General features: G+C 44.5%; 7 protein-coding genes and 1 non-coding gene across 9 annotated transcripts in view; 6 read left to right on the plus strand and 2 right to left on the minus strand.

Annotated features, from left to right (window-relative positions):
• Positions 1 to 3,062: 3,062 nt before the first annotated feature.
• Positions 3,063 to 6,544, minus strand: B3GALNT1 (beta-1,3-N-acetylgalactosaminyltransferase 1 (globoside blood group)). Its single transcript, XM_054282301.1, is given in 6 exon segments — positions 3,063 to 3,417; positions 3,419 to 3,609; positions 3,667 to 3,676; positions 4,292 to 4,480; positions 4,482 to 4,567; positions 6,515 to 6,544. Coding segments are annotated over 6 exon segments (798 nt in total). The 3' UTR covers positions 3,063 to 3,125.
• A 3,252-nt stretch (positions 6,545 to 9,796) lies between these two features.
• Positions 9,797 to 10,378, plus strand: ARL14 (ADP ribosylation factor like GTPase 14). Its single transcript, XM_054283023.1, has one exon. It carries the CDS (start codon positions 9,797 to 9,799, stop codon positions 10,376 to 10,378), a length of 582 nt encoding a protein of 193 aa, XP_054138998.1.
• An 11,709-nt stretch (positions 10,379 to 22,087) lies between these two features.
• KPNA4 (karyopherin subunit alpha 4) lies at positions 22,088 to 46,371 on the plus strand. Its single transcript, XM_054283020.1, has 17 exons — positions 22,088 to 22,218; positions 31,161 to 31,205; positions 31,836 to 31,925; positions 32,013 to 32,042; positions 32,122 to 32,174; positions 32,900 to 32,995; positions 33,094 to 33,179; positions 35,540 to 35,626; positions 37,840 to 38,009; positions 38,102 to 38,146; positions 40,225 to 40,356; positions 40,533 to 40,661; positions 42,490 to 42,594; positions 43,427 to 43,498; positions 44,040 to 44,202; positions 44,906 to 45,000; positions 45,935 to 46,371. Exons 1-17 carry the CDS (start codon positions 22,150 to 22,152, stop codon positions 46,031 to 46,033), a joined length of 1,566 nt encoding a protein of 521 aa, XP_054138995.1. The 5' UTR covers positions 22,088 to 22,149; the 3' UTR covers positions 46,034 to 46,371.
• LOC128941330 (small Cajal body-specific RNA 7) lies at positions 41,465 to 41,731 on the plus strand. The gene has a single exon (XR_008483516.1). It is a non-coding gene; the product is annotated as a small Cajal body-specific RNA 7 (non-coding RNA).
• A 4,465-nt stretch (positions 46,372 to 50,836) lies between the features above and the next one.
• On the plus strand, positions 50,837 to 53,322 carry TRIM59 (tripartite motif containing 59). Its single transcript, XM_054282302.1, is given in 10 exon segments — positions 50,837 to 51,011; positions 51,250 to 51,458; positions 51,755 to 51,862; positions 52,693 to 52,750; positions 52,753 to 52,866; positions 52,869 to 52,925; positions 52,928 to 53,053; positions 53,056 to 53,114; positions 53,117 to 53,192; positions 53,195 to 53,322. Coding segments are annotated over 10 exon segments (1,110 nt in total).
• Positions 53,323 to 53,672: 350 nt separating this feature from the next.
• On the minus strand, positions 53,673 to 82,826 carry SMC4 (structural maintenance of chromosomes 4). The gene is made up of 24 exons (XM_054282943.1): positions 82,738 to 82,826; positions 81,946 to 82,141; positions 80,682 to 80,860; positions 79,960 to 80,151; positions 78,260 to 78,436; positions 66,952 to 67,116; positions 65,100 to 65,227; positions 64,743 to 64,883; positions 63,886 to 64,036; positions 63,423 to 63,587; positions 62,079 to 62,312; positions 61,364 to 61,549; positions 60,394 to 60,555; positions 60,031 to 60,256; positions 59,855 to 59,934; positions 59,090 to 59,242; positions 58,862 to 58,988; positions 58,042 to 58,231; positions 57,421 to 57,565; positions 56,644 to 56,817; positions 56,009 to 56,191; positions 55,258 to 55,490; positions 54,636 to 54,819; positions 53,673 to 54,102 (listed from the first exon to the last, which is right to left on the minus strand). The coding sequence occupies exons 2-24, from the start codon at positions 82,103 to 82,105 to the stop codon at positions 53,914 to 53,916; spliced, it is 3,924 nt and encodes a 1,307-aa protein (XP_054138918.1). The 5' UTR covers positions 82,106 to 82,141; positions 82,738 to 82,826; the 3' UTR covers positions 53,673 to 53,913.
• A 4,244-nt stretch (positions 82,827 to 87,070) lies between these two features.
• On the plus strand, positions 87,071 to 116,934 carry IFT80 (intraflagellar transport 80). Its single transcript, XM_054282475.1, has 18 exons — positions 87,071 to 87,287; positions 90,676 to 90,786; positions 92,555 to 92,623; positions 96,145 to 96,254; positions 96,555 to 96,644; positions 99,250 to 99,387; positions 102,159 to 102,338; positions 105,529 to 105,647; positions 106,979 to 107,053; positions 107,524 to 107,687; positions 108,219 to 108,283; positions 108,696 to 108,831; positions 109,207 to 109,354; positions 109,761 to 109,932; positions 112,833 to 112,922; positions 113,018 to 113,190; positions 114,233 to 114,356; positions 116,651 to 116,934. The coding sequence occupies exons 1-18, from the start codon at positions 87,140 to 87,142 to the stop codon at positions 116,762 to 116,764; spliced, it is 2,226 nt and encodes a 741-aa protein (XP_054138450.1). The 5' UTR covers positions 87,071 to 87,139; the 3' UTR covers positions 116,765 to 116,934.
• Positions 116,935 to 133,972: 17,038 nt separating this feature from the next.
• Positions 133,973 to 141,597, plus strand: part of CARD8 (caspase recruitment domain family member 8) — a 13,187-nt gene continuing 5,562 nt past the window's right edge. Inside the window, exons 1-9 of one of the 2 annotated variants that reach the window (XM_054282745.1) lie at positions 133,973 to 134,040; positions 135,879 to 135,910; positions 136,587 to 136,721; positions 137,198 to 137,248; positions 138,724 to 138,771; positions 138,863 to 138,906; positions 139,020 to 139,069; positions 140,121 to 140,341; positions 141,350 to 141,597. The exon at positions 141,350 to 141,597 is cut by the window's right edge and continues 3 nt beyond it. In XM_054282745.1, the coding sequence (XP_054138720.1) occupies positions 134,012 to 134,040; positions 135,879 to 135,910; positions 136,587 to 136,721; positions 137,198 to 137,248; positions 138,724 to 138,771; positions 138,863 to 138,906; positions 139,020 to 139,069; positions 140,121 to 140,341; positions 141,350 to 141,597 (858 nt within the window). In that variant the 5' untranslated portion in view covers positions 133,973 to 134,011. The remainder of the gene's footprint in view (positions 134,041 to 135,878; positions 135,911 to 136,586; positions 136,722 to 137,197; positions 137,249 to 138,723; positions 138,772 to 138,862; positions 138,907 to 139,019; positions 139,070 to 140,120; positions 140,342 to 141,349) is intronic. The other variant, XM_054282746.1, reaches the window with a different exon arrangement.

The following is a 141,597-nucleotide window of genomic DNA, read 5'->3' on the forward strand; positions in this document are numbered from 1 at the left end:
TGGGCAGCAAAACCTGCTGGGTGCAGCTGCCAGAACCACAAACAGGGTTTGGGGGCAATTCTGGAGGGAAAATGATGGATTTGGATGGATTCCATGGATTTGGGCAGCTCCTGGGCCAGCCCTGAGGGAGGTGGGATGAGGGGGTTTTTGGGGTCCCTTCCAACCCAAACCAGTCTGGGGTTCTGGGAATTACCTCAGCAATAGGGAACTGAAGCACTTTAGTTCTTTTTCCCAAGCAGATTTCATGGCCAGTCCTGCATTTTTTGCAGCCTGAGTTTGCACCCATGGGCACAGCCTCTCTGACACCAAACATCCATAAATGTGAGGGAAAAATTTGGGAAAATATCCCAAACATCCTTTACACTGAGCACAGGGAGTGCTGCCCCACATCCCCTGTGGGATTTATGGGAATTTCTCTGTGCCAGGGTGCACACAAAGCATTGCAGCATTTAACTCCTCTGAAATAACATCCAGAATGGGAATTTCACCTTCTGCTCCCCACCCAGCAGCAACTTCCAAACATCTTTGCCCAATTCATTATTATTATTATTATTATTATTATTATTATTATTACTATTATTAGCCTTTTCAGGTCAGGAAACCCCACAGTTTTCCCATCAAAATCACAAATATTTTGAATTCTGATTTAATACAGCTGCATGAGGAAAAAAAAAAAAAAACTTATTGGGATTAGGGAAACCTTTAACCTGTGTTTTACACTTTGTTTTTAGTACAATATTCCAGGCAGATGCAATAAAATTTGGCCCCTCCCTACTTCAGTGCCCAGATTATTTCATGCTTTAAAGGTTTTTCACCTTTTGCCAGGCTGCTCACACTAAAAACTTCCCTAAAATGGCTTTGAGCAGGAACAGGAGCTCAGTTAGGAATTTTACAGCCTTTTAAGCAATAATAAAGTCAGAATCAAATACAAGCCAGACTTGGAAATGAGGTTTTTTTAGGAAAGCCAGGAGCAGGGTGGATGTTTTTCCACTGCTGCTGGCACTGTAAATGACAATTAACTTCAGGTGGCACAAAGAGATCACTGTGTACAAACCTAAGCCTTGGAACCTGAGAGCGGTGTCAGCATTTGGGGCACAAAACCCCGAATTCCTGCAGGTGACAGGAGAATTTCTGGCCATCCTCACCTCCCCATCCCTCCCTCTCCACGAGCACTCTCTGCTTTATCCATTTTCTGAAGGCAGCAGAGTCATGATTACGTTTTTATTTTGGAAAAAGCAATACAAGCTGTGCTGTAGTATCAGTGTTCTTGTGGTGAATAATTTATTTCCAGGCATTTCACGAGGCAGGCTCAGAGAAGAACGGAGGGGTTGGGGTTTGAGGTGTGTAAACAATCACAGAACAAAGCCGTTCTCCCAGTACTTGCTCAGAGAACAATCCAATCCCAGCTCCCACACCCACAGCACAGCTGGAATTTCACCTGGAATACAAGAGCAACATTCCCTCAGTTATGCAATACTGTATTTTCCCAAAAATAATAAAAAAAAAAACAAATAATAGCCTTTATTTTTTAAAAGTTTTGATGACAACACTGAAACCCTTGTCTGGAGAGTGCTGTCCCCGAGACTTTTTCATCCTAAAAAGCAACACAAGAAAAAATTCCACCCCAGCTCCCAGCTGTGGAGCGGAGCCAAAGGCAGCAGGGTCCTGGTGAGCCCTGAGCCCTGTTCCTGCAGCTCTGGGCAATCCTGAGCGCTGCCAGGGCTGTGGGCAGCTCTGCCAGGGCTCTGGGTGCTGCCCAGGGCTCTGCCAGGGCTGTGGGCAGCTCTTCCATGGCTCTGGGCATCCCTGAGCTCTGCCAGGCTCTGGGGTGGTGCCCCAAGCTCTGCCATAGTTCTGGATGCTGCCCTGAGCTCTGCCAGGGCTGTGAGTGATGCCCTGAGCTTTGCCATGGTTCTGGGGTGCTGCCCAGGGCTCTGGGTGCTGGCCAGGGCTCTGCCAGGCTCTGGGGTGTTGCCCTGAACTTTGCCATGGCTCTGGGCATCCCTGAGCCCTGCCATGGCTTTGGGGTGCTGCCCAGGGCTGTGGGTGCTGCCCTGAGCCCTGCCCATGGCTCTGGGTGCTGCCCTGAGCCCCAGGGGAAGCCCCGGGAGCGCGGCCAGGGCGTCTCCGCGGTCCCTCCGCCGTGTCGTGGATGTGTCCAGGTGAATTCTGTCCATGCAACTGCAGATTCTGTATCGTTGTCCATTAGAAGTGTAAACTACTGAGAACTGGGCCTTGCTGATATGAATAAAGTGATTAAAAAATGGTCTTTACACACGGGGAGGAGTCAGTCTTCTTTAAGGTAGCAATGGGCAGATTTGTTCCTTTTTTTTACATTTCCAAACTGACTCATCTAGAAACAGGCTTAAAAAAATTCATAAAGAAACAGGCACAACAGAAATGGTTTTTCATCTTCTCCACAGGGTTCCAAAAGTCCTGGGATGCACCACACACACACACACACAGGGGTGGGGGATTGATGATCCTGGTATTTTTGGGATATCCAAATTGATCGTGAGCTCCACTCCGTCTCCCTGGCCTGGGAACAGCAGCAGAGACACCCAAGGCTCTCCATTTCATGTGCACACACAAAGTGCATCACATTCCCAGCATTTCTCAGCAGCTCCTGCAGATCCCACGGGATCCCCAGGCTGGGAACACTCCTGGGAGCGTTGTGGAGATGACACATTTAAATAACAAGGTGTGACAGTCTCAGGAGGTTGACACAGAAAGCAAGGCTGGGTTGGGTTAAATTCTGGGCAGAGAACAAGTAAAGGAGAGTGGCAATAAAGCAATAAAACCAATCCAGGCAGGGATTCAGGAAGCATCCTGCAAGCTGCTTTCTTGGCAGGAACGTCTTTCCTCGATGGCATTTTGTACATTCCAAAAAATTCAGGGGGAAATCCCAGGGCTGATCCAAGGACATGGAAAGGCAGCAGAGGCAGATGGGACAGAGCATTCCAAGGCAGCCTCTGGGTGTGAGATACACACCTGGAAAAATGCTTTGTGAATCCTTGGTTTTGGACAAAAGCCCTGGAATGCCCTAGAGAAACACTGCCCCAGCAATCAGAGTCATTCTAGAGGCCACTCTTACAGCAAACTGAAGATTCTAAATAAATCCACAATCAAAGGCAAGGTTTTGAGGTGCTGGATGACAAATCCTGCCAAAACTGGATCAGTTCACTTGATGTAAGGCCACGAACTGCAATCAAATGTCTGTACTTACAGATATCAAAGTTGATTTTATAGAGAAAGAATTGTTCTGCATTTCATGGAAGAGTGATGTTGACCTTGAGTATATTCAAGCAAATCCCCACATAAACATCCTCAAATTTCAGGGGTTTCACGTGGCCCATCAACTCGTAAGTCCTCAGGGCCAGTTTTCCATCCAGGACGTACCCCAGGCCGCTGCAGTGGCTGGAAGGGATACTCCTGGTAGGAGATGAACCTTTCCCTGTCGAAGCCTCGGTAGGCAGAGTTATCGATGAGGGGGCACGCGGTGAAAACGTTCTCCGAGGAGTTCAGCTGCAGCGGGAGCTGCACCAGGTTGGGAGCGTTGATGAAGACATTGGTGTCGGTCCTCATCAAGAACCTGGCACTGGAACAGAACTCAGAGAACCACTGGATGTGGGAACTCAGCACATCATTCCTGATGTGCAGAGTCACCGAGACAACCCTTGGGGGGCTCGGAGGTCCTGGAATGTTGCCAGAAGTGTCTGGTGGCTGGACTGTGATCCTGCACAGGAGACGACACCTGTATGAGGATGGGAGGATATCACAGGGATAAATGGTGAAGGGATAGATTAATTATAGTGTGAAACACAGGTTTTAGAATTTCGGTACAGGGGGGTTCTAGGGAGACAAGATGGAGGAATTAGGGCGTGTCCTGCCCTTCTTCCTCTTCTTCTTCTTGTCGTCCATCTTCTGTGGTGGTGGTGGCTTTTTGGGATTGGTTCTTACTGAATGTGCACTTGTCAATAAGGGTGAAAGGTATTGGGGAGAATAGGTAAATATCTTATGGGTAGTTTTGGGTATAAAGATAAGTGACCGCCCCGAGGGCTCTCAGTGTGCTCATGGCTGACGTGCTGTGCGGACCTCTGTCGGGTGGAGAGAAGATATTGTGGATAAAAACTAATAAACACTGAAGACTCCTTTGGTCCTTTGGAGCGCGGGCTGTGCCAAGGCCATCCCGAGCCTTTCCAGGCCATCAAAAACAGCCGACACGGGACAGATGAAGACATCGGCGTCGGTCCTCATCAAGAACCTGGCGCTGGAACGGAACGCGGAGAACCACTGGAAGGCCATGATGGTGTTCAGGGTGAGGTTGTCGCACGTGCCCACGAAGTCCTGGCGGATGGTGTCCCCGTGGAGGATGCTCTCGTCCTGCAGCGCCGCCGTGTCCTCGCTGTGCGCGCGCCGCCCCAGCAGGAACGGCGTCAGGACGTGCTGGCCCCGCCAGGAGCGCCGATGGTGTCCCCATGGCCTCCCTGGCTTTCACGTCCCCGGGGCTGGAAGCCACCAGGATGGCCAGGAAGGGGCGGAGGGGGGGAAGGTAAAAATCAACTTCCTCAAATCAAGCAATGTACTCAAGCTGGTTTTGACCAAAATCGTGACTGCTTTTACCGTTGGCCAGGTAATTTTTGGATTTGAGGCACACAAACTCACAGCAGGTCCCTCCAGACCCCTGTGGGATCCGTGCTGAAGCTGCTGCCCCAATGTCAGGATTAGAGATTCCAATGGATAAATCCTCACAAAATTCAGTTTAAAACCAAACCCCCAGGCCTGTACCACATGTAGTTTCATTTCCTTAAAACCACACGTGCTCTGTCATCTATTTTAGACACCTTTAAGCCAAAATAACCCCAGTGGCTAACTGTGGGAATTCCAAATGGTTTCTGATGTTTGCAGTGATAATATTTATCCTGCACAACCACGCACAAAGACACAGCCAGGATGACAGAAAGTTTGATTTCACAGCACAATTAATTATCCTTTATCTTCAAAAATATAACCACAGGGCTCATAAATGTTTTAGATTGGACAAATAAATCCAACCCCCAGAACAGCAGCATGGAGTCCAGGGGAATTTGATTTTCCAGAGCCCACCTGCCTCGTGTTTCTGTGTAGGATCTGATTTTAAATTAATCATCCTTTAAAGGAAACATTTGGAGAGCATTTCACCAACAATGGCCTTAAAGCAGATTAAAACAATTTTATATAAAGCATTTAAATAGCAGAATTTCAGACTGATTCCTCTCAAAATCAGTAATTAACTAATAGGAATCTTACCTTTTTATGCATCAACCTGACTTTCAGTGGACAGTAGGAGAATAAATACTGGAAGAAAATAACCTAGGTTATGTATCAGTGCTTATTATTTGATTTTAGAACAATAGCATTTATTTTGATTATCAACTTTAAAGCTTATCAGTGAAAACCGATCCGTTTGACCATGGAAAACATACTATAAATAGCTTGATTTTTATAGGAAGGAAAGCCTGGTTTCGTGACACTCTGAACAACAAAATTGGAGACAAATCCTGATCTGCTACATAAGGAAAAATCTGTGAAAATAAACATCAATTCAGGTCCTTCAGGAAACACCAGGCACACAGGGAAATGAATCCCCACCTCGTCCTGTTGAGTCAGCAAGGTGTGAGCACTTCTGCCCGGCCACGGTGCAGGTTCTGCCCCTCCAGCTCCTCCTCCGCTCCCAGACTTTGTGCTGGCACTTTTTCCATTCCAGCTGTGGATGGCAGCTCCTTCCAGGGCATTACTTCCATTTTCTTCCAAGCTGAGATTGTGCCAAAACACAAAACTGGTGACTTTTGGGAATAAATCTGAGGCAACACAACGCTCAGAATGTTCCTCCATGGGGATTCAGATCCATCTCCACCCAGGTAGGGGATTGTGTAATGTGGACGTGCTTGGGCATGAAAGAGGTGGGAAATTCTCATATTCATTAAAGATTACTAATTACAATAACCAATAGTCCAATATTATTATCTTAAAATACTATAATAATAGGTGTATAGAAAAAATAATTCCTTTTTAAAGCTACCAGCAGAAATAACTTGGAAATACATTATTTAAAGCTGGCTTTAAGGCCGGCTTGGACGGAGGCTGGACTATGGGAGGCAGGAGATGAACGAGATAAAGTTTAAAGTCCTTCCAGCCCAAATCAGCCACCGATTCTACATTTTTAAACTTAAAACCATTCGAAACTAGAGGCAATTTTGCAAGACCCCGGGCTGCGATGCTCTAATGTACCAAAACGTCAAGGATTTTATTTTAAAAAATAAAAAACCTTTATAAGACCTTTACCAGCGCCTGGCTGTCACTCGCTGCTCCCGGTACCTCTGTCGGAGCGCGGGGAGGAGGGGATGGCAGCGGGGCTGTGCCGCCCTCTGCCGAGCCCAGGCACCATCCCAGCCTTTTCTGCGCTTGTTCATCCCAGCCGGCAGCGCCGCGCGGGGCTGGCTCGGTGTGCGCGCTTCCCCCGCACGCATCTCACCGCGCCCTGGGCTGCGTCCCCGCTCTCCATCCCCACGCCATCCCATCCCCATCCCATCCCCATCCCCATCCCCATCCCATCCCCATCCCATCCCCATCCCATCCCCATCCCCATCCCATCCCCATCCCATCCCCATCCCCATCCCCATCCCCACGCCATCCCATCCCCATCCCATCCCCATCCCCATCCCCATCCCATCCCATCCCCATCCCATCCCATCCCCATCCCCATCCCATCCCATCCCATCCCATCCCCATCCCATCCCATCCCATCCCGTCCCATCCCGTCCCATCCCATCCCCATCCCCATCCCATCCCCATCCCCATCCCATCCCATCCCATCCCATCCCATCCCATCCCATCCCATCCCTATCCCCATCCCATCCCTATCCCCCATCCATCCCATCCCATCCCATCCCATCCCATCCCCATCCCCATCCCCATCCCCATCCCCATCCCATTTCCCATCCCGTCCCGGTTACCGTGTCCCGCAGCGGGAAGGCGCCGCCTCCCGTTCCGCCTCCCCGAGCGGTGCCCGCTCCCCGCCGTCCCTCGGGCATCAGCCCCGGGCACACACACGGCCGAGCCGCCTCCCCTGGCGCTGGAGCTGCTCCCAGTGAGGATTCGCTGCCCGTTAGCGCATCCATCACCCTCGGCACTGCATCGAGCCTGCCTGGACGAGCCGGGTTTGCGTTCTGCTGTTCGGTTCACCAAAGGGTTACAGGGCAGAGCTGGAGCTCGGATCAGCCGGTGCTCAGTCAGCTCTCCCTCCTTTATGGCTCTGGTTCTGCAGGGGGCTGGGGGCTCGGCACAGAGCGGGAAATTGTATTGGGTAAGAGACCCGACACAATCGATCAATGGACCGAGCTACCCCGGGGATAACAGCGCCATCTCCTCCGAGAGTCCGGACGGACGGGGAGCTTCGCCACCTCGGTGTTGGATCAGGACATCCTTCCTAGTGCTGCCGCCGCTACTGAGGGCTCGTTTGTTCAGCGATTAACAAACCCAGCCTTGGACAAAGCGAAGCTGGAGGAGGTTCGGTCCGGTCCGGTCCGGCCCCGGGGCAGTGCCGGGTCAGGGCTCTGGGGAATCCGTCCTGAGAGCGAATTCCTGCACGGTCAGAAACCTGCAGAGCCCCGCAGGAATTACCTCACAAAAAGTCAGGCTGTGCTGGATCCCTGCTTTGAAGTGACAGCTGATGGAGGAAATGACAGCCGTTACCATAAACACCCAGCGCAGGTGGAGCACGCAGAGCAGAGCACTGTGAGTGATCCCCGAACCACAGCTGGGGACAGAGCATCCATCCCTGCCTTGCTCAAAATATCCATATTTTATTGGAATCTCATCAGGGAATTCTGGTCCATTTGACATGTTAACCCTGTGTTCTGCAGTTTGCTGCCTCCCCATCTTTCAATTCATTTGTAAAGAAATGCAAACACTTTCCCCCCTGGTTTAATACATCCTGCTTTAATACATCCTGCCCTGCTCCTGAAAACCCCTCCACATAATCCAGCCGTGTTATTAACTATGAAAAACGTGCAGCAGGGAGTGTGCCACTGCCATCTCTCGTTGCCCCCAATTAGTCCTGCCCTAACCCTTTTGGCCTCGAGAGAAACCAGATTATAACTTGTCTGTCAGGGCTGAGGTGGATTTTACGCAACCAATGTCGTAATTATCGAAATGATTGCTCTATCAGTCAGCAGCTTGTTACAAGACCTTCACATCTTTTTGCTGATTCTGGGCTTTCTGAAGCAAAGAGGAATGGTTTCCTGGGTGTAAGGGCAACTCCTGCAGTACTCAGGATGTGTCAGAGCAGCCCAAGGTGCATCTACTATCAGGAGAATGAACAGTCAATAGGAACTCATTAATAGCTGACTACATTTTCTATCTCCTCTTGTTTTATTCTGCTACTTGGAGTGGTAGCCAGAAAAATGATCAAGACTTGGTTATTTCCTCGCTTCTTGACCCTTTCCTGAAGGAAATCTTCACTGGGCAACCACGGAGTAAAGCAAAATGAAGGTAACAGGATTTTTTAGTGTGTGGCAGCAGGATCTCAGTGATGAGCAGACCACAAGCTCTGGATTTAGGCTCCACCTTGTGGGGTGCAGTTGAAAACTCATTCACCAACAACGCAAACAAACTCCCTGAGTTTACAGCCCTGGCAGGAGGAGTCACTGAGGCAGCTGCTGAGGGCAGAGCCCCGTTTTAGTGGAGTTCTCTTAGGAGTTCATTGAGTCCATGGGCTGGAATTCACATTTGAGACCACCTAAGATCAGTTTGTGGGAGATGAATGCACTGATAAATCAGCTACCAGCTCAGTTTGTGGCTTGCTAAGTATGGACAAATCTTAAATCTTAAACCTCCCCTGCTCACTGCTTGTGTTCATATCTAGATGCCTTGTGCAGGCTGCCCTGGAGCAGAGCTGGGCAGAGTCACAGAATAAAGCATTTATTCCAGCATTTATGGCAGGGATTTATTCCAAGGATCTCCTCCATGGACCCACCTTGGGCAGCACCAGAGCCCAGCCAGGGCTGCACCCAAGATGAACCAAAATGGCCCCAAAATGCACGAGCGCTCCCGGGGTCTCTCCCTGGGATCAGTTCTGCTCCATTTGCACCTTGCAGTTCATTGTCCCATTCCAGCTTTAGCCCAGGCAGTCCCACCCTGCTTGTTTTTCTCTCTCCAGCCCACGGGGTTTGTGCTCCTGGGCTGAGATTTGGATCATTTGTCCTTGGTGCCCAGCTGGAGCAGGAATTGTTTTGTCTCCCTGCTCTGTGCACAGAGCTCACCAACACTTAACATGGAGCTCAGAACTGCCCACTAAACCAGCACAGAATCTGAATATAAAATATCAGAATATAAAAGCTAAAGCTTAAGGCATCAATCCCATTTTCCTCCCAGCTGGCTGTGGATGCTCAGGGGGATTCTCTGGGAGCCAGGACGTGGTTGTGATCATGGACCAGGGTGCAGGTGCTGGGAACGTGGCTGCTCAAAGCAGCTGGCAGGCTGTAACCTTTGTGCCTGTGCCAGTGGGGCCGTGGTTACTCATCCCAGTCCCACCCACAGGCTTGGCACGGAGCTCTGCGCCTCCCGAAGCCTCGTGGCTCCTTATCGCCCCGATAAACGCAGCGTGTGTTTGTGCACAGCCCCGGCAGCTCCACAGCTCACAGCTGCCTCTTCTCCCTCTCTGCCTGTGCCCCACCTCAGCAGGGAGACAGGCAGCGACACAAAGTGGCCCCGGGAAGAGGGGGAATATCCCTGGGATTGAGAATTCCCGGGATAAATGGGCCTGCAGAACGGCAAGCCCTCAAGGAAGGGGGCCAACATCCCGATGCTGGGGCTGGACTCGGCGGGGAAATCCACGCTGCTCTACAAGCTCAGGTATAAGGATGCTTTTGTAACACTGCCAACCATTGGCTTCAATGTGGACATGATTGAAGCAGGGAAGGATTTCACACTGACCTTTTGGGATGTTGGAGGGCAGAAGAAAATGAGGGAGCTCTGGGGCAATTTCCTGGAGGACGCGGGCGGGCTGCTGTACGTGGTGGACAGCGCTGACAAGCGGCGCCTGGAGGAGTCCAGGAGGGAATTTGAGCTCATTTTAAAGAACGAATCCATAAAAAACCTCCCGGTGGTGGTGCTGGCCAACAAGCAGGACCTGCCTGGAGCCCTGAACGCCGAGGAGATCACCAGGAAGCTGAAGATGAAGAAGTACTGCAGTGACAGGAACTGGTACGTGCAGCCCTGCTGTGCCCTCACGGGAGAGGGGCTGCCAGAGGCCCTCCAGAGGGTGACCACGTTTGCCAGGCAGTACAAGAAGTCAAAGGAGACTTTCATCACCCTGAAGGAACTCAATTCCTCTTAAGGATTTCTACCATCCACTTCTGGTGACTCTTAACGTACTGTATTGGACAGATTAAATCTGGAAGTACTGGACTCTGAAGAACTTTTATACATAAATATTTATAAGGGACCTTGACAATATTAAATTCTACTGTTATACCTGCAGATACTTGATGTACCTGATGGGATATCTCATACCTGAGATAGGACTCTGTAGCATTTTATTATTATTTTTTTATTTACTTTGGGTTATTCAAGTTGAATGATGAGAAAGGGGCAGTGGAGCACACGACAATAGAATGGGTGAGCAGTGTTTAAGTGGCTTAAATTAAATGAAGATTCGATTCAATTTTTTCCAAGATGTAAACCAGCCAAGTCATTTGGTCAGCAGTGATGAAACGCTGTTTCGTAATCAATGGAATAGATGTGTTTCTTATTTGAAAAGAGTGGGGTGAGAGCTGCAATCTAGTTATGTACCAGAGAATTTGGCTGTTTCTGCACTCTAGAAACAATTCCTGCAGGGAGGTGGTGACCAGCAGGACGAGCTCCTCACCCAGCCCTGGGCAGAGCCTGGCTCCAGTGCTGTCCCCAGGGTGCAGCTGTGCCCTCCCATTGTCCCAGAGACCCTCGTGTCCTCCCCTTGTTCCTGCACTGCCCTCCCCACAGGAGAGCAGCCAGGGAAGGGCTGAACCCCCTTGGGTTTGTGGTGATTTCCCAGCCCTGGCCTCTGGAAAAGCCGTGGCAGGGGTTCCCTTGTGCTCCCATTTTTTTGTTTCAGGATTACACCAAGGAAGTAGGTGGGAAGTAGGAAGCTTACATTTCATTCTTACTAACAAACAGACAGGAAAGTCAAGTTATAAAAGGGTGAAGCAGCAATAAAATCACCCAGACATACCCTGTTGTCTCATGCACGGGTTATTCAAAGACAAAAAACATCAGGTGGGTTTGCTGAAATAGTAAACATAGGGAAGTTTCCCAATAGTAGCTGTTATTAATACTGAGACTAATTAATTACCAGGGGCTAAAGGCTCAGTCATGCTGAGACTTGCTAAAAGCACAGAAAATGTCTGGATTTCTCATTGCCCGCTCTGGTGATTTGGGCTCAATAGAAAATATCATCTTCTGTCCCTAAAAAGATCTTTAAAAGGCATTAATGTCGGTTTTCCAAGGCAAAAAACTTCAATGTTTAAAAATGTGATATTTCATATTGATACATTTATAAATGTTTGTATGTGTGTATGGTGAATTCTCTTAATCTGCTCACGTGTCTGTTATAAAGCAGAATTTACTTCTGTGGCCTCAGCACTTCCTCAGGGAGAAACACTCCTGAGAGATTTAATGAAGGTGCACCAGGGTCTCAAATTAGCCAGGAAGCAAGTGGTGAAGGGAGAAATAAAGTTGTAAAATAGACCAGCTCATACAGCTAAAAATGAGAATAAGCTCTCAGGCACACATGCCCTTCTGCAGGTTATCAAATTACACTAAATGACGCTCACATCAACTTGAAGAAATGTTTTACATTATGCTTCAAAGGGAAGGAATAAACTCAATTCCATTCCCTTCACAGAATATCAAGTGTTTAAAAATTGCATTTTTGAAGAGCTTGGTTTCCCAGAGAAGTGAAGGCAGGCCGGTTCCATCTGCCCAAGGAGACCCCAACCTTTTGGAATCACTTTAACGATTTAAAATAAATCTCAGTCGGGCTGGCTTGGAGGTGCAGGTTCTCGGAGGAATGCGATGCCTGAAAGTTTAATTTAAAACCTCAGTGAGGCAGAGAAAAGTGACCACTCTTTAAAGGCAAGGCTGTGAGGCACAAAAGCTGATTCTCACGGAGATAAATGTTCCATTGACACGGGACATCAATCCAGAGCCAGGGCTTCATGGGCTCCCCTGCTCCCGGAGCTGCTGGGGCACACAGAGAACCCTCAGGATGGGACAGAAATGGGGTGCACTGCCCCAAACCTGGAGCAAAACCCTCCCTGGCACTCAGCACATCTTGGGAAGGGAACTGGGGCTCAGCTCTGAGCGCAGGCTCACCCCAGCACGCTGTGTGCTCCCAGGAGAAGCCCGGGAATTGCTGGATATCTGATCCCATCACGTGTTCCATGGTGAAAGCAATACCGAGAGACTTCCAGAGATTCCAAAGCTTCCAGCTCCATCCCTCTTGTGGAGTTGGAACTGCCTGGCTGAACACCACGAGCAGAATTGTCTTGGTGTTTCAGGAATTCTGACGGTGCTAAAATCCAGCTCTCAGCACAGGGATTATTTATTCCTGGAGAAGTTTGGCTTATTTTATTGTTTAGAATTTTTACAGATTACTCACTACAAATCTTTTAGGATTTTTGAAGGGTTTGGGATGCTTTGAGATGGTGAGAAATCAGAATCTGAAGAACCCTCAGGCAGTGGAGCTGAAGGGATGAAAATCCTTGAAGAGTTGGGGTCAGATGTTTGCTGGGGTCAGCTGTTTATTTTGCTTCAAATATGGGAATTTTTTCATCAGCTCACCCTGCTGTTTTGCATTTTTAATTGCTGCCTTCTGGTGTTCTGTAGCTGAAGGGACACTCAAATCCTTCAGTGTCTGCTCCTATTCCTTAAAGAGTTTGCTGTGCCTGATCCTTTGTGCTGACACAAAAGTCAATGTGACAAAATGAGTGGGACACAAAAAGAGAAGGATCTGAACCCCAGGGCCTGCAGGACCCTGTGCCCTCTCAGGGAGGTGTGTTTGGATGGCAGCATTTAAAGCTGACAGACCCAGGGGATGGGACCTGTCCTGTTGGCCATTCCTTGATAAGATCCCTGTGGTTTGAAATCACATTCAGGTTTCTGAGTTTAGGAATAACTCATGGAGCTCACTGAACATGGGTCCAGTGGGGTGAAAAGGGGATGAAATGCCATTTTAAGGCATATAATTTAGAATCCAGGAGAAGTGGAGAAGTGTAGTGTCTAAGGACTGCAGGACAAGGCTTCTCCAGATAAATATTATTACTCAAAATGTCTCTGTGCCATCACATTTTGGACAAGTAACTGAACCAAAGGAGAGACTTCCCTGTGTCAAACAAGTTCTGAGTGCTGCAAAGGAGACAGCACCACTCTGAAGTGCTGGGTGCACATTGAACAGGTTTTTCCCCAGGAAAATCAGCCCTGCTGAGTTCTGTGCTGCTGCAATCAGGCTTCCTGCACTTTAATTAGCTCAGGTATCCTGTTTGGATTCTGGACATCCATCTCTCAGATCCCACAGCCTGGATGAGCCAACTGGCAGTAATTTGGGATGTAAATTCTGCAGGGTGGAGGCCCTCAGCACACACCACACTGCAGGGACCATTTGCAAATGGAAATTCATGGACAGTAACGAGCCCAGACACATTCTGAAGGCAGGGGATTTCAGCAAACTGAGCATTCCTTGTGCTTCAGTTTCTCCAATATTCCGTTCCACAGCTGCGCTCGGTGTTCCTGTGCTGCTCCTGCTCATCCCTGATGCGTTTGTGGCACTTGGACTGGCACCCTCAGCCCTGTCACTGTGTGTCCCCTCCCCGTACCCAGCAGAGCTTTCTCCCTGTCCCAAGGGCAGCGCAGCTCCCATGGTCTCCTTATCAGATTTCCCCTGGGTTTTTGGGATTTGTCCTCTGCTTGGAGTGACCTACAGACATTTACAGACATTTACAGACATTTACAGACATTTACAGACATTTACAGACATTTACAGCCCCATTTCATTGTTTTCTGCCAGCTCCTTCCTCAAAGCTCTCCTTTCCCACGATGAATGCAAACCTCCTGACAATGCTTTATGAGCCGTGGCTTTTGATGAATATTTTTTATTATTTCCTTGTTCTCCCCGTGCTTATTCATCTGCTCCCTTTTAGTCCTACAAGGTGCTTTCATTGGTGCAAAGATCAACTTTTTGTTGGGTTTTTACTTTTGTTTTAACCTTTTGTTGACTTGTTTTTACTTGTTCTACCCTTTTTATTTGCCTGGCCAATGAGAAGTTTCTAGGCCTTGCATTACCCTGATTCTGGCAAAATACCTGCAAAAATAAGTAATTTTGTGAGTTTAATAACCCACCTGGCTCTGAAACCTGAGCCATGCCTATTGTTTGGTTTCAGCAATTATAGTTGGGAGCAGCAGCAAGGATTTTATCGATCCAGACAAAGGCCAATCTCCCCTGAAATTCTGCTTGGCTGTTAAAGGCTAACTGTGCCTTGATCAATAGTTTTCAGTTGCTTTATCTAAAGCACACACGTTTATCACTGAAGAATGTGAGTGTCTCAACCTTCCCCCAAGAGCTCAGAGAAGTTTTATTTCTTACAGGGCCGTCCCAGGCTGCTGAGAAAATCCCTGGCATCATTTGGATGTAACACAAAACATGGAGGCATTCTGCAAACAGCTTCGTTAACAGTGATAAATTAATTTATTAATTGGCTCCTCATGGGCTCAGGGCTGGATGCCTTTGCCAGCACAAGGGAATCTTTTTGGATTGAATTCATGTGGATTTTCCTTTGTTGGGGATTAACAATAAAGGGAATAATTTTGGATCAAATTCGCGTGGATTTTCCTTTGTTGAGGATTAATAATAAAGGTTTAATTTGCCTAAAATGTCTGTAGGTGGTCACACAATTTTTATGTGCCCATCAGTATTTACACAGCTTGAATTCCCTGAAAAGGTGAAAAAAATAAAGAATTACAGAAGAATTTAAGGAGTTAATCTGGCGGGGTGGTGGGGGAAGATAAATGACAGCAATGCTATGAGAAAGGGAAGTGAAAAGAAAAGTGAGAAAATTCTCAGGCCAAAGTACTGAGTGTTGTAGGTGCACAAAGAAATAGAAAGCAAAAAAAGCTCCTTCCCAGGCATTAACTTCGCACTCTGGTGCAAAGCTGAGGCTGCTGCTTGTTTAAAATCAACGTTTCATGTGTGCAATCGCTCCTGGTGCTCACAGGGGAACGTCCCCTGAACGGTCGAAGCTGAGGGCAGCAGTTTCACAGATAAAACAATATCAGGCCATAAAGATAATGCAACTTTGGAGCAAACACTCTGCAAAGAACTGTCTGCTCACAGCAACTCCAAACAGTCTTAATCCTGAGTGAGAATAGTTAAAAATACTTAACAAATTAAAGTCAAGCATCGTGGAAATTATTATAGTTTTACATAACTCTTCCATTTAACCTACACAGGAAAATTTAAAATTTCTTAGCTGTCACCTGCATTGAGCCTTTTCTTTTTGACACTTAAGGTTTTCCACTGAGTCATTTGGATCATTGATTATTTAAAATCCCCTTTTATTGCCCACGCTAACAGGTGAATTTGTACAGGCTTGGCTTCTTCGTGAGCTGCTCAAAAGCCCCTGTCAAGCACTAAGGAAAACCCGAGGAAAACACCTGAAAATTGAGAAATATTATTTAAAAATTCTTGTATCAAATGTGTTTCCTCTCTGAGACATCTTGTGGTGTGTGGGGCTTCCTGCAGCTCGTCAAAACGAAACTACCGGGTTGCAAATTCAAACGGAGAGCAGGGGAGCCCCACAACTCCCTGAGAGGCTTAAACCACACAGCTAAAAATCGCTTTTTTTAAACAAAAACTGCCTCATTGCAGCACTGGTGGGCTTATTCTCAGAGACATTTTTCAATTTGTTAAATAAATATAAATAGATAATTATATAATTATGTACATACCTATATATAAAAATACAAATAAATATATAAATATAGATGTGTGAATATATTAAACCTAATAGATATAGATATAGATATAGATATAGATATAGATATAGATACACATGTAAATGTAAATGTAAATATAAATACAATTATAAATATAAATATAAATATAATATAATTGTAAATATAAATATAAGTATAAATATAAAAATAAATATAAATATAAAAATAAATATAAATATAAATATAAATATGTTGCTGCTCTCTAGGTAAAGCCCCCATTTGTTTTCATCATGCATTAAGATGAAGTTTCACTTTGAGGCACTGAAAATTCCCAACAATGAGAGATGCCCAAAGTAGCAGATTCCCAAATGGGAATTCCCATTTTTTCCACGTTGGTTGTGATTTGGAAGAGCCCTGGTTACCAGTTCATAACTGAAGTGAAATTTGAATATAAAGAGGAATAATGAGCACTCAAAGGAAGGGTTGATCTCAGTGATCTGACAGAGGCACAGATTCCTGAAGCTGCTGAAATGCTGTGTAATTCAGGAAAATTATGTGCCCATTCTTCCCCCTCAAAAGAAAAGCTGAACAGAAATATTACCATTTATCAGCCATCAGAAAATCAAGGAAATCTCAGTCCTGAGCCTTGGGAGAATGGGCCTCGTTAGTGCTGCTGCTCAGAGCCCTCATTTTCTCCATTACAGCGGAACAAAGAGAGATGCAAACTTGGAGTATTTTCATTTCTCTGCTCAATACCAAGCCCTGAGCCTTTCAAAATTCTTTATTCAACCATGTATTCGAGTTTCCTTTCAAAATGAGCCTGAGACACAGCACTGACAGTAGCAATCTGCAGCTGGACATTTACATTTTTGTTGCATCTTGGGTTTGGTGCTGTTTTATGAGCTAAACTCTGCTCCCTGGAAGTGTTAACAGCCAGAAATAAGAATTTAAACCTGAGATGCTCCCCCAAATGTCTCTGTTTTCATGATCCTATCAGTGTTTCTGTGTGCAACGTGAACCACATCACCTAACACCTCCCACCATTTAATTATCTGAGCATTTGTGTAGATTGATTTTTCAAATACAGCCGCCAATGATCAGCCTTCCTTTTGGAAACCTGAGGAATTAAGGATGGAAAAACAAATTTCCTGCAGTCAAGTGGAACAGGATCCAGAATACTGGAGCTCCCAGACCTGCCAGGAGATCAGAAGTTTTCCTTTCCTTTAAGAAATATTATTGAACTCACTCCAAACCAGAGACAGAAGCATTTTTGATCCCTGTCCCACCATCAGTAGTGCTATAATAATTTGTTTTAACATGGAAAAACCACAACCCTGGATCTTCCAGGGCACCCTGACTCGGCTCATTTCATAGCCATTCCTTCACTTTTTATCTCAAATGAATTTTTTCCTTTTCCTCTAAGAGGATATTGTGCTGGAAAGGCAAAGCAGCTGGACACCAGCAGGGAAGTGCAGCTCCACAATCTGCTGGTTGAGGATTGATTCCTCTCCTTCTTGGGCTATTTGCAGCTGATGGATTTTTGGGAACTACTCCAGCTCTGTACCAAGGAACATTTTTGCCAATGGTCACGTCATGACCTACAAATTTGTCTGCAAAAGCTCTGATTTAGCACATGAAAAACTGAACATTTATGGGCTGAATTGTAGCAAACATGCCACAGCAGGCCCTTGGCTGCCCTAACGTCTGAGAGGGGCCAGAGCAGCCCCAGGATTTCAGTGAAGGGTTAGAAAGGGAAAGGCATTGAATCCTGTCATGCTGCAAACATCTGAAGCTGATTTTCCTTTCTAAGCCTGTGCAGCCCATCACTTTAAGAAGCTGATTTTTTAAAAATGAGTTTTTAAGTACCACCCTGACTGAAGAGTATTTTTCTCGAAGTGGAAATACTTCTTTTTTTCTAAATAGAAAGAAAAGCAGAATGCAGTGTAACCAGTGGTTCTAAATGAACAAACCCAAGGGGAACCACACACAGGAGCTCTACAGCTTTGCAATAAAAATGTTCCTCCACAAGGGAGCAAACCCTGAGTGAGCGTGAGTGTGAGCCCAGCCTGGAGACAGCAGAGCTGTCCAAGTGTCCGTGGGCCAAATCTTTGGTTCCTCCTCTCATCCAAAGCACTTTGGCCAACTCCCATCAGAAATCCCCTTCAAACCTGTCTGAGCACAGCAGCTGAAAGATTATTATAAAATATCCTCCCAGCAGTGGGCTGCTTCTTTGTTAATACCAGCTATTCCATTTGGATAAACCCCGGGATTAATGGGTGTTTTTCTGTGTGCAACACAAATCTTTGCAGCTTTACATAACATTTGGTTCCTTATAGGAGGGAGATAGGGCCATGAAAATCCATTTGCAGGAGCTCCTTTCACCTAAGTGTACATCTAGTAAATAAATTTCATCCATTTTATATATATTTTTACTAATACATTAGTAAAAGCATTTAGACCAATTCACATTATTACTCAAAAGAAGTGTTTAAAATAAGCTGAGAATTAAACATTTTCTAATTGCATAACGAGGTGCAAAATTCACAAATTGTGAATTGTAAACAAAATGTAAACTCTTTGTAAAACAAATCTATCTGCTGCTCAAAGGATAGAAAGGTGAGCAGAGCCTAATTCCCACCTTTACATTTGCATTATTATTTTGCAAGCTAAAAAAATATGCAAAAAATATCAAAGAAGCAGAGCTTTGTTGTGTAGCATCACATGAAGTCTGAACAGCACTATAACATGAGAATTTGTGTTTAATGCATAATTTATTATGTTGTAGGTGCCTACAGCAAAAAAACTGTAAAAAACCCTGATTTAGTAAAAAAACTGATTTAGCAAAAAAAAAAAAAAAAAAAAGATTTAGTAAAAACCAGTCATTCAGAATTAAAATATCCAATTGTTTGGGTTTGTTTTTGTTTCTTTTTTAAGACAGCCCAGTGACACAGGATTGAGGATTCAGAGGGGAACTGCTCTATCCTTTAAAATTGGTCCTCTGAGGGTTTTTGCACTGTGGACCTGAGGTAAAATCAAACAGAAATAATGTAATTGTTCCTCTGAGAGCCAAGCAGCTTAATTAGATTACAGTTACACAAAATGCATTGATTCATCTCTGATTATGTCTACAATGAAATCACAATATAAATTATTCTTTGGATGATACCAGATCAAAAGACCACCGAAGGATTGTCTTCCTTCATAACTCAGCAAGAGCAAAGCATGTTTTGGATACTATTATATGGAGTTACATAGAAAGGAAACAGAGTGTTAGTAAACAAATTTTATATATTTTACATATTTTTTACTAATAAATATTAGTAAATATAAATATAAGTAAATAATTTTTAATATTTACATATTTTCCTAATAAATATTAGTAAATGCTCCTATAGATTTTATATATTTACATATTTTACTAATATTAGTAAATACAAATATAAGTAAATAATTTTTTATACTTACATATTTTACTAATAAATATTAGTAAATGCTCATATAAATTTAATATATTTTACATATTTTACTAATATTAGTAAATACTAATATAAGTAAATAAGTTTTTAATATTTTACATGTTTTTACTAAAAATATTAGTAAATACTAATATAAATAAATAAATTGTATATATTTTACGTATTTTTAACCCAGATATATATAGTAAAAGCAGCGAGGTGGCATAGCAAGGTGATTTTTGGGCAGGGCGGGATTTGGAGGAAGGCTCTCCAGGGTGATTCTCAGTTATTTTCAAGTGGTTGCTCACACAGGAACGGGGTTGTTGCTCAGCCCCTGACCTGGTCAGTCCTTTTCCAGGAGCACAGAGGGAAGGAAGGGCAGCAGAGGGATGGTTTCCCTGCGAGGTCACTGGCACTGCTTTGGGCTCTGAGTCAGGCCAGGATGTGCTGCCTCTCCCATTCCATCCTCCCCAGACCACACCAGCTGGTGGGATGAGCATGGCTGGGGTAACAAAGACATGGAAAAGGTGCTGATGAGAAGGGCACTGATGGAATAAAAGGGTTTTCTTTCCTTTCATAAAATTCCAGGCTGGGTCTGACACAGTGGGTATTTTTTACCATCATGTTCTGACTAGTTCTGGGCACTGGGCAGGAATGGAACATGCAGTACCAGAGTCCAATTTCATTATTCATTGGAGAATTTCTGCCTAATATCTAATCTAAACCTATGCCCTTCCAGCTCAAAACCATTCCCTGTGTCCTATCCCTCCATCCCTTGTCCAAAGTCCCTCTCGAGCTCTCCTGGAGCCCCTTTAGGCTCTGGAAGGTGCTCTATAGATCACCCCAGAGACTTCTCTTCTCTAGGCTGAACATTCCTAACACTCTCGGCCTGTAAATGAAACTAAGCACTAACTAAAGACACTAATTTTTAAAAAGTTTTTATCTCTACGTAGTCTTCTAGAACATTACTACATAGAGAATCTGCATTACATTTTAAAAAGTAAATAGCTGTATTTAGAAAATATCATTTTTGTCCATCCAGACTGGGATGTGAAAGGGCTGCTGTCCCACACCAGGTTTGGAGAAAATGCTTTACACACTGTGAGACAAGCCATGCCTGTATGAAATACCACCAGCACTAATTAGCCCTGACTAATTTACCTTCCTCATATTGCTGTGACATCGCTGCTACGTTTATGCAGCAGATGGGGCTGCGGTGACTCAGCCTCTGCCACTTTTGGGGTTTTTTTGGAGAACTATCTAGAGCCAAGCCTCATTCTCTGGGAAACGTCCAAAGATAAAACACACATAGTCTGAAAAATTATTGTGTTTTCCCCAGGAGCTAAACCAAGTTCTCTTTCCTCAGTCTCTGAGGGACTTGGTGACTTCATTTTCACGCTTGGGAAAAGCATCTCCTGTCACAACTTTGACTTTTCTCAGCAAGTATCATGGAAAATTATAACAAGCTCTATCAACAATAAAGATGTCACAGAGTTAATTTCCAATCATTAAAAATGAGTAGGGACTACATGCAGGATCAGGGCAGTATGTGTATATTTATTTGTTTGTTTGTTTATATGCATACCCTAGAGAATTATTTTAGTAATGGCACAAAAGCATTATTTTCCAGGTAAAACTTCAGAAGTAGGAACAAAATTACTGTCCCCTCTGCTCTGCAAGTGTATCTCTCTATTGCTTTCAATACTGTTTATCTTATTTCATTAAAGATTTAAAGTTTCTGTAGCAGCTTTTTTTTTGCTAAAATTCTGGAAGACTGGAAGGAAGGGAAAAGTAATTCGCTGATTACTCTTAGCGAATGCAAAGTGTAGGGAGGGAAAAGATTTACGTGTAATTTTCGGCTCCATGATGCAAATAAATGCAAAGTGCAACGAGGGGAAGGATTAAACTTAATTTTTGACTCCATGATACGGGCAAATGCAAGCTTTATTGAGGGGAAGGATTAAACTATTAACTTCGGGCTCTGTGAGGGGACTAGGGGACTGAATGTAAGGTGAAGTGGGGTGAGCGATTCAGGGGTCAACTTTCGGCTCCGTGAGGGGAGTGAACGCCAAGCGTAGCGAGCGGAAGGATTAAACTGTTAACTGTCGGCTCCACGAGGGGAGCGAAAGGAAAGAGCAGTTGGGGGAAGGATTAAAATATTAACTTTGGTCCCTTCCCGGCAGCAGCGCAGGCGCAGGAAGCGCCCGTGCCGCCGCTCCTCCCCTCAGCCCCTCAGCGCCCAAGATGGCGGCGGCGCCGAGGCGGCCCCTCCTTCCCTCCCCGCGCCCGCGCTGCGTCACCGCTCCCGCCCTCTCCCTCCCCGCCGCCATTGGCCGCGGGGCGCGCGGGGCGCAGCCAATGGGCGGCGGCGCCCAGAGCGAGGCTGGCCCCGCTCCCCCCTCCCAGCCTCGCTCGCCCCGTCCCTTCCCCCGCTCGGCGGCACCGGCGCGTTCGGGCCGCCGGGACCGGCCCGGGCCCGCTCCGAACCGCCCGCTCCGGGCCCCGCTCCCGCCCGCCGCACCGCGCCCGGCCCCGCTCCGGGCCCCCACATCCGGCCCCGCAGCGGCGCACCCTCGCCCCGGCCCTTCCCGGCTCGCCGAGGCCGAGAGCGGGCCCGCCGGGCCCCCGGCGCGCTCGGGCCCGGGTGGAGGCGGAGGGGCCGCGCTCCTCCCTGGCCGCCCCCACCATGGCCGACAACGAGAAGCTGGACAACCAGCGCCTCAAGAACTTCAAGAACAAAGGCCGCGACCTGGAGGTGAGCGCGGCGGGGCCCGGCCCGCCCTGAGCCGCGGGGAGGCGGGAGCGGCGCTGCCGGGCGGGGAGGGAGGGCAGGCCGGGCCGGGAGGGAGGAAGGAGCCGCCGAGGCCGCGCTGCGGGCCGGGCGCGGCCGGGCCCGGGGGCGCTCGGATAGGGGCAGCGGCCGGCCAGGAGCAGCGGCCGGGCCTGGGGGTTCCCGGCCAGGAGCAGCGGCCGGGCCTGGGGGTTCCCGGCCGGGAGCAGCGGCCGGGCCCGCCCGGGTCGCTCCGCGGCCTCTCGGGCCCAGCAGCGGCCGCGGCTCCTCCCGGGTCGCGGCGCCCGCCGGGGCTCGGCCCGGCCCTGGCCCAGCGGCCCCGGTGCGGCGTGGGCTCGCCGGAATCGCTGCAGGAATGATCTCTGCGAGCGGCCCCGAAAAGCCTGAGTCAGGATTAGGGCCTGGCTGGGGGTTTTGCTGCGCGTCTCCAGGATACCTCATGAAATAAATAACGCCCTAACTTTCATAGCAAGATCATTAATGTTTTTTATAAACACTTTTTCTCTCTCTTTTTTTTTTTTTTTATATTTCTGTTTTCTGCTCAGATAGTTGAGAAGCCGTTTTGGCTCGTAGCACAGAGCCCCTGAACTTTTTGGTGGTTAAATTTGAGCTGTGAAGGTGCTTCCTAAACATAGCAGGATACATAATTAACTTGAGGTTTCGTCAGGAAATGGTCAAATTTTAAAACTAGGTATCAATCCTCACCTTTGAACACTCGGCCAGGAGTGCTGGTTGGAGCTTAAAATTGTCTGTTCAGGGTTCTGGACAAGAATTTTGGTGTTCTCATGGCTGCTTTTTACTGGCCTGAAAGTGTTCCTTGTGTTTTCCTTAATATTCCAGTCTTATATTTGAAGGCATTACAATGTTTCAAAAGTAAAAACTCCTTTATATTCCCTGTATTAATTTAAACATCAGCCAAGTTTCCCAGGAGTCTGTAACACCTGGCTTTTTAACCTGTCCAGGTAGATTGCTAAAACAGTTTATTACTCAGGTATGTCCAAACTTTTGGCAAAAATATTGGGAGTGGGAGTAATTAATTACTCTGTTTGCTAGCAGGTTTGTGAGGTAACCCCTTGCCTTAGATACTAATTAATTTTTATGTCAATTTTGTTACCACTGAATAGGCAGTTATAGGAAGGCATCTTTAGGATTGCACACAGTGAAAAATGGGATTTCTGAGTGCACACAGGCTGGAATTCAGGTGTTTTGGTGCAGCATTTTAGGGGAAAAGCGCTGAAGCAGGGAAGGTTCAAGATGGACACGCAGGTAACACCACGTGGGAGTGTGTCAGAAGCTCTTCAATCATTTTTTTTTATTTACTGCAGCACTGAAATGCCTTTTTCCACAGCCCAAACCCACTGCTGGGCCGTGTTAAATTTTAGAGAGTGACATTTATCCAGCAAATCCTGGAGCACATGCCTGCTCCCTAAAATAACCACGGTGCAGGGCTATTTTTCATACAATAGCTCAGGCTCCTGGCTGTCCCTGCTGCTCAGGAACTGCTTACACATCACCCTGCCCATCAGGCAGCCCCCAAAACCCACCTTGCAGGGCTGCTGGGGCTCAAATTGTGTATTTATTTGGCAGAGGAAGCCAACATTTGATCTTTATCTCCTTCACTCCTCCCCCTTTTTATCTGCGCCGAAATTCTCGTTGGCCCTGGGTTGTTTTTACAAAGCTATCATTTTTTAAAAATTTTCCATGAGCGTTTACCCCTAGAGAAATGAGAAATCACCCTAATTTTGGGGAGTGCCAAATGGAGGGATTTCTAGAGGTTGTGAGAGGTTGCCATGCTGTGAATTGCAAACTTCCTAAAAATGTTATCTCTTAATTCCATGTGCTCACATCAGCCCATTGACAGTTCCAGTTCCTGTCACACTGTCCTTGCCTTTCAGGTTTTACATATCCACAGGAAGTTCTTGTATTTCTGACCAAAATCAGGCAATTTCCTACATTTTATCCCCTAAAGTACCAAACTTTATTCACCTTTTTGGATATTTAATTTCTTTCCCCCAACATGCTTCTAAAACCACAAATTCTGGCCTGGAAAAAAGAGGGGGAAAAAAGAAAACAACCCCCAACACAAGCACCTGTTTTCCATAAGATATTTGACAAAATTCCTTCATGTGCTGAAGTCTTGGGCAAACATTTCCTGCAGGGGCACGTTGTGAATCATTGCTGCCATGTGTTTGGGGTGACAGATTGCTGTGACCATGGGAATTGAGGGATTCTCATGGGAATTGAGGGCTTCTCTGGGAATTGAGGGGTTCTCTGGGAATTGAGGGGTTCTCTGGGAATTGAGGGATTCTCATGGGAATTGAGGGGTTCTCATGGGAATTGAGGGATTCATGGGAATTGAGGGATTCATGGGAATTGAGGGGTTCTCATGGGAATTGAGGGATTCTCATGGGAATTGAGGGATTCATGGGAATTGAGGGGTTCTCATGGGAATTGAGGGATTCATGGGAATTGAGGGATTCATGGGAATTGAGGGATTCTCATGGGAATTGAGGGGTTCTCTGGGAATTGAGGGATTCTCATGGGAATTGAGGGATTCTCATGGGAATTGAGGGGTTCTCTGGGAATTGAGGGGTTCTCTGGGAATTGAGGGATTCCTGGGAATTGAGGGATTCTCTGGGAGCAGCAATCTCCAGGAAATCCTTGTCCTGCCCAAAGGAATACACGCTGTAATAAAGTTTGTAATAGAGGCAGAGCAGTCATTTGGAGCTGAGGCATCTCTGGGGGGAATTGAGAATTTCTGGTCAGGGCTTGCTGCATTTTTGTAGAGTCTTCAAGATTTTACTGTGGGGGGAAAATAGAATTGATCCAGCACAAAGAGGAGCCTTACAAACTGCAGAAGTGGCCACGGTGTTTAACCTCCAAGCCCAAAGCCTGACTGGAATTAGGGCTTATCTGGACTCTGATATTAAATTATGCAAATACTGATCCATTAGGGAGCAGGGTAAGGTGACTTTTTTCATCTTCAGTGAGGAACAGGTTTTGCTTGGGGTTTTTTTCCCCTTGGATGAGAAGGGTTGAGCTGGTTTTTACTGGTTATTGTGGGGATGGATCTGTGCTGACACCCATCTGCTTTGTTTTTAATGGTGATACCACAGATCTTGGAATTAAATACAGATCTTCACTGTACAAAAGCCAAATAAATCCAAATTGATCATTGTGGCTGTGCTAGAGTTTTATGGACAAATTTAAAAATAATGCCTTTTTAGTCCTGCATTTAAAGGTCTTGATTTGGGAAGGTTTGCAGAGTTTTGGGGTGTTTCATTTGCTTCATTTTCTTTCACCTGGTGATTGAACCTTTCATTTTCTCTTGGTGATTGTTGCCTGCTGCAGCATTGCAATCTGATTGACATTTAGAGGGGTTTTTTTGAAATGAAATAAGAAATATTTCCTGCATTTTATTTCTGTGGAAATCTTGGAAGAATGTGCTGAACCTTTCCTGCCCTGCCTCACCTGTGTTGCAGGGCAGGAGATGAAGGATTGCTTGACCACAGGAGAGGTGTAAATTGAGATTTCTGCTCTGCAATTGAGAGATGCATAAAGGGAAATGATGATGATAATTTTGTGATGCAGAGCACTTCAAAACTAATTTTGGAGCAGCCATTGCATCAAGATGCCTGAAGATCAGTAATGTCAGGATTTTAAGAGTTGCCAGCATCATTCACTGGACTTCAAAAATCCCAATATTTTTTGAGAACACCAAAGAAGCTCCAGGGGAGTGAGGGAAAGGTGGTGATGGGAGATATTTTGAATATTGCAGGTGCTTTGAAGCTTTTCAGCCCTTTCTGTATCCCACACAAAATAGTCTGCTTGGGATTAAATATGGAAGAACTGAAGGAGAGCAGGAATTTCACTCAGTGAGATAAAAATAGGCTCCTTTAAGCTGACTTGGAGTTCTGTGGTGAAGCTCATCCATCTTGTCACTTCCAAATGATACTGAGATATTTGTTTGAGGCATTTTCTCAGCCATGCCCAGCTCCTCCAGGAAAAATGGGCCTGGTGGCACATGTAATGTCATATTGATTTTTATTTTTTATCTGGAGCTCAGACTCCCATTTCCATTCTGAAGCTGCTGAGATGTGACCTCTGGGGGTATCTTGGCTTGGCTTTATGATCCCAAAGCATTTTTATCAGTGGTCTCTGGAGCAGATTTCATTGCTGCACTTTGAATTGAGATAGGATTTGTATAGGAGGGGGGTAATGGGTGGAGGAGGGCCTGAATCACTGGCTGTAACTGAGGAAAAGCAGTCTGGTTTCAGCTCTCTGTTCCCTGTGGGGTGTGTTTTGTTTTTATTTGCAGTCCCAGAGCACACTGGTGCTGCTTGCAACTTCCTGGGAAGGAAGGAAGGAAGGATGGCACAAGCAGCTCATTTTTTATTTACAATAACTGTTGACTTTGCAGTTCCCCAGCAGAAACAATGTGCCCTTGGAAACCATTCCCTGGGCTGAGAGCAGCAGCCAAAGTTCTACAGTTACTCCTGGGCTGCAAGTGTGGAAATGGAGTGGAACATTTTATAACAGCAAAAAAGCCAGCCCAGGCAGGAGGGAGCACAGGCTGGGGTCCTGATCCCTTCAGGGAGGGGTCCCCATTGCAGGGTCTCCATTGCGGGGTCCCCATTGCAGGGTCCCCATTGCAGGGTCCCCATTGCGGGGTCCCCATTGCGGGGTCCCCATTGCAGGGTCCCCATTGCGGGGTCCCCATTGCGGGGTCCCCATTGCGGGGTCCCCATTGCGGGGTCCCCCCCCCCATTGCAGGATCCCATTGCAGGGTCCCATTGCAGGGTCCCATTCCAGGGTCCCATTCCAGGATCCCCATTCCGGGATCCCCGTTCCTGGATCCCATTCCAGGGTCCCATTCCTGGATCCCTGTTCCAGGGTCCCATTCCAGGATCTCATTCCAGGGTCCCATTCCTGGTGTGTTTAGGAAGAGCTGCTGCATCCCAGCTCCTTGAAAGCCCTCAGGATGCTGCAGGCATCACTACCAGGAGATTTTAATGATGAGCTGAAGGGCTCAGTCATGACTAATGGTCAGAAATAGCCCTTATGATAAATCTGAAGCTTAATATAATTGAAAAAAGGAGGATGGAGGGGTGGCCACGGCAGGGTGACAGAAATAGATCGGATCATTTGATTTTTGATGTCCAAATGACAAACAGGATCCAGAGCCTGGGAGAGCCACGTGAATTGCTCACAGAGTGGGCCATGTTCTCAGCTGGAGCCCTTGCCAGGCCTCTCTGGGCTGGCTGTGAAGCCCTTTCTGGCCACAGTGGTTTCCTGTGCTGTGGGAGCTGATTCACAGAGCTCAGAGGAATCACTCCCACCATGGTGCCAGGGCACCCCCATCCCTCATCCCTGCTCTGAGCTGCTCCCCAAGAGCTGCACAAATCCCGCTGGGCTCTGCTGGGCATTTTCCTTTCTCCAGACTCTCCCATCTCCAGCTGGGCTGGTGGCACTGGGGAATCCCGTGGCACAGCTGATCTCAGTTCCCGTTTGTTCCTCTTCCTCCTCCTCAGAGGATGAGCAGTGCCAGGCTGGCCTGTAACCATTCTGTGTACACACAGAGTGATTCTGGTGCAGCCAGGCTTTGGGAAATCGTGCTTCAGGGTGACTCCCCTGCTGGCTTCTCTTTCACGTGAAGGTTTTGTGATGCCAAGGTGTGCAGGCAGGGATTCAGCAAGGGGCAGCATCCTCCTTGTCCCAGCAGAGGATCCTCCAAAGTCTGCTCACCTGCAGACAGGAATTTTTACTTAAAGACTTTTCTAAATATTACAGACTTTTCTAAATATTACAGACTTTTCTAAATGACACATCTGAGGATTTTTTATTGCAATATCTGTTCTGATCCCACTCAATTCTGTCTCTGTCACCACCAGCTTTGCTGTGAGCAGCAGGGTCACCCCTGGGGTCTGGGAAGAGCCTCCCCTCTCCCAGGCAGTTTTTGGGTGGGAATGCTGATTTTGCTGGTCCTTTGGGAAGGTGTTAAAGCCCTGTGAGATCATCAGGGGCGTGGTGCAGTTCTGCAATCTGATTATCAGAGCCTTTCCTCACATTGATGTGCCAGATCAGTGGAGTTTGGAGAAACTCCCCAGAGCATTTGGGAGCCTGGAGTACCTGAGGCAGGTGGAAGCTGCAGCAAAGCCTGGAAGGGCTGGGTGGGATCCAGCAGGGGCTCAGCTTCTCCTGGAGCTCAGAGAACAGGCCTGGAGAGATTCCTGCCTTCCCTCTGCCCCTCAGAGACATCCCTGGAGTGATTCCTCCTTCCCTCTGCTCCTCAGAGACATCCCTGGAGTGATTCCTCCTTCCCTCTGCTCCTCAGAGACATTCCTGGAGTGATTCCTCCTTCCCTGTGCCCCTCAGAGACATCCCTGGAGAGATTCCTCCTTCCCTGTGCCCCTCAGAGACATCCCTGGAGTGATTCCTCCTTCCCTCTGCTCCTCAGAAACATCCCTGGAGAGATTCCTCCTTCCCTGTGCCCCTCAGAGACATCCCTGGAGTGATTCCTCCTTCCCTCTGCTCCTCAGAAACATCCCTGGAGAGATTCCTCCTTCCCTCTGCCCCTCAGAGACATCCCTGGAGAGATTCCTGCCTTCCCTGTGCTCCTCAGAGACATCCCTGGAGTGATTCCTCCTTCCCTCTGCTCCTCAGAGACATCCCTGGAGTGATTCCTCCTTCCCTCTGCTCCTCAGAGACATCCCTGGAGTGATTCCTCCTTCCCTCTGCTCCTCAGAGACATCCCTGGAGTGATTCCTCCTTCCCTCTGCTCCTCAGAGACATCCCTGGAGTGATTCCTCCTTCCCTCTGCTCCTCAGAGACATCCCTGGAGTGATTCCTGCCTTCCCTCTGCCCCTCAGAGACATCCCTGGAGTGATTCCTCCTTCCCTCTGCCCCTCAGAGACATCCCTGGAGAGATTCCTCCTTCCCTGTGCCCCTCAGAGACATCCCTGGAGTGATTCCTCCTTCCCTCTGCTCCTCAGAGACATCCCTGGAGAGATTCCTTCTTCCCTCTGCCCCTCAGAGACATCCCTGGAGTGATTCCTGCCTTCCCTCTGCCCCTCAGAGACATCCCTGGAGTGATTCCTCCTTCCCTCTGCCCCTCAGAGACATCCCTGGAGTGATTCCTCCTTCCCTCTGCTCCTCAGAGACATCCCTGGAGTGATTCCTCCTTCCCTCTGCCCCTCAGAGACATCCCTGGAGTGATTCCTCCTTCCCTCTGCCCCTCAGAGACATCCCTGGAGTGATTCCTCCTTCCCTCTGCCCCTCAGAGACATCCCTGGAGTGATTCCTCCTTCCCTCTGCTCCTCAGAGACATCCCTGGAGTGATTCCTCCTTCCCTGTGCTCCTCAGAGACATCCCTGGAGAGATTCCTTCTTCCCTGTGCCCCTCAGAGACATCCCTGGAGTGATTCCTCCTTCCCTGTGCTCCTCAGAGACATCCCTGGAGTGATTCCTCCTTCCCTGTGCTCCTCAGAGACATCCCTGGAGTGATTCCTGCCTTCCCTGTGCTCCTCAGAGACATCCCTGGAGTGATTCCTCCTTCCCTGTGCTCCTCAGAGACATCCCTGGAGTGATTCCTCCTTCCCTGTGCTCCTCAGAGACATCCCTGGAGTGATTCCTGCCTTCCCTGTGCTCCTCAGAGACATCCCTGGAGTGATTCCTCCTTCCCTGTGCTCCTCAGAGACATCCCTGGAGTGATTCCTCCTTCCCTGTGCTCCTCAGAGCTGCATCCATTGTCCTGAGAGCTGTGGGATATCAGCACAGCCCTGAGGATCTCCCAGGCCTTTAACACCTTCCCAAAGCACAGGGCAGCAAAATCAAGCTCTGTTTTGGGTGGGAATGCTGATTTTGGGAGAGGGCTGGCTCTCCCAGACCCCAGGGGTGACCCTGCTGCTCCCAGCAGAGCTGCTGCTGACACAGAGAATTGAGTGGGACCAAAACAAATATTACCAAAAAAAACCCCTCATCTCCTCTATTCTGGTATTCTGGCTCTCCAGGTTGCTGCAGCTGCCCTGGCCCTTTGCCTTTCCCTGGGGCAGGTTGGATTTTCCCCTCAGCCCCCAGAGCAGCAGGAACCATCCCTGCCTTGCCCCTTTTTCCTCTCCTTCCCCTTTTTCTCTGGGGAGCTGCAGTGTCACGCTCTACTGAAATTTGATTTGATGAACTGCACCTTCTTTTTGATAAGAATAATGAAGAAAAACGCTTTGAAAGTCAGGTTTTAATGCTTATCTTCACGTCTCCTTGCTGTTCAGGAGGTTCTTTTTCCTTCTGTCCAGCTTTCCCTGGGCTTGTCACAATAAAAATGGAATTGTTTGGAATTTTGCTGTTCTCATTCACTGTAGAGTTCAAAGTGTTCAAATAAAATCACTCCAGACTGATTTATTTCTGTTTTCTCTGCAGTAACACAAGCAGCAATAAATCAATTTATGCATATTTACAATTGTTGTTTTACCCTGAGCACTGTCAATGGCAGCTGTAGAGAAAATGACAAAAATACTGCTCTTAGAATGTCAAAGGTTCTGATTTATAAATAACAGCTCTGGAACTCAGCTTTGCTTGCAGCTCTCTTAATTTGAGCTTCTTTATTAAGTTATTTTACTGTTAGATTGCCATGGTCCTTTTAATGCTTTTGGTGCTGTTTTGTGCACAACTGCTTTCCATTTTGCCCTTTGAAAAATATGGTTTTATTCCTAATTCCTTTTTTCCTCAACATGAAGACTTAGGAGAATGTTTTAGTATGAAATAACATAAATATTGTAGTTATTTCCATTTCCTGTAGGATCTCTACTTTTATCATGAAAATTGAACCCTGTGTGGAACTGAAATACTTGTACAAGAACTTTTTGAATTGATCTAAATTCAGATTATAATTATTTTTATCTTTATTCTTTCCAGACTATGAGAAGACAAAGAAATGAAGTTGTCGTGGAGTTGAGAAAGGTGAGATGACCCAGAGTTTTTATTCTTTTATTTTATAAAATTTTTCTCACCAAGTGGGATTTGACTTTGTTGTTACTCTGATTAAATGTAAGAGTTTTCATTAAAGACTCAAAAGTTCTGGAGTTCTGGGAGTTCCACAACTTTTGTCCTGCAAACCAGGAGTTTATTTGTAACCTAATTCAGGGACTCCTCCTTGCACTTCTAGAGGTTTTTAAAGATTTGGTTTTTCCTTTAAAAATCAGCAGAAAATTATTTCCTTACAGTTAAATGTGGAAGAGTGTGAATGTAAAACTGGAATTGTTAGGGAAAAGGAATCACAACTGGAATTATTTTTTTTCTGAGCTGAACAGAAAACCTCTGGGAATTTCTGTGTCCTGATAGAAATGATGACAAATAACAAACGAAATGGAATGTTGGTGGACATGTGCACATCAGACTTCCAGCACAAGTTGGATGCAGGATTTTTCTAGGAAGAATTCCCAAAATGTGCTTCTCTGGGCACTCCTTTTCAACTGTATATGGAAAATTTAAGTGTCAGTGCTGGGGTATTTGTGATTGTTTGAAACACAAGAACACCCCACTCCCCCTAAATCCAAGTTTTAAAGGTATTCCACCATTTTTCTCTTTAAGAACAAAAGAGATGAGCATCTCCTAAAGAGGAGGAATGTTCCCCACGAAGATATCTGTGAGGATTCTGATATTGATGGGGACTTCAGAGTGGTAAGAGTTAACTTGCAATAATTTCTTCTTTTTGCATCCTTAAAAGACATTTGGAATTTCTGACTGCTTCTTGTCTCTGTTTTCCAGCAAAACACTTCTTTGGAGGCCATAGTACAGGTAAAAACCATTACATTGTTTGAATATTCTTCATGGCATGATGACAGATGTGTGAAAAATGTATTTTCTCTTATTTTAGAATGCTTCAAGTGACAACCAGGGTATTCAGTTAAGTGCTGTGCAGGCAGCAAGGTAAGAACACACTTTGCTCAAATATCCTGATTTTAGTCTTATTTTATCATGTTCCTAATGTCAGAAAATGTGTTCTAGCTTAACTGAAATTGTAATAGTGAAGTGATTTTTAAAAGGGAAATAGAACTTTAAAGAAATCAGAATACACAGACCTTTTAAGTAGTGTGGATTTTATTTACATGTAAATACCTGGATTTATTTTGGTGCAAGCTTGATGAGTAAAATACACACTTTAAAGGACTGTCAGATCTTTGGCTTTAAGTGCAGACAGAGCTGAGTGTCTCCTTTTGTAGGAGTTGGAGCAGAATAACTCTTATCTTTTATTTTCCTGACTGGTGATAAACTTCCAGAGGGGACAAAGCATGGAATGAAATGGATATAATGGCCTTACTTTTCCAGTGGCTCAATAATTTCACTTTGGGGGGTTATTTTCACTTAAAAAGGGGGCAACAAATCCTGTGGGTCTGTGGGAGGAGGAGGGAAACCCTTGGGAAGGAATTCCCAGCCCAGCAGGAGCAGTTTGGTTGTTGGAGATGCCAAACATTGGAATTGCCCAAACTCCATCTCCATTGGAGATTCCCAAACTCAGCCACAGGGAGCCTTTACTGACCTGCTCCAGTGGCAGCACTGATCCCTTTTTGAGGGGAAAGTTGGATTAAACAATTCCCTGCTCCTTTCCAGGCAGGATTTGTCAGTAATTTGGATTTTTGTCCACTTTCCTGCAGGAAGCTGCTGTCCAGTGACCGCAACCCACCCATCGACGACCTCATCAAATCAGGAATATTGCCTATCCTAGTGCACTGTCTTGAAAGAGATGACAAGTGAGTGCTGCCAGAACTCAAAATATTCACCAATTCCTGCTGTCCAGCTGCTGTGCCAGCTCTGAGTGCTGACACCTGTGCTTGTTCTCTGTCTGCAGTCCTTCCTTACAGTTTGAAGCTGCGTGGGCCCTGACAAACATTGCCTCTGGAACCTCGGAGCAAACCCAGGCTGTGGTTCAATCCAGTGAGTGCTGCAGGGGGAGCTGCCATCCACAGCTGGGGTTTGGCTGGGATCAGGTTTGGGATCAGGTTTGGGATCAGATTTGGGATCAGGTTGGAATCAGGTTTGGGATCAGGGTTGGGATCAGGTTTGGGATCAGGTTTGGGATCGGGATCAGTTTGGGATCAGGTTTGGGATCAGGTTTGGGATCAGGTTGGGATCAGGTTGGGATCAGGTTTGGGATCAGGTTTGGGGTCAGGTTTGGGATCAGGGTTGGGATCAGGTTTGGGATCAGGTTTGGGATCAGGTTTGGGATCAGGTTTGGGATCAGATTTGGGATCAGGTTGGGATCAGGTTGGGATCAGGTTTGGGATCAGGGTTGGGATCAGGATCAGGTTTGGGATCAGGGTTGGGATCAGGTTTGGGATCAGGATCAGGTTTGGGATCAAGGTTGGGATCAGGTTGGAATCAGGTTTGGGATCAGGTTTGAATCAGGTTTGGGATCAGGTTGGAATCAGGTTTGGGATCAGGTTTGGGATCAGGATCAGGTTTGGGATCAGGTTTGGGATCAAGGTTGGGATCAGGTTGGAATCAGGTTTGGGATCAGGTTTGAATCAGGTTGGAATCAGGTTTGGGATCAGTTTGGGATCAGGTTTGGGATCAGGTTGGGATCAGGTTGGAATCAGGTTGGGATCAGGTTGGAATCAGGTTTGGGATCAGGTTTGGGATCCGATTTGGATCAGGTTTGGGATCAGGGTTGGGATCCAGTTGGGATCAGTTTGGGATCAGTTTGGGGTCAGGTTGTCAATCAGTGCCCTGAAGGAGCTGTGCCAGCTGTTCACCTCACACACCCGGTTTTGCCTTCATTTCCTCAGGGTTTAAACCCACTTGGGTTTCCTCATGGTGAGCAACAGCTGGAAACTCAAAATATCTTAGCAGAGTCGATATCTGCTGGCTTCCAATTTTCAAACTGGAAAACAAAATCACCAAAAACCTTGGAATAAACCAAACAACCCCTCTGAAAAGCTCCCTGTTGTGAAGAGGGAAGAATATTCACAGATCAGAGGGTGCCTGAACTCTTCCAAAATTAAGTTGAATTAGAAAATCTGTCCTTCCTATTTTGGGGCATCTGAAACCTGAGAAGGAATTGTTGTTGGAATCTGAGCTACCAGGCAAATCAAACTTTGTTCTGGACTCCACACACATCCTGAAGCAGAGCTTCTGTTGCTAAATCAGAGCTAAGTGGGCAGGGTTTAACTGAGTGAACAAACCAGAGCTTCTTGAAGAGTCAAAGATACAGTGAAATCAGTTGTTCTTAAAATTTAAGGAAAAAAATACACACAAATTATGTTGGCTGCAGGATCAGTTGCTTCTATTTTTGCAAACTTGGTTAAGAGCCTGTGAATTTCAATATAATTTGATTTTCACTCTTACAGGATGTAGTTTTGGTAATACCTTTATCTTTTTCTCCATCCTGTTCCTTTCCCAGTTGCAACCTGAATTTTCTTTGGGAAATCTAATTAATAGATAATCTATCCCACCCCTGATCTAGAACACTTTAACTCTAATTTATCAGTGGATTGAGCACTTTTTCAGTGATTTCTGTAGGTCTGTATTGCACCCTGTTAGTCAGTTTAATAGCTGTGACATATGAAATTATTATTTATTTCAATTTAAAATGATTTTTTGTAATTTTACCATAAGAATTTATTAATCTCTTTACTGGAGATGTTTTTTCTCCCTGCATGCAGACACTGTAAATACCTTCATTTACAGGAAATAACAATCCTGCTGATTAGTTGTTTCTCTAGTAAACACATGATTTACATGAAGAAAAAAATCTATCTAAAAATTCCAAATTTCTCTTGAAATTCATGAAATAAATGGGTTCCTTACAGACTGGGCTGTTATGTAAGCAAGCACCTCAGTGCTGGGGGAGAATAAAACAGAATTAATTATGGAAATGTGGATTTCTTTCCTGCCCTCTTCCCACATTCCCTCTCCTTAATTCCCACTCCATTCCTGCTTTATTCTCCAGTTGCTTCATTGGGGTTTGGTCTCTGTTGTTCCTTTGCACTTGGGGCTGCTGCATAACTCAGCAGAGAATTTCTGAATTCAATAAATGGAGCTAAATTTGGATCCTCCAAGCTTCAGTAAACTCGAGACTTAAACCAATGAAATGTCAGGGTTTAATATTCTCAGGTGCAGGCTCTGTCAGGATGTGCAGCCCAGGAGGAACCATTGCAGTGTTTTATTCAGCATCACCTGGGAAATCAGAGAGGCTCTGACCAGTTCTGAACAGGAAAATAAAGTCTCATGGGAGAGTTTTTGCTTTTTAGAGATGCAATTTTAACCATTTCCTGGGTTATTTCTGTACTTTTCAGATGCTGTGCCGCTTTTCCTGAGACTGCTGCATTCACCTCATCAAAATGTTTGTGAGCAAGCAGTGTGGGCTTTAGGGAATATCATAGGTGGGTGTTCCTCCTGCCACCACCCTCTGGGGCTGTTTTATTGTTATTATTATTTACTGTTACTCCTGCCACCACCAACTTCTGGGGATGTTTTATTTTTATTTTTATTATTATTATTATTATTATTATTATTTATTGTTACTCCTGCCACCACCAACTTCTGGGGATGTTTTATTTTTTTTTTATTATTATTATTGTTAGTAGTAGTAGTAGTAGTAGTGGTATTATTATTAATATTATAAATATTATTATTATTGTTACTCCTGCCACCAGCACCCTCTGGGGCTATTTCTTTATTATTTATTTATAGTATTATTATTTGTTATTTTGTTGTTGTTATTATTCCTGCCACCATCAACTTCTGGGGATGATGATGATTATTATTATTATTATTGGGGTGTTTATTATTATTATTACTACTACTACTCCTGCTACCAACAACTTCTGGGGATGTTTTATTTTATTATTGTTACTCCTGCCACCATCACCCTCTGGGGCTGTTTTATTATTATAGTATTATTATTATTGTTACTCCTGCCACTACCAACTTCTGGGGATTATTATTGCTATTATTATTATTATTATTATTATTATTATTATTATTATTATTATTATCACCATCATCAACTTCTGGGAGTCGTTTTTATTGTTTAGAAATTTTGTCAAGGAATTTTCAGGAATATTTTGGGCTCTCACAGCTCTTGGTGGTTTGGTGTTGTCTGCCACCCCTTTCCCTTACCCAGCACCATAAATCTGTAAATGCTGGGATGTTTTCTAGTAAAACCTCTAAATGATGGCATGGATGGTTTTTGTTAAAATTTGTAGATGATAGAATGTTTTCTGGTAAAATCTGTGAATGATGGGATGGGTGTTTTCTGATAAAATCTCTAAATGCTTGCATGTTTTTTGGTAAAATCTCTAAATTTTAACAGAATAGAAGTCTGTAAGCAATGGGATGGATTTTTCTGGTAAAATCTCTAAATGATGAGATGGATATTTTCTGGTAAAATATCTAAATGATGGGATGGATGTTTTCTGATAAAATCTGTGCATTTTAACAGAATAGAAATCTGTAAAAATGGGATAGATGTTTGCTGTTAAAATCTCTAAGCAGTGGGATGTTTTCTGTTAAAATCTCTAAATTTTAACAACAGAAATCTGTAAGCAATGGGATAGATATTTGCTGGTAAAATCTGTAAATGCTGGGATGTTTTCTGATAAAGTCTGTAAATGCTGGGATGCTTTCTCATAAAATCTCTAAATTTTAACAGAACAGAAATCTGTAAGCAATGGGATGGATGTTTTCTGTTAAAATCTGTAAATGCTGGGATGTTTTCTGGTAAAATCTCTAAATTTAAATAGAATAGAAGTCTGTAAACAGTGGGGTGTAAATGATGTAAACAGTATAGAAATGCTGGGATGTTTTTAGTAAAATCTGTAAATTTTAACAGAACAGAAATCTGTAAATGATGGGATGGATGATGGGAAAAATCTGTAAATGCTGGGATGCTTTCTGGTAAAATCTCTAAATTTTAATGGAATAGAAATCTGTAAGCAATGGGATGGATGTTTTCTGGTAAAATCTGTTAATGCTGGGATGTTTTCTGGTAAAATCTTTAAATTTTAACAACAGAAATCTGTAAACAATGAGATATTTGCTGGTGAAATCTGTAAGTGCTGGGATGTTTTCTGATAAAATCTGTAAATGCTGGGATGCTTTCTGGTAAAATCTCTACATTTTAATGGAATAGAAATCTGTAAGCAATGGGATAATGTTTGCTGTTAAAATATGTAAGCAGTGGGATGTTTTCTGTTCAAATCAGTAAATGCTGGGGTGTTTTTTGTTAAAAATCTGTAAATGTTGGGATATTTTCTGGTAAAATCTGTAAGTGCTGGGATATTTTCTGATAAAATCTGTAAGTGCTGGGATGTTTTCTGATAAAATCTGTAAGTTCTGGGATATTTTCTGGTAAAATCTGTAAGTGCTGGGATATTTTCTGGTAAAATCTGTAAGTGCTGGGATATTTTCTGGTAAAATCTGTAAGTGCTGGGATATTTTCTGGTAAAATCTGTAAGTGCTGGGATATTTTCTGGTAAAATCTGTAAGTGCTGGGATGTTTTCTGATAAAGTCTGTAAGTGCTGGGATATTTTCTGATAAAATCAGTTCATGCTGGGATGTTTTGTGTTCCAACCCCCTGCTCGTGTCCCGCAGGTGACGGACCCCAGTGCAGAGATTACGTCATTAGCCTTGGAGTAGTGAAGCCCCTGCTGTCCTTCATCAGCCCCTCCATCCCCATCACCTTCCTCAGGAACGTCACCTGGGTGATGGTGAACCTGTGCCGCCACAAGGACCCCCCTCCCCCCATGGAGACCATCCAGGAGGTGCTGCAGGGGGGCTGCAGGGCTGGGGTGAGGTTTGGGGGGGCTTTGCTGGCTCCACAATAACCCCCAGGTTTGTGTTTGTTCCCCCTCAGATCCTGCCAGCGCTCTGTGTGCTCATCCACCACACCGATGTAAATGTGAGTCACCCCCCCCTAAAGCCACTTGCAGCTTCTGCTCTGGTTTTTGAGCTGAAATATTAAATAAAATTAAAATTATGATGTTCCCTTGGATTAGGACAAGCTGCTGTTGATATCTTTAAACTGCTTCTTTTAAAATACTGATGTTATTTTTAAATAGTGATGTTTTTTCCCCTAGTATTTCTGTCTTTGCAAGTGTTTATTTGCATGGACTTTCCCTGCCCTTATGACTGAAACTGCTTTCTATTTTTATTCCTGTGAGCATTCATTCACAGAGAAATACTGAAGTTTTTTTGCCTAGCACTTTCATTTGTAATGAAAATCAGTGTGAATGAAAGGAAAACCAGTGTCTGCTGCACATGTCAAATGTCAGGGTTAGCTGTGACTTCTGAGGTGTCAAATATGAAATTATTATTTAAAAGTGAAGTAAATGAGCAAAAGTTCATTGAAATTATGAATGAGTCAGCTTTTTGTCTGAACATAAAAAATCAGAATTTAAGATTAATTCTTTGCTTCCAAAAGAAATTGTAGCTGAGTTAATGGCAACAGTGCTCTGCAAAAAATATGTCTGTATTAACTTTGCTATTCCTATAGTAACTATGTGATTTAATAGCAATTATGTGATTTAATTTCTGGTCTCTGAGGAGGTGAAATTAAGTTTATTAGAATTTTGGAAATTCCTGTATTGGTGAGCCAGTTAAGAGCTGTCAGCTGAAACAACACTCACTGAATGTTTTTGCCAGCTGTCAGTTGAAATATTCACATTTCCTGCTGCTTAAACTGGCTTTTCTGCATGTGCATGCACACAGATATTGATTCCAGTTAATTGTCAGGGTATCCATAACTGTCCATGATTGGGATCAGTGTGTGAGATATCAATTCAGATTAATTCAGTGTATAAATGCCCATGCTTTGGATCAGTGTGTGTGATATCAATTCAGATTAATTCAGTGTAAATGCCCATGCTTTGGATCAGTGTGTGTGATATTAATTCAGTGTAAATGCCCATGCTTTGGATCAGTGTGTGTGATATCAATTCAGATTAATTCAGTGTATAAATGCCCATGATTTGGATCAGTGTGTGTGATATTAATTCAGTGTATAAATGCCCATGATTTGGATCAGTGTGTGTGATATCAATTCAGATTAATTCAGTATAAATGCCCATGATTTGGATCAGTGTGTGTGATATTAATTCAGTATAAATGCCCATGGTTTGGATCAGTGTGTGTGATATTAATTCAGTGTAAATGTCCATGCTTTGGATCAGTGTGTGTGATATCAATTCAGATTAATTCAGTGTAAATGTCCATGATTTGGATCAGTGTGTGTGATATCAATTCAGATTAATTCAGGATAAATGCCCATGCTTTGGATCAGTGTGTGTGATACCAATTCAGATTAATTCAGGATAAATGCCCATGCTTTGGATCAGTGTGTGTGATATTAATTCAGTGTAAATGTCCATGCTTTGGATCAGTGTGTGTGATATTAATTCAGTGTAAATGCCCATGGTTTGGATCAGTGTGTGTGATATTAATTCAGTGTAAATGTCCATGCTTTGGATCAGTGTGTGTGATATCAATTCAGATTAATTCAGTGTAAATGTCCATGCTTTGGATCAGTGTGTGTGATACCAATTCAGATTAATTCAGTGTAAATGTCCATGATTTGGATCAGTGTGTGTGATATCAATTCAGATTAATTCAGTGTAAATGCCCATGCTTTGGATCAGTGTGTGTGATATCAATTCAGATTAATTCAGTGTAAATGTCCATGGTTTGGATCAGTGTGTGTGATATCAATTCAGATTAATTCAGTGTAAATGTCCATGGTTTGGATCAGTGTGTGTGATATCAATTCAGATTAATTCAGTGTAAATGCCCATGCTTTGGATCAGTGTGTGTTATATCAATTCAGATTAATTCAGTGTAAATGCCCATGCTTTGGATCAGTGTGTGTGATATTAATTCAGTGTAAATGTCCATGCTTTGGATCAGTGTGTGTGATATCAATTCAGATTAATTCAGGATAAATGCCCATGATTTGGATCAGTGTGTGCTGCTCTCTCCTGTCAGATATTGGTAGACACAGTCTGGGCCCTCTCCTATCTGACGGATGCTGGCAACGAGCAGATCCAGATGGTGATAGACTCTGGCATTGTCCCTCACCTGGTTCCTCTCCTCAGCCACCAGGAAGTCAAAGTCCAGGTGAGTTTGGGTCACACAGAGCAGGTGACCCCAAATCTGCTACTGCACAAAATCCTTCCTTTCTATAACTCACATTGAAAATAAATATTCTTTTCCTGTGTGCTGCAGCATTTGCGTAAAACCTTTCTCTTTGCTGCAGAGCTTGTTTTGAGAGGAAATGTTTGCTTGTGTTTCAGACTGCTGCACTGAGGGCTGTGGGGAACATCGTCACTGGCACCGACGAGCAGACACAGGTGGTTCTCAACTGTGAAGCTCTCTCACATTTCCCAGCACTTCTGACACATCCCAAAGAAAAAATTAATAAGGTGAGCAGCGCCAGGGACTTTACCTGATGGAGAACTTTTATATTTGCCTGAGCTGGGGCTCCACTTTGTGTAGTGTCATAAAGATGTGAATAATTGACTCCTTCCACCAGAATGTGGCAAATTTCAGCAAATACTGATTTTTATTCTGGAAATTAAGATCCATAGGGAAGGAATTGAATGACTATCCAGAGGGAAGGAATTGAATGACTATCCAGAGGGAAGGAATTGAATGAATATCCAGAGGGAAGGAATTGAATGACTATCCATAGGGAAGGAATTGAAAGAATATCATAGGGAAGGAATTGAAAGAATATCCATAGGGAAGGAATTGAATGAATATCCAGAGGGAAGGAATTGAATGAATATCCATAGGGAAGGAATTGAATGACTATCCAGAGGGAAGGAATTGAAGGAATATCCAGAGGGAAGGAGTTGAAGGAATATCCAGAGGGAAGGAATTGAAAGAATATCATAGGGAAGGAATTGAATGAATATCCAGAGGGAAGGAATTGAATGAATATCCATAGGGAAGGAATTGAAGGAATATCCAGAGGGAAGGAATTGAATGACTATCCATAGGGAAGGAATTGAAGGAATATCCAGAGGGAAGGAATTGAAGGAATATCCATAGGGAAGGAATTGAAGGAATATCCAGAGGGAAGGAATTGAAGGAATATCCAGAGGGAAGGACAGGAATGTCAGTGTTTGTAGGAAATCAAAGCTTGCCATCACCAGCCTGGCTGTTGCCTTGTGCAGGAGTTGTCAGTACCTGAAATGTCCCCCTGCTGGGTTGCCCTGACTCTGAGAGGTGATGACGCAGAGACAGTGGGCTGTGCGTGCATGGGCTGTGTGTGCCTGGGCTGTGTGTGCATGGGCTGTGTGTGCTGTGGGGGGCTCTCCTGGGGGCACTGATGGCAGTGCTGAGCCAGGAGTGCATCTGAGGCGTGTTGGGCACCTCAGGGGCCCCTCTGCAACACTGCCTGTGATTAAAGCCCCAAAAACGCCCACCAGGAGAGCCCAGGCAGCCCAGATGTCTCCAGGGTCACCAGTGATCCTGTGCTCTGATCTCAGAGTCAGGGATGAACACTGCTGAAGCTTCCTTTGAAATTCTCAGCTAAAAAATTCTCATTCAGGGAGGCTGAGAAGGGAATTGACTGGTGGAGGATTGCTAGGAAGGGGGAAATCTATCAGCTGTGGGATTTTAAATGGTTGGTACTCGGAATATACTTAAAATTGTATTTAAAACTGTTACTTGTTGATTAAAGTTTGGATTCCCACTCTGAAAGGGAGGTGAGGGAGGGGCTGCTGGGGAACAGATCTGTTCTTTGCCTGGCAGGAGAGTCCTGGCCTTGTGGACACAATGAGCATAAAGAGTCATAAACTGCAGAGTATTGTTAAAAATCAGGTGTTGAATTGATAGTGCTGCATTTTCCTGAAGCCAAGAAGAGCCATTGGGAAGGAGGTAAAGAACTGTCGTGTCTGGAATAAGGGTTTTGTCAGGAATCCTGTAATTCTGTCAGGAATCCTGAAACCTGCCCATTGGCAGTGCTGGAAGCAATCAGAAGTGCTCATTTGGCATTTTCTGTCTCCAAATAATTTCTCCTTTTAATGTGAAGTATTTGGTTGAAGCTGGTAGCAGTGAAAGGCTGAGGAGTCTGGGGGAGCCTCCTGAGGTGAGATTGTGCCTCTGCTTTGTCTCAGCAAGATTTCAGCTCTGCACAGTCAGGCTGAGGGGAGTGCTTGCTTGTGTTCAAGGCTGGCCAGTTGCAGTGCACATAAATGATGTGCAATCCTTCTGTAAATTAATTGCTGGTGTTTTATTTTGCAGGAAGCAGTGTGGTTCCTATCCAACATCACTGCAGGAAACCAGCAGCAGGTTCAGGCAGTAATAGATGCAAACCTTGTTCCAATGATAATCCATCTTCTAGATAAGGTCAGATCCCAAGCATTGGTGCTGGGCTTCAAATCCTGCTTTGCTTTCCAGCTCTTGGTGTCTTTTAAAAAGTGATTTCCCAAACCTCTCTGTGCTGCCAAGGCTCTGCTGTGGCAGGAGGAGGGAACAGCAAAACCGTGTGGGAATTCTTCAAGGGAAAAGACAAATAACCCAGAGCTGGTCACAGATAGCTCTGTTCACTGCCAGTTATTGATCTGTGAGGAAAGATTGGAGACTTTTCCATGGCACCCCAGCCCTGAGGTGCTGCAGCAGCCCCAGCTGCAGCCTGCAAGGCTTTATCAGAGCTGCCATGGGCTCAGCTGGCCCTGCAGATGTGGCAGCTGCTGATAAGGGCTGGCAGAGTGCAGGGCTGCAGCTCCTGCTTGCCTTGCTGTAAACAACCCTTCCCTTCCCCCTTTCCTTTTCCCCCTTTCCTTTTCCCCCTTTCCTTCTCCCCCTTTCCTTCTCCCCCTTTCCTTCTCCCCCTTTCCTTCTCCCCCTTCTCCCCCTTTCCCCCTTTCCCCCCTTTCCCCCCTTTCCCCCCTTTCCCCCCTTTCCCCCCTTTCCCCCCTTTCCCCCCTTTCCCCCCTTTCCCCCCTTTCCCCCCTTTCCCCCCTTTCCCCCCTTTCCCCCCTTCCTTTTCCCTTCCCCACCCTGGGTGTAGGGAGGGATGGACACACAGACACTCACACAGGACAGGATTTATTTGTTACCTCACACTGAGCTGTTACAGTGACTCCTTGCACAGGGGACTGTAACAAACGCAGATTTGTGGGAATCCTGCCTGACACAGACCCTGGGCTGACTGTTCTGTCTCTGCTTGTGCTTGCAGGGGGATTTTGGGACTCAGAAAGAAGCTGCTTGGGCAATAAGCAACTTAACAATCAGTGGGAGAAAAGACCAGGTGAGTGCAGCTTTGGGGAAACATTTCCTGCCTTGGGAGGTGCTGGGGTTGGGGGTGTCTCTGTTCCTTCTCTGTTCAGCATTTTCCCTTCTCCCCATGGCATTTAGGAGTGATCTCCTGAGGTCAGGAGCATCCCTGATGATTTCAGCCAGGCTCTGATGGGATTCTCAAGCATTCCACATTTCTTTTTACCTTTTTTCCCCCACCACAAGGATGTGGTCATTAAAAGGACAGTAACCCCTGAGTAGGGGATACACAAGTCCCTTGTAAGCCCAGAGTAAGAGATTTGTGGCAGGGTTGGGGTGGTGCTGCCACTCTTCAGAGGTGAGGTTGAAACTCCTTATCTGACACTGACAAATCCAAAGTATTTGCTCCTGGGGTGTTGTAAATCTCCAATCTATTTGTAATTTAATACCCAAAGTTCCCCAAAAAGGGGTTCCCCACTGCAGGAGCTCTGGGCTGGGTGGGTGACATTGACAATCTGCGTTTGCCTATGCTGCTGCCACGTTCCTGCTGTAACTCTTGGCTTTTCCCCCCTCAGGTGGCTTACTTGATTCAACAAAATGTAATTCCTCCCTTTTGCAATTTGCTGACAGTAAAAGATGCACAAGTTGTGCAGGTGGTTCTGGATGGACTAAGTAATATATTAAAAATGGCTGAAGAGGAAGCAGAAACCATAGCCAACCTTATAGAAGAGTGTGGAGGTAGGAGGGGCAGGGGTTTCGTAACTCCTCAGGGATTGCTGCTTTGGCATCCTGCTGGTGCTGGCTTTATTGTTGGCACGGATATTTTAAGCAAACCTGTTTTAAAGTACCTTTCTCATGCCTATCAGGTGAATATCCACAGCTTCTCCTAAGTGCACGATCAAATAAAATGTGGAGAGCAGGATAATGGCAGGGAAGTTCATGAGGTGCTAATTTTGTAACAGGCTGCATATCAGACAAATTAGTCTAATTAACAGAAACTAAATTAGTCAATGTGGGGGTGACGTGCTTACCTTAATCATGTCCACGTGAGCTTGGAATAAATAATTCTACATACAGTGGTTGTGAAAATGTAATAACTTCAATTTCCTCATGGTTTTGAGAATTTCTCCATATTCTTTGTGGTTTAATTGACTGAAACTTTTCAGGGATGAAAGAACAGTGATAGTAAATTTGGGCACAGGTGAAAAACTGTGGGATTTGTTAACGTGAAGTAGAATAATCCTTAAAATACCAAATCTATGTACTGAACTTCTGTGTTAATATGTATAAAATATATATAAATATGCCAGGTGGGTTCAACAGCATTTTATTCATAACCAGATCATTCATAACTCTATTCCCAATGTATTTTTTAATTTCTTTGTTGGAAGTTGTTTGGCCTGCATTTGCTGTTCTGAGATCTCTTGTGTGTTGGTTGCAGGCCTGGAGAAAATTGAACAGCTACAAAACCATGAAAATGAAGACATCTACAAACTGGCTTATGAGATCATTGACCAGTTCTTCTCCTCAGATGATGTGAGTGTGCAGGGTGCTCGTGGTTTGCAGTTGCAGATGTGCTGCAGGGAAGGGCAGCAGCCCCAGGCTGGGCCAGGGAGAATCTGAGCCCTGGTGTGACCCCAGCACCTCCTGCCATTGCTGAGGCAGCTACAGCAGATCTGGTGCCTCATTTAAGGCTCATCTGCAGGGATTAAACCCCAGGCTGTGAATAGTCCTGAACTCCCAGCCTGACCCTGCCCTGGTGCTGAGCTCCCTGCTGGCTCCAGGCCTGAGGCTGCTGCTCCACAAACAGAGTTGGGATGTTTGGGTAATTGCAGGGCTGGGATGTGCTGATCAGGAGCGTTGTTCTGTTTTGAGACATGAACATAAATCAGAGGCAGGGCTGGTTTTGTGCACTTCCATCAGGAAGTTCATTGCAGAGGGAAGGGCAGCCCTGCAGTCTGGGCCATGCAGGGAGGGTTTCCTGCTGCCCTGATCACTGCACAAATGGTTGGGTTCAGCTGCATTCCTGGCTGTTTGCACCTGGAAGGGTTTTTGTGCTGCATTTCACTTTGATGTGAGCAGTGAGAGCCAAGTCTTGTTTAGCGGCTCAACTTTGGCATTTACAGCTGGACTTGGAATTCAATCCCATTCAGTTTGGGCTTAGTCCTTCCTTGGCTTAGAGGTGCTGGTCTGCTCCTAAGGACTGAGGTTGTTTCTGATACTCCCAGAAGGTTTTCCAGGAGAGAAAATTGTGTCAGCGAGAGGGTTTGGGGTGCCATGTAGCACTCCCTGATAAATACAAACTAAACATTTGGGTTTAAATCACTTAATTTTGGTGCTCTCACTAAACCAGGGGAGGGATGGCAGGGCTGGGTGCAGGGAGGTGAGGAGAGAGCTGCTTTTGGGATTGTCCAGCTCCTGTGTGGGGTTTTGTTGTGTCCCTGCTCACGGTGTCCCCGTTGCATTCCAGATTGATGAAGATCCAAGCCTTGTTCCAGAAGCGATCCAAGGCGGAACATTTGGTTTCAATTCATCTGCCAATGTACCAGCAGAAGGGTTCCAGTTTTAGAGTGGTATTTTGGAAGTTTAGGTACAATGCAGCACCGAATAAAAAAAAAAAAAAGGTTTGATCCATCAATCTTGGCTCATGGGATCCGCTGCTGCATTAAATCGGGAAAGTAAACGTGAAGATTTCATTTGGAATCACAGAAAAGCCCAAATGAAGTCAAGATGGCGAGTGGGTGCGAGTGAGAATGAGTGGCAAAATGTAATGACAAACTTCACACTGAATGCTTCTTTAGATTGTTCAAAGAAAAAGGGCTCCAGGTCCCAGCTCTGCAGTGCCTGAGGAGGAACACCGCCCTCCCGAGCCGGGGGCCGCAGGACTCTCATCATCAGCCTCAGCATCAGCGCCCAGGGCAGGGCAGGGAGAGGCAGGCCTCGCTCTGCACCCCGTGTGAGTGATGGCAGCTGCAGGGCATGCAGTGCAGGGATGCAGGAGTGTCTGCAGTGAGTGTCTGCAGCTCTGTGCAGTGCAGTGAGTGCCTGCAGCTCTGTGCAGTGCATGCAGGAGTGTCTGCAGTGAGTGTCTGCACCTCTGTGCAGTGCAGAAGTGTCTGCAGCTCTGTGCAGTGCAGTGAGTGTCTGCAGTGAGTGCCTGCAGCTCTGTGCAGTGCAGTGAGTGTCTGTCTGCAGCTCTGGTTCATGCAGTGAGTGCCTGCAGCTCTGTGCAGTGCAGTGAGTGTCTGTCTGCAGCTCTGGTGCATGCAGTGAGTGTCTGCAGCTCTGTGCAGTGAGTGCCTGCAGCTCTGGTGCATGCAGTGAGTGCCTGCAGCTCTGCCCCGGGCAGGGCAGGAGCGAGAGGGGCGTGCCTGTGATTGTCTGTGAGCGTGGTGCGAGCTTGAGTCGCCTCCAGGGGCTGAGAAACCTAAAATCATCCAATGAGTTCACAAGTGTTGACTTACACTGGACACACCAAGACCGGTTTAGCAGCAGACTCTGGTTTACTCCTGCAGCCTGTGTTTTCCTCTTTTTTTTTTTTTTTTGTTTTATTTTAATTTTTTTCCCCTCTTCTTTTTTTTTTTTTCTTTCAGTTCTTTTCAGTTTCTTTTTCCTGTTACGGCTTCTTAGTTGTTTGTAAAGTCAGAATTTCAGGAAGGCTTCCCTGTGCATTTGCACCAGATGAATGTTTGATGTTATGAAAAGCTTTTCCATATCATCAAAACTAATTTGTAGATTTTTGCATGGAAAAAAACAAACAAACAAAAAAAAAAATCATCCATTTCCCTTCAAACTAGACTGTGTTGCAGTACACAAGTTGCCATAATAGTAGAAAGCAGTAAAAATGTGGTAATAAAACCTCATCCTTTTCATTTTCAAAGATAACACGAGACCTTTGCATGTGGTAATCTCCAGCATAGTTCATTTTTAGATTTCGTTGAGTCCTGTAACCAAAATGTTTCTGTTGTGGTAGGATACCGTGCTGTGTTTCAATGTTACTTGTTTTCAAACTTTGTTTTCTATGAAAATGATATGGAAACGTCTAAAAATTAAATTTGGTGCATATGTACTGCTGAATAAAGAGCGAAAAAAAGAGGTGTGAATAGATGTACAAATCAAGTCATGGTTTGAACACCTTTAATATGCCTAATCCAATTGTTTTAGACTCTTTTTATCCTAGATGTAGGCAGCCATGAACAATCTATTTTGAGCCACTTTAGAGAGAAAAAAAAAAAAAAAACTTTGTATTTTTAAAACTTGCACAAAAAGGATGCAAGTGTTTTTATAATTGGAGGAATGCCTCAGTTTTGAGGTCGTGCGCACTAAATTCAAGGTGATGTTACAAATTTGTACAAACTGAACTCTTGATAAGGTGGCTCATTGTAGGAAATGCTGTGCCTTCCCCTTTGAGCACAAGTGTTGCATGAACAACAGTTTGCTATAATAAAACATCCCAGGTTAGCCACCATTAGCATCTATACCTACCTTGTGTTTTCAAATCAGCTGGTAATTCTGAAACACTGTAGAATGGATAAAGATTATTTTGTGATCATAACTCTTTGTTGGACTAGAGTATTTTTGCAGCATTCCTTGTCATCAGAAACATGGTTAAAAGTTTAAAACTAGAAGCAGCGGAAAACTAGCTTGTGAATTTATCCAAGTAGAGTGCAGGCTAGGCTGTCTTGGGGAAATAAACATTAAAACTTGCAACTCTGCTGCCCTGCCTGTTTCTTTATGGAATATTCACGTTTTTCAGCATGAAACACAGAGATTATTTATTGATAGTGACTTAAAGGCTCTGGGTTGGGGTTTTTACCTGCTAAATATTTGTGTGTTGCAGGTTGGAAGCGTGGAGTTATTTTGCTGTAAATGTTAAAAAAAATAACAATTTTATTTCAGGTTTCCTTAGTCACCTCTGTATATTCACTGAATAAATCAGGGCTGGTTTCATGGAAAAAGTAGGGAATCCATGGAGGAGGGAAATGAAACCCTTTTTATGGAAGTTGCAGTGTTGTAAGGAAAATTCTAACCAGTAAATTATAATTTTCATCTTCAAACACCTTTGTGAGGGATGTTCCATAGAAAATGGAACAAATTGTTTTGCAAACTTTTCTTGTTGGGGTAGGAAGAGAACAAATATTTGTGGCAACTTCTATTTTCCTAAAAATACCCCCAAAACTCCATATTTAATGCCAAAAAATGCCTTTTGGGCACTTCCTCATAACTCCAGAAAATTCCCTGGAGTTGTTGCTGCTCCAGATTTTCCCCTTTTTTGGTGGATTTGGGGCTTTGGGGTGAGTTTTTAACAGGGAAATTCTCTTCCCCTGCTTCACAGCAGATCTGTCACCGTTATTTCACCAAAACACGGGAATGTGAAATATTCCCGAATATCCACAGGGTGGCACCACCGGAGCCGCTTTGGGCTTTGCCTTTTTTCCCAAAATTTGCATTTTGAGGTGATGCCGTTGATTCCTTTGTGGGGGAAAGGGGGATTTGTTGGGGAATCTGGGATACAAACAAGAATTTGGGAATTGCCTCTGGGAATACTGATCACTTGAGTTTGGGTGTTGTATCCATATTTGTATATTATATATATATATTAGAATTATCCTGAATTTTGGAGTAGAAAATTATCTTTTCATCTGATTTTAGGATAGCAAATAGAAAAACATTTACAATATTAAAAGGACAAAAATGAATCTACAAATCAGCTGTGCCAGGTAGGAATTTTTATTTTAAGAAAATGAATAATAGGAAATAGGAATAAAGGGAAATAAGGAATTTTTATTTTAAGTGGAAAAAAAATCAATTAGCTACCCTGGAATTGTAGGATCTGGGAAGAAGAATGAGCTGAGAGGAAAGGGGTTTCCTTTCTCTGCTGGCAGTGGAATTATCCCAGGTTCTTTTCAGCATTCCCTGGACAGAGCTCATCCCACCTTCCTTCCCAGTAAGTTGTGAATTTCTGAATTTCTGCTTTGGGAGTGGGACAGGCTGGTTTAAATCCCCATTTCTGCACACAACAGTCAGATAAGGACAAATTAAAAGGGTTTCAAGGCACAGGAAACCCTGGCAGAGCCACTTCATGACTTTAGGATGTCTGCAGATTGAAAGTCAGACTTTTTGCCACTTCTAACTATAAATGTTTCCTCAGCTCTGCGTGTCACCAAGCTCTGGCAGGAGAGCTGCTCCCGGGGCTGGGAGCAATTAGAGGAATTCTGCATCTGGATCAAATATTGCAGAGGAAACTTGGTAGCTGCAAACGTGTCAAGTTTACAAACTGCTCGGGGTGAGTTGTAGCTACTGCTCCAGTGAAACGGGGGGCACCGAAATCCTTGGGAAATTAATATTGCTGTGTTATCCACAGAAAGGGGCTGGAAGCTTCATTTCCATCAAATAATTCCCACTCTTGCTAATCAATCCTGTATAAATCCAGTATTTACCCTGCTGGTTTGGTGTGCCCTAAAGCTGAGGAAGACTTTTCCTTAAGCTGTCATTAAAATGTCAATACTTTCAATTTTAAATTTCTATAAAGCACTAAAAGCTGCTTTTACTAGAAAAGGACCAATTTTGGGAAACCTTAAATGCCAATTATTGGTAAATGTGTTCCAGGAATTTTGTAATTTGATGGAAAGGTGGGTGAGGGTCAGAGTTCCTATCAGCAGTACAGACCATGGCTTTGACCACTGATTTAATTCCTGGAGAGGCAGTTTGCACTTGAAATGCTGCCTCTTAATTTGAGTACATCAAATAGATGAAAACCAACAGATGCTTTAACCCTCAGTATTGTGAATTATTGTCAAAAGCTCCCTTATTTCCTGCTCCTGTAGTTTTCCCCTTCAGGTTTTTCTGATGTGTTGGGTAATTTGTGATTAGAGCTTGAGGGTTTTTATTATTAGAAACTTAATTCTTGCTGTTTCCCAGATACTTGTACAATATTCTGTACACAGTTTTAAGACATGATTAAGTAAGTTTGGAATGATGGTGCATTATTATTATTTACATCACAACATTGAGTTTCATTTCTCTTTCAAATGCACTGTGTAACAGCTGAGAGTAACTTCAGTGCACTGTAAATTAACAGAGGATAATGTGAATATGAGAAAAGCCTTCACTGGGTGCTCCTCTGGGCCTGCCCCCCCCCCCCCAGGGCGGAATTCCTTCCCAAAATCCCACCCAGCCCTGCCCTGTGTCCTAAAACCCTCTCAGGTGTCTTCGGCAGATAAATGAGCTTCAAAGGAAAGACGAAACAATTTAAATTTCCCTGGTCAGCAGCTGGCCCAAGTTGCGGTTCCGTGGCTCCCGTTTTCCACCTTCAGGGTGAATTTTCCCGCGGGTTGTGGAGGGAGGTTGAGGTGCGGGACACAGAGCGGGGATGAACGCGCGGCTCCGGCTCCGTGTCCGTCCTGCCCCGAGCGGGGTCAGCTCCGCTCCTCCATCCCCTGAGCCCCGGAGCGGGGTCAGCTCCGCTCCTCCATCCCCTCCGTGTCCGTCCTGCCCCGAGCGGGGTCAGCTCCGCTCCTCCATCCCCTCCGTGTCCGTCCTGCCCCGTAGCGGGATCCTCTCCGCTGTTCCATTCCCGCAGCGATTCCTGCCGCTGGCCCTGAGGGACCCTCGCCGCAGAGCTCCGCTCTCACAGCGCCACAAACCGCGCTCCTGCCGGCCGAGGGAGGGACCCTGCGGGCCCGGCCCTTCCCTCAGTTCCGTCGCTGCTCCCCCTCCCTTCCCTCCCTCGGCCCCGCCCGTTCCCGCTCCCGCTCCCGCCCCCGCTCCCGCCATTGCCATTAGAGAGCTGCGGCCGTTACCGAGCGCGGGGCGGCGAGAGCGGCTCCATTGGCGAGCGGAGCTCCCTGGAGCGGTTTCATCGCCGAGCAGAGGAGCTCCCTCGGGGCGGTTTCATTGCGGAGAGAAGGGGCACGGAGCGGCTCCATCGCCCGGCAGAGCTCCCCGGAGCGGCTCCATCGCCCAGCGGAGCTCCCCGGAGCAGCTCCATTGCCGTGCGGAGGGGCCCGGAGCGGCTCCATCGCCCGGCGGAGCTCCCCGGAGCGGCTCCATCCCCCAGCGTAGCTCCCCGGAGCGGCTCCATCCCCCAGCGTAGCTCCCCGGAGCAGCTCCATCGCCCGGCGGAGTTCCCCGGAGCAGCTCCATCGCCGTGCGGAGGGGCCCGGAGCAGCTCCATCGCCCGGCGGAGTTCCCCGGAGCAGCTCCATCGCCGAGCGGAGGGGCCCGGAGCGGCTCCATGGCCGGGCGGAGCTCCCGGGAGGGCCCAGGCGGGCGCTGAGGGTCCCCGCAGCCTGAGGGGCCCGGCCCGGTGAGCGCCGCCCTCCCGGGACACCGCGGGGTCGGGGCCGCTTTTCTCCTATTCCAGCTCGGTGCTGTCGCTGGGACCCGCAGGGTTCGGGTGCGGATCCCTTCCCCATCCCTCGTGCAGGGACGGCACCCATCGATGGCCGTGTCCGGAGCTGCCCGGGACAGGTCGGGGTGTGCTCCTCGCCCTGGCCCCGCTGCCCGCGCTGTGCGGTACAGAACAGGTAAATGCTCCTGGCCAGAAGCTTTGACTGAGTTAAAGGGATGGAGAGTTAGTCTTGGCAGTGGAATCAAAAGATAGAGGGGGATATAGAACTATGAACTCCTGGCCCTGGATTTTTGAAGTTTGGTGTTAAAATTCCCAGCGCGGGTTTCTGTTGTAAACGTCTTGACTGAAGTGATGCCTGTACCGGTCTTGAAACATCTCTGAGATGGAGGCAGAGTGTTAAAGTTGAGTGAAAATTGCTGTGGATTTCTTACAGGCCAAGGCTGGCACTGAATTCCTTCTGACACTGAGGTGCAGAGACAGCCCTGGCTGTGCCTTGGTTTGTGCTCAGCAGTGTCACGGCCCTGCAGGAGGGAGCAGCAGGACCTGGCAGCTCCTTCCTAGGGGGCTTTGCCCTTGGAATGGGCTGCCACAGCCACTTCCCAATGCAAATTCACCTTTTGAATCCCTCACGGGAGAATGGGGGTGGGATTGTGCTCTAAAGCAGTTACTTATCCACCTACACACTGATGGCTGCTGTGGCAGGTAAAGCCAGCATTTTCCAGCTTTCTGCTGCTTGTTTTTCCCCTGGAAAACTTTTTTGTTCTCTGCTGAACTCTGTGGTGTCTTCTGTGTCCTTTCTGTTGTGTTCCCAGTCTGTTCAATCCAGCCTGCAGGTGGAAATCCATCAGTAAATGAACATTTCCTTTGTGCTGCAGGGTGACAGGGCAGCTGTGCTGCAGCATTTTAAGGAACGTGGTGGTACCCTGGAGCACAAGGAGCAGCTCTGCTGAGTGCACCGGATGAACCCGACAGCCGCATTTCAGAGAAGTACGATCCCCTCGTGGAGGAGGTGGAACAACTGAAGCTGGGAGTGAGGGAGCTAAAGGAGCTGCATTGGCTCTTCAGGAGGAGTCCCTGCTGCTCTTCCTGGAGAAGATGAACGAGCTGAAGCTGTGGCTCCACCTGAACCTGTGGAGATCCATCCTGGCTTGGAGAAGGTGCTGCAGGACACGTGGTCTGCAACTGCAATGGGGCAGGTGGCACAGGATCCACACCCCAGAGCACACCTGGCTGACAAATTCAAACAGCAGCATCTGCACTCTGGGCTGCTCCTGCTGAACCACAGCAACTGATCCTCTGCTGACCCTGATTTCCCTTGTGTTGTTGTGGCATGAGGAACTCTCATCTGGCACCATCCCGGCTCCTCTGGCACATCTCTGGAATTCCTGCTGTGCATTTATCAGCATTCCTGCACCCACCTGCAGGCCAGAGTGCAGGAGCTGTGCCACTCCTCTGGCCCGCCCCTGGAGCTGTGCAGGAAAACCCTTCCTGACTACCTGGATTAGACTGAAAACCTCACGCAGCAATCCGGCATTATTTTCAATTTCTACTTTAAAGCTGGGTTGTTAAAGCTCTACACTTGTTCTGTTTCTGTACCCTTCCTTTTCTGTATTGCATGGATTTCCTCTGAACTCAAGTCCTGATCCACTTCAGGTGAGGAGAGGTGAGCTTTGCCTCAATCCAGAACTGGGGAATTCAGTCCTTAACGTCCTCCTGCACTGCTGAGCTTCCCCTGCTGGAATTCTCTGCCAAAGATCAGGTCTATTGCTGATGAGCTTCTCCCATAATTCTTGGCACTTTTGCATTATTTTACACAATTTTGCAGTAAGTGACACTGATTCTTTAAATTGCTGTCTGTGTTTTTGGTGCTGCCCCTGCCCAGCATGATGCATTCTCTCTTTTCATCAATTTACATCTCCCTTTCTCCATTTTTACATGACATTCAAAATCTGGAATTTATCGATGCTGGGTTTATATCAACAAGATAAAATTTTTACAAAATTTATTTAAAATTTACAGAACAAAACCAAGTCTATGATACAAAATGAGACCAGATAAAAACAAACAGCAGCCATGGGCTGGAAGTTGCTTCCTCCTCATCTCTCAGCTACACTGCACGCAGGGAGACCGAGTTCCTCCAGTCCTTTCACAGCCAGGATTTTGGGGTTGGTGGCCACGCTTTTGGTGGTGTTCTGGGTTTTATAAATGCCAATTAACCGGTCTGCAATCTCAAACATGTTGTTGCGCAGGCTGATGATGATGAACTGGGCGTTTTTGGTTTGTTCCTGAAACAGAAGGGATTTGTGTTAGTGCCCAGCATTCCCAACATCCCCTCTGTCCTGCTGTGGCACACAGGGCCACGTTTAAACTGCAGCTGCAGGCAGGGAACCTCCAAGGGCTTCCCTAATCTGAAGCAGCTGCCCCTGATCTGTCAGTTAATTATAACTCTGAATATTCAATGTTTGATTACCTGAACTGGAGCCGTGTAAGGGCTTGCTTTGATTAAATATGCTGAGGGCAGAAGTTTTAAAGGCATGAAAAAAAATTAATTACTACTAGATCAAAGACACTGATGGGAATGACATGGAAGTGTAAATCCCAGGAACCTTGGGAAATCACAGGCTTGGATCCATGGAGACATCAGTCCCAGCTGAAGTTGTGTATTCTGCCAGCAGCTGATGGATTTGGGGAACTCTGTGTGTTCCAGGGGGAGCAGTAAAACTGCACAGCCCAGACCTCAAACCTGCCAGCAATTATGTGGCCACTCTGTCCCTGTGGAGGAGGAGGGACCTCGCAGGGGGCTGAGCCATGAACTCACGTAGATGTAAAAGGCCACGATGGAGACGTTCTTGAAGTCGAGGGCGGCGTCGATCTCGTCCATGAAGTACAGGGGGGTGGGTTTGTAGTGGTGCAGGGCGAACACCAGCGCCAGCGAGCTCAGCGTCTTCTCCCCTCCCGACAGGTTGAAGATTTTCTTCCAGCTCTTCTTGGGAGGCCTCACGCTGCAACAGAGCAAGGGTGGGGCTGTCAGCAGGGCTGGTCCTGCCTGAGCCCAGCCGGGGACAGGGGCTGTGCCTCTCTGCCTTTCCCAGCTCAGGGATTTATCCTGGGAGCATCCCTGCCATCATTCCCCGGGCAGAATGAAGTGATCTGGGAATTAAGAAGTGCTGGGAAATGAGTTCAAAGCTTTCCAACTGCTTTAGTTCCTGATTTTTCCAGGAAAAAGAAATGAATCTGAGAGCTGAGCAGAAACTTGTGGTTTCTGTCACTATTTGCCCACATTTGGCACTGTTTGCCCGCTATTTAGCCTTTCTTGGTTCACTTTGTTCTCAGCAGTGGTTCACCTTTCTTGGTTGATCAGTGAGCATTTACTTTAAAAACAGGTTGAACAAAGGACTGCGATGATTAAAAATTAACAGAATATAAAGTATTTTAAAAACCTGAACATGATTCCCTCGGAGAAGGGATCCAGACTGTCCACAAGCTCCAGCTCAGCATCCCCTCCCAGCGTGAGCATCTGGTAGTTCTCCTTCAGCTTGTTGGTGATGACATTAAAGCCTGCCATGAATTCGTTCAGCCTCTGTTTCCTCAGCTGTTCAAAGGCCTCTCTGAATTTGTCCCTCTCGCTGGTGATGTTGTCCAGCTCATCCACGTGCTTCAGGTACAGCTCTTCCTGCAGGGCAAACAACCAAACCCAAGGGCCCTCAGAGCAGCTGCAGTTTAAACCTAAACACTTTTCCTACCATTTGAACATTCCTTCTCTCCAGCTTGGCTAACTGCCCAAATTGTTTCTCTTTTCCCATCTCTGCTGCTGAGGGGAAACAAAAAACCAAACCTGTGTCAAAATAAAAATACTTCATCTGTTGAATGGTTCACTATTAGTGATGTGAGGAGGGAAAATCCAGCACTGTGTGTCTGTCTCGGCTGGGAAGACTTGACTCTGTTAAATAAACATTCCCAGGAGAATCATGGAATTGCTTAGGTTGGAAAAGACTTCAAGATCACCCAGGAAGTCGTAGTTACCCAACACCGATGGTGCGGGAAACAAAAGGCACAGAAGCTCCTAGAAACAACTTGCACCTTGGCTAAGGACGAGCTGCTAACAGCAGGAACAGCAAATTCCAGGCTCCCCAAAGGAAGGAGGGGATCAGGGCCGTTCCCCCGGGGCTGTCCCGTCCCCCCGGGCCGTACCTTCCTCCTGTACTCGGCGATGGCGCCCAGGTTGGGGCGGAGCTGGTGCCGCTGCGCCTCCAGCAGCGCGATTCTCTTGCTGAGCACGTCGGGCTCCTGCAGCGCCTCCAGCTCCTCCTCGCTCAGCACCCGCAGCTGCTCGGGGGCCTGGCCCTCGATGGCGTGCAGGGACAGCTTGGAGATCTGCAAACACAGCGGTGGCAGCTTTGACACACACCCGGAGCTGCTTCTAACACCGGTTTGTTCTGGGCTAGTACAGGGGAGTTTCTAATCTCCAAATGCTCCAAGGTTCTTCCCACAGATCCCTTTAAAATAGGGAGTGAAGAAGAGAATGAATTCCCTTTATGCCATTATCCTGATCCTGCCTATACAGCAATAAGCTGGGATCTGAAGAGGAATTTTCTCCCAAGCCCTCTGCTTTCTATGGGGGTATTGATGAGTTCATCCTGTGAGATCCACAGAGCAGCTGTGGCTGCCCCTGGATCCCTGGAAGTGCCCAAGGCCAGGACTTGGAGCAACCTGGGACAGTGGAAGGTGTCCCTGAGGGTGGATCTGGATGAGCTTTAAGGTCCCTCCCAACCCAAACCATTCCACAATTCCCTGATTTAAGGTTTTGGAACAAAAGCATTTCTTACCTCTTTCTGCCAGTATTTAACCTTTCCCTGGTGGGTGGAAATGTGGCTGTCAATCTGTTCAATTTTCAGCTTGATGCTCAGAGCATCACTTTGAAGGGCATGTTCAGCATCTCGAATAGTTTGCATCTCCTGGAGTAAATTCTTCTGCTCCTCCTGCACTGCTGGCAAAGCTTCCTGAATAGAAAAATGGCAAATACCCCCCAAAAGGGCATTAATCAGTTACCTATAAAAGTGCTACCCGTTTTTTGGGTGAAAAGTCTGTTTTCAGTTAATTTATTCACAGCCATGGATGGAAACAAATAAATATTCTTGGATTTATAACTGATCCTTGAATTCTGGAATGACTGAGAAAATGCTGCAATTGGTATTTTCATTCCAGATCTGGATCAAACAGGTCCTACACTCATTTTTAGCTAATCATAGAAATACATCAAATCTTGGATGTATTTGAAAGCATTTCAGCCATCCTGGTTTTCCCTTTCTCACAGAAATCTAAATGGGAAACTAAAATCCCACCTAACTGGAAAAGTTTTATGTTTAAGAAAGTTTTTATATGTAAGAAAAATTTTATGCTTAAGAAACAATTTGTTTGGGGAGACCTGGTGTTAGCTTTTTCCTAAACTGGGTCAGGATAAATTTCCAGGTGAGTATAAAAAATGAAAATACCCCATTGGCATGGCCTGGCTGCTCTGCAGAGAATGGGCTGTCAGTGGGACACGGGAGGATTGAACTCCCCTCCCTGATTTCCCTGGAGCCCAGAGGGGTCCCAGCACTCACCTGAGCCTGCTTGCACTCGTTCATCACCTCGCTGGCTTTGTCCTCCAGCGCTGTCGTCTCTTCTGTCAGTTTTGTCATCTCCTTCTCGTTCTCCTCCATCTCCTTCTCCGTGCGCTGCAGAGCCTCCTCGCACTTCTTCAGGTTCCTGCCCAGGGACAGGGAGCTCTGTGCACCTCACAGAAAACAACCAGGAGCACAATCTCACTGGCAACAAGGAGGAGGTGCTGCCTTAGGCACCAGCTCCCCCACTCCAGAGGGATCCGAGGAAAACAGAGTTGTCTTCCTCACTAAATGGCTTCGTTTCTTCTTTCAGAGTTTGGAATCTCTGGGGAGTGGTGAGCTCCCATAAAAAATAGATCCCATTTTATTTCCTGACAGAGCTCCTAATAAAATCAGTCCCTTCAGATTTGAACTGCTCCAGCACATCCAATCCAGTGCTATTTTGGACTTTATCCTGAATATTGCAGTTTAGGCAATATTAAAGAAATCATTCAGGCAAATACTAGAGAAATGCTGATTAAATGTGACACTTAAACTCTTAGAAACTACAAAATTTGACTTCCCTTTCCCTCCCTGAGCCCCACGTAGCACAGCTCCAGCCTGAGGCTGCCTGTGCTGTACCTGTCTGCAGTCTTGGCTGCCACCTGGGCCTTGGTGATGGCTGAGGAACATTCATCCATCTCCTTATCAATCTTATCGATTTTGTCCTGCTGGGCCTTCAGTTTCTGGTTGTTGGTGTCCATGATGAGCTGGTGCAGCCGTTTCACCTCCTCCTCCATCTTCCCGGCCTTCTCAGCCACGCGCTCATAAACTGTGTGAGGAGAGGGGAGTCAGTTCTTAATCAAAATTATTTAATGTACACAGAGTACTCCAATACAGGAGGTGTGCATTAGAGCTTACTCCAAGCTCATTCTTTGCAGTTAATTACTGGGAAGATGCTCAAAAGGTAAATTTCAAGGACTGGCCACCAGCATTTCCCAGGAGCTGGTGTGAATGTGTGGTTCCTGCCCCTCCTGAACAGCATCACTGCACAAAAGGGATGTGTTCCCACACACAATACAGGGATTTATTGTATAGACTCATGGCAGAGCCTGGTTAGAAAGCAAAAACCTTCACTTGCCTTTTATATCAGTGCATCCTCATTAACAATTCTTACCCCTAATTAAACTGAGTTTCCCTATGAATATGTGATACAATCACAAAAATCTAAGCAAAGAAACAAAATACTGAAATTCATGTTTACTTTAGCTTGACTAAAACATGAACTTGAGCAATTACAAAGACAAGAGGTTTTACTTTCTGATCTCTAGAAACACTTCAGAAAAACGAGGTCCCAAACCAAGACAGCGAACTGAAGCACAAACCCAAACCCATTCCTTCCTCTATTGCTGAAAGAGATTACTACATCTTTTATCTCAAATCCCCTCTCCACAAAATGTACCTTTTTTATAACCATCAAGGACTTTTTCCAGCTCCTTCTGCTTGGTTTTGTCCGGAGCAGCAGCAGCAACGTTGGCTTCGAGTTCCTTGATTTGATTTTTGAGATCCATTTCTTGCTCAGAAAATCCCTGCAGAGAACACAAAATGGGCTGGAATCTTGTCCCTGGCAGCTCCCTGAGGGCAGCCAGGGCTGTGTGGGGCAGAGGCTGGGAGTGCTGGGGGTTCTCACCTGGATGCTGGCTGTGTATTTCTCCGAGGTGTTCCTCATCTCCCGGATCTCCTGCTGCAGTTTCCCGATGGCCTCCTCCAGCTGGGATTTCTCCTCCTCGCGCTGCACGGCTCTTTGGGAATCCCTCTGCAGCTGGGATTCCATCTTGCTGATCTGCACACCATGAGAGGAGTAATTACTGATGGCACCGTGACAAAACCAAGCCAGGGCTCGTCCCTGTGCTCTTAAAACACAGGAGAAAGTGGAGTAAAAACTTCAGCTTGGGGAGTCTGAGTGCTGGGAACATCAGTGAGAAACAAGAGGAGCAGCTCCAGATTAAAACCTAAATGGAATTCAGAAGGAAAAGCAAACTGCATCCTGCTCTGCCAAAATGGTGTCCAAGCTATCAACAGGAGCACTGTGAGACTGAATTCAGTAATGAACAAACACAGAATAATCCCAGAACCCCTGAGGCTGGCAAAGCCCTCCAGGACCCCGGAGTGCAGCCTGTGCCTGGTCACCACCTTGTCCCCAGCCCAGAGCACTGAGTGCCACCTCCAGGGATGGGCACTCCGAACCTCCCTGGGCAGCCCCTGCCAGTGACAGCCCTTTATCCTTGATGCACTTCAAAGCCCTCTAACCTCTGCTAACATTGGGAATTTTGGCTTTGTAACCCTTTGTAATTATCTTCCATCCCAGGCTGCTCCTGCTTTGAAAGGCACATGTGTGTCAGAACTGCCCAAAGGAAGGAATTCTGCTGGAATTGCATTTCCATGCTGTACTCACCTCTTCTTCTGAGATATCCATCACGACTGAGGAGCCCATTCTGCCCTTCATGACCTTTCCTCCCCCACCAGTCATGGTTCCTACAGAAAAAGGGATGAGAAGAGCTCAGAGAGCTCCTTGGGCTGTGACATCACCCACAAAGTGCTTCCAGTGGAGCTCCAGCTGGGCTGCAGTACCTGACACCTCGATGATCTGTCCTTGCAGGGTTACCACCCTCCACCTTTTCTCCTTCTGGAATGCTATCCTGGTGGCTTCTTCCAGGTTCTTGGCCACCAGAGTGTCCCTGAGAGCGAAGTAGAACGCCAGGCGAACCTTGGGGTCCTCCACCTTCACCAGGTCAAAGAGCCGTGGCACGTTCTCAGGGGTTGGGATCTTCTGAATTTTATTTTCCCACACAGCCATCTGCATCCACAGAGAAAATCAAGGAATCAATCTTTGAGATATAATCCTGAGGTCATCCTGTTATCCTATGGCATGTTAAGGCTTTAAAAGAAACGTAATTAGGCTGCAATTAACAGTAAAATGATTTGTTTTCTCACCTTGTCCAGGGCTATAAAGGTGGCAACTCCAATCCCTCCAGCCTTCAGGAAGTTCACACAGGCCTGGGCAGTGTCAATGGTGTCCACAACAATGTGGTCCAAGGCTCCACACGAGGAGGAAATGGCCACGTCATACTTGTCATCGATGGCTCCCAGGTCTCCCTGAGGATGGAGGGACGAGGGGCAAACACTCATTAGCTGGCACCTGAGCTGTCTTTGACTTGTGTCCCACTAAATCCACAAATGCATTTCTTAAAATCTGAATAAACTGATTTTTCTGCAGCAGAGATAATTCTCCTTGGACAAAAAGTGCAGAATACAAAACCAGCACTTTTACAATTACACTGACATGCACCAGGCATGAAAAACTCAGCTCTGAATTTTCAGTATTTTAAACTAACATTGCTTGGAAAAAACTGGAAAATGTTTGATTTTACAGCAAGTCCACAGGATTTACAGCTCTGCTTTCCAAATTGCTAATGCCAGGGAAGTGAGGCATCCCTCTCTAAATCCCTAATGCCAGGGAAGTGAGGCATCCCTTTCCAAACTCCTGATGCCAGGGAAGTGAGGCATCCCTCTCTAAATCCCTGATGCCAGGGAAGTGAGGCATCCCTCTCCAAACTCCTGATGCCAGGGAAGTGAGGCATCCCTCTCCAAACTCCTGATGCCAGGGAAGTGAGGCATCCCTCTCCAAACTCCTGATGCCAGGGAAGTGAGGCATCCCTCTCTAAATCCCTGATGCCAGGGAAGTGAGGCATCCCTCTCTAAATCCCTAATGCCAGGGAAGTGAGGCATCCCTCTCCAAACTCCTGATGCCAGGGAAGTGAGGCATCCCTCTCTAAATCCCTGATGCCAGGGAAGTGAGGCATCCCTCTCTAAATCCCTGATGCCAGGGAAGTGAGGCATCCCACACTTCATGACAGGAACACCACTCAGCTCCTCTGAAGTCTAACAGCCTTCTGTCACTTACCAGCCTTCCATAGAGGCCAGGAATATTCCCACATTTCTTCTGCTGGAGCAGAGCCTCGAGCACTTTTCCTCGGCTGCGGCTCTGTGCTAAAGAACTTTTGGCTTCCTCTACTTTTCGGCGCAGGTTTCGCACGAGATCCTTGGCCCCGGATTCTTCCCTTCCCAGCTTCTCCAGAGCATTCTCTTTCTGGGGGTCAAAGACATTGGCTCAGCCTCCCAAAATCTATTGAGTTCAGGGAGCCTTCAATGGCATGGTTTTGCTTTTTGGGGAATGACTGAGGAGCAGGAAATGAAATTCAAAGAATGGTTTGGGTTGGGAGGGACATTAAAGCTCCCCCAGTGCCACCCCAGCCATGGCAGGGACACCTCCCACTGTCCCAGGTGCTCCAAGCCCTGTCCAGCCTGGCCTTGGGCACTGCCAGGGATCCACAGCTGCTCTGTGCCAGGGCCTCAGCACCTGAAGAAGGCTCAGGAATGCAGCCACATCTCAGAGTCAAATTAAATCTGTTCCCTTGCAGGGATATGAAGGATTTAAGTTAAGTCAACATTGGCTTAACAAAGTAAGTCTGAAATCCAGAATTTGCTCCACCAGCAAAGTGAGTATTAGAAATCAGCTTTTGGCTCATGGTTTGTTTTCACCCTGATCACTGCCAAAGAGAAGAGGGAGCCTTTGGTCTGTGTGTGACTCAGAATGAGATGGGAAAGTCAAGTCTCACCTCCTTGAGCTGCTGCTCAGCCTGGGGTAGTTTGCCAGCGATGTCTTTGATGGCAGCTTTCCTTTCCCTCAGGGTGCTGGAGGTGCTGCCCAGGGCCTCCTGGGCCTGCCTGAGGCGGGCCAGGGCAGAGTTGTACTTGCTCAGGTAGAGCTCCAGCTCCGACTGCGCTATGTCCATGTTGGAGCGGCTCTCGGTCACCTCCTTGCTGAACTCCATCAGCTCCTTCTCCTTGCCCTGCACGAACAGGCACAGCTCAGCCGGGCACGGGGAACAGGGCACGGCATGGGCGCAGCTCAGCCGGGCACGGGGAACAGGGCACGGCATGGGCGCAGCTCAGCCGGGCACGGGGAACAGGGCACGGCATGGGCGCAGCTCAGCCGGGCACGGGGAACAGGGCACGGCATGGGCACAGCTCAGCTGGGCACGGGGAACAGGGCACGGCATGGGCACGGCTCAGCCGGGCACGGGGAACAGGGCACAGCATGGGCGCGGCTCAGCCGGGCACGGGGAACAGGGCACGGCATGGGCGCAGCTCAGCCGGGCACGGGGAACAGGGCACGGCATGGGCACAGCTCAGCCGGGCACGGGGAACAGGGCACGGCATGGGCTGAGCTCAGCCGGGCACGGGGAACAGGGCACGGCATGGGCACAGCTCAGCTGGGCACGGGGAACAGGGCACGGCATGGGCTTTTCCAGCCCTGGCAGCAGGAAACATCTCTGCTCTCTGGGAGAAGCAGCATTTCTGCATTAATCAACGTGAAAGGCTGGGAATTTAACAAGGCTTTTCCCAATTATGAAGAACATCAGAGAGTTATCACAGAGCATTTCCATGCAAGCTTTGGATGGTTTTCCTCAAAGGTGGGAGGAGCCCTACACACTGAGCTAAATTACAGCTCAAATCCATGGAGAATCCACCTTCTCAAGGACAGAAAATAGCCCTGCAGATTTACAGGATAAATTTCCAGCCTCCAGGCACTGAACACCACCACCAATAAGCAAATGTTAAAGTGGTTGTTCATTAATTCGCAGTCAGTGTGGGAAAGGCTGGGAACAGATCATTCCAGAATATCTTGATTTATTTAAGCAACACCATTGGCTTAAATGTTTTGGTGGCAGAAAATCAGAGTGTACTATTTATATTAAATCTAGAAATGAGCTACTTGATGATGTCTGAGCACCTAAAGAGCAGCCAAGGGTTTAGTAACATAATTTCCCACTGAGGCTCCTCTGAACTACCCCGAGAACAGTGGAATTGTCCATAAATGGCATTTCACAAGTGCCTGGTGCTGGTTTCCTTCAGCAGAGGGAAGTTACAGCAGGTGGGTGATTCCTGTCTGTCCAAACCTCTTTTTCCTTCTGGATCTCCTTGGTCTCCTCCTGCAGGCTGGCCAGGACCTGCCTGAGCTTGGCCTCCTCCTTGTCCTTGGCCTTTGCCAGCAGCTCCCTCTGGGCCGTGGCGTCCTCGATGGCCTTGGTGCTGCTGGAGGGGACGTTCTTCAGCTCCTCCACCTGCACACGAAGGGACCTTGAGCCTCCTGTGCCCTGGCAGCGATTCCTGAACCCCTCCTGCAGCCAAAGGCGGCCCAAGAGCTGCCAGGGACCAGGGGGTGACACAGCTCCGTGAATGAACTCCTCTCATGGAGTGATGGCTGCACTGAGCGATCAGCAAACACCACCTCGCGCTGATTTCATGGCTTCCAATTTCTAATTAAAACAATTCCAACCCCATTTTCCACCTTCTTTGTGCCCTCCCCATTGTCTCCACAATTCACTGCACTTTTCCAAGCCAATCCAGCTGATCCCATACCTTTTCCTTGTCCTTTTGAAGCTGCTTCTCCAGTTTTTTAGCCTTGCTCTTGGCATGTTTGAGTTTCTCCCTCACTTTCACATCCTGCAAATCCAACTGAGTGAATTTTTCTTTATTTTCCTCTATGAACTTATTAATTTTATTGCATTTCCTGGAGAAGAAAAAAGAAATATAATTATTTAATATAGTATAAAAATAAGGCTTATTAAGGTTGCTTTAGTAAGTCAACAAGGAGAATTTAAGCTGATATTACTCAGGTTTTGTAATTAACAATATCCAATATTCCCAGTATTTCCCCTGGAAAAACGATGTTCCAACAGAAAAAGATCAACTACCCAAGCAATATTAAATATATTTTCAGAAATTTTCATTTTTTAATTGACAGAATTGATAATTCCCATCTCTCCCCAGTATTCCCTGAGGATGAGCAGGTCAATATTGCAGCTGGATTGGGGATCAGCACCCAGGCAAAGCAATTTTAGGAAACACAATTTATGCAGAAATGATTCATGAGGAAACCAGGGAAAAATTCCCAAATCCGTGTCCCTAAGCATTAGGGTTGTAAATATAAAAAGCATCTACTAATTCTTTTTTTGTACAGTCAATATAAAGAATAATTTTATATCTCTTTAAAAGATCGGACATTTCCTTATTGTAATTGTGAACCTTACCTAGAACCAAATCAAACCTATGCGAATTTGCTTTCATTTATTTTTGTGCATTAATTTATTTTTGCGCATTAATTTAAATGCTTCTTTGTGTATTTAGATGTACCAGAAGTGACTCTGGTCATCAGATAATTTAATTTTTTGGTGGGAAACATGTCAAACAGTATTACACATCCCTAAAGTACTCACTTTTCAAGTTCTTTCAAAGCTTTATTCTTGGTTTTTGTTTCCTCTGCAAGTTTACTGCTTTTCTCATTAATACTTTTAGTTTCTTCATTAATTTTCTCCTTCTGCATTTCCAGGTCATTAATTCGTTTCTTTAGGTCATGGCTAGGAAAATAAAACAATAAATTCTCACTTTTCTCCATCTTCACAATGAATCTCTAGTTCCAGTTCTCAGTGTAACAACAGAATTATGTAAAATATCAAAAATTAACAATAATTTGGAGTTAGAAATGGAAAATATTTCTAATTAGAGATACTGAAGCAAAGTTTAACAGCAACCCCAACACATTAAAGACAACCCAAACCCTGAGAATTACTTACATGTAATATTGACACATCTGATTCTTTTCCTGAAATATTTGGTTTTCCAAGCAAAGGAACTCAATGGCTTTGTTCTTGTCCTCTTCCAAGGCATCTTTTTCTTTCTCCACCATTTTAACTCGATTTAACTGGAGAAAACAGAGGGGCAGAGCTGAGGCAGGGCCAGCACTACAAGGGGAAACCATGAGGAGAAAATTCCAAACCCTTTGTAGGACATGAATCCTCTGGAGAAATGGTATCAGGAATTACCTCTGCAAGGCAATTTTATGGTGATTTCCTCTATCTCAGCCTTCTGACTGGCCATTTTTAATTTAATTCCTACAACTACAGGTGATGTTTATTTTTCAAACAAGTCTGCTACGTGATTTACCACAGACACATCAAGGAGAACAAACTGATTTTATTCAGAGCTTTTTTTCCTTTTAGCACTCAATACACTGATAAAATGTTACAAAAGCAGGATTTTTAGGGGCAGCAGTGATGCCTTGTGCAGGCTGCCCCAGAGCAGAGGCTGGGCAGAGTCCCAGAATAAAGCAGGGATTTATCCAAAGCATCTCCTCCATGGATCCACCTTGGGCAGCACCAGAGCCCAGCCAGGGCTGCACCCAAGATGAACCAAAATGGCCCCAAAATGCACGAGCGCTCCCGGGTCTCTCCCTGGGATCAGTTCTGCTCCATTTGCACCTTGCAGTTCATTGTCCCATTCCAGCTTTAGCCCAGGCAGTCCCACCCTGCTTGTTTTTCTCTCTCCAGCCCACGGTGTTTGTGCTCCTGGGCTGAGATTGGGATCATTTGTCCTTGGAGCCCAGCTGGAGCAGGAATTGTTTTGTCTCCCTGCTCTGTGAGCAGTAATATGTTTTAACACTTCTAATATGAAGCTCAGGCCCACACACTAAAGCTGCACAGAGTCTGAAACATAGAAAAGCTAAACCTGAGGTATCAGCAGTAATTCTGTGTATTCTGAATTCCCCACAGGGCTGTGTGTGGAAATGCTGGGATTTGTTGGGATGCTCCAGTAATTCACAGAATCACTGGGTTGGGAGAGACCTTCGAGGTCATCGAGTCCAACCCAGCCCCAACACTCACCTAAACCCTGACACCCAGTGCCACATCCAGGCTTTGCTAAACACACCCAGGGATGGGGACTGCACCACCTGCCTGGGCAGTCACTCCAGAACTTTATCACCCTTTCTGTAAAACCTTTTTCCTGATATCCAACCTCTATTTCCTGTGGTGCAGCCTGAGGCTGTGTGCTCTGGCTCTGTCAGTGCCTGGAGAAAGAGCCCAACCCCAGCTGAGCACAGGCCCCTTTCAGGGGGTGCAGGGAGTGATGAGGGCACCGCTGAGCTCCTTTTCTCCAGGCTCCCTCAGAGGCTGCTCCCAAGGTTGGTGCGGCAGCCCTCAGTGGTTGCTCCCAGGGTCGATCCCACCCCAGCAGCCCCTCCCAGGGTCGGTTCCACCCCAGCAGCCCCTCCCAGGGTCGGTGTTGCAGCTCCCAAGGTCGATCCCACCCCAGCAGCCGCTCCCAGGGTCGGTCCCACCCCATCAGCCCCTCCCTGTGTCGGTTCCACCTCCAGCAGCAGCTCCCAGGGTCGGTGCTGCAGCTCCCAGGGTCGGTCCCACCCCAGCAGCCCCTCCCAGGGTCGGTTCCACACTCAGGGGTTGCTCCCAGGGTCGGTTCCACCCCAGCAGCCGCTCCCAGGGTCGGTCCCACACTCAGGGGTTGCTCCCAGGGTCGGTTCCACCCCAGCAGCCGCTCCCAGGGTCGGTCCCACACTCAGGGGTTGCTCCCAGGGCCGGTCCCACCCTCGCCAGCCCCTCCCCGGGTCAGTCCCACCCCAGCCCCCCTCACCTTCTCCCCCCGGAGCTCGTTGAGCAGCTCCACCCGGCGGCACAGGGTGTGGATGGGCTCCTTGAGCCGCGCCGAGCCGATCAGATCCTCCAGGTACTCCAGCATCCCCTCGTCGTGCTCCGTCTGCCCCTTGGGCTTCATCATGGCAATCTGCTCCACCTCCCCCTTGGGAAACAAAAGTTCAGTGGGTCTGTTCTTAGTTTGGTTTTTTTTTCCTGGATGGGGAAGTATTCTGAAAAAAAATCTACGGAATGAGTATGAAATGTTATAAAAAAAGAATAAAACAAGGCAGCAATTAAAATTATTCAAACTGGAATATCACAGAATTGTTAAGGTTGGAAAAGATCTCCAAGATCAAGTCCAACCTTCACATTTATTTGGGAAAACAAAGATGAAATTTCTCAGAATGAAATTTCCTCTCCAAGGTGAAATGCAGCCACCCTTCAGTTCTGATGCTCCTTCATTCTCTAAAGATTCAAAATGTGCTTCCTCAACCTAAAAAAGGAAGGAGAGAATAAAGCAGGTCCTTGGCAAGAGTTTAATCATGATTGAAGTCCCTGAAGGTCCCTTTAGAAACAGAAAGTCCACAAAATCCTGGCTGATGGATGAACTGGAATTGGAATTAATTTAATTGAGGCTTCCTTGGTGGAGAAAGAAAAGGATTCTTTAGGTATGAGGGTTCCTTTGTGTAATTTCCCTTTATGTACCAGATTAATTTTAAGTGATTTAGGTGGTATTAAAAATAATTTCAATTTTCAGAAATCAGATTTAGAAAGGATTAAACGGAGCCAGTGACCAGGCCAGTTTGTGTTACTGAAAACCCAACTCTTATTTTTATTTCTTGCACATCTCAAAAAGCAAACCACTCAATTTGTGAATAACTGCTGCTGGATTGTATAAAACCCCAATTTGCTCCCTTGCCACCAAGGTGTGGGTTCTGTCCCCAGAACTGCCTGTCAGCTCTTGGGGAGGAACCTGTGCCACCTTCCCAGTGATTCTGGCATTGTCAGAAATCCTTCTGGCACTGCAGCATTTCCTGTGTTACATCCACGAGGAAACAATCACAGGAAAGACTGAACTCAGTGCTGCTCAGGACCGAGGTTTCTGCACTGGGTTCACAGCCCTCGTGTTCTGTGCTGGAAATCACAAACCCACCTTGGATTAAACAGGGAAAAATGGCAATTATGGACAAGGAATGAATCAAATTTCTATTATTTGGCTAAACAGAATTAACCACCTCTAAGAAAGATGATGGTGCACTTGTGGGGTTTCTCTGTAGCTCACTAATGTGAGTTTTTGAATTACTTTCTTATTGAGAAATAAGTATATTTATAAATATACTTATTTCTCAATAACCAAGTATATTTATAAATTCTTAATTAAATAAGAGTATTAAGTATTATTTAATATTTACACTATTAAGTTAATATATTTTAAAAATCTGTTTAGTTCAGCCCAGATTTAAGAAACAAAAAGTGTTCCAGAAAAAAACTGAAAAATATTTTTCCAGAAAATAAATTAAAGGTTTCCTTGAATTGATAAAGAAGAGTGAAAAGATTGTACCTGCTCTCCTTGCCAACGATTAACAGAGCAAACAGATTTTACAACTGCCAAAACTCAATTGATGTTTCCTAATTAATTACCAGTGCTCATTACTGGATCCCTTGTTTGAACAGTGAATTTAAAGCCCCAAAGCTCCTCACTGTGACTGCTGGGCTGCCCGAGGTTGTGAAAGTGAAAGCAAGGCGGGGCAGGCCGACGTTTGTGGAGCAGGAGGGAAGGAGCTCGGCGCTCCCCGGGCAGGGCCGGCACCCCAGCAGAACCCCTGCAATCGTTCAGTTCTGCCCTCAGCTGCTCTCCTGTGCCTCAGGGACAGGACAGGAGCAGTGTGGAACAGAAAGGAAAGGCAGGCTCTGCTCTGACAGTCAAAATGGATGGCAACACCCAGCCATGGGCAGTGCCAACGGGCACCAAATGTCCACAGGAGGGAAGAAATTCCTGGGGAAATCCAGCCTTGGGTCTGTGCTGGAGAAGCTCCGGGTGCCTGAGCTGAGACCTCGCAGTGCCTGAGGGAGCTGCAGGAAGATGGAGAGCCTGCTTCCAAGGGATGGAGGCACACAGGGAGTGGCTCCCACTGCCAGAGCGCACGGCTGGGTGGGATATTGGGAATTGGGAATTGTTCCTGGCAGGGTGGGCAGCCCTGCACGCACAGCTGTGGTGCCCCTGGATCCCTGGCAGTGCCCAAGGCCAGGCTGGACAGGGCTGGTGGCACCTGGGACAGTGAAAGGTGTCCCTGCCATGGCAGGGGTGGCACTGGATGGGATTTAAGGTCCCTTCCCACCCCAGCCATGCCAGGATCCCACGTTTCCATACCCCCCAAGCCCTTTGGGAAGGTTCTACACTTCTACACTCAATGCCAGAGCTCTGAATGGAATCACAAACCCAATTCCACCCTGCAGCCTGTGGAGCCTTCACATCCACATGGCCAAGCCCAGCTGTGCCCCGTGCACACCCATCCCACTGAATTCCCACTGGGAATCCTACAGCACCACCTCCTCTGGGGAAACACCTCCAAGGCAGCAGCTGAGCCCTGGGCAAACCAGGACAAACCAGGCTGGAAAATAAGGGGAGAGCCTTGCTCAGCTGGAGTGGCTGCTCTGGTGAAAAGCAGGAGGAATAAATTCCTGCAATTTGGAACCTGTCTTTCTTTGCACAGCTGAATAATTCACAGCTGTGATGTTTAAGATACATCCTCAATTTAATGATTTAATTTTCTACGGTACCTAAGTAAAGAGGAAAAGTTTAAAAGAAGTTCAGGACTGGCAGCACCAGCAGCACGTTCCAGCACTGGTTTAAAACTCTGAATTTGCCCACAGCCACTGTTTTCTCAAAAAGCAGGAACAGAGCTGATCCTCTCAGCTCAGCTCTAACCTGACCTTTCTGAAACACATGGATTGGAGTTTTTAATGAGGTTTTCTAAGTGCCTGATAAAGGGAAGGTTTGACCTACTCATGAGGCTTGTCCTGCAATTGTGGAATAGAAACAAGATCCTCCAGAGGTAACTCCCGTGTGCTGTGCTGTGTTCCAGAACATTCCCTGTGGGACTGGCTCCTGTTCCCCAAAGCTATGGCACAAAGTGCTGATCCCAGCCCCAGAGCTGTGCCTGGGACTGTGGGACAGTGCTCAATGGGAATGAGGCAGTTTTGGGATGCAGCCACCACATCCACCCTGAAATTCTGCTGTGGTAGAGACAGGGATGGCAAAAAGCCTCTGGCATTGAAAAATGACTGACAGCAAGGTGAGAACTCTTCATGAAGAGCAAACACCAGGTTTTGGGTTGGAGGGGCCTTAAGGGACACTGGACACTGCCAGGGATCCAGGGGCAGCCCCTGGGGATCCCATCCCAGCCCCTGCCCACCCTCCAGGCAGGAATTCCTCCCCAGATCCCACCCAGCCCTGCCCCAGGCACGCTGAGCTGTTTCTGCAGAACCTAGGAAATGTTTGCTTTCCTTGATTATTGCTTGCTGTCCTCAGCCCTGAGGATTTGGGATAAATTGGGAAGGCAGCACCTTGGACAGCCTGGGTTGTGCCCACGCTGTCACTGCAGCATCCCCAGAGCTCTGGCAGTGTCCCACACAGTAATTGTGGCACCAGAGAGGTAAAAGCAGCTTTGCAGGGTTCTGGAGTTCCATTTGTGCTGGGTTCAGCTCAGCTTTAACAGCTGAGAGCCCTGGGACAGCCTGGAGTTCAGAGCTGGGAATGCCCAGGCACGAGCTCAGGCCAGTCTGGGTGGGTTTGAGGGGGATTTTGTGGGGCCCTTGTGCTGCTTCAGGTTTTGTTGGTTTGGTTTTGTTTAAGGGAACTCTCCACCACTAATCAGAGATGGAGAAAAGTGACATCTGACTGAAGTGAAAATCCCAGTTGTGCTCAGAAGAAATGGCTTTAGAGAAAATATTTCCTGGAAAATGCAACACTGTGGATCAGGAAAACCTTCCCTGGTTTGCGACAGGGCAAAATACATAAATTTGTTTCAAAATCCCATCAAACCACCAGAAAATTTAATGTATGACAACTGTGACTATGATACTTGGTATTTTTAGGAATATTTAGTATTTTTAAGACAATTTTTTGAAATTCAGAACAATATTTCAGTAATTTCACTGTAGCAGCAGCGTATTTTTATAATAGCAAAGCTTTTAAGGCTTTTTGAACCCCTATAAAAGGAATTTTTCTTATTGAGACCAAAATCTTTGAGTCTCAGCAAACTTTACTGGGATCCAACCATAACACCTGTTCCAGCAGAATTCCAGTTGTCCTGGAAATTAATATTTAACAATAATAATACCTTAGTATTGTAACTTATCAATATGTAATATTTGCTTTCTAAATTGAGTATTACATACATTATTTTGCAATTTTATGGTATGGCATAAATAAAATGGAATTAATCTCTGAATGCAGTGATTAGCACATAATTGAATTTATCAAGCATCACAAGATGTAGGGATATTTGGGATGAAATAGTGCTATAAATGTACAGGTAATTAAAATTTAACATAAGCAGTGTAAAAACCACCTTGATTTGCACGTTTGGGGAGGATTAGAGCAGCCAGAGCTAAAATCTGCTATTTGTTCAAATGTAAAAACCCATCTTAATTCAAATTACACCCCCATTTCAATCATTTCCTGAACTTTTTACCCTGGAATTGAGACAAAGTGACCCAGCACAGGGCAAACCTCTCTTAGCAAAAGTCAAGCTCTGTTGGCTCAATTTTCCAGAGCACAGCAATACCATAATGGTCAAAATACAGACAAGGTTATCATTGGACAGCAGTTGGAATATTTCAGCTTTTGGGGTACTGGCAGCTATTTTGCTGTATTCCCCAAATCACTTTACTTGATGATACATAGAATATTTTATATTCACAAGCAGACCTTTTTTCTTTTGAGTAGTATGAAATAAGTTTTGAAGCACTGATGGCAGGGTTATGGAACAATGCCATTTCAGCTATTACTTTTTTACTTTTTAGAAAACTTTCCAATAAAAAGGTCAGATACAAAAATTAGAGTAGCAGATTTTTTAAAATGAAAACCCCAATTACAAGCATAAAAACTAAGCTGATCTTCTTATCCCATTTTTTTGATGTGAAGAGATTTTGCAAGAGCTTCTCCAGGAGCTGAAAACTCCTCAGCATCTCAAAGCCAGAGTGAGAGAGGATTTGCTCAAAGGAAAAATCCCATTAAAACATCTGCAATGGTTGTTATAAAGCTGAATTTCCAGAGATTTGAAATCTGAAAAAGAGAATTCCAAGCCCAATTTCTGCATTTCCTTTGTTCTTTACCCATTCCTGCCCCTGAGCTCAGCTTTGGCTCCTGCAGCTCCAGTTCCACCTGTCTGAACTGCAGCACAGCCAAGGTGAGAACATTCAGAGCAAAAGCAGCCTGGATCTTGTGGAATTTTGTTTTCTCACTGCATTTTCACTTCCTGGCTGTTTTGTGCCATCAATTTCTTGATAACAAAGCACCAAAAGTGCATTTTTCTCTTCAAAAAACAAAATGAGACAAGTGTCTCCCTTTCTCTGTCTGCAGCTCCCACTGGTTTCACCCTCTCCCCCAGATTTCAAGTTTTTAATTTTTCTTTTTTGTGCTCACATTTGGCTTTGGGGGTTATTTTCCCACTTGACCACAATGCTCTCATTTTTAAGCAGGCGTACCATAAAGAATGGCAAAAATAAATCCTAAATTTCTGTATCTTCAATTGATTCATTTAATCTCATACAGCTCTGCCCATGAACTGCAATTCTGCACCCATGGATTTTGGAATATGTATGGAGGGAGCCAATATTCCATAACCTCATTGTCCTCCTGCTGTAACACAGCTCTGGGAAGTTACAACAGATTCTTTGGAGATTTTTTTTTTCTGTAATTCCATGTTATTGTTGCTATTATTTAATGCTTGCAGTCCTGTCTCATTTTTACACTTCAATTTTACCACATGGTAAATATAAAAAAAGCACCAAAACTCCTTTCCAGGAAAACTCAGTGGGACATAAAGTCAAATACAAAATAAAATACTTATAAAAATCTGCAATGTCACCACTGGCCAGAGATGAGGAAAATCTCAGGCTGAGCCTTTCCACAACACTCAGTTGTGTGCACAAAACTTCAATTCTGCATTCTGGAATTAAGTGTCCAAGTTTTCAGGACATGGCTGTGTTTAATACCAGAGCACAAAGTGAGTGCAAACCCAGAGTCACTTTGGAATTTAAATCAGGAATTGGCAAACCCAACCTGCAATGTTTGATTTGTTATTGGGCTGTTCTGAAGTGGTAATTGAATATTTTCTTATTTTCTCCTCCCATTTTTCCATGTTTTCCTGCAGAATTTCCTACAGGAACAACCCTCTCTTCACCTCCCATGCTGGCAGCACAGATATTTTATAATCCCATTTATAACCCCATTTATAACCCCATCTATAATCCCATTTATGGCCTCAGCCCCACTGTCCCATCAGGAGCCCAGACCTCACCAATTGAGGATTTCTGCTTTATCTCAAAGGAGAAGAAAATCTCTCCCTCATTATTGGGCTGTTCTGAAGTGATAATTGAATATTTTCTTATTTTCTCCTCCCATTTTTCCATGTTTTCCTGCAAAATTTCCTACAGGAACAACCCTCTTTTCACCCCCCATGCTGGCAGCAGAGATATTTTATAATCCCATTTATAATCCCATTTATAACTCCATTTATAACCCCATCTATAACCCCATTTATGGCCTCAGTCCCACTGTCCCATCAGGAGCCCAGACCTCACCAATTGGGGATTTCTGCTTTATCTCAAAAGACCTGATGACTTGTGATACTTGGTATTTGTAGGAATATTTAGTATTTAAGACAATTTTTTGAAATTCAGAACAATATTTTAGTAGTTTCAGTGTAGCAGCAGCATATTTTTATAATAGCAACGCTTTTAAAGCTTTTTGAACCCCTATAAAAGGAACTTTTCTTATTGAGACCAAAATTATTGAGACCAAAATCTTTTTCTTCTCAAAGGAGAAGAAAATCTCTCCCTCATTTGCTCCCCACTCCCCTGAAGTGACTCCCCATTGTTTCCCCATAGGAGCAGGTGAAAAACCTGACAGAATTTCCTTCCTGGCAGCCTCATCTTGCCACAGGATAAAACTGAGCTCCAAAATACAAAATAAAACCAGCTAGAAAATACACCAAATAAAACCAGTTGGAAAATACACCAAATAAAACCAATTAGAAAATACACCAAATAAAACCAGTTGGAAAATACACCAAATAAAACCAATTAGAAAATACACCAAATAAACCCAGTTAGAAAATACACCAAATAAAACCAATTAGAAAATACACCAAATAAAACCAATTAGAAAATACACCAAATAAAACCAATTAGAAAATACACCAAATAAAACCAGTTAGAAAATACACCAAATAAAACCAGTTAGAAAATACACCAAATAAAACCAGTGGGAAAATACACCAAATAAAACCAGTGGGAAAATACACCAAATAAAACCATTTAGAAAATACACCAAATAAAACCAGTTAGAAAATACACCAAATAAAACCCCTGCAGTTGTTTAGACTTAAGATGACAGGAGAATATTTTAATTAAGTTGATCAAATATATTCTACTAAAAATCACTATAATTAGGGCAAAATTGACTTAAAACAATTCTAACTTGTTTGTAAGATTCTGAAATCAATTGAAATGAATTTAGAAGTTTGTTGCTATGAGTGCAGAACGAATCCTGCAATACTGATGTGCACAGGGGCATTACCTGGGCAGCTCCACGTGGATTTTCCACCCTTTTTGGTGACTCTGCCTCTCCCCCTGCCCATGGCAGAGATCCCAAATATCCCCTGCACTCCAGGGCTCCCAATTCCTCCTCATTGCAAAGGCTGAGAGGTTTGAGCTTTCAGAGCTTTGAGCCTTGCAGAGAGCAGCACCAACTCTGGGTCTGTCAGCCCTCCAAGGCTTTCAGTCACAGCTCAATTATTTATTTGTTGTTCTTTACACCTCTCCAAGGTGTGGCAGACAGGAAAGCAGCAGCAAGGTGCCAGGTTTTCCCCTAAACTCTTTTTTTTTTTTTCAGGTTTTCCCCTAAACTCTTTTTTTTTTTCAGGTTTTCCCCCAAACTCTTTTTTTTTTTAAGTGACAAGATGCATTTTTTTCCCGCTGCAGTTTCAGGCTGTGGCAAGCTCATTAAAAATGCAACATATTTGTGATGATTTAAAATGATCATTATTATAATAATTCTCTATTCCTGAAGTACTAAAAGCACAGGGAAATTTATTAAAAACATGCACTGAGGAGTGTTGGAGTCAAGGATCCCAGAAGTGACAAACTCCTCCTGTTCTGTGCTGGCAGCAGAAGAATTCTGAAACCAGATTTATTTCAATCTGAACTTCAGGCACAGAATTTCTATTTTTTCTAGAACTACTCAATTACTCTCACATTTTCTGTTTTCCCACAGGTGTTTGGGGCTTTTTCCTGATTTTATTCACAGAAGTCAGCAGCAGTTTGATTTGAATATTTTCACTTTGGCATCAGCAGAAACACCTATATCAAAACTCAGCTTTTAAATTTTACCCTAAAAAGCACCAAAATCAGCAAAAAACCACTGCAAAATAGGGGCTGAAAGGGGGAAAAGGAAGCAAAAAAAAAAACTGAAGCAGGCTTCTAAAAAGCAAATATTTTCCATTGAGTAATGGCAATTATGTGAGCAAGATAAAATCAAAGCTCTGAAGGTGTTGGTACTACATGTAGGACATGTTCTGCTACAACATTTTCTGTAGTGCTGACAGCAAATGTTCTGTCACACCCCCAAGGCAGCACTGAGAACCCTGCATTAATATTTCCCCCAAAATCCAGAGTACAAATGAAATATTTTAATTACACCCTATTGCTACAGTCAAAAATCAGAGATTTATAATTTATTTTAAATTATAAATACCTGGTTAAATTTAGTTTAATTAAACTTTTTTTTTTAGCAGCAAAACTAAAAGTAAAAGCCAAATAAACCTGTTACTTACCCCTTCAATTTTAAATTATTTGAAAAACATTAGGAGGAAAAATGCAATCCTTGTGATAACAACCCACAGCCTTAGATGATTTTATTTCCTTCTAACCATAAATTTTAGGATTTGGGGGTTGAAGTTGTGCTGTCATTCTGTGGAAAGTATTGCCACATTTCCCAAGTGGAAATGGTGAATTCTGGACAGCCAGATCAGTGGATTTCACTTTAAAAAGGCAAAGAGAAAGGGCCTGCCCTGTCAGGAAGGCTAAAAAAGGCAGAAAATCTCAGTGCAGCCTCTGAGACAAAGCCTGGTGTGATGAAATATGAAAATTCTGGTGGGAAAGCTCTGCTTTATGGTTAATATTTGCTCTACTTCCCTTATTTCCCTTTGCAGGGTGGAAAGCCTGAAATTCCAGTTTCTATGAAAAAAGGGATGCTGCCCTCATTGAAATAATTTGTGGGAGAAGAAAACAAATCCCATTTTGGGGAAAAAATCTAAAATAAATGAAGCTGTCAATATTCTCTTCCAGCTGCTCCCAGGGTTCTCTCACTGAGCTTTGGGGTCAGGCCCAGCACTCCCACCCTGCTTCATCCTGCACTTCACATTTCTCCCTTCTGGAAATTCTGGCAAAATGAGATTGTAAAACAACTATTAAAAAATAAAAAAGATGTATTTACTGTATTTACTGCAAGTTGTTTTCTTGGAGGTGTTTTTTGCCCCATCCTGAAGCAGAAAATGCAGGAATGAAGTGCTGGAGGAAAGAATGAACTGGCAAACAGAGAGATGCCCTTGTTGTGGGTGTAGCTGTGCACAAGGACTGCACAGAAGGCCTGGAGGAAGTGAAGCAAGCACAGCCACCCAGCTACAAGTTCTTGAAATATTTTGGTTTTTTAGAGGGGAACTGGAAGCTCCTTTGACAGAACCCAGCCTAAAATAAACTCTGTTAAACATTTCAGACCTTGGGAAGCTCCCACTGATCACAAATTTCTAGGCCAGAGTAGATTTGGGACTTATTAGTAATTACAGAAATAGTTATTGAATATAATTAATATTTAAATATTTGTAGCTTAATTTACATTTTAATTGGCTGGCACATAGTAAAATTCTCATTATTTAAAAACTAGGGAAAAAAAAATCAAGTAGTTCCCTTCAGCCTGACTTTAAAACAGCAGACAGATGCAAGCAAGCCTCAGGATCTGAAGGTCAAAGATGAATATAAATGATATTATATTGACAAATTGTGATTAATTCTACAGTATGGGCTGTGAACTGTAATTGGTTATAAACACTGGTTAAAACTATTTCTGGAGCTGGTAAACAAGTGTAAAAACAAACACAATTCAGGGGGTGTTTGTTGCACTGATTTCTCAGTAAATCCATGTCTGTGAGAGCAGCAGATGAACAGATTTCAATTAAACACAATTCAGGGGATGTTTGTTGCACTTATTTTACACAATTCATTTCCCACTGATTTCTCAGTAACTCCATGTCTGTGAGAGCAGCAGATGAACAATTAAACAATCCAGATTTCAATTAAACACAATTCAGGGGATGTTTGTTGCACTTATTTTACACAATTCATTTCCCACTGATTTCTCAGTAAATCCCTGTCTGTGAGAGCAGCAGATGAACAATTAATTCAGATTTCAATTAAACACAATTCAGGGGATGTTTGTTGCACTTATTTGATGCACAATTCATTTCCCACTGATTTCTCACTAAATCCCTGTCTGTGAGAGCAGCAGATGAACAATTAAACAATCCAGATTTCAATTAAACACAATTCAGGGGATGTTTGTTGCACTTATTTTACACAATTCATTTCCCACCGATTTCTCAGTAACTCCATGTCTGTGAGAGCAGCAGACAGCAATTAATGAACAATTAAACAATCCAGATTTCAGTCAGCACTGATGCAGCTCAGAGTTGCCCCCAGTGGGTGCTGAGGCTCTGCCCCACTGCAGCAGCACAGCAATATTGGGGTTGGCTTTGGTGACACTCCAATATTTACGTGCTGCTAGGGCGGGGCGAGCACGAGTCCTGCAGGCAAACCCAGAATTCCCTCCTGGAAAAGGGACAGGGACCCCCAGAGCTCTGAGCCTTCCATTCCTGCAGCAGCACATCATGATCTGCACCCTGAGCAGAGCATGCAAACCATGATGTGCTGCTACAGCACTTCAAGGCAGCTTTTCATTTCTTCATTTTTTACAGTTTGACCTGGAAATAGAACTTTGCAATGGGTGTTACTCACACACCAACCTGTAAAATCAAGAACCTGTTGTGGTCCAGGTCGATGCCATGGCTCCTGAGAAGCACACCAACATCTCTGAATGTCTTTTTCTTGCCATTGATGCAGTAGGTGGAGGAATTGTCTCTGTAGGCAGTTCTAGAGACCCAGAATTTGCTGTCAGGAATGACTTCGTAATCGTCTCCTTCCTGCTTTGAGGAAACACAAAGCCAGAGAAACAATTACTGTCCATGGGAATTTACCTCCTATTTCACAATTAACCAGGTAAGTTTCATCATGAGATGTTTTTATCATGGACTCTGAGTTGTACCAAGCGGGAGCTGTCTTAAAATTGCATCTCTCCAAAAAAGAGAGAAAAACAACAAAAACTCCTTTGAGAATGGACAAAAAGTGCCCAAAATTGTGTTTCTGTGGTGCCTTTGCCCTGAGCATGGCCAGGCTGCCCTGGGGACTGCAGAGCTCTGAGCACTCCCAGCTCCTCCAGAGCAGAAACTGCACCAGAGAAAAAACCAAACACTGAAGATGTGACAAATGGGACATCAGAGCTTCAAAGGAGAGCTTCCATTGACCTCCAGAGCAGCAGGCAAAAGAAAGCTGCTGCTTCAAGAAGTTCAAATTCACCCAAATTAACCCCCAAGAGCTCTCAAATTGTTCTCTGGTTTTAAATCAAACTCAGCTTCTGGATGTCCACACAAAGTCAAAAAAATTTTTTTAAAAAATTCATCTATTTAAATTTTTAAATCTGGCTATTATAAACAGAAAAAGAAAAAAAAAAAAAGTGTCTTTTCAAACAGTTCCTAAAAAAGGCTGTAAATGCTCCACTTTATTTACACCATTTTTGGAATGTCAATGTACACTTCCCCCTTTTTTGGTTGACCCTAAATTAAAAAGTTTGAATGTGTGCACAAAAAAGAAATTTAAATTAGGAGAAAATTTTTTTGTACAACAATTGCAATAAATCAACAAAAAAACGCTAAAGTTTTTATCAATACACAAAGCAGCAAGCAAAAGAAATATTTTTTAATTTGCCAACACTTTCTATTTCGTTCAAACAAAATATCAGCTTCAAAAAATTGTAGTGGTAAAATGTGGGCTCCAGAATTTTTGCTGAAAAATCTGTTATAAAATTACAGGCATGTCTGCAGTACATAAAGTGTAAATAAGTTTCAGATTCATTATATATTTTTCTAAAGTTATATAACTTAAAATAATTTCTAATTGGTTTGAAAAGTTTCTTAAATAGGTTTTATTTCTTAATGCATATATTTGTATTGTATATTTAAGAATATCTAATATGTACAAATAAAGACTTATAAATTATAATACTTCCATGAATTCTTTTAAGTGCAGAAATGAATTTATTTACTTGAGGTAAACAAGATTACAAATTAAAACGAGTTCTTCTAAAAATGATGATTAAAAATTGCTAAATTGTTTTCAAACAGAAATCCACCACGTATTAGTCCTGCAGCAAATTAAAGAATCCTTACAAAGGTTTTAAAGAATCCTTACAAAGGTTTTAAAGAATCCTTACAAAGGTTTTAAGAGCTGCACTACTCAACAGAGGATTTTTCAAGTTAATTAACACTGATGGTTTATATCCCCAAGGTAAACTAATCACGCTATGAAGTTTTCCCCAGCTCCAACGAAAATAAGCAAATATTCCAAGTTTTTCAGCTCCTTGAGGGCACCAAGCTGGGCTCACACCTACCTTGTCAGTGATCTTCTGGAAGTGAACTTGCACAGAGCAGCTGGGGATGTCCTTGTGCTCATCAGAGCTGTGGATCAGCACCGAGAGCTTTTTGGAGCGGATTTTTTGGGCTCGGTAGCCGAAGACAAAGAGCAGGGAGTCGATGATGTTGGATTTGCCGCTGCCGTTGGGGCCGATGATGCACGAGAAACGCTGCACAGAGAGGGGAAGGTGATCTCCAGGGGGAAAGCAGCGCTGCCCACAGCCCTCACCCAGCCCAGCACAACCATTCCTCGTGCAGCGTCTGCGAGCTGAGCTTTGGCTGCCAAGGTAAAAGTGAATAAAAGCCCCAGAGCTCAGCTCAGCTTTCCCAGCTGCTCTGCTCAACCCAAAGCCCTGCACTTTGCAAAGTTTCATGCTCAGCCACGTAAGTCTCTTGTGGGCACAAAAAAATATTCTCTTGCTTCAAACACGGCCCTCAAAGTTCTCCAGCAAACGAAATCAAGAGAAAAGAGAGCTGTTCTAAGCTGTGCTGACAAATGAAAATTGCACAGCATTGCAAAGCTGCACTTGACTGTTTTCTCTATTTAATTTAGAATATTGCTATCAAAATATTTCTAAGCCTTAAATATTTTTTCAGTTATTTTGAGGTCAGCTTAGATGAAGAAAAAGCAGGAAGGAATAATACCACCCAGTGAAGTCTTACCTTCAGTTCCAAACTACTTAAGGAAAAAGAAAGATACCTTGTGAAAAGGTCCCAGAATTTTCTCCCCTGCATAGGATTTGAAGTTCTGGTTTACAATATGAGTGATCATGAGGCGAGGAGCACCAGGTTCACTGGTCATTGCTGGAGGTGGGGGAGGAGGGATGCTACCCAAAATCTCTTCTAAACTTCGATTATCCACCACCTCATCTGAGCCTGCTAAAACCCATCCAAACAAACAGAAAGATAAAAAAAAAAAAAAACAACAAAAAAAACCAATTGTGAGCTCTCAGTGATTTGACACCTTTTAAAATGTTGAACCGAAAAAAGCAAACATCATTTCTGTCTGAACCAAGCTACATTTTGGCCTGTAGTTATTAATATGAGCTGAGTGGAATTAAAATTCTTCTTTCCACAAACAAAATGTTTTTTAAGAGCTACTTAAGATGTCCCATCGCTGGGTTTGTTCTTTCATTATGCAATTCTTATTCCAACACACTTTAACAGGCCCCCTGCAATTCCAGCAGCTCCAACCATCACAATAAATCTGCAAATGTGAAGCAGGCAAAGCCTTTCAATGAATAAGTGCAAAGCCACATTTCAGAGTCACTGTGCAGGATTTGGGGATCTCTGAGAGGCTCTGAAAGCTGCAATGACAGCACGGCTGCTCTGCAGAGACAGGAAGTTTGTTACGAAAACAAACTGGCCCCCTGGATATCAGCAGAGAAGCTTTTCCCCAGGCACCGGCGCTGCTCCTTCCAACGAGCAGCAGATTCTGCCACCAATTTCCGTGTATTTGTCAAATACCTGCCTTGAACAACTGCACATCTGACTCCCTAAAAAGTTACACAGCTGCTGGTTTTGCAGATTTTTTTCTGCGAAAGTTCAACTCAAGGAACTCAAGAAAACACACTGCTTCATGAAAAAGAAAGTCAAATCATTTTAAGAGTTAAGTAAATAAACTTGACATTTATTCCATTCCAAGAAATCCCATACCATTGGCTGCCTATAAATTTGAAAAACCCTGCTGTTGTACCACAACCTTCAGTCCAATGTTCCAGATCAGAGCTCCGAAATGGGCTTTATTAGAGAAAGGCTCCAAATTGCTTTTGCACTTGTGCTGGGCCAAACCCTTTAACTCTTTGCGAGCGAGTTTGACCATTTTAGGAGCACTTTTAAATTGCCTGGGGTTTCAGTGCTGCTTTGCAGAAGGGAACAGAGCAAATCCCTCCTGGAAGGGTTTGGAAATCCAGGTTGCTGCTGAGGAGGCTCGGTGAGCAGCACGCCAGGCAGCCCGGACCTACCTTGGGGAGGCTCTCTGCCATCAGGCTCCCTGGTGCCTTCGTGCTCCACTTCCATGGCCGTGGAGGACTCCTCCAGGGGCTCCCTGCCCTTCCCACGGGCTGCAGTGGAGCTTTTGGTGCTCTTGCCTGGCACGGTCCCTGCTGGCTGCTCCCCTTCCATTCCGAGCAATCAAACTGAAGGGCTCTATCTCCTTTGCTAACACAAACAAGAGAACCCCGTGATCTCAGCCCCGAGCTGCAGCCCAGGAATTCACCTACACCTCTGCCCAGATGCTCGACTCATTTAGAAACTTAACACTGGAGGCAGTTAGAAGACAAAAATCCAAATTTGAAACAAAATATCGAGGTTAGCTTCATAATGATATATTTTAAGATACATCACCCCCAAATCGAGGGGCTGAGTCTGATCTGTTTTAACAGCATGATCTACCTGCTGCCAGCTCGTGGGGACATGTTAGGGCAGTGACTGCTCCCTGAGAGCCACCCTGGTGCTGGGGGCAAAAGGGTTAAAGACACATTGAATAACAAGCCCAGGAGCCACATGTCCCTGCTCTCCTGCAAGAACTCGTTATATTTCAGACCTTACACTCGTTTTACTTTCAATAATCCCTGCGAAATATTTGTATGGCTATAGAGAGATTGATAAACAGATAGAGAAACAAAAGCCCTGCGTGATTATAGTGAAGATTTGACTCTTAAAATTATTTAAATCGACACACTCTACTCGCAAAACACAACACAACCCCTCCTGCCAGCATCCAGCATTTCAGAGAGAAAGCAAAAACGAAATACCTTCATCTAGGCGGGATGTTAAAGTGATCTGAGCAAGGACGAGCATTACAAAAGCCATCAGCTGGCACTCGAGCACAGCTCCCCAAACGGGTGAGCAGAAAGCACCCGATGAGAAGAAAAGGAGCAAAATTCTCCCCAAAGACTTGAAATCGCAGCAAGTGGCGAAGTGAGTTCGCAGAAAAACAGACATGAGAAAGTTTACTTCTCACAAGATAAAAAACTGACGTGGTTAGAAAGTCATCTTACAATTGGTGCCAATCATTTGACGTTTTCAGACCTACCCCCAGCCCACACTCTCATGAGAGTCCTTCGTTTGGGACAATGGGGGAGGGGGGAAATGAGAGACAGAACTCATTTTCAGGCAATTTCAGTCCATGCCCCCGTTCGGAACTGTTCCGCAATGGCTGTCGCGGACAATTACAGCCTCTCAAAGCACATTTATTTATTTTTTTTTTCCCCAAACTGCTCCACTCCAACAGAATTGTGCAATATAGACCTATTTACCTTCCCAACCCTTCCCCCCCGCTCGGACACTTCAGCAGAATGAACAAGCCGAACTACTTGACCTCAGCTTCTAAATCGCGATAAATCAGCTGCCACATCGTCTCTAACAAATTTAACAAATTCGTGCCCAGCCCCTCCCCCGAGCCAGCTCGAAGGTGTTCGGTAAAAGCATCTCTGCTTTTACCGAAAGCGCCGCTTTCCTCACGGGGACGGCGAAAAAAGCGCCGGGGACGGACAGAAAAGCTTCCTTATGAACAGCCCATTAAATGCGATAGCGACAAGCCCTGTCAGTGACAAATCTGGGGCTTTTTCAAAGCACAAGGAGCCAGACTGCACCCTTGTCACGCTCTTTGCAAGTCACACAATCCCAGAATATTCCGAGTTGGAAAAGACCCACGGGGATCATCGAGTCCAGCTCTTTTAAACGAATCATTAAGAGCTTTCTTGAGGTTTTTCTCTCACCCTTCAAGCATCAAAGCAGCAGGCAGAGCCGGGGATAGAAGGGTCCCTCTCTAAGCAGATTAAAGTCGGGTCTCTCCGCTACCCAAACGCGTCCCTGAACTTCCCCGTCCTCCGGTCCGCGGGGCTCCCTCAGGGCACGGCGGAGCCCTTGGGCCGCACAGCCCCTCGGGGAGCCGCTCCTCAGAGCCCTGAGCCGACAGCAGCCGGGACGGAGCCGCCGGGCCCGGAGCCCTCAGGGGGACCCTCAGCGGGGCAGCCCGGCCGGGGAGAGAGAGGCGCTGCCGCCGCTCCTGCTCCCTCCGGGCCGGGGGGAAGTGGGGAAATGAGGCGCGGGGCAGAACCCGCCGATCCCCCAGCACCTCCTGCCATCCCCTCGGCACCTCCCGCCTTCTGCCTCAGCGCCTCCTGTGTCCTCCTCAGCACCTTCCCTTCAACACCACTTGTCTCCCCCTTAGCAACTTCCCCTCAAAAATCCTAATCTCCACCTCAGCATCCCTTGTCTCCCCTCAATTCTCCCAGCATTTCTGTTTTCGCCATTAGCACCGTCCCCTCAGCACCCCCTGCCCGGGGCAGCCCCCTGAGGGCACCTCCTCCGCCGCGAAGCCCCCCCACCCCACCGCCCTGAGGCGAACCGCCATCGCTTCCTCCCGCCGAGCTCGTACCTGCTCGTCCCGGCGACTCCGTGCCCCGGCGAGGCGGCGGCAGCGCGGGCAACTCCGGCTGCTGTAGAAGCTCGGCCGCTTCCACAGTCGAAAATGGCGCCGAAACGGCGAACTCGAACCGAAATTCGTTAGAAAAGCGCGGGGCAGGCTGGGACGGGAGGGGCCGGGCCCGCGGGTTTGAACGGCACCGCCGCCCCCGCCCGCCATCTTGTGTTCGTTACAGCAGGGAGGGGAAAGCGCCCAGAAATCCGCCGGGAGCGGCATTTTCTGGGCAGACACGGGGAGGCGGGAGACATTCGGGGGTGAGGGCGGCGAGGTAACACAGCCTGGCGGCCGTGCCGGCGGAGAGAAGGGTTAATTTTAATTTTAGAAGTAGGTCAGTGGGCGGCGTTTGGTTGCTGGGCGACACGCGGTGGTTTAAAATTAATAAAAAAATATTTAAAAAAAATTTTACTAGTGAAAAAAAAATTTAAAAATGGTGAGAGCGCGGCGATTTTGAAGCGGCTTTAATTAATTAACGGGCGGCACCGTGGCACCTTGGGGGGGCCGGGGGGGAGCCGTGAGGTGGCGGAGGAGGAGGATGAAGAGGATGCGGTCTCGCGAGAAGTCGCCATAGCGACGGCGGCGCTTGGCGGCGGGGGGAGCGGGAGCCGCCGCTCCTGAGGCGACGGGAGCGGGACGGGGAGGCGGGATCATCCCGGGATCGGCGAGGAGCAGCCTGCGGGATCATCCCGGGATCGGCGGGGAGCGGCAGGCGGGATCATCCCGGGATCGAGATCCGCCGGGAGCGGCAGGCGGGATCATCCCGGGATCCGCCGGGAGCGGGATCATCCCGGGAGCTGTCGGCGGGATCGCCCCGGGTTCCCCCGGGAGCGGGCTCCGCCGGGAGCGGGCTCCGGCCGCCGCTCTGCCGCTGCCTCCCGCTGCCCGCGCAGGTAAAGGCGCGCTGGGGAGGCGGCGGCCGCCGGCCCCCTCCCCTCGGCTGAGTCACCGCCGCGGTGGGCGACAGGGTCGGGAGCCGTGACCCCCGTCTGGGCGTGGGACGGGCGGATGGGGGGGCGGGAGAGCTCCGGGGGACAGCTGAGGGCAGGGCGGGGGAGCCCCGACCCTCAGGAGGGGTTGGATGATTGCTTCTTGGAAAGCTGCAAACGGGGGGAACAGCGGGTGTTGGCGCGGGCGGTGCTGGCCGAGGCTGCCCCGAGGGTTTGGTGTCTCCTTCTCCGTGCCCCGCGTTCCGCCGGCTGCTTTTCCTTCTCGGCATTCCCCCATCGTGCTGTGGCGTTCCTTCCCTTTCCTGCTCTGCCCCCATCCCTTCCCCATCCCGCCCGCTGGTTTTCCTTCCCTCTGGCGTTCCTTCCCTGCGCTGCCCCCATCCCGCTCTGCTCCGCCGTTCCCGATCCTCATCTCCGGGCCAGCAGCTCCGGGTGGGAAAGGCAGGAGGCGTCAGGCGCTTTGGCTTCTCCGAGCCCCCAGAATTCCTGCTTAGAATTCCTGCCTAGAATTCCTGCTTAGAATTCCTGCTTATTGCCACATCTCTCCTAAAACTCCTGCTGGATTCCTCGGGACGGAGGGAATACGTGGGCTGGCAGTCATGGATGTACCTGGTGATGGCCCAGGTGGGCGTTCAGCCTTTCAGCAGCACATACAGAGCCATTAAAATGCTTTAAAATGATAATAAAGTTCTGGGCTTGGAAAGGAAAATACCAGGTTTTGCCCTCCTGGCTGTGTGTCAGCGCAGGGGATCTCCAGTGCTCCGAACTCTGATGTTTCAGGCTTGTTCTTAAAGGTCTTTTCCAACCTTAAGGAATCACTGTTCACAGCATTATTTCTTCTTCAAGTTGTCCATATTCAGTTGGATAATGTGGAAACGGAATTCTCTTTAAACTCAGGTATTTCTTGGTGCTTATTTTTCCCCAGTAGTGATGTAATATTCAGAACTTTTCATTTTAGTGTTAGTGTCTTCCTCTTGAATTTTGGCTGCTTGTGTATGCATATATATTATGTTCATTATCCATACTTATATATGTATTTATTTTCTTTTATTGCAGTTATAACACATGGTTTTAATGCTCCATCTGAACAACTGAGATGAGACTGAAGACTTCCCTTTTAAAGGAGCCAAAACATATCCTTTGCCACAGAAAAAAAGCATGGAACATCACGTTCATTCTGAATAGACTCTTCCAGAAAATATTTTTTTGTTGTTGAAATTTCAGTAAAATATTTGTAAATTGCAGATGGCTTTTTTTCCTGTTTTTCCTTTGTTCCCCTTGTCATTGACTGCAGCCGTTAAGGACAATGTTTTAAGAGACACTGAACACTTACCTATGATGTGGTGTAAATAAACCAACACTTTTGAATGATAGTTGGATGTTTTACATTTTATTTTGCACTAAGACCCTTCACTAACCCAACATTTTGGCCATGTTTCCATAACTTCACATCATTATAAGAATTTAATTTTTATGAAATATTTTCATTTTATGACATGAAAATTTGCTTCACTGGACTGAAGTTTTACCAAGCTCTTCTTGGCACATAAGAGCAAAAAAATGAAGATTTTATTTTTAGTTTTAAGCGTTCCATGCAATCTTATAAAAATAAACTTTCTGTATTGTCCATTATGTTCTGGAGAGTCGAGATGGGGTATTGGATTATTTTTAGTGATTAAACTTTTCAGGTTCCTTAACTGAGGGACACATAAGGACTTGGTGAGCTGTGTGGGCTGGACCACAGCTGATGAGCTGTTCTCCTGCAGCGATGACCACCAGGTGATGAAATGGAACCCAGTGACCAGCGAGACCACGCGGGTGCTGAAGCTGCCAGATGAGGTTTATCCCTTGGACCTGCACTGGTTTCCCAGAGGCATCGGTGGCAAGAAGCAATCCCAGGCTGAGAGCTTTGTTCTCACCAGCTCTGATGGTAAGGCAACTGAAAATATTTCTAATAATGAAATTTAAAAATCATAAATTTTAAAAATATAAATATTTTAAAAAATTATGATTTTTTAATTTCATTATATATATATAATACTTTATATATATATTATATATATACTTATATATTTTTATATATATATAATACTTTATTATATAACATTAATACATTATATATATATAATACATATATATGTATATATATACATATATATACATATATATGTGCATGTATATATATATAAATATATATATTACATTAATACATTATATATAAAATACTTTATTATATTACATTAATACATTATATATATAATACATATATATGTATATATATACACATATACATATATATACATATATATGTATATATATGTGTATATATATATAAAAAAATATATATTACATTAATACATTATATATATATAATACTTACTGTTTCGTACCCTTGAGTGCTCATGTCAATCAAATACAAGGCATTATTTGAGGAGCAAGAAGCTTTGAGGATTGCTTGGGATTTTTCCCCTTCTCCCCAAAAGGATTTTTCCCTTGGAGGTTTTATTCCCCTTCTCCCCAAAAGGATTTTACCCTTGGAGGTTTTATTCCCCTTTTCCCCAAAAGGATTTTTCCCTTGGAGGTTTTATTCCCCTTCTCCCCAAAAGGATTTTACCCTTAGGGTTTTTATTCCCCTTCTCCCCAAAAGGATTTTACCCTTGGAGGTTTTATTCCCCTTCTCCCCAAAAGGATTTTACCCTTAGGGTTTTTATTCCCCTTCTCCCCAAAAGGATTTTTCCCTTGGAGGTTTTATTCCCCTTCTCCCCAAAAGGATTTTACCCTTAGGGTTTTTATTCCCCTTCTCCCCAAAAGGATTTTACCCTTGGGGTTTTTATTCCCCTTCTCTCCAAAAGGATTTTACCCTTGGGGTTTTTATTCCCCTTCTCCCCAAAAGGATTTTACCCTTGGAGGTTTTATTCCCCTTCTCCCCAAAAGGATTTTACCCCCAGCCAGATTTTTCTTCCTGCACGAGTTTTCCTGCCCCAGCTTACTCCTGCAGTTTTCCTGCAGCAGCCAAGTCCCCTGTGTGATAAGGATTGCTGCAAACTTGCTGAATCCAAGGGAAAAGCAGCATAATGTCTTTACAATTCCTAGTTGAACTGCAGATGTTTGAAATCAGAGCAAATGTAAATTTAGATCCCTTGGGTTTTCTTCTGAAATGCCTCTCTTGGGGGATATTGTTCTTTTATTTCCTACTGACATTGGTCCTGTTGCTATTTTTTAACAAAAATGAAGAGTATTTTTGGCTTTAACCTTCAGATTAAGGACAGATCATAAGTGATTTGCCTTTTTTTTTTTTCAATTTTTCTTGACAATTTTATATTAGGTCAGCATTTAAGAGTCCATGGAAGTTAATGGACAAAACATCCATGTTTTATATTCGGTGTTTGGATAGGCTGGGAGTCTCCCACTGGAAATTCCTGCAAAACTGGGGAGTCATTTTCAGGTTGAGGACAGTTCTGTCTTCAGTACTTAATAAAAATAAAGGACCAGAGATTGAGCTGAATCCCTACCACCTACACCAGGCATTTGGCTAAAATTTTCTCTTTTTTTGTGTAATCAGTTGTAATTTGAAAGTCTCTGTTGCCTCAGTAGAACAGAAATCCATGGAAATGGAGAAACCTCCCCCTGGGAATGCCATGGAAAAAGCTTTTGGCTGGCAGCAATTGTGAATTCCCCTGCTGGAAAAGCCAAGAAGTTGCAGAATTAAAGCTGCTGTCCCTGAAAACTTGATCTCCCCTGTTCTGCAGAAGGATTAGGATACAGTTTTAAGTGATGATCACATTTTTTCCAGAGGAATTCTGGAAAGTTGATCCTGCTTTTACATGTAACCATGTTCTGCCCTGCTCAGCTACAATTTCCTCTGTTTCCCTCTTTGGAAGGGGCCTTGTGAGAGATGTAGGAGCTTGTGGAGTGGGAGAGGATGGAAAAGATTGGGAAAAAAGTGGAGTTTTCCCTGGAAAACAGGATTTTATCTGATACTTTGACATTGCCCTTTTTCCTGATATTCTGACTTCACCAAATCCTTCAGTTCCTTCCCAGCTGCTTGAGCTTCCACTGGAATTTCATTTGTTATGAGCAGAGGAATTGCTCACAGAAATATTCAGGGGTTCTGCATGGATCACTGGGAGCTGTTTCAATATGTAAAATCAATATATAAAATTTATATCCTGAAAAAAGTGATGGCTCTGAAGAGCTCACCCTGTTCATGCCAGTCCTGGAGGTGATGGCATGGGAATATTCCTGCTCCTGGGAGATTGGGAATATGGGAATATTCCTGCTCCTGGGATTTGGTTTAAGGATTCTCCAGTGAAAAAGGTCCTGGATGCAGGTGGAGCAAAGACACTGCATGGGAAAAGGTGCAGAAAATAAAATATACATTTCTCAGAAAATAAAAGTTGTTTTTAATGTAAAAGCAGAAAAAGCCATTTTGGCAATTGACTTGGAGGAATTAACATTGAATTCCTCTAAATCCAGCTCTTGCTTTCACATGAAACATGAAAATCTCATACCTGAGAGGTGTTTTATACAATAAGTGATACATCCATGAGATAAATTCTATTTTATGATTACAGAAGAGTGGAATGCATTAAATGAACACCTTGGAAGTGTTGCAGGGGCCTTGGAGCAGCCTGGGCTGTGAAAGGTGTCCCTGCCCTTTGGGATTTCAGGTCCCTCCCAACCCAAACCAGCCTGGGATTCCATAATAAACTGTTCACATAAACTGATTTATCCAAACCAGAGTTTTTTATCAGTGTTAGAAGTCTTTTCCCTGGAAATCTTGCACTGGCAGAGATTTGGCTGGGTGATTGTGCCAAAAGTTCTGGTCACTCAGGAGCTCCCTTGCTGTGGTTCAGTCTGGCAGCTTAGATCAAATAATACTAAAAATAATTTGATTTTAAAGTACTTAATTTCAATTACTGGGCTGCTTATTTTTCCAGGCTCTCCATTGTCTGCTCTTTGCTCCAGTTTAAATTTGATCTTCCTGGGTTTAAGCAGCATCCCTTATTTGGGAAGAAAAACTTCCTGATCCTTCTGTTGAAGTCATTACAAACTTTGGGGTTGGCTGCTGTGGAATTCCACCCCAGCTCCAGCATGGGAGCAGAATAATTCTGATTTGAGCTCTGAAAAACAACTGGAAGTTCTCTTTGTGTTGTTGCTTTCTTGGTTTGTCTGTGTGCTTTCCACAGAAGGTAATATTATTACAGCACTGCTGTAATAATATAGAATGTAATTAATAATGTAATAATAATTACATTATTCTGTAATAATAATTACATAATTCTGTAAATTCTATTAACTTTTTTTTTTTTTTTTAGGGAAATTTCACTTGATTTCCAAGCTAGGAAGAGTGGAGAAAAGTGTGGAAGCCCATTGTGGAGCTGTCCTTGCAGGAAGGTGGAATTATGAGGGAACAGCCCTGGTTACAGGTGAGCATTCCTAAATTAATAAAGTGCTTTGAAAACTTAAATAACAATCTGCTTTTTTTGTCTTATTTATCACAGAAGTTATCACCTTTTTACTAGGAGCTCATTTTGCACAGTTTAATTAATGTATTTTAGCTTAGTGTTGTCCATTTTAATTAATAGATGTAGTAAAAATATTTCTCTTTTTCATTTAAATCATCCAATTACTTGAAAGTAAATGTTTTAATATCAGAGTGCTCAGATGGTTTTGTGGCTGTTCTGAACTTCAGAAAGGAGAATATTTGATTTCTTTCTTTTCTGTCTGTTGCAAGAAGAAGTTGCTAAGTTGGTGCATTTATATCCCTGCACATTTGGGGTTTTTTAGCTAAAAGGCTCATTGATCCTGAATATTCCTGTGCTTTATTCCTTAATTATCAGTAATTATCACCTCCAGCCTGTTTATATTAGTGATAGAGGAGTGAGCCCACAATTTCTTCATTTCTGCACCATTTTTTGTCCCAAATCTTTTATCAATGAGTTGCTTTTGGCGTTTTTTGTCCCAGATTCTGTGTGGGTTTTGGGGGAGCTGCTGCAGTTGCTGTGCTGGGCTCCTTGCTGGGTTTTTATGTGTCAGCCTCCTGCTGATGGAGCACAGCTGATCCCTCTGACCGCAGGAACTGCAGATAATTCTGGATTTTTTCCAAAATTCATTTTGGAAATAATAATTTTCCGGACTCTGAAATGCTGCTTCAAGGAACTCTGTCTGGCCTGTTCCTCTGAAATCCCAGAGGGATGGAAATATTGTTCTTTTTAAAGACAGCTTTGCCTCAGGAACTTCTCCAAAGACAAAGTCAAAATTGTCTTTTGAATCCCATTTTTTTTTTTATGAGGCTGCATGACACTGACACTTTTTGGGGAGTGTGGGAATTCATCACCACTTCCAGTTTATTCTGAGGACATCAACTCCTCTTCTACCACAGCTGTGCTTGGAGGAAGACTAAATAAATCATTGCTACTGCACCACTTCAAATATTTTTATGGTTGTATTTCAACAGCATCAAATGTGCACAAATAGGATTTTTAATTTTGAGTGGTTTTTTTAAAACATTTTTAAAACATTTAAAACAACATTGGCCAGATATAAAAACCTGGAATGTGGCAAATAAATTATATTTGAATGGAAGAATCCATTAATTTCTTCTTCCTCATTAATTGCATCTGGGAGGCCTAAACTGAAGCATTTTAAAAATGACACCACACCAGGAATTGTGTGCTGTAAAACAGCCCTAAGTGTGCTGTGGAGTGTTTAGCAATGAATTCTTCAGTAAATAAACGGAGTTATTTGGTAGCACACAGTTATGGTAGGAAGTTGAAGCCATCCAGAGTTATCTTCATTTATCAGCTGTGAAATCTCCAGTTGAATCCATCAAATCTGCTCCTGCTCCCCTGGGCCTTCTCAGACTCCTCTGAGCAGCTCTGGGCCATGGAAGGAATCAGAAATACAGAATTTGGGGTGCTGAAATAATGGTGGATTTTCCCTTGCTAGGACCAGCTTCGGAAAAGAGTTCGGGGATTTTCAGCAAAGGAGGATTTCTTGATAATAACCAAAGAAACATCTTAAATATTTTTCCTTCATGTATTTCCTATTGCATATTTGGAAGACTAAACAAAAGGAATTCACCTGTAAGAAAAGCTGGGTTTATTTTAACTCCAGTGTTTCCTGAGCAAACACAAATGCATTTGTTAGAGTGAATATTGCATGGCATTTGCTGATTTCTGTGCTCATTTGCAGTTGGGGAAGATGGCCAAGTGAAAATCTGGTCTAAAAGTGGAATGCTGAGATCCACCTTGGCTCAGCAAGGTGAGTTCTTTGCTCAGAGCTCCAGCAGAACTTCTTCATTTGGGTTCTTCTGAAATGTATTTAAATAACAGACCCTGAATATGGCAGGGATGGTTTCTTCAAGGCTGTTAAAGCCTTAATTAAAATTAAATATAAATCAGAGTTGCATTTTAATAAGATTTTTTTAAAAGTATTTCATTTTTCAGACTCAAAGCGCTGCAATATTTTTAGGCAGCAGTCTCATCCCACGCTGAGGATTTGGGGCCATTGCAGTGAAGATCCTCAGCTCAATTTTGTTTTTCAGACTTCATAGATGGAGCCTGTGTGACCCTGTGACATTTTTGAAGAAACCACATGCACCTGGGCTTGGGGTAAATGTCAGGCCCTTATCTCAGTCTGAAACAAATGATCTGAATGCTTTCAACCTGGGGAAGGCACTTTAACCACAGCACTGAATAGAAAATGCATTGCAGTTCTTTTAAGGAAGTTCTTGTGCTCGTGCAATGTTTGTCAGGTAAAAAGATAAACCAACTGAACTAGAATTTAAACAAAATATTCAAACCAAAGCACATATTCTTTAGCATTTCTCAGTTTATGTTGTCAGGTTTCTCATGCGTTATTTTGCTTATTTAGGGTTTGAAAAAGGATGTCAGGTAAATTCCATGCTGTTGTTTCAAACATGAATTTTCATTGGTTTCTGCAGGTTTCTGGTGCAGTACAAAGGCACACTTGAGTCCCCATGGAGTAACTGTCACCTTGTGTTTGTGTTTTCAACTTCAAATCCTGTGAGGCCCTGAAATCTTTAAATTCAGAGTCAGAGCCCCACAGTCCCAACATGGCCATACCTGGGTCAGGGCAGGATTCTGCAGGAAGGGTGCATCATGTTCAACCAAATGAATTTTCCAATCATTTTCCCTTCCTTTATTATAATGACAACTGAAAAAATCCCCACTGTCAACATTCCTTTGCCCCATTCCACTCTTTGTGTTGGAAATGAATTTTCAGGCTGGATTTTGGGGTGATGATCCACATGCCTGTTCTGTCTTTGGCCTTTATTCCTCCTTAAATTCCCTTAAATTCTTCCTTTTATTCCTCCTCCTCCTTACACTGAAATGTTGGGTTTGGGCTTCCACTGATCCATTTGGATGAGGAAACCTTTTTTCCTTGGATTTCTTAGGGATCCCACAAGATTCTCGTGAAATCCTGGAATGCTTTGGGGTGGAAGGACCTTGAATCCCATCCCTGCATCCCAAACCTGTCTGGGACATTTCCAGGGATCCAGGGGCGGCCACAGCTGCTCTGGGAATTCCACCCAGCCCTCCCAGCGAGGAATTCATTCCTGATCCCTCTATTCTTTAGGAATATTCTTTTGGAAACACCCTCCCAAGATCTCAAATCATTTAAATGAATGTTTCTCCTCCCGTGACAATCCCAAATCCCACAAAACTCTTGCAATTACCAAGTGTGCTGTGGGATAAACCAGACCTTCCTTCCTCAAATCCCAATTTTCTGCCTTTTTTTCTCCTTTTCCCCCAGAATATTCCTGTTTCTGCTGCAGTGGGGCTGCTCCTCTGGGTTTGCAGGGTGTTGGCAGCATTTTCCCAAGGCAGCCCTTGTTAAGTGCAGGAGGAAATGAGTTAACTCAGCTCCTGCTGTTAAGCCCTGGAAATTGTGGTTAAGTCCTCAGCCATCATAAAAAAGGCAAACATTTGGTTTAAATAGAAAACTCTTCTGATTGTTAGATCAGCATTAGGAAAGGGCAAAAAAAAAAAAAAAAGGAGTTTATTTAGAATTTCTGCTCCAGCTGGGGACAGAATTTATGGCATTTTCACCAGGAATTGCCAGGAGGAAAAGAGCCAGAGCCACATTTATTTAATATATGTTGTGTTTCTGGGACTTGTCTGCTCTGAGGGTTGACAAGTTTAAAAAGTCTGCCGTAATAATTCTGGATTTTTAAGGAATAAAATTCCCTGAAAGAAAATCTATGAAATACAGAAATCTTCAGGAGCAACAGCACCAGGTCTCAGTTTGGAGGGTGAATATTTGGGAGCTCAAATGGAGTTTCACCATAATAAATCAGCTTTTTGCTCAGGGAGAGGTGGGGAGGTACTGGATGATTTTAGGGCAGCTCAATCACTTAATTATCTAAATCTCATCAAAATATTCCTGAGACATTTTTAGAGATAGAATTTAACATGCCAAAATTGCCACTGAGAATTTTACCCTCTAAGGGCATTTTTAAGCCTTTGGGGGTTTTTTATTACCATAAAGTTGCATTAAAAATGGTTTATTTGAACAATTTTAATTCAGTTACTGAGTTTAATACTTGGAGAAGCTTTTTGCTTCACTTTCTTAGTTTTATTTCAAGGAATCAAGTAGCAAAATCCTTTGATTTTTCTTCAGAGACAAATCTTGTCAAATAATATGGAAAATATTTGCATGGTTGGCAAGTCTGACTTCTTAAAATTCTTCTTTTTTCCTTGGATGTTTTTCCATGTGTAATTTTTGCTTTATTCTCTTTTCAAAAAATCTAATTTGAAAACTGGAACATGATTTTAAAAGGGAACAGTCAGCTTTATTCCAGATACAAAATTCTGAGACTTTCAGTCTAAGAAAGTTTCAGTTAATTGGGAAAAATCTGTCCAGCCTGTGGCCACTTGGATTTATTGTCATTTATTTTGGAAGTTACTGTGAATGGGATGTTTGTGCAGCAAAACAAAAATCTCTGTTAATTCTGGTACCCAAAAATCTAAAAAAGAACGATTGGGGTGCAACACAAAACTTTTTCCACCCATTTTTGTGTCCAGTCTCATAATTTGGGCTGAAAAGATTGATTTTCTGATGTCTCTTGGTGAGTATTATTTTGATTTTCTGTATTTCTGGAGTGACAGTTGGGAGTAAAATTGTATCAGAGGATAAAATCTGAATAAATCAGTGAATAAAATGTGTGTTTATCTGAATATAAATACAGAATGCAGCTGTTTCCTGTTGGTTTTCTGGACTTGAAACCTTTCACTTGTAAAAGTTTTGGGAATTGGTAATGTGTAAATGACAGTAGATAAAGAAGCTTGAGAAATGTGTAATGTACATTTATATAATACAGTGTTATCTACATAGATATTTATGTAATATTAATATATTTTATGCAGGAATTATGTATTATATTTTATGTACTTAAATATGTGTATTTATATATTTTATATATATTCTATATTTTATATATATAATATATAATATAATATATAATACATATATATAATATATTATATATTATATATAATATATATTATAAATATAATAAATAATATAAATATATTATATTTATATATGTAAATAATACATATATTTTTATATATTTACATATAAATTATATAGTATAAATAATTATAATATTATATATATATTCTATATAATATATATTCTATATATAATTCTATCTTTTATTTATTATGCTCTGTTGTACCTTACCATCAATATTATTTATTTTTATTATTATGTATCATATATATCTATTAAAAATAGATTTTTTTCCTTGCCCACAGGAACTCCAGTGTACTCAGTGTCCTGGGCCCCTGACTCTGACAAAGTTCTCTACACCTCAGGGCAGCAGCTGATTATTAAACCCCTCCAGCCAAATGCCAAAGTTCTGCAGGTACCATTCAAAATCTGATTCATTAATAAGATTTATTTCCAGAAATAAATACACAGCAGCCTTTCCCTTTTCTCTTGCTGAATTTGAATTTTTTGGATTAAAAATTTTAATGGATTTTTGGATGAAGGATTTTAATGCAGATTTGATTCTGCCTCGTCCGGGCTTTATTTAATTTATTCTTCTGCAAAATCATAAAATTGTTAAGATTGGAAAAAACCTCCGAGATCATCAAGTCCGCCGAGTGATGAATATTGAAAATAGGAGTTGTCAGAATTGTGGAATTGATTTTTTCCCTTTCAGTGGAAAGCCCACGATGGTTTGATTTTGAAAACTGACTGGAATTCAGTGAATGATCTGATCCTGTCTGCAGGGGAGGATTGCAGGTACAAGGTGAGCTCTGCTTCACTTCAACTCATGCCCAAAAACTTATGAGAGATCCTGAAATTTCTGAATTTTACCCTGGAAACCCAAAATGAAATGAGAAATCATCAATCACACTTTTCAAGAAAAAAATGTGTTATTTATAAATACACCTCACTCTGTAGTAAGATATAATTACAATTTTTTTTTAAAATACTGCAGAATAAAAATTGCTAAAATGGGGGTGAAACAAAAAGAAAAATATGTACCAATATAGAAGTGATTATTTGAATTAATGAAAGCTGACATATTAAATTAAAAGAGATAAAACTGCTGTTTTCTACTACAGGGACAGTGAATCCCTCAGTAAAATAAATATATTTTATTATATTATAATAAAAATAATATATTATAAAATATATATTATTATATTAATCTATTAATATATTTTAAAATATATTAATATATATTATTTGGATGCAGGAAATATAGTAATATAATCTGCATCCAAAATACAAAGCACCTTTTGAGTATCTTCCCTTAAATAAAAACTGATTTTTAAATGTGTCATGTGTTGGTTCTGTCATTTAATTCTGTAATGGCTGTGATAGAAAATACACAATTAAGACATTTTAAAAATCCAGTAAATTATTACATTGTTTTGTGGATTGATTTCCATTTTAAAAATCTCTGTATTTGGAAATTTGCAGGTTCTTTTATAGACTTGGAGCAATTTACAGGAAATAAAACTCAGGGGTGCAAAATATTTTATATAGAATATTTTACCCAGAATTGTGTGACATTTACCATGGCAAAAAGCAAGTCTGTTGCATTAAGTAATTATATATACATGTGTGTTGTATATATATTTATTTGTATTTATATTTGTATTTATATTTGTAGTTACACATAATTGACTTGGGCAATTATTTCTAAAATTTCTATGTCATGAGGGAAAATTATACTTCTGGAATAATAAAAGTACAAGAAGTGTATTTATAAAATATGAATGAGGTATTATATGGGTGATTTTCCCAGTTACACTTCATCATGAGGGAAAATTATAGTTCTGAAATGATAAAAATACAAAAAAATATATAAAACAAAAGTGAGATATATATTAAAATACATATATTATTAATATGAATAATATCAATATATCACAGGTGATTTTTAAAGTTACACTGGAAACATGAGGGGAAATTACACCTCCGCAGTAAGAAAAATACCAAAAATAGATATAAACCAAAACTGAACTGTAATATAGGTGATTTTTCAAATTACACTAAAACATGAGGGAAAATTATGTTTCTGGAATAGGAAAAACACAAAATATATATATATATAAACCAAAAGGGGGATGTATATTAAAATATATACTCTTTATATATATATATATAATTCAAGTGGTTTTTCAAATTACATTGAAAACGTGAGGGGAAATTACATTTCTGGAGTAACAACAATACAAAAAATATCTATATAAAACAAAAGCAAGACATATTAAATACCAATATTATTTATATATATATATTTTTACACATACACACATATGTATATATAATATATTATATATATATATATATATATATATATATATATATACACATGTATAATACGGATGATTTTTTCAAGTTCCCCTGAAAACATGAGGGGAAATTTCATTTCTGGAGCAACAACAATACAAAAAATATCTATATAAGACAAAAGCAAGACATATTAAATACCAATATTATTTATATATACATTTTTTACACATACACACACACGCACACACACACACACATGTATATATAATATATATATATATATATACACACATATAATACGGATGATTTTTTCAAGTTCCCCTGAAAACATGAGGGGAAATTTCATTTCTGGAGCAACAAAAATGCAAAAAATATCTATATAAAACAAAAGCAAGATATATTAAATACCAATATTATTTATATATATATATTTACACACTCACACACGTATGTATATATAATATATTATATATATATATATATATACACACACGTATAATACGGATGATTTTTTCAAGTTCCCCTGAAAACATGAGGGGAAATTTCATTTCTGGAGCAACAAAAATGCAAAAAGTATCTATATAAAACAAAGGCAAGACATATTAAATACCAATATTATTTATATATATATATTTACACACACACACACGTATGTATATATAATATATTATATATATATATACACACGTATAATATGGATGATTTTTTCAAGTTCCCCTGAAAACATGAGGGGAAATTTCATTTCTGGAGCAACAACAATACAAAAAATATCTATATAAGACAAAAGCAAGACATAATAAATACCAATATTATTTATATATATATTTTTACACATACACACACACATATGTATATATAATATATATATATACACATATAATACGGATGATTTTTTCAAGTTCCCCTGAAAACATGAGGGGAAATTACACTTCTTCAGTAACAAAAATACAAAAAAAATGCATATATAAACCAAAAATGAACTGTAATTTTTGCAGTTTTTCCAATTCCACTAAATCATGAGGGGGATTTATTTTTCTGGAATAATGCCAGTGCACCCAAAGTGTGCCATGGATGGAAATTGGGATGAAATTGGGATTTTGCTGCAGGTCTGGGACAGTTTTGGCCGTGTCCTGTACAATTCCCAGCCCCATGAATATCCCATCACTGCCATTGCCTGGGCTCTGGATGGAGAATTGTTTGCTGTGGGATCCTTCAACACTCTACGGCTCTGTGATAAAACTGGGGTGAGTCCAACTCTGCTCATTATTTTAGATAGATAAAAAAATAAATATATTAAACACATTTTAAATATTTTCAAGTTTTTAATATTTTATTTTCATTTTTTTAATTATTTAAAAATATTTTCCCGAGTAAATATCTGCAAATTTATTTTATATATCTCAAAAAAAATTATTAAATGTAATAAAATAGAAAATTCCACAGTAAAACTCTGGAAATTGTCCAAATTTATTGATAATACAGCAAATATTCCTCAGGATATCAGTGTACAGGTGGGTGTTTTATTAGCAAAAATGCTTGTGATTGCCAGCACATTTTTGCTGACCAGAATATTTTATTTTTAATGATATTTTGCCTTTTGGGACATGAAATTTTTACCTGAAAACCACAGAGTTCACAAGCATCTCTTATGGTCATAACTAATCACAAATTGCTATTTTTAACCATAAAAAAAGGAGTGTATAACAATAACCTGATAGAAAAGGAAGTGTAAAAACCATTTATTATTATATTTTATTGTACTATAACCACTTTTATTATTTAATCCCTTTTCCCCTTGAAGGTTTACCCCTGAATTATTATTTTTATAGGGTTTTTTGCAGCTTTGTCTCCAATTAAAATCAATTTAATGCAGTTTCACCTCCCTTCACTGGGAGCACAGATTGTCCTCATTGTCTTTGGCTTTCCTGAACATTTTTACTCAGATTTTTTGCAGCAAACTTTGATTTTTTGGGACTTTTGTTGTCCTGGTTTCTTGTTGTGTTTATTGCTTTTTTCTGGGAAGAAAATTGCTGTGGTGTTTTGGGTGTGTTCAGTCAAACCATGAATTTGAAATGTGAATTTCAAATATTTTAAATTCATGAAGAGGAACCTTTAAAGATTATTTGAGAAAAGGTATGAGGTTAAAGGTATAAGGTTATAATAATAGGTTACAAGGTTGTAATAATGGTATAAAAGGTAGAAGGTTTAAATTAAAGATTATTTGAGAAAAGATAAAAGGATAAATCTGAATTTTCCTACTTCACCTTCTGTAGTGATTCTGATTTCACTGATTTTCACTGACAGTGTATAAATAGAATTTAATTACAAATTTATAAGTAAAATTTAATTACAGTTATCTAGAAGGAAAAGTACTAAATGCAGTTTTCTTTTGCAAAGTGTCAATTTGCTGATTTAAAAATGATTTATTTTGATATCTACAGATCTATAATTGAATTTACTGTTACATCTGGCTCAGACTCCTGCAAGCTAAAAAGCAATGTTTAAATCAGCAATTAATACTGAACTGGTCATTGGGGATTTTAATGCAGACAGGCTTATTTCTTGTAGAAAATTAAGATTATTTTACCTGAGATGATGATGATGGTGATGATGATGATTATTATTATTCTTAGTATTAGTATTATTATTAATATTATTAGTAGTATTAGTACTATTATTTTATACATGAGTTTATTAAGACTTTATTATTTATTTTTTTTAAAATGTTTATTTTATCTGAGTTTATTAAGAGTTTATTATTTATTTTTTATTATTATTTTATACCTGAGTCTATTATTTATTAAGAGTTTATTACTCATCTCTTAAACACAGATGAGCTGCAGCCAGCTGCTCTGTGTATTTTGCACTCAATGCTCTTTATTCTCATTTTTTCCTACCTCCCTGGCATGTCAGGCAGCTTCGTGGTAAAGAGCAAAGTGACACATTTAATATTAATATTTTAATTGCGTTTCTTCAATTAAAAATCATGAAAAGAAATTATGTATTTACCTATAAAATAAATTATTATGGTTGTCCTATAGGCAAGTTGTGTTCCCAAGGCCTTGGGAGTGTATAAAGTGAGATCAGTGATAAAAAATAATAAAAATGAAGCACTGGTCAAATTAATCATTTTAATTAGTAAATAGGGGCATCCAATTTATATTTAAATAATGTTGAATATATTTCTGCAATTTCTGCTGTGCCCCCTTTGGGATAATTTCATGTGCCCAAAAGTCAATCCAATCTTTACATTTAACTTCAATCCCATGATTTTTATTATTGATTTCCTCTGTAAGACTTCAAATATATTTGGATATGCAGGTAGTTCTCCAATTTTTAAACTACATTTAAAAAATATTCTATTACATAAAGAGGAAATAACTGAGATTGGCTTCTTGTTCTAAAATCTGCTTGAATATCTTCCTGAAATTCCCAACAAAGATTATTTCATTCTCATTTGTCATCCATTTTCAGGGAACCAGCTCTTTGGAGATTCAGGATGATTCGTGTTTCTGATATGCAGGGAATTTTTAAAATGTCTTGGTCTGGAAATTCTAATTTTTGGCATTTTATTTAATAAGGATCTAAACTTCGGGGGAGTCTCATGGATAAGGCTGAGGGAATTAAGAATTAAGGTATTTGCTGGAGGAAATTTTTGATTAATCCTTCATTTGGACAGTAACAGAGTGGAGGAAATGTAATTATTTCTTTAGCACCTTAATTTTATGTAGTGATTGCCTGGATTTATGAATGAGAACACACTTGGAATAAATCATGAGTAGAAAACTGATACCTGATGTACTTCCAACATTGTGACTTCTGAATTTCTGCTTTACCTGCTGCTTTTCCTTTTATTTATTTCCCAAACTGACATAAACATCCAATGCCAACTCATCAAAAACTCCATTTATTGTCACTGCTTGAAAAATCCCAACCCTGCAAACGAATTCCTGACAAGAAATAATTTCTAAAAGCGCAGAGTGAGTGAAATTATGATTTTTTTTCTTGTTTCCAGTGGTCTTATGCCCTGGAGAAGCCCAACACTGGCAGCATTTTTGCCATTTCGTGGTCCATCGATGGCACCCAGCTGGCAGGAGCCTGTGGGAATGGCCAGGTCATCTTTGCCCACGTGGTGGAGCAGCACTGGGAGTGGCAGAACTTCCAAATCACCTTGATTAAGAGGAGAACCATGAAGGTAAAATCCACTTCCAAATCACCTTGATTCAGAGAATAACCATGGAGGTAAAATCCACCTCCAAATCACCTTTATTAGGGAAGAGCCATGAAGGTAAAATCCACTTCCAAATCACCTTGATTAAGAGAATAACCATGGAGGTAAAATCCACCTCCAAATCACCTTAATTCAGAGAACCATGGAGGTAAAATCCACCTCCAAATCACCTTAATTCAGAGAACCATGGAGGTAAAATCCACCTCCAAATCACCTTGATTCAGAGAACCATGGAGGTAAAATCCACCTCCAAATCACCTTAATTCAGAGAACCATGGAGGTAAAATCCACCTCCAAATCACCTTGATTCAGAGAATAACCATGGAGGTAAAATCCACCTCCAAATCACCTTAATTCAGAGAACCATGGAGGTAAAATCCACTTTCAAATTACCTTAATTCAGACAAGAACCATGGAGGTAAAATCCACTTTCAAATCACCTTGATTCAGAGAATAACCATGGAGGTAAAATCCACTTCCAAATCACCTTAATTCAGAGAACCATGGGGGTAAAATCCACCTCCAAATCACCTTAATTAAGAGAAGAACCATGAAGGTAAAATCCACTTCCACAATACCTTAATTCAGAGAATTATGAAGGTAAAATCCACTTCCATATTACCTTAATTAAGAGAAGAACCATGGAGGTAAAATCCACTTCCAAATCACCTTAATTAAGAGAACCATGGAGGTAAAATCCACCTCCAAATCACCTTAATTCAGAGAAGAACCATGAAGGTAAAATCCACCTCCAAATCACCTTGATTCAGAGAACCATGGAGGTAAAATCCACTTTCAAATTACCTTAATTAAGAGAAGAACCATGAAGGTAAAATCCACCTTCAAATTACCTTAATTAAGAGAAGAACCATGAAGGTAAAATCCCCTCAGAGCTGGGCAGCCCCATCACAAAGCTCATTTAAGGCAAAATGGGAATTTTGGATTGAATTTGTGTTCCCAGACATTGACTCACAAGGTTTGTTCTGTGGGATAATCAAGATTTCCATCCTTCCACATTTTCCAAATTACCCATTTGGGGCTTTTCAGCATCGAGTTCCTAAATGCCTAATGAGACCCTTTAATGGTTTTTTTCATTTTGATGCTGGGTTTGGAATTGGGAAGAGTTGGAGCAGCAGCAGGGCTGGATTTGGGGTTGGGGCCGTGGGTGGGTGCTGTGAGTCAGTGTCTGGGAACACACAGCACAAATCAGCCCAAAATTCCCAATTTTTCCCCTCATTCCCAGACATCGACTCGTTCCAGATGTGCTTGGGAATGATCTCCATGGGATTTGAATTCTCTAATTGAGTATGCAAAGACTGAGGAAGTGAAGCTCACCCTGACTCATTTTTAATTCTCATTCCTTTACACTGATTTTATTCCTATGTATTATGTAGGAAAATCCTACAAAATCCTACCAAAAACTTGCAGATGGATTTTTTTCCCCTGAGTATTACAATGGCAAAGTTAATTAGTGATGCTGTGGTGGGCGTGGCAATTAACATATCCTTGGATATATGTTAATTATTGCATATATGTTAATATATGCATATATTTATATGCCCATATATAATTATTGCATATATAGACATGGCAATTAACATGTCCTTGGATATATGTTAATTATTGCATATATGTTAATATATGCATATATATATATGCCCATATATAATTATTGCATATATGGGCATGGCAATTAACATATCCTTGGATATATGTTAATTATTGCATATATGTTAATATATGCATATATATATATGCCCATATATAATTATTGCATATATAGGCATGGCAATTAACATATCTTTGGATATATGTTAATTATTGCATATATGTTAATATATGCATATATATATATGCCCATATATAATTATTGCATATATAGGCATGGCAATTAACATATCCTTGGATATATGTTAATTATTGCATATATTTTAATATATGCACATATATATATGCCCATATATAATTATTGCATATATAGGCATGGCAATTAACATATCTTTGGATATATGTTAATTATTGCATATATGTTAATATATGCATATATATATATGCCCATATATAATTATTGCATATATAGGCATGGCAATTAACATATCTTTGGATATATGTTAATTATTGCATATATGTTAATATATGCATATATATATATGCCCATATATAATTATTGCATATATAGGCATGGCAATTAACATATCCTTGGATATATGTTAATTATTGCATATATGTTAATATATGCATATATTTATATGCCCATATATAATTATTGCATATATAGGCATGGCAATTAACATATCCTTGGATATATGTTAATTATGTTAATAACATATTCCTTGCAATAATTGAGGTCAGTCCATGTTCTGCAGTTGGTGCATAATGGAAACATCAGAAGGAAGTTACCACCCTCAGAATGGTGACATCTTCAAAAAAAAAACCCCAAACCCCACCAAAAAAACAGGAAAATTTTTTTGTTTAAGGCCCCCCATGGATTTTTAGCTCCCCAAAATCTCTGAGCTGAAAAATCTCTGCTGATTTGAGGCAAATTCTGATTTTCTTGAGCAAATTTTAAGCAGAATAACAAAACCACAGCCTGCTCACCCAGCCTGTCTCCTGGATTTCCTGTGCTTCCAGCTGTGGGATCATAAAACTTCCAGAGCTCTGCAGCACCTTCATCCCAATGCTGGACATGGCTGGATTGTTTGGATGAAGTGTTTATTTAAATAACACACATTTAAATTTATTTAAATAACAGTGGAATAAACATTGGCGTGTTCATTTCAAATACTCAATTTATCAACAGCTGAACAATCTGAAAATGGGAATTTTTAAATTAAATAGATATAAAATAAAAATATGTAAAATAAAAAATGTAAATTAAAAATATAACCAAACTCAAAATAAAAAAAGATCATAATTGAAGTATCTATTTAATTAACTAAACCTTACACCATTATAAAAAAACCTTTTAAAATAAACATATTAATTGTAATTATATTTATACCTTACCTACTTCAACATATCCAACAAATTTAACAAAACAATCAAAACAATATTCAGAGTTCAAGCACTCCTCCATCTCGAATTATTTTCTCAGCAGGAATATTTGATGAATTAATTAGAATTTCAGCTCATTTATTTCTTTCCCTGTGCTCAGGTGCACAATGTCATCAACGACGCCGTGGATCTGCTGGAATTCCGGGACAGGGTCATCAAAGCCTCCCTCAGTTGTGGATATTTGGTGGTCTCCACTTCCCTGCAGTGCTACGTGTTCTCGTGAGTGATGCAAATCCCTCACTTTCTGTGCAAAAGAAAGTGCAAGAATTCATTTATTTTTCTTTTTTTTTTTTTTAATTTTACTTTTAATTAGTTGGTATATTCAATGGAAGATCTGCTCGGTGAATGCTAGTGCAGATCGTGGTGAAAGAGTCAGAAATATTTAAAATATTTTGGAAATAAAATAAAATATATAAGCGTAGTTTTGCTCATTTTTGCTTGCAGTGTTATATATTTTCATGAGTAAAGCAAAAAAAAATCCTCCCACTCACTTTGTGTGGAAAAGTGGCAGCAGCTTCATTGGAAGCACAAAAATTAATTTATTTAAATTTTTTTTTTTAATTTTACTTTTAATTAGTTGATATATTCAATGGAATATCTGCTCGGTGAATGCTAGTGCAGGTCGTGGTGAAAGAGTCAGAAATATTTAAAATATTTTGGAAATAAAATAAAAATAAAATAAAATATATAAGCATAGTTTTGCTCATTTTTGCTTGCAGTGTTACATATTTTCATGAGTAAAGCAAATTCCTCTTCCTCACATTGTTTGGAAAAGAGTGGCAGAAAGTTGATTGGAAACATGACAATTATTTTTATTTATTTATTTATTTATTTATTTATAAATGTTATTTTAATTAATTGAAATATTCAGTGGAATATCTGCTCAGTGAATGCTAGTGCAGATCACTGTATAAGAGTCAGAAATATTTAAAATATTTTAGAAATAAAATAATCCATATAAATATAATTTTGCTAATTTTTCTGTACAGTGTTATGTGTTTTCATGAGTTAAAAAATTCCTCTTCCTCAGATTGTTTGGAAAAGAGTGGCAGAAACTTGATTGGAAGCATGAGAATTAATTTAAATTTTTTAAAATTTATTTTAAATTAATTGAAATATTCAATGGAATATCTGCTCAGTGAATGCTAGTGCAGATCACTGTAAAAAGAGTCAGAAATATTTTAAATATTTTAGAAATAAAATAATCCATATAAATGTAACTTTGCTAATTTTTCCCTGCAGTGTTATATATTTCCATGAGCAAAGCAAATTCTTCTTCCTCACATTGTTTGGAAAAGTGGCAGAAGCTTCATTGGAAGCACGAGAATTAATTTCTTTTTAGCTTTTTTTTTAATCTATTTTAAATTAATTTTTATACTCAATGTAGTACCTGCTCAGTGAACACTAGTGCAGATCACTGTAAGAGTCAGAAATATTTACAATATTTTAGAAATAAAATTAAATAATCCATATAAACATAATTTTGCTAATTTTTCCCTGCAGTGTTACATACTTTTATGTATTTTAATGCTGATTTTTTATCTTTGCAGGACAAGGAACTGGAACACTCCATTGATTTTTGACCTGAAGGAAGGAACTGTGAGTTTGATTCTCCAAGCAGAAAGGTACCTGGCTTCTTAAAAGGCTCATTATGGACAGAATGTAACTATTAAATAAATAAATTTAATTATTTATTGTATTTATAAAAATAAATATATTTATTTGTTACGTTTTCTCTATTATAAATATGTGTATTATATTCAGAATAAATTTATTTATTGTATGCACATATATATATATATAATGAAAAAAAATATGTTCAAATTGAAATACCAGAAATAAACAAAAAATACCCAGGTAAAATCATGAATATTTGACTAATAAATATTTCTCCTGGAAAAAATAATGCATTAAAACCAAACTTTTCCATACAGAACTTCCAGAATATCTTGAAAATATAAAGCTCGGGAATGATGGAAGCTGGAAGAACAGTTGCAGGATATTAAACAGTGACTTTCCCATTGTGGAAAATACCATTTTTTATATTATTTACTAATTTACTTCTTTATTGTTGGGTTTTTTTCCTTTTTTTTAGGCATTTTCTTCTTGTTGATGGTGGAGGGCTTTATTTATATTCCTATGAGGGCAGGTTGATTTCCTCCCCAAGGTACCCAGGCATGAGGACAGACGTTCTGAACGCCCTGACGGTGTCCCTGAGCAGTGACACCCTGGCAGTGAAGGACAAGGCTGATGGGAAGGGTAAATCCTGCTTTATTTAGCACAAAAATACATGTATTTATTAAAAAAATCGATTCAAGTTATGGGTCATTCATTTAAAAACTTCAAGAGAATGGTTTGGCTCTGAATTTCCAGTTGATCCATGGAATATTTACAGAAAATAATGGAATAAGTTTTTATTCCCTGATGGGATTTTTCAATTTTCTCTCTTTCTAAACATTCCCAGCGATGGAATTGTGGGTTAAGATAGAGTCCATCTAATGTTGGAAATGTGGATTTATTTAAATTATGGATGCAGGCTTTTATCACAATTTGGTGTGGTTTCTGGAAATGACCCCCATTTGAGACGGGAAATGAAGAATAGGGATAGGAAGTGAAAATTCAGGTTTTTATAAGATTTTTTTCACCACCATGTGAAAATCTCTGGTGAAACTCACACGGAATATTTTATCCACTTGCACTAAATTACACTCAGAAAAGAATGGAATTCCTGGAAAAATCCATTAAGAACTTCTGCTTTTATTAATAAAGTATATCATTATTTTCCTTCAGTTATCTACATCTTTGAAGCTTTATCTGGGAAGCCCCTGGGTGATGGAAAACCTCTGACCCACAAGGTAAAGTGAAGGCTTTAATGTCTTTATTTCACTCAGAAATTAAGAATCACTAATGCTTTTCCTCAATAATGGCACTAAAAACACATTAAGGGATTTAAAATCTTAATAGAAAGGAGCTTTTCAGCTGACTTTTAATGCTTTGTGTTGTCTTCAGAATTGTTTTAGTCTTTGTGAAATTCAGTTTATAAGATCACAGAATCATGGAATGGGTTGGGTTGGAAGGGACTTTAAAATAATCTTTATTTTAACCGTATGAAATTATTTATTCCCAGAGAAATCACACACAAAATGTTTTTCCAACCCAGTTTATCCAAGAATTTTGCTGCCTTGTTTTTAGGAAAAAAGATCAATTTGAATGTCCAGATATAAAATCTCCAAAATAAAAATCAGAGATCCTCTTTTATCTTTCCAGACGGAAATTGTGGAGATTGCTTTGGACCAGAAAGGACTGACAAGTGAGAGAAAAATAGCTTTTATTGATAAGAACAGAGATCTTTTCATCACCTCAGTGAAGAGGTTCGGGAAAGAGCAGAAGATTGTCAAAATAGGTGAGAAAAATTCAAATTGGTCTTTGAGAAGATGCTGGGATGGAAATAAATTTGTAATTAATACAAGAGACAACATTTTGCTTAATTAATAGTGAAATCAAATTTGGGAAAAAAACCTTTTGCTTTTATATGATAGTGGTAGAGACAATTTCAGTAAATTTTATCTAAATTCTGTTGATTTTTCTATCATTTCCATCCAAAGCAGCTTTTAAAATGCTACAAATTTGGGGCTAAAGCCTTAAAAAAGCAACCAAAAATGCTGAGTAACCACCCTGTTATAATTCCCTTTATTTTGAAGTTTCTCCTGGTAATGTTTTATGTATTTCTTTATCTATTTATTCATTTATTATCATTATTTGTTGTCTGTAAATGCAGGGACGATGGTGCAGAGCTTGGCCTGGAATGACAGCTGCAACATCCTCTGTGGCATTCAGGATTCCAGGTTCACAGTCTGGTATTATCCCAACACCGTCTATGTGGATAAAGACCTTCTCCCAAAAACCCTTTATGAAAAAGATGCCAGGTAAGAAATCCTTTTTAATCCAAATATGATTTATTTTAACTGTTCCCCTCATCTCTTAACAAATTGTGCTTGGGAGAATTAAACCTGGCCTTGCAACTGGGTAAATTCTCCTGTTTCTTGCTTGGGAAATGAGGAAAACAGGGTTTATAAGGGAAATTATAAGTTTAGGGTTGAAATGATGATGCAGGGTTGGAAAGCAGAGCAGCATCTTGAGGTAAAAGCAAAATTTGTATTTTTTCTCATAAAATTTTACCTCAGGTTTTGTGAAAAAAAAAACCCAGAAAAGATTTGTTCCGATGACGTCGGCTATTAAAAATAGCAAAACACCACATCACAAATAATCAATCTTAAATCCTTTTCTTGTAAAATCAACAAAATACTGACTGATTTTCCTTTCTGTGAGCAGCGAGTTCAGCAAGAGCCCTCAGATCGTGAGCTTTGTGGGGAACCAGGTGACCATCAGGAGGGCAGACGGGTCCCTGGTGCACCTGCACATCTCCCCGTACCCCGCCATCCTGCACGGCCACGTCAGCTCCTCCCGCTGGCAGGACAGCCTCAGGCTCTGCAGGTTTGTCAAGGTACAGCACAAACCTCCATTTTGGCAACATTCACTGCCATTTTTATAGTTTTGGGTGTTCTTCCATAGTTATCTCTCCACATCAAATGGTACAGCTCATTTCCAGCCAGCTCCTCCTGCTGACACAATGGGCTCAGGCTCTGCAGGTTTGTCAAGGTACAACACAAACCTGCTTTTTGGCAATATTCACAACCATTTTTATGGTTTTGGGTGTTCTTCAATAGTTATCTCTCCACATCAAATGGTACAGCTCATTTCCAGCCAGCTCCTCCACCTGGCAGGATGGGCTCAGGCTCTGCAGGTTTGTCAAGGTACAATTCAAACCTCCATTTTGGCAACATTCACAACCATTTTTATAGCTTTGGGTGTTCTTCCATAGTTATTTCTCCATATCCAATGGTACAGCTCATTTCCTGCCAGCTCCTCCACCTGGCAGGACGGGCTCAGGCTCTGCAGGCTTGTCAAGGTACAACACAAACCTGTTTTTTGGCAATATTCACAACCATTTTTATGGTTTTGGGTGTTCTTCAGTAGTGATCTCTCTATATCCAATGGTACAGCTCATTTCCAGCCAGCTCCTGCTGCCGGCCTCAGGCTCTGCAGGTTTGTCAAGGTACAATACAAACCTGGTTTTTGGCATATTCAAAACCATTTTTATGTTTTTGGATGTTCTTCAGTTGTGATCTCTCTATATCAAACGGTACAGCTCATTTCTTGCCAGCCCCTCCACCTGGCAGGACGGGCTCAGGCTCTGCAGGCTTGTCAAGGTACAATACAAACCTCCATTTTGGCAATATTCACAATTTTAATGGTTTTGGGTGTTCTTTAATAGTGATCTCTCCATATTAAATGGTACAGTTCATTTCCTGCCAGCTCCTGCTGCTGGCCTCAGGCTCTGCAGGCTTGTCAAGGTACACCTCGATTTTGGCAACATTCACTGCCATTTTCATGGTTTTGGGTGTTCTTCCATGGTTATCTCTCCATATCAAATGGCACAGTTAATTTCCAGCCGGCTCCTCCCGCTGGCAGGACGGGCTCAGGCTCTACAGGCTTGTCAAGGTACAACTCAAACCTGTTTTTTGGCAATATTCACAACCATTTTTATGGTTTTGGGTGTTCTTTAATAGTGATCTCTCCATATCAATGGTACAGTTCATTTCCAGCCTGCTTTGTCACTCTTTTTGTCACTTGTGGAAAATGAGGTGGTTTCCTTAATTCCAGGACATCATCATTCCACAAGTTCCTTGATAAATAATAATTCTTGTTTTTAGCCACACCAGAATCCTGCAGGATTGAACACAGGTGGTCACAGAATTCAGTTCTAAACTAAAATTTTTTTAAAGTTTTTAAACTTAAGGTCTTGGCCTTAATATACCCAATATTTAAGGTCTGAGCCTTAATATTTCCTTAGACCTATAAGACCTTAAACCTTTAACTTTAAGGTCTGGGCCTTAACCAATGAAAAATGACATTTCCACAATTACCTGTTAATTTCCTTATTTTATTTCACTTCTTTTTATTTTTTTTCCTTTTCCATTGCTTTCTTTTGTATTTATTTAGACAACAGCAACAGATGAGGTGAGTGTGGTAGTTTATAAAACAACAAAATCCCTTCAAACCTTCCTTCCCATTTATTCCTTGAAAAGTTTAGTACCTTAAATGTGTATTTCAGGTATTTGTGTAACCAATTATTAAATTAATGCACATCCAGATAATTTGGGTTGCATTAGTAGAATTATTTGTAACAGAATCTTTATTTGCAGTGTCCACATCACCTGATTTAAGCATCCAGGTCAGGATATTTTGATTTTGGCAGTCCAGGTAGAGAGTACAAAGTATTTCCAATCAGGAATAACAAAATGAGTCATTTTTTGAGGGGGAAAAAAGCAGCAAGAAGCAACTTGGAACCATCAGAATAATAATTTCATCTCCTGAATAATTTCAGGCTGAGCTTTCAGCATTTTATCACCTGGTTTTCTAAATAAAAGGGAAATGGGAAGAGAATGTGACAAAGACTTTAGAAGCATTTGATTCTCTGAATAATCTTAATTTTCCCAAATTCTGGGCTTCCTGCAGGAGGGTTTTTCCTGATGGAAAAGTCACTTGGGAAATGTGGGAATGTGTTTAGAACACCCTCAGTGCAGCTGCTCATTGTGATTTCAATCAAGAGTGATCCTTCCAAAACCTTCACAGTGCAAACTCTTTTATTTCCAGATTTGTTACTGAACACACTCAACAAAATTCTCCTTAATTCCTGGACCAGCAAGTCCAAAATTACATTTTTCCTGTCTGAATAGAGTTTTAGATGTTGTAGCCTAAACTATATTAAAATATGGTGTATTAGTGTGTGTTTGTCATAATGTTGTCACTTGAAAATCCATCAAAATGTCATTTAGGGTCTTCCTAAATTCTGAGCTCATGGGGTTTCATCAAGGTTGTGTGAAATACCCGAAAAACCCTCACAGAAACAATAAAAGTAATAAATAAATAAATAAATAAATAAATATGTGTGTATATATATGTATATCTCATAATAATAGAGTTAAAAAGTAATATATACAAGTATAAATATAGACAAGTAAATAAAATATATAAATGTATATATTTGTTTATAAATTGATAAATAAATAAAATACAAATATATAATTTAAAGTTATATATAAAATAATAATAAAAAGGTGTAATATTATTATTGCCATGAAGTTTTTCTAATTCCTAATTCTGAGAAATAATGAATCATTTCCTAATAAGAGACTTCAGAGCACAGTGCCATAAATGACACTCAGAGAAATTTAATATTACACATAATTTTTAAGCCTTGTGTAGGTGCTTTGAGGAGTCATTAGCAGCATGATAATGAACATTTGGAGCTTTCCAAGTTGTTTTTATTTTGGATTTCAGGACCAGACCCTGTGGGCTTGTTTGGCTGCCATGGCAGTGGCCAACAAGGACATGAGCACAGCTGAAATCGCCTATGCAGCCATTGGAGAGGTGAGAAAGCGCAGTTAGAAAATGGAATTAAATCCAATTAAATCATTACCAATCCAGGCTGATGAATGCATTAATGAATGTCCTTGCTTGGGCAGATTGACAAGGTGCAGTACATCAATGCCATCCAGGAGCTGCCCTCCAAGGAGTCCAGGCTGGCTCACATGCTGCTCTTCAGTGGCAACTGCCAGGAGGCTGAAACCCTCCTGCTGCAGGCTGGCCTGGTGTACCAAGCCATCCAGATCAACATTAACCTTTACAACTGGGAGAGGTAGGAGTTGTTTGTCATTAAAATACGTTCTCCTAATTATTTCCATCCGTTGTTTTATTGCTGACTCATTTCTTATCTTTTAATCGCCCACGACTTCAAAAAAAGCTAATTAAATCATAGCCAAGAAAACAGCGTTTTTGTGTTGAGAAAATACAAATATTTGGTGAGAAAAGCCCAAAATATTCCTGGAAACATTTTGAAATAACATTTTGCTTTCTCATCGCTGCTAGCGCAGAGCAGCCCTCAGCGATGCCCCAGACTGGCTGTGGAATTTGGGCTGCTTGGAAATGTCTTGCTGCTAAAAATAAAATTGTGGCTACCCAGACTCCCAGCATTGTGTAGGTGGAGAAAATATGAATTAAGGCTGAGAAAACAAAGGAGGAATTTCTCCTTTAAACAAATCCCCCACGTTTTCTGAGAGAATCCTCTGAGTTGTTTACTCCTAATTTCTCTGCTGTTCTATTGATATATTCAGGCAAAAGGTTGATTTTCCCCCACAAATCTGTAATTTTGTTTTGTTATGAAGCTGTGACTGGGGAGGTTTGAGATGGATATTAGGACAAGAATATTCTTTTATTCTGTCATCTAAAAACTCACTGTAGGTCAAATATAAATAAAGAACAAGTGTTCTTAAGCCATTGAGCAGAAACCAAGGGTGAGTCATGAAATAAATTAATCCAGTGTCTGCCCTTTTCCACCTATACCATATTTATAAATATTCTATAGAATATATCATGAATGTGTATTATGAGTGTTCAGAACCAATTTCTGACTAGAAAGAAGTCATTAAACATTATTATTTTAGTGCTAAACTCTGAAATATTCTGCATTTCCCTGAAATAAAAAGCCTCCTGGGCTCAAATTAATGGTGTGATGAGGTTGTCAGTGGGAATAATTGTTGGAATTTTGAAAATTTTTCCATCACTGGCTGCTTTGAACCTCCTGATGCTGCTGTGGGGTTGGATTTGGGATCTCTGCCCTCACCCTCAGAGTTTCTGGGTGATTCCAGAGCATTTCCCCAACCTTTGCTGCTCTCCTGCAGGGCCCTGGAGCTGGCAGTGAAGCACAGGACACACGTGGACACGGTCCTGGCTTACAGACAGAAATTCTTGGAGGATTTTGGGAAAAAAGAAACCAACCAAAGGTTTCTGCAATATGCAGAAGGGGTAAGTGTCCCTCGGGGCTGTCCCTGCTGGAGGGTGGGGTGGGTTTGCTCCTCTGCCTTCCTTCTGTGCCTCAAAAGTGAACAGAAATGTGGAATTTTTACAGGTTTTGGCCTAAGACTGGCCAGGAATAGCTGGGCATGGGTTTTGTTTGAAGATTCACAATAAATATATTTTATATCTGGTAAGGATCACACAAGTGGAGGCACAGTTGTTTTCTATAAACAGGGAATTAAACTTCACCATGGCTCAATGAATCTCTCAAATATTTCCAACATTTTCCGTGGCATTTTATGGATAGAAACTGTAACAAACTTTGAAGGAATCTGGATATTTATAAACTGCAAACCATTCTGATTTTAAATATAATAAACAGTTCAATATACATTTATTGGAAACCCTCTGCATCCCCAGGAAATCAATTTATTAGTGTTTCACACATGCTGAAATTCAGCAGCTGGATCTTGGATTCCACAGGAATATTCCCACACAGGAGAGGCACAATTAGAGACACAATTCCCTCCTGTCCCTCCTGCTTCTCCCCTCCTTTTTCTCAGCATCCTGAGGGAGAAATGATCCCAAAAAACCTTTCCTGTGTGTGGAATCCTTGTATCCCCTGCAGCTGAAGCAGAGAGCACCTGGGCTGGGAATTCTCCTCCTTCCATGGGCACTTGGAATAAAGCTGGATTTCTAATGGAAGGCATTAGCTGTTAGCACTCATTTCCTAAACAAAATCATTCCCTAATGAAGCATTCCACAGTAATTTACCTGGAAAATAGAGCACAGATTCCAGGCATTTTTATGCTACAGCATTTCCAGCTCTGTGTGTTCTGCAAAACCCATTACAGAGCAAAAATCGCAGAAATTCCCTGATGCTTTGGAGATAATCCTGATTTTCTAAAAATCCTGGAGTAAGCTGTAGATTCCATCATGATTCCCAAGAAATTCCACCTTGGCATTGACAAGGTGTGAGCAGGATGATTTTTCAGCTTACTCAATCTTGAAATTTAGAAATTTTGAAGCTTTCTAAAATTTGACTTGGAAATTTGGAGATTTTCTTGAAATTTGAATTTCTCACTCAGGAGGTTTCTGGAAGGAAGAAGTCCTTTTCCACATCCAGGTGCTGGAGGTCTTTGCTGGATCTGTGGATAGGAGGGATCCACATCATGTGAATTTTAAGCTGTAATTAAATTTTGCATGGAGCCTGTCTGACTCATAAAGCAAAATCAGAAAAAAAATTGAAAAGAAAAGCAAGATTTTGTGCAGCTGTTCCTTCTCAGGATAAAAAAGGGTCTCAGTTTCCCTCTCACAACCTCAAACCTCTTCAGGCTTAAATAACTTAAATAAAAAGTTTTCCCCTCTTTTCTGCAGCCAGGCAGGAGCTGAAATGGTGCAGATTTTATATATCAGGTTCTCAATACTCACACATATCCTGAGACTCCTGGGCCCAGTCAGTGCCTCCAGAACTGAGTTGTTATTATATTTTCACCTGATAATGTGGGTGTTTCATTGTTTAATTTCACTTTCCCCCTTGGAGAATCTCCCCTGTTATTCCATTGCTTAATTCCAGAGGGAAATTCCCTGTGCATCCCTTGAAATTCTTCTCCCATCCCACCTTTGCCAGTGTTCATTCTCCAGCAATAAACTGAAGTGCACAGTGACATTTTTGGACGAGTTTTTATGGCCATCAAATGCACCATGATGTATTTTTTATTTCCTTGTCAAGCATTTTTTGGGGCAAGAAACAACTTTTCTGCCCCCATTTGTGCTGTGTGCATTGCCTGGGGTTTCACTGTCACCAGCACAGGCAGAAAATGCCAATTCTGTGCAGCTGGAGAAATTCCAGGGTTAAATAGGGTTAAAACTGAAAAAACTGAGCATTTATTGATGCACAAGGGCAGTTTCAAGCAGGAACCTGATTGCTGTTGGAGCAGATATAATATCTGTTTAATATCCGTTTAATATCAGTTTAATATCAGCTCTTGGAGGAGACATCCCTCCTCAATTAATGATGCAGGGCTGAATTTTCAGTAACAGGACACTGATGTCATGCTACTGAATTAGCAGCAGGTTATTTTTGTTTTATTGGTTTTATTTCCAGACACAATTTAGAGATTTATTAAAATAGCTCAGCCTTGGTTTGTTTTAAAGGTGAAGCTCAGTTAGAGCTCAGCTGTGCCTTGAGATCTCCATGAGTTTGGGTACCCAACACTTGATAATTGTATTTTTAAATGGAATAACTGACCTGGCTCTCTCTGATGTCGAGCTCTGTGTGTTTCCTTTCTCTCTTCTTGCAGCTGGAAGTGGATTGGAATAAAATCAAAGCCAAAATCGAGATGGAAATTGCTAAAGAGAGAGAACGAGCAGCAGCCAGTGCTGCAGGGAGGAGCAGTGTGACTGTGCAGCAATAATTCACATTTTGGGCACCTCCAAAGTGCTGCTTCAGTGTTTGGTGCTGCTTTGTTGCGAAAACAAAGCCACAGCAAACATTCTGTGGGGCACAGGAGTGGGAATTTCTGTGGATTTGAATCCTTGGGTGACACACAATTAATTATTTCCTTTCATTTTGAGCTGGGTTTATATTCTGGGGCCAGTGCTGAGTACATAAATGAGAAAAAAGGGAATTAACAGTTCCTCTCTCAGTGGTTTTAAATGTTCATTGCCATTAATATTCTTTAGCCTGGGTTGCCTCTACTGAAATCACAATTTAAGCCCCAAGTTGAGCAGTTTGGTTTTTTCTGCAACCTCAGGGACCTCTCCAGATTTGCTTCAATTGCCCCAAAACAAATTGAGCAAACTGCAAGTGCTGAAAATGCAAAACAAAAGGAGCTTGAGCCTCTCAAGTACAAACATTTCCCTCACAGTTGTGGGAATACATATTTGTTAGTGCAGATCATTTCAGCAGCTCAGGTCACTGAGCAAAACATTCAGCAGTAGAAGGATTTTATTTTTCTTTTTGTTTAAAATACTTTGGAATGTGCTTTCAGGGTTGTTGGAAGTAACAAACAGCATTTGTAGCATCTGACGTGTAAAATTGACAAGAATATTTAAAATAAGAGAATATTTCCTGTATTTTTTTCTCCCCAAATCACTTGATTTGTAAATATCTTTTTAATTTTATGTTATTTCGTCAAGATACACTTTTCTTTGTTGCACACCCACAGCTGGCTGCATTCTCTTCCTGTTATAAATATATTACCAGTTTATTCATCACTGACAAGGTTTATTATGTATCTTTCAAATGTTACCAGCAAAATGTTAAATATCTGTACATACAGCAAATTTGTAAATCATTCTGTGACCCTTTCTTGCACAGTTCATCAATTTCTTAATAAAACCAAATCAAAGTGGAGATTTTAAGGTATCATTTTTAAGGTATTTTAAGGTGTCGTTTTTTAAGGTATCTGAGAGCTGCTGCATGTGGGGATCTCCACTGAGTGCTAAAAAAAGAATATTTGGGGTGTTTTAATTACATGTGGAGGGGATGGGAGAGGTGTTTAATTCCATTTTTTATCACACACATCCAGTCCTGAGCGTCCTGGTGTTAAATACAAAACAAAGCAAAATATTTTGGGAAAGCACTTTTATTGCCAGGTTCTAAGTACAGTTATCACCCTGGGTGTGAAATCTGAATTTCAGGATGTTCTCAGGTGAAAATGTTCCTCTGTGGCTTTTCTGGCAGGGATTTTAGGGATTGTAATTCCAGGGAAGTGCCATCCATCCATGCCAGGGGAATTTGGAGCTGAATTTTTTGGGGTTTCCAAAGTTTTGCATTTATTTTTATCTATTTTCAGTTATTTCAGTATTAAGCAAAAATAAATAGCAGAAGGATACAGATGTTTCAGGTACATTTTGGTTACATTATTGCCCAGAACAAGAAATTATTTTAAAAATAAATGCCTCTAATTTAATTACAACTTGATTCAAACCATCATAAACCAATCTAAGAAACAGAGAATAATTAACATGATTAAAATTCAGTGGTTTAGGTGCTGCTGTGATGGATCAATAATCAAAAATAACCCAAATTTTGCCATTGCAGGGTGGGAGTTGAGTTCATTCACTTCATTTAACCTTGGCCACAGTAAATCCTCTCTGATTACAAAAAGGGAGGTTGAAAAATGCATTTTTAGGTGAAAAATAAATCCTCAAGTGAGGCAAAAGTTAAAAGCTCAGGTGGGTGTTCAAAAACCTACTGCATATTTGTAATAGTTCAGAGGGAAAATTAAAAATAGCTTTTGTTTTCTGGTTTTTAAGGCAATGAAGCTGTGAGATCTGGGTTTGTCTGTGGGATTTTACCCTTTGGGACTGGAGCAGGAGGAAGGTTTGAATCATCTGACATGAAAATTTGATTTTACAGATTATGTGGAACTATTTCCTGCAGAAAAACTGGAGATTGCTGCCTGATTCACTTCAGAATAGTCACAATTACAAATGAGCAACTGTGGAAAAGCTGGAAGCTTTCTAAAATTTAATTCTGAACTTTTAATAGGTATTTATAGAAATACAAAGTTTGTGTCACCCACAGCTGGGGGCAGGTTGGAGAGAAGCAATTTAGTATTTTTATATTATAGATAAGGTTTTTATATTGGTTTTTACATGTTTTTAATTAAACATTTTAAGACCTCCATTTCTTTATTTTGATGATAACGGAGATGAGATTGACAGAGATGAGATTTTACTCTGCAGGGGATGGGGAAGAGCCAGGGAGCAAAAAGGTTTTTATGAGCTGATCACATGTGAGAATCTCCATTTCCAAAGTTTATTCCTATTGATCCAAACCAATCAGGGGTTGCCTTGTGCTATAAAGTTTCCAATACTGGATTTTAACCTTTTTCATTTTAGTTCAGGTGCCTTTGCCCTCCTGTAGAAGTTTGGGAAGACAAGATGGGCTGAGTCTGCACAGAGCTTGGGTGTACAAAACAATAAAATATTCCATTATTTCTGCGTTTTTCATGGAGGGTCTGCAAGGATTATTTTACTGTATGAAAAGAAATGGCTGTGCTAGTTGGAGCCCTGCAGTTCTGGGAATCTAATATGTATTTTAAATAAATAAGTTTGTTTATGCAGGTTTGGGTTTGGCATAAGGGACACCAGGGAAGGGAAGGGAAGGGAAGGGAAGGGAAGGGAAGGGAAGGGAAGGGAAGGGAAGGGAAGGGAAGGGAAGGGAAGGGAAGGGAAGGGAAGGGAAGGGAAGGGAAGGGAAGGGTGCTCGTGGCTGCTGCTCCTGCACTGAGCACATCCTCAGCTCTGAGTGCTAAAGTCAGGCTAGGACAGGAAAACAAAAGGTATTTAATGCAAGCTTTGGGCACCGAGCAGTTCCGTGTCAGAGAGCCGGGCTGAGCTGGGCTGGTGCTGCAGGAAGCATTCAGGGTCACGGAGGAGTTGCCAGCTGTGGCAGCAGCTGTGACACTCGTTTCCCTTGGGGCAGGAGGGCTCCCAGCTCCCCGCTGATGTTTCATTTGCAGGTTCTGGAGCGGCTCCCTCCTTCCCCCGCTGCCCCGGCCAGGGGCACAGCCTGGTCCCGCTGTCCCCAAAGCTCCCTCTGGCCCCCGTGGGGCTCAGCATCACCCAGTGGTGTCCACACAGCAAAACCCCACAGCGGAGCCATCCCAAAATTCCCGGGGACCGCGAGCCGGGGTGAGCGCAGCGGGGGATGCTGAACGAAACCACAGCCATGGATTCCCATGGCTCCGTGTCCTTGCGCTGCAGCTGATGTCCCCAGGTCACCTTCCTCCCTTCCCGGCTGTGCCGTGTCCCCGTGAGGCGCCCTGGTGTCCTGAGTCTGTCCCAGCGGCTCCGGGCGGTGTGTCCCGCTCTACGTCCTCAGGAATCCCGCAGCTCCCTTGGCAGAGCCGGGTGTGGAGCAGGTGCGGAGCATTCCTGGGAATCCGCGATGTCCCTGGCAGGTCCCTTTGCAGAGCCAGGTGTCCAGCAGGTGCGGAGCATTCCCGGGAACCCCCAGTGTCCCTGGCAGGTCCCTTTGCAGAGCCCAGCAGGTCCCCCTGCGCCGTGGAGCATTCCCGGCGCTCCTCACCGTCCCACCAGAGAACGCTGCTGGATCCTGCCCGGGCATCCCTCCCGCGACACCCGGGGCTGTCCGCTGTCCCTCCGGGGCTCCCGAGGAGGATGGGGATGGAGATGGGGATGGAGATGGGAATGAGGATGGGGATGAGGATGAGGATGAGGATGGTCCATCGGAGCGCTCAGCCCCGCATCCCCGCGGCCGCGCCCCGTTCGGCGGGCGGGCAGCGCTGCGCCTCCTCGTAGCTGGGCAGGTGCTTCACCTCCTCGTAGCTGGGCAGGTGCGGCAGCTCCAGGCCCATCGCGGGTCCCGGGGTCCCGGCGGTGCCCGCGGAGCCCGGGGCGGGTCCCGGGGGATCCCGGCGGGTCGCGGGGCGCGGGGCCCGGCGGGGCGCGGGGCAGGCGCGGCGGCGGAGCGCGCAGCCCGCGGCCAGCAGCGCCAGCAGCACCAGCAGCGCCGCCAGCCTCCGCGCCAGCCTCCGCGCCCGCGGCACCCACGGCGGCCCCGGAGCCGCCCCCGGAGCCGCCCCCGGCCCCGCACAGCCGCCCCGGCCGCAGCGGCCGCCCGCCATCCCCGCTGCGCGCCCCGCGCCCGCCCCGCCGCGCTTCATCCGAGCCGCGCTTTATCCGCGCCCCGCCATGGGCTCGGAGCGCATCAAATATTGATGGGGCCATTTGGCCGCCCCGCTCCGCCTAATGGGGCCGGGGCACCGCGCCAGGATCAGCGCGGGGCAGAGGCGGGATGGGCCCGGCAGAGGCACGGCTGAGATGAGCCCGGGGACAGGGACGGGCTGGGCGTGAGGACATCGCGACAGCGGGACACGGGAACCCGGGGGTGTGGGGACGAGTGGAACTGAGCATGCAGGGATGCACCAAGGACACAGGGATGTGTGGCACCTCAGGATGCGGGGATGAGTGGTACCCAAAGATGGGAGGGTGAAGCTGAGCACGCCGGGATGAGCAGGAGCCATGGACACAGGGACGTGTGGCACCTCAGGATGCGGGGATGAGCGGTGCCCAAGGATAGCAGGGTGAAGCTGAACATGCAGGGTTCAGCCAAGGATGCAGAGATGTGTGGCACCTCAGGATGTGGGGATGAGCAGTGCCTGAGTTTGTGGGACAAATCCAAGGGTGCAGGGATGAGCAGAACCCAAGGACATCAGGGTAAGTGACACCCGAGCCAGGAAGAACTCAGGGTGCAGAGCCCAGCATGGATTTTGCAGCTTAGGAAGGGAGGCAACAGCGGAGCCAGAGCAGGCACTGACAGGCTGGGGCCCTGGCACCTGGGCAGGCACAGTGACACCTTCTCTCTTCATTTCGGTTGGGTTCTATTCCTGCCACTGAGGTTTCACAGTGTCACCCAGTGGTGTCCCAGCCCACCCCTCATCTCTGTGGTTTGCTGATTACCTTCACCCTAATTGCAAAACTCCAGCAAAAGGGGGAGGACAGGGAGCTCTCATCATGGAAAAGCTGACTAACATCAAAGTGAGTAACATGGCAAAAACTGACCAGACCTTTTCTGCTCGGTTTCCTCTGGGGTGGCCCTGCCAGATCTGATAGGCAGCTGCTGACCCACCTACGTGAGCCTCGTGTGGGGTAAATTCGTTTCCTTTGTCCTGTTTACCCTCCTGGTGGTGGTGATGTCACTGCTGATAGCTGCGAGCCATCCCCTGCTGTCACCCCCACTTTTGGGTAATCGTGTTTGTGACACATTTTGGAGGGCGCAGGGGCAAAAATGAGGGGGAAAATTCTCGGCTGTGATACGGAGCTTGGGGAAGGAGATGCTGGTGGTGCTGAGCTTCTGGCAAACCAGGAGAAATTGCTGCTTCTTTCTGAGTTCCAGGGGTTTATTCTGCGTCTCCCCCTCATTTTGGGGACATTTCTCCCTGCAGAGGGGCAGGGGCTGGGAGGGGAGGGCAGGAGGTGCCAGCAGTGGCTGCAGCCCCACAGCTTCGGGAGCTGCTGCTCACCCAGGGGTGCCTTTGCTGCGGGGGCTCATCCCTGCCCGCGGCCAGCAGGGTCTGGGATGCTCTGAGGAGCTCCAGCAGCAGCTCCCGCATTCCCTGCAGGGCTGGCAGCGACTGAGGGGGTGTTTGGGAGGCAAACTGGGAATAAACATCAGGCGCCTGTGCAGCTGCCCGGCTGTAAACAGAGCTCAGCCTTTAACAGCAGCTCTGCTCTGCTGGGGCTCCCCCCGAGCGCCATGAAATATTAAAGCCTGTTGATAGCTCGTTGATAGCTCGTTAAAGGCAGAGTTTGGGCCGGGCCTGTGTGCTGTGAGCTGGGCTTGGCTGCTCAGCCTGCAGCAGGGGCTCGGCAGCAGCTCCACACAGGGAAAATCGTGCCTGGAGTGAGCAGGGCGCAAGAAGGAATAAAAATTCCACTCCTGGCTGTGCTCTGCAGCAGCCTCAGATCCCTCAGGAAAATGCAGGAATCCAGGCCCAGGAGGAACCAGGGCAGAGGATTCATCCTGGGGTGGCTGTGGATGTTTCCATCCCAGATTTCCATCCTGGGGTGGCTGTGGATGGAGGGGCTGCCCCCCTCTGTGGCTTTGGGGCATTTGGGGAGGTGCAGCTGCCTCAATTTGGGAATCTGTGGGGAGTGGGAGTGTGGGAGTGTGGTGGCAGGCAGGGATCATTTGATTCCACCAGGATCCCACCAGGATTCCACCAGGATTCCACATGGATTCCACCAGGATTCCACCAGGATTCCATGAGGATTCCACCAGGATTCCACCAGGATCCATCAGGATTCCACCAGGATTCCACCACGATTCCATCAGGATTCCATCAGGATCCATCAGGATTCCATGAGGATTCCATGAGGATTCCATGAGGATTCCACCAGGATTCCACCAGGATCCATCAGGATTCCACCAGGATTCCACCAGGATTCCATCAGGATTCCACCACGATCCATCAGGATTCCATGAGGATTCCACCAGGATCCCATCAGGATTCCACCAGGATTCCATCAGGATCCCATCAGGATCCCACCAGGATCCATGAGGATTCCACCAGGATTCCACCAGGATTCCACCAGGATTCCATCAGGATTCCACCACGATCCATCAGGATTCCACGAGGATCCCACCAGGATTCCATCAGGATTCCACCAGGATCCCACCAGGATCCCACCAGGATCCCACACCTCCCACCAGAGCAGGTTGCTCCCAGCTCCATCCCAGCTGGAATTTGTCCCCCAGCACAGCAGAGCGCTGGGGCAGGAGCAGGAGCTGTGGGCAGGAATAAACTCCTCATGGGTGGCCACATTCTGCCTCCCCCATCCCCAAATCCTGCAGGAACCCCACCCTGAGGCTTCCTGGAGCCAGGCAAAGCCCGCAGCTGTTTCTGGGAAGGAGCTCTCAAGCTGATTTCCCCCCGTTTTGCAGGGGATGGACAACTATTGATCCTGCAAATGACCCCTGCAGGAATCCATCGATCCCTTTGGATCATTAAGGACTCACAGACCTCTCAGGTGGTGCCAAAGTGCTGACACAGCACAATAACCCATGGATGTGTCATTGTCCCTGGGAGCTCCAAACCCTTCCCCGAGGGAAGCTGCTCTGTGAAATTCCCTTTGCACAATGATGCTTCACATCTGAATTGCCCTCGGTGTGGTTTTCCTTCAAATGTGGGAAACCTGCTCAGGAAAAAATGCCAGGATGGCCTGAGGTTTGTTTTTTGGGAAGGCTCTGAAAGCTGGAAAAGTCCCATGGATTGATTGTGGGAAGCACAGCTTTGGGTGTTGGTAGGAACAAGTCCAGCACTCAGCTTCAGTGATATTTTAGTATCTGAGAGAGCCAAACCTTGGGATAATTGAGGCTTTTACAGGAACTATGGAGCACTGGAGGCTGGACAGGAAATCCATGGCCGCCACATCCCTGGCAGTGTCCAAGGCCAGCCTGGAGCAGCCTGGGATGGTGGGAGCTGTCCCTGCCCATGGCAGGGGGGAATGGGATGAACTTTAAGGCCCCTTCCCACCCAAACCATTCCAGGATCCCATGAAAATCAAACACAGCCTGGGGGGCGCCTCCTCCAAGGCCAAAATAACCCTTAAATCCTTCTTAATAGAACAAAATATTCTTAATTTTCCTGTAAAGCTCCCAGGGCAGCTCCTGGGGAAGCCCATCCACGATCAGGGAGCTCAGAGCAGGGCGCAGGGACAGCTCTGAGCTGCTGGAACCAGAGCCCAGAGCTGAGCTCCAGTGCCTCCCCCTTCCCAGGCACATCTGCAACTGCAGTAGGGCCCAAAACCGAGGAGATGACTCTGCAAATGTAGAAAACTCCAGCAGCCATTACCTCACAGCTCAGAAATCTCCTCTGCCAGCAAATATTTGCTGTTGGACTGTTGAAAACCAGGGAAAGTGAGAGAGAGAGGCTGAAACCCTCCTGGACAGCCCCGATTCCTTCCCAGGCTGTTCACAAGCTTGGGTGTCCTCCAGAAATGAAATGTGTTTTCTGTAATAAATCAGTCAGATCGAAGACATAAATAAAATTCATTCATTGCTATCTATTCTGTACTTATTTCTGTATTTTATGTATAAAATATTCATTTATTTAACACAATTTTCTCCAATAAATAAAAGATGGAAATGTTAGGGCAATGATATTGATACCAGTGGGTTTTCAGGTTTGCAGCTTGCATGTGACACCTCAAATATTCTTCTTCCTTCTGCTGCACAGAACTTCAAATATTCTTCTTTCCTCCTTCTGCTGCACAGAAGCATTGGAAAGGTTGGCTTAGATTCGTTTTCCCTTTGCAATATTTCCTCATAATTAGGATTTTAATCCCTTAATTCCATGGGAAGGCTCCCTCTCGTGCAGTGACTTTGGCTGAGGCTTTCAGAGTTACAAATGAAGAGCATCTCCTCCTAGAAGGGATGATTTGCTGTTTTCCCTTGGAATCAAATGATCTTAACCCCTAAAAGTGATTCCAGGATGGAGCCTTGATCCCACAGCGTCCACAAGGAATCCCTGAGTGCCCACACAGGGAGAAACACTGGAATGTCTTAAAAGGACAATTGAGATGGAAGGATGCCCGTGTCGGTCTGGAACCACCAAACCCTTTTTCCATGTTGAAATGCTGTGTGTTTTCCAGGAGCAGCATTTTCCCCGTGAGTCACCGTGGCTCTGCAGAGGCTGCCGGGATCCAGGACCGCGGATGGTGCCGAGATTTCACCCCGTGTTACTCACGGAGCTCGGCCTCGGCCCTTTCCCCGCGGTTCAATCCAGCCTCGGATCTTTCCCGGCGCTGCTCCCGTGGGCCGGGAGCGGCAATTCCCGGTGGGATGATCCCGGCCCGGCTGTCCCGGAGCGTCCCGGGATGAAAGGGCTGGGGAGACACGGCCGGGATGGGCGGCCGGGTCAGGATCAGGGGATGCTCTGCTGCGGCCGGGATGGCTCTCTGGGAATTCCTCCGGGAATGCCAGGGGATCCAGGGAATCCCAGGTGATCACACGAATGCCAGGTGATCCCGGCAATGCCAGGTGATCCCAGTTTACCTGCCTGCATCTCGGCTGCTTCCCATTGCACTGGGAATTCCAGGTGATCCCAGCTGCTTCCCGGCCCTTCCTCCAGGAATTCCAGGTGATCCCGGGAATGCCAGGTGATCCCGGCCATTACAGGTGATCCCAGTTTACTTGGCTGCATCCCGGCTGCTTCCCGGCCCTTCCACCGGGAATTCCAGGTGATCCCGACAATTCCAGGTAATCCAGGAATTCCAGGTGATCCCGGCTGCTTCCCAGCCACTCCTATGGCAATTCCAGGTGATCCCAGCAATTCCAGGTGATCTCGGCAAATCCAGGTGATACCAGCCGGTGATTCCCGGCCCTTCCACCAGGAATTCCAGGTGATCCCAAGAATTCCAGGTGATCCCGGCTGCTTTCTGGCCGCTCCTCCAGGAATTCCCGGTGATCCTGGCAATGCCGGATGATCCCAGGATTTCCAGATGATCCCAGCTGCTTCCCGGCCCTTCCTCCGGGAATTCCAGGTGATCCCAGGAATTCCAGGTGATCCCGGCCATTCCCGGTGACCCCGGCAATTCCAGGTGATCCCAGTTTACCTGCCTGCATCCCGGCTGCTTCCCGGCTGCTCCTCTGGCAATTCCTGGTGATCCCAGTGATTCCAGGTGATCTCAGGAATTCCTGGCGATCCAAGCTGCTTCCTGGCCATTGCACTGGCAATTCCAGGTAATCCCAGTTTTCCTAGCTGCATTCTAGTTGCTTCCCTGCCATTCCTCCAGGAATTCCAGGTAATCCCAGTTTTTGTGGATGTCACCCTGGCTGCTTCCTGCTGTCCCACACGTCCCAGGAATTTCAGGTAATCCCACTTTTCCTGGTTGCATCCCTGCTGCTTCCCTGCCATTCTAGGTAATCCCAGTTTTCCTGGAGGTCGCTCTGGCTGCATCCCAGCTGCTTTCCATTCCACCAGAATGGAATTTCAGATGGCATCTTGCTGAATCCCAGCTACTTCCCTGCCATCCCACACATTCCAAGTAATCCCAGTTTTTGTGGCTGTCACCCTGGCTGTCCCATGTGTCCCAGGAATTCCAGGGATCCCAATTTTTGGGGTCAGTAGTGGGGCAGTGCCCCAGGGCAGAGAGTGAGCACCAAACCCTTTCCCATCTCCGTCTCATTCCCCCTTCCTCCTGAAGAAATTTCATTTTTACCAAACTCAACGTTTCCCATCCCAGTTTGCCCACAGGAGCCTGAATTTCCTGTGCAGCCAGAGACTTTTCCTGGGGGGAAATCCAACATCCCCAGGTGAGGCTGCTCAGGCAGGAGGCTGCTAAAAAATGGGGGGGAAAGGGAGAAAATGGAGAAAAACAAAATTGAGAAAACCCTTCCAGCTGTTTTCCAGGAGTGAGGCAGGCCCGGAGCTGTGTGAGATCCTCAGGGAAAGGTGCAGATGCCAGCAGGGATGCTGAGGATGCTGAGGGGGCAGCAGAGCTCTGACCCCGCTATTTTTACTCTCCCCAACCAACCGTGCCAGCCCTGGGGGCGGCGTGGAAAACTGGGAAAAGCTCTGGAATGGCCTCGGGGGTGCTGTGTCCCTCCTGGGCAGCACAGAGGGTGGGAGGGCTGGAAAAGGGAAATGTTCCCTGCTGGAAAATGGGGTGGGTGGCTCCGGAGAGCCCCAGGAGCGGAGTGGCCGTGTCCAGCCCCGGCGTCCTGCCAGGGTTTGTTCACTCAGTGACATCAAACCCTGAAAATTGGGGTGGAAATCAGGAAAATGATTGCTGGGGACACTCAGGGGTGGCTCTGGAGCTCCTCAGGCTGGGGATGCTGAGCTCAGGCACAGGGGGAGAAGGGGCTGCGATGGGTGATGGCCTCAGAGCCTCCTGCTCCACACAAACCCACCAAAACACAGCAAGTTATGAATACTCTGCAGTGACTGAGCCCCAAAGATAGCAAATAATAAATAAATAGCCTGTAGTGATTAGCCCAAAACCCAGAAAATAATAAGTAGTGTGCAGTGACTGAGCCCAAAACGAGCAAATTATAAATACTCTGCAGTGACTGACCCCAAAAATAACAAATAATACTCTGCAGTGACTGAGCCCAAAAAGCAGCAAATGATAAATAGTGTGCAGTGACTGAGCCCAAAAAATAGCAAATAATAAATACTGTGCACTGACTGAGCCCCAAAAATAGCAAATGATAAATACTGTGCAGTGACTGAGCCCCCCAAAATAGCAAATAATACTCTGCAGTGAGTAATAGTAAATAGTAAAAAATAGTAAATAACCCTCTGCAGGGGTTCCAACAAAGCATTTGGTGGCTCCTGCAATTCCTGTCACCCTCTGGGGCTCCAGGATGACACAGCCCGGAGCAGAATGGGGTAAAATCAGTGAATATCCGGCAAAACTACCTGGCACGATCAGCAGAGCCAGGCTGTGCCCCCATTTCTGTGCAGGGACACAAGTTTGGCTCTTTCAGCCCAAAGGAGACGTTGCATTTTTGGAATGATAATTTTTGATATTATTGTTTCTCATCATTATTGCTTATTATTATTATTAATACATTTATTACTACTAATGTGATTAATTTAGTTAAATTATATTTAAATAAAATTAATAATTTAATTATTATTTCAATGTATTATTGTTGTTTTGGTTTCTGATGACGATATAACATTATTATAAATAACTTTATCTGTTGTTCCACCGGAACGGGCCGGGAGGGATCCCGGGGCCGGGCAGCTGTTGCCATCTGCAGGCGGCTCTGCGATAAATCCCTGCGGATGCTGCGGAAGGAATCACCGGCACTGGTGGGACTGGGAAAGGGTTTGGGATTCAGGAGCACCCGGGAGAAAAAATCCCGCTGTTTGATCCCGTTATCCCAAAGCCAGCAGCATCCCCATTGTCCCAGCAGCAGTATTGTTCATTATATATATTGTTTATTTATTTATCTATTTATTTATCTATTTATTTATTAGTTTGTTTGTTTATTTTAGTTATTTAGTTTTATTTATTATTTATATTATATATTTAGCTATTTAGTTTAATTTATTATATATTATAGATATAAAATATATATGATATAATAGATTTTTATACAGAATAGAATAGAATAGAATAGAATATAAATTACATTACATTACATCATTATATTATATTATATTATATTATATTATATTAATGTACTATATAAAATATATAACATATATATTATATATACATATAAATACATAATATATATAATATATAATATATATAATATATAAATATATAAAATTTATAATATATATATTATATAATATATAATATATAATATATAATATATATTATATAATATATATTATATATTATATATTATATATCATATATTATATATTATATATTATATATTATATAATATCTAATATATATATATATTATATATATAAAACATAGTGTGTTTATTATATATTGTTATTATAGGTTGTTTGTTTCTTGTTTATTCATTTATTTGTTTTTTGGTTTTGTTTATTTAATTTATTTTATATATTGTCATAATGCTATCTATGTATCTATTAAAATATTTGTATTGCATACACATATTCAATCATTTTAGAATGATTTAATGTGTGTATCAAATACAGATATTTTCACAGAGAACACCCAATGCCACAGGTTGGGTCAGTGATTGTCCCCTGAGCTGGGGCTCCCCCAGCCCTGGGGCACTTTTGGGTTCCTCACAAGGACCTGGAGGAGCTGGAGCGTGTCCAGGGCAGGGAATGGGGCTGGGAAAAGGGGCTGGAGAACCCTGAGGGAGCTGGGGAGGGGCTGGAGAATCCTGAGGGAGCTGGGAAGGGGCTGGAGAATCCTGAGGGAGCTGGGAAGGGGCTCAGCCTGGAGAAAAGGGGGATCGGGGGGATCTTGTGGCTCTGCACAGCTCCTGACAGGAGGGGACAGCCGGGGGGATTTGGGATCTTATCCCAGGGAACAGGGACAGGAGCAGAGGGAACGGCCTCAGGCTGGGCCAGGGCAGGCTCAGGGTGGATATTGGGGAAATTCCTTCCTGGAAAGGGGTGCCCAGCCCTGGAGCCCCGTCCCTGGAGGGTTTCACAGCCCTGGGAGGTGACACTTGGGGACATGGGGCAGTGTGGCCTTGGCAGGGCTGGGAATGCTTGGGCTGGATGCTCTTAAAAACCAAAGAGTGATTTTCTGTTATTGTCATTAATGACCGACACAAACACTCATTTTCTGACGCTGTGATTAACAATGTCTCGATTCTCTCAGGCAAGCAGCAGCATTAATTCCATCCCTGAGCTGAGTACAAAGGGCTCTGTGTGAGCGCTGGGGCTGCAGTGAGAAATCTCCATTTTCTCCATTTCCTGACGCGAGGCTCTCAGCGCACAGCTGGGCACACAATGCCAGCCCTCAGTGCCAGCCTGGCACGGGAACTCCTCAGGGAATGGCCACAGGGAGCCCTCGGGGCTTCCTGCAGAGCTCAGGCAATTGCTGCTCTCTCAGGGCATTCACATTGAAATTCCTTTAAAATGGGAATCCCTGGAAGAGCTGAACAATCCTTCTCACCCTCCTGAGAACAGAGAAATAGATGGGACAGGAAAAGTGCGGGATTCCGGGAGTTTGCAACAATTTTCTGGTGCCTCTTATTTTCTGTTCAGTGCTCTGGTAAACGCATTAATTGCTCAAATAGAACCCAAAAGTGAATGGAAAGCCTGATAAAAGTAGTAACAATGACGATAACAACAACATTAACAATACAAATAACAAAAACAACAACAACAATAATAATAGAAAGCGAAGAAGATTAAGAGAAGAAGGAGAAGGAGGAGGGAAAGAAGGAGAAGGAGGAAAAGAAGAGGAGGAAAAGAAGATTCAAAGAAAAGGGGAAGAAGAAGAGGAGGGAAGAAGGAGGAAGAAGAAAAGGAAGAAAGAGAAAAAGGAAGGAAAAAAAAGGGGGAGAAGATGAAGAATCATGAAGTTCTGTGCTGAAAAACCTCTGGAAAACCCAGATCCAATCTGCCAGGGAAGAAGGAGGAGATTTCTCACCTCAGACACTCCTGCTACCCTCCATATATCTGCCTCAGGCTCTGGATTCCAGGATTTACCCCCATTTTTAAAACTAGGACGAATGTGGGGCTCAGGGCATGGAGCTGCAGAACCAGAGGGGCTCTGGGTGCCCCCAGAGCCTGGTTTTTAGTGACAAACCTAAAAATCCTGCCTGGCACCTGAGGCTGTGCATGCCAGCCCCGCAGGAATTCCCCCGGAGCTGCAGCCAGCTCCAGCTCCCTTTGGCACACAAAGGGAAGTGCCAGGGAAGCTTAAATGTGTCCCTGTGCTTGGAAAATAAACTGATTTATGGTCTGAGACATGGCAGCCTCCCTCGGCAGCAAGAGAGACTCCGGGGAAATGGGGAAGGGCTGGAGATGGAAACTGGGAGGGGTTTGGTGGGGTGGATCAGAGCCTCGGAGGAAAACTGGGAATTGGGGTTTGCCAGAGGAAAACTCAGAATTGGGATTTCTCAGAGGAAAATTCGGAATTGGGACTTCTCAGAGGAAAACTGGGAGTTGGGGTTTCTCAGAGGAAAATTAAAAATTGGAGTTTCTCCAAGGAAAACTGGGAATTGGGATTTCTCCAAGGAAAACTCAGAACTGGGATTTCTCAGAGAAAAATTCAGAATTGGGACTTCTCAGAGGAAAACTGGGAATTGGGGTTTCCCAGGGGAAAACTCAGGATTGGGATTTCTCAGAGGAAAACTGGGAATTGGGATTTCTCAGAGGAAAACTGGGATTGAGGTTTCTCAGAAGAAAATTCGGAATTGGGGTTTCTTGGAGGAAAATTCTGAATTGGGATTTCTCAGAGGAAGACTGGGAATTGGAGAGGTTTGGGCTGAGCTTTGGTGACCCCGCAGACCCCGGGCAGTGACAGCTCACGGGATGTTTATTGCATCACCCTCCGCCTGGGGCCGCCTGGAAAAGCTGCAAAACGACGGCTCGGCCACGCTTGGGAAGCTCCCAGCAGCATCCCAGGGCTGGAGCTGGGAAAACAAAACCCTCCTGAGTAACCCCACCTGCCCTCCTGGCTTTTCTTTCCTTTCCTTTCCTTATTTATTCTCCATCCTGGGTGATTATTTACTCCCAACTGTCGCTGTGCCATGAACTTTTCCCATTTCCTTCAGTTTGTTCCAGGCTGGATTTGCAGTTGTTTGCAGGGGATTTCCTTCCCTGGCACTCCCCCCTCTCCCCAAACCGACCCCTTCAGTCACTTTCCAGGGTCTCCCACCCAAAATTGGTTTATTTGTTTGGGTTTCCATCAGTTTTACACCCCTCTTTGCAGCCCAGCTGGTTCCTATGAGCCCTGCACACGGAATTTCCAGGGAATATGGATTTTCCACAAGTGTTTGGTGTTCTGAGGCTGCAGAGGGTGGGATTTGGGGTGAAGAGCAGAACTGAGGGGGCTCCAAATGTGGAATATTCCCAGGAGCTGGGAGCTGAGCCCTTGGGAGGCGCCGGGAGCAGCGTTCTGTGTTTGCTCAAGCACTTACATTTGTTTATAGAGATTATTTTCCTTTCTGTTCTGGGCCCTGGGCAGGCTCACAAAGGGTCCCCCCAGAGCCCCCCGCACCCAGAGCAGCTTTGGGGTCAGCACAGGGGATGGGGGTGATGCTGAGCTATGGAATGGGGCTGGATCAGCTCCTGGAATGAGGGAAATACCCCAAACCCACACCTGAGCCCCCCTTCCCAAGGGGCACAAACACGGGAGACTTTGGGGGGGTGTTCCCGGCCTGGGAGGAGCCGGGGCTGGGTCAGGGGTGTGAGGGCCGTGAGGGCTGTGAGGGGTGCAAGGGGTGTGAGGGATGCAAGGGGTCTGAGGGGTGTGTGGTGCAAGGGGTCTGAGGGGTGTGAGGGGTGCGAGGGGTGTGAGGGGTGTGAGGGGTGTGAGGGGTGTGAGGGATGCAAGGGGTCTGAGGGGTGTGAGGGGTGCGAGGGGTGTGAGGGATGCAAGGGGTCTGAGGGGTGTGAGGTGCAAGGGGTCTGAGGGGTGTGAGGGGTGCGAGGGGTCTGAGGGGTGTGAGGGGTGCGAGGGGTGTGAGGGGTGCGAGGGGTGCGAAGGCCGTGAGGGGTGTGAGGGGTGCGAGGGCCGTGAGGGGTGTGAGGGGTGCGAGGGGTGTGAGGGGTGCGAGGGATGTGAGAGGTGCAAGGGGTCTGAGGGCTGTGAGGGCCGTGAGGGGTGTGAGGGGTGTGAGGGGTGCGAGGGGTCTGAGGGCTGTGAGGGCCGTGAGGGGTGTGAGGGGTGTGAGGGGTGCGAGGGGTCTGAGGGCTGTGAGGGCCGTGAGGGGTGTGAGGGGTGTGAGGGGTGTGAGGGGCTTTCCCTGCCTGCAGCTCCGGAATTCCCCTCTCCCAGGGACTGCGGGCTGGGGGCAGGTGTGTGCCCAACGCTGCTGGGGCTCCGGGATTGATTGCACTGCTGAGGGGCTCCGGGAGCTTCAAAACGCTTCTGGTTAAGAGGCTTTTATTCCCTTTTTTATTCCCCTTTTTATCCCCCTCCTTTTTTTTTTTTTTTAAGATAAATAAAAAAGTCTGAATGTGCTGCAGGTTTGGGCTGGTTTTTTTCCCCTCTCTTTTATTTTAACCTTTTTTTTTTTTCCCCCCTAAGCAGCTCCGCCAGTAGCAGGCAGATCCTGACGTGTCCCCGGCCAGGTTGGACACGGCTTGGAGCAACCTGATCCATGGAAATCGTCCCTGCCCGTGGCAGGGGGGTGACACGGGACGAGCTTTGCTGTCCCTTCCCACCCAAATCATTACAATACGTGTAACAACACAAATATCCTAATAATTAACACGGAACGCGCCCAGAACATGAAAACTATCTGTTTACTAATGAATTACGTTATTAATTTTTATTTGAATTATGAATTTTTAAACATTATTAATTTTTTGACATTATGAATTTTTTCGACATGATGAATTTTTATCTGTTTATTTATGAGTTACATTAATGAATTTATTAATGAATTACGGCGGCTGTGTCCGTACCCACACCGAGGGGCGACGGACACCGATGGGGGAGCGTCGGGGGCATGTCCGGGGGCATGTCCGGGGGCGTGTCCGGGGGCGTGTCCCGCTGGCCCCGCCCCCCACGCGGCAGGACGCGGCCGATTCCCGCTCGGTGCCGCCGCTGCGATGTCCGGCCCGGCTCCGGAGCCCGACAGGTGAGCGGGGCTGGGCCGAGCCGGACCGAACTGGGCTCGCTGCGCCCCCCGGACCCCCCGAGAGCTCCCCGGACCCTCCGCCCGCCCGCGGCTGCGCGCCCTGCGCGCCCTCCCCGCCACCCTGCCCGCTATTGCCGCCTCCCGCTGTCCCCCTGCACCCTCCCGCTGTCCCCCTGCACCCCCCCAATGTCCCCCTGCACCCTCTACACCCTCCCCATGTCCCCCTGCCCGTCCCGATGTCCCCCCAGCCCCGCCCCCGCATCCTCCCATCCCCCACCCACCTGCATCCCCGCATCCTCCATCCCCTCCCGACCGCCGTTCCCGGGGCACCGGAGGGTCCCTGCCGTGCCCGGCCCGTCCCGGTGGGCGCGGGTGCCCATCCCGGCCGTGCACCTGCAGCGGGGCTCGCTCCGAGCCGGGGCCGCTCCGCCGCCGCCGCCGCCGCCGCCGCAGACAAAGCGCGGCTCCCGCTCCGCCCCGGCTCCCCCCGGGCTCCCCCCGGGCTCTCCCCGGTGCTCCGGTGCTGCCGCAGCCCGGAGCGCGGTTCTTGTGTTTATCTGCCCGAGCGTTTATCGCGCCGGCAGCCGCCGTGCCCGTTCCCAGCCCGTGGTTACAGTTATTTATTTGTTAGCGCCGTGCCCGCCGGCCCGCTCGCTGCGCTGTTGTTTCTGTGTTTTCTCCCTCCTCCCCGCCCCGTTCTGCGCCGTTTGCCAGCGCGGGAGGAGGGAAATGCATGCAGCTGGAGGGGCTGGAGGGAAGCGATGCCGATCTTAGCAAGCCAGCACTTGGTGGAAGGGTTGAAGGGTTGCACAAACACTGCCTGGCGCGGCTGCCGGCCCTGGGCAGCATCCAAATCCTCCAGATAAATAAATTTACTCTTTTTTTTTTTTTTTTTTTTTTTTTTTCCTCCAAGATGCAGTTTGGAAGAGCAAACTGTTGTGTAATTTCTTGTGGGGCAAAAGCTTTCCCACTTCTTCCTGCCCTTGACCCAGAAAGTTTTGCAGCCCCTTTGCTGTGCTTTGCCAGGACCCCCAGCTGAGCTGCTCAGGAATCCTCACTCATTGATTTTCCTGCCTCTGCCATTCCCATCTATTTACTCCTTTTTCAATTCTGGGGCTGAGGGGCCCCAGTGTGGTGATGCCCACTCATTCAAGGGGCACTCCAGGAGCTCCCAGGGTGGCCAAAATCAGCCCCCAGAGCTCAGCAGCTCCCACATTTCAGCTTCACCATCCCCAGCATCTCTGGGATTGCACTGTGACCTTCACAGCTCAAAAAAAACCTGCTGGATGCTTCTCCACCTGGGCAGGGTGGAGGCTCTGGGAGATTTCCTGGTGCCACCAGTGCAGTGAGCTGGATGTCACCTGCTGCTTTATGGTGGCTGCACCCAGGGCCATCCCCTTCCTCAGGGCAGCTTTCCTTGCTGGCTCTGCCTGGCAGATGTCGTGGAGCTCCTGGAAAAAGTTTCCAAGCAGGATTTGTGGGTTTGCCACAGATGGCTGTGCTGGAGAGCAGAGTTTATCTATCTGGGTCTCCTGCCTGCCTGGGGATTGCTTGGATTGCTCCCAAATCCAACGGGCACTGGCACGGGCTCCTGGTGCTTGGCACAAAGGGCTGGGAGCAGGAGCTGGTGCCAGTGGGAATTGTGTCCAGGTGTGCCCAGAGTGCCAGCAGGGAGCCAGGGCAGGGCTGGTGCTGCAGGAGGGGAATGGGGAATGCCCAGCCCCAATCTATCCCCTGGATTCCCGGGGCTGGGAGCGGTGCCAGGGGAGGGAGCTGGCAATGCTCTGGGGTGGGGAGGGCTGGCAGAGCTCTCACCTGTGCCTGCTTTTGTCTTCCAGCGGGGCTGAGTCCCTCTCCTCCGATGAAAAAGGTACAGGGGCTTTGGGAAGGGGAGTGGGAATTCTGAAACTGGCTTTAAATCCAGCTGGAAAGGTACAGGGATCTTCAGAAGTGCCCATCCTTTGGAATGGGAATTTGGAAACTGGCCTTAAATCCAGTTGAAAAGTACGCTAATTCTGGGAAATGCTTATCCTTTGGTATGAGAATGGGAATTCTATAATGGGCTTTAAGAAACAATTGAAAAGTACACTGATCTGGGGAAATGCCCATCCTCAAGAATGGGAATTCTGAAACTGGCTTTAAAAACCAGTTGGAAAGGTACAGGGATCTTGGGAAGTGCCCATCTTTTGGAATGGGAATGGGATTCTAAAATTGGCTTTAAAAACCAGTTGAAAATGTACAAGGGTTTTGGGAAATGCCCTTCCTTTGGTATGGGAATGGGAATTCTATAATGGGTTTTACAAAACAATTGAAAAGTACACTGATCTTGGGAAATGCCCATCCTTGGGAATGGAAATTCTATAATGGGCTTTATAACCAGTTGAGAAGGTACAGGGAATTTGGGTAATGCCCATCCTTGGAATGGGAATTCTCTAACTGGCTTTAAACCCTTGGTGTAAGCCCTTTGTTTATGGATCCCTTTGGTTTTTATGCTGGGTTTTAAAATGCCTGCTCTTTTGTTATTTATTCCCTTTCTCTGAGTGCAGAATTGACAAGAGAGGAGTTAAATCCCTCTCCAACTCTTCCTCCCTGCCTTTCCCTTGCAGAGGTGACACCCAATGGCATGGAGGGATCATTGGGATCATCGGGATCATCGGGATCGGCCGAGGAGCAGCCCGAGGGTGAGCCCACCATGGCTCAGGGATTTGGGATTTCCTCACTCCTGCATCCCACATTTCCCCCCAGCCACATCCCCAAACACATCCCTGCCTTCCCAGTGCTGGTTTCTCCCCAAATGACGTTTGTAGGAGTAATTAATTGGTGCCTCCACACGAGTCACAACTGGTGGGACACGCAGCTCCCACCAAGGCTGCTCCCACCTGCCTTGGGAAACCACAATTTAACTGGGATGTGCCGTGGGTGGAGCTCCAGAATTACCCCAGGTTGTGTAAAACAGGAGAATTCAATATTCTGAGCAGCCTTCAGAAGGGCCTGGGTGACTCCAAATCTCCCCTGGTGTGGGATTTGGGATTTGATGTTTTTCCTGCCTCTGTAGCTCTTTGTTTTCTGTTCCATTCTCTAACCTGCTGCCTGGCCTGATGGATCCAAACCTCTGGGTGGATCCTGGACTCACATTCCACCTGTGCCTGTTTTTAAGGAGAAGCCAGTTCTGAAGACAGCTCCAGCAGCAGCTCAGAAGAGGAGTCAGGTGAGCAGGACATTGTGATTTATTTACCTGTAATCCCTTTTTTACAACTGATGTTCAGTGTAAACCAGCTGCTTCTCCTGGGTATAACCTCACAGTTATTAGGGAATGTTAGCTCTGATTGCTTTCCCATTAATTTTTTTGGGAGCCAGTGATTTTCTGTCAATGATCAAAGAGCAGCAGCTTGGGAGAGGAGTCAGGTGAGCAGAACATTGTGATTTATTTTTCTGTTTGCTTTTTAAAAACTGCTGTTCAGTTTAAACCAGCTGCTTCTCCTGGGTATAACCTCACAGTTATTAGGGAATGCTAGCTCTGATTGCTTTCCCATTAATTTATTTGGGATGCAGTGGTTTCCTATCACTGATCAAAGGGCAGCAGCTCGTGCTGCTTTCACCATGCAGACACAGCACCCCAGACACAATACCCACGGATATTTTTACACCACAGCAGTTTTCCAAATACCAAGAGGCCATAAATTTCCTCAAAAGTTGGCAACAGAACTGGCCAAACAGGATGGACAGGAAAATAATGAAAGGAAGTGTTTGCTGTCGGTGGGTTTGTGCTTCCATGGATCTGCTGCCAGCAGTTGTGCTGGTTTTATGTAACACTGATAATTTAACAATCCCAGTGGTTTTGCTGGGCAGATGCAGAGGGGTGGGGTGGAGGAAGGCTGTGGGTCAGGGTGGTTTGTTGTGCCTGTTTCCCCTGCCCAGCAGCAGGAAGGCAGGAAGGATTCCAGGCTGGCCCAGCCTGCAGCTCCATCTCTTAGGGAAAAGGAGCTGCTGGAGAGCATCCCTAGGAAATGAGGGCTGGGAATGAGGAGCTCCCAGAGCTGGGAGTGTTCCTGGGGCTGTTCCAGCCCTGCTGAGGCTGGGGCACACAGCCAGGGCTGGCTGCTGCCTTCCTGCCTCTCCCAGCCCTTATCCCAGGGGGGATTGGGGTTCCAGGGTAGCTGGGACAGCTCCAGCATCCCTTTGGCCTGGGATGGGGAAGCAGCTGATCCTGCAGCTCTGCCCCTCCCCTGCTCCCAGATCAGCCCTCAGGACACAGCCTTTGGCCTGAGGTCTCAGCTCTGCTGCAATTCCATCCTGCTGGGTCCAGCCAGGAGAATCCAGGCACTTTCAGATCATTCTGGGGACAAACACCCTGCAGGCAATGTGGTGGTTTTTTGGGAAAGCTGTTCCCAGTTTCCGTGCTGGGGGCTGAACTTTGTCCTTGGCACCACAGGGCTCGCCCCAGGGTAAATCTTTGTTTAGCCCCTGTGAAAAGTCGCAGGAGTTTGGGCAGTTTAGGAGCTTTTGGCAAATTTGTATCCTGATGTTCAGCCTCACCCCCAGGCTGTGCAAAGCCTGCAAGGACTCGGGAATGTTCTCCTAAGGTGGATTTAGACAAATGGAGTTGTGGGGTTGTCCTGGGTGAATGTGGGAGCAGAAACCTCCTGGATAGTGAGATATTTACTCCAAACTCCTTTTCCCTAGATGAAGAACAGGAGGAGAAGGAATCCCCACCTTACTGCAATGAGTCAGGTAGGAACAGATCTCCTGAGGGCTTTTCTTTTATTCCTGGCTGTTTAATTACTTGGCTTTTCATGAGCTCATCTTTCTCTTTTCCCACTAGGAGGGAGCTGCTTGCCACCCTGTGAGCACTGCAGGAATGAAAATGTACGTTTGTGGGGAAAGAAACACCCACTTACTTTGCATGAGATCATTTGCAAACTGTAATTCTGCTCCCTCCTCACCTTTTTAAAGATTTTTTTTTTTAAATCTATTTCCAGGACCAGAAGGAGCAAGTGACCCCCAGGAGACTTGCTGGAGGACAATTCATGTATGAATTTTTTTAATGTAATGGGTTTGAGTTTACATTGTTCTCACCAAGGTGCTTCAGTCTTTGGGTGGGCAAACAGCTCATTTGCTGCACAAATGCATTTGGATCTATACTGGAGGTATAAATCCTTAAAAATCACAGTTTAGAGCCTGTGCTGCCTCCAGATCCTGGTCCAAGACAACTCCTGGGAGGGTTTTCAGGATGCTGCCTCGTCCTGCTGCAGTAATGAGCACAGGCCCATTTTCATGTGCTTATTTCAGCCTGGCTGCACAGGAGGCATCTTGCCCTGTTCACCCTCCCCTTTAGCCCTGCATTTTCCTGGGATGCAGCACTGTCCCCCCTCTGTGTGCCCTGGGGGATGTCCCTGCAGGATGTGTCTGCTGGGTGTGGGTGTTACCCACAGGGAACACTGGACATGTCACTGTGTGTGACAGTGCTCACGGGGGTCTTATGGTGAGGGAAGAGATGAGGATCTGACTCCATGTTTCAGAAGGCTTGATTTATTATTTTATGATATATATTACATTAAAACTATACTAAAAGAATAGAAGAAAAGGCTTCATCTGAGAAGTCTAGCTAAGAATGGAATGGAATAGAATAGAATAGAATAGAATAGAATAGAATAGAATAGAATAGAATAGAATAGAAAGGAATGAATAACAAAGGTTTGTGGCTCAGAGAGAGAGTCTGAGCCAGCTGACTGTGATTGGCCATTAATTAGAAACAACCTCATGAGACCAATCCCAGATGCACCTGTTGCATTCCACAGCAGCAGATAACCATTGTTCACATTTTGTTCCTGAGGCCTCTCAGCTTATCAAGAAGAAAAAATCTTAAAGGAAAGGATTTTTCATAAAAGATGCCTGCGCCCTTTGCATGAGGGCAGCTCCTGGCACAGGAAGTTTTATGCAAAACTCTCCTTTTGCATAGGCTGGGCGAGCCCTGAGCCGTTTCTGGCAGCCCCAAAGCAGCCTGGAGCATGCATTGGGCTGTGATAAAGCAGGAGGGAGTCCCTGGGGCAGTTGCAGGCTGAGCTCTGGTGTCTCTGCAGGGTGCAGCTGGAGGCTGAGGGCTCCTACCAGTGCAGCAGCACGGGGCTGATCTTCGAGGTGACGGGCAGGGCCAGGATCTCGTACTGCCTGCTCTCCTGGAGCAAGTTCGCCCGGCTGGTGCAGCCGCCCTGGATCGTGGGCGGGCCCCTGTTCGACGTGCGCTGCTCGGCGCCCGGCGCGCTGCTCTCCATCCAGTTCCCACACTGCCTCTGCCTCGGCGGTGAGTGGGCACAGAGGGGCTGCTGCTGGCTGGGGGGGCTATTTACAGACACCAACGAGATGGGGCTGCTGCTGAAAGCACCTCGAGCTGTTTGTTGTCCAGCATCACTCTCATTCCAGGGCTATGACAATGGGAAGATGCCAGCAGCTCACATTCCAGGCAGCAGGCCAAAAAACTTAATGTTACAACTTACTTTATAAGCTTTTTGACCAAAGCAAAAGCACACTGACAGCAGTTCTATCCAGTCACCATAAGCACACATACCTTTGGTTAAACAGTGCTTGCTTATTTCAAATACAATACCTGCTTGTAAGAGACAACCCACAGAGCTCCATTCTTAAGCTTTAACCTTCCCAATATCTCCCTACATAAACTTTCTGTTGCTTAGGGAGTTATTCTAGACAAATGTTAATACACAGATCATTGTTCTGTTTGTCCGTGCTTTTTTACAGTTTAAATAATTTTTCTGCTGACCATTCTCAGAGCTGCTGCATAACTGTAATCACAGTTCTACTGTATCTGAGGCCTGCCTTTTGCAGCCTTCCCAAAACCCTCTGATTTTGTGGATTCCCTCAAAGAGCTGCTCTGGGAGGGCAGGGGGCTGCTCTGGGAGGGCAGGAATTATTAGAATAATAATTCTATTATTCTGTTATCAGCTGGCTGTCCCCAACTGATCCCATTGTGTCCCTGGCTGATCCCAGGGCTGTCCCCAGCTGATCCCATTGTGTCCCTGGCTGATCCTGGCTGTCCCCAGCTGACCCCAGGGCTGTCCCCAGCTGACCCCAGACTGTCCCCAGCTGATCCCATTGTGTCCCTGGCTGATCCCGTTGTGTCCCCAGCTGATCCCAGACTGTCCCCAGCTGATCCCAGGGGTGTCCCTGGCTGATCCCATTGTGTCCCTGGCTGATCCCATCTGTCCCCAGCTGATCCAGGGCTGTCCCCAGCTGGCCCCAGGGCTGTCCCCAGCTGACCCCAGTCTGTCCCCAGCTGACCCAGCTGTCCCCACAGGTCAGGGCTCTGGCGTGGCATTCAAGGTGCTGCACATCAAGGGCGGTGGCGCGGCCATCGAGCCCTCGGCCGAGTTCTCGGCGTCGCACGTCAAGTGGGTGGTGAGCTCGCTGTCCCCCGTGGGGCCCCTGATCCACAGCCAGGAGCCCCTGCAGTACCACGGAGCCGTCATCCTCTACAAGGCCATCGACGAGCACCCCTCCCTGTCCTTCTGGGTCTACCTGGCCACCAACAACGACTCCTTCATC

Source organism: Melozone crissalis, unplaced genomic scaffold, assembly GCF_028551555.1.
Source record: "Melozone crissalis strain CALT ecotype California unplaced genomic scaffold, PUWL_Pcris_2 ptg000034l_1, whole genome shotgun sequence".
In the NCBI taxonomy this organism is placed as follows: domain Eukaryota; kingdom Metazoa; phylum Chordata; class Aves; order Passeriformes; family Passerellidae; genus Melozone; species Melozone crissalis.

Coding starts and splice junctions, on each gene's coding strand:
- ARL14 (XM_054283023.1), top strand. CDS start 9,797: ATGGGCCTGCAGAACGGCAAGCCCTCAAGGAAGGGGGCCAACATCCCG.
- KPNA4 (XM_054283020.1), top strand. CDS start 22,150: ATGGCCGACAACGAGAAGCTGGACAACCAGCGCCTCAAGAACTTCAAG. Junction 32,175..32,899: donor AGTGCTGTGCAGGCAGCAAG/GTAAGAACACAC, acceptor ACTTTCCTGCAG/GAAGCTGCTGTCCAGTGACC. Junction 45,001..45,934: donor AGTTCTTCTCCTCAGATGAT/GTGAGTGTGCAG, acceptor GTTGCATTCCAG/ATTGATGAAGATCCAAGCCT.
- SMC4 (XM_054282943.1), bottom strand. CDS start 82,105: ATGGAAGGGGAGCAGCCAGCAGGGACCGTGCCAGGCAAGAGCACCAAA. Junction 62,313..63,422: donor AGATCCAGAAGGAAAAAGAG/GTTTGGACAGAC, acceptor CTGTTCGTGCAG/GGCAAGGAGAAGGAGCTGAT. Junction 58,232..58,861: donor CCTTGATGGTTATAAAAAAG/GTACATTTTGTG, acceptor CTCCTCACACAG/TTTATGAGCGCGTGGCTGAG.
- IFT80 (XM_054282475.1), top strand. CDS start 87,140: ATGAAATGGAACCCAGTGACCAGCGAGACCACGCGGGTGCTGAAGCTG. Junction 92,624..96,144: donor ATCCACCTTGGCTCAGCAAG/GTGAGTTCTTTG, acceptor CCTTGCCCACAG/GAACTCCAGTGTACTCAGTG. Junction 107,688..108,218: donor GGACAAGGCTGATGGGAAGG/GTAAATCCTGCT, acceptor ATTTTCCTTCAG/TTATCTACATCTTTGAAGCT.